Below are 144,179 nucleotides of genomic sequence, written 5' to 3'. Positions count from 1 at the left end.
AAGGGACAGTGTCCTGAAGACACCCTGAAAGTTTGGTGTCACTAGCTGAAAAAATGTTTTTTGTAATTTTTTTTGTTGAACCTCCATGTACGAGGAACAGTGAAACAAAAACTTTTTTTCTCAGCTAGTGACACCAAACTTTCAAGGGGTGTCTTCAGGACACTGTCTTCATCATACCCCCATGTTTGGTGCAGTGTGGCTCAGTGGGATCCAAGTTGCTTATGAAAGCCCCCCAAAGGGGATTTACCCCATCCCCATTGTTTCCAATGGGAGCTAATATAAGATATGGGCTATCTTGAGGGTCCATAACTTGAGACCCCCTGAATCAAACTGCACCAAACCTGGGGGAAGGCTTTATCAGAGCCAATGTCCTAAAGACACCCTGAAGATTTTCATGCCAATACCTTTAAAAATGTGTCCCCTGCAGGGCACCCAAATGAATGTCACATTGACAGCAATTAAGGAACATAGAACATAAGAACATAAGAAATAGCCTGCTGGATCAGACCCGAGGAGTCCATCCTAGGGTCCAGCAATTCTGCTGCTCGCATAAAGATAGCCCACCAGGTGCCTTTGGGAGCTCACATGCAGGATGTGAAAGCAATGGCCTTCTGCTGCTGCTAGCTCCTGAGCACCTGGTGCTGCTAAGGCATTTGCAAATCCTGAGATCAAGGAGGGATCAAGATTGGTAGCCATAGATTGACTTCTCACTCCATAAATCTGTCCAAGCCCTTTTAAAGCTATCCATGTTGAGAGTGGCCATCAACCACCTCCTGTGTGGCAGCAGCATATTCCAAACACCAATCACACGTTGCATGAAGAAGTGTTTCCTTTTACTAGTCCCAATTCTTCCCCAGCATTTTTTAATAGAATGCCCCCTGGTTCCTAGTATTGTGAGATTAGGAAAAAATTCAATACAAAACACAGAATCTTGAGCAAATTTCTTGGGGAGATTGCCTGCAGGAGGAGCATTTCTAGAGGTATCCAGCGCCATGAAAATTTCAGGGTATCTTCAGGAGACTTTCCTTATGAGAGTACCCCCCCAAGTTTATTACAGTTTGGCTTAGGGGGGGGGTCCAGAGTTATGGACCCCAAAGAGATGCCCCTATCCCCATTGTTTCCAATGGGAGCTAAGGAAATGAGGGTCCATAACTCCTGGACCCCTAAACCAAACTTCACAAAACTTGGGGGGTATCATCCAGGAGAATCTACTGAGAAAACTACTACTCATTTTAATGTCAATCTACCGCTAAAAATGCGCCCCCCCTTAGCCAAGACACATTTGCCAAGATTCTTCATCTGTTATTAGCTTTCACCACTTTTTTTTCAACGGTAGCAGGCACACCATACGGCCTGGCACTGCTACTGCTTCATTCATTCCAGTGGAGTCATTGCCGGAGGAGCAGCAGAAGCTCAGAGGCTATGGGTATGGGGGGGGATTTCTTTGGCCAGGGAGTGGGTTGGAGGTTTTGGGGGGGGGTGGATTTCTTTCCCTTGGCCAGGCTGGGAGGCAGCTGCCTTGGGGGCTGGGGGAATGGATTCCGTTTTCCCATCTTTTTTCTTTTAAACCCGTGCGTGGGTTTGTAGGAGTTTGGAGGAAGGTTTGAATTTTTTGGGGTGAGGAGGACAGAATTGGGGTGCCACAGCTGGGGTGTGTGTGTGTGTGTGGTGAGGTGGTTCCCTCCCCCATGCCGAGTCCCACATGATCTTTGGCTGCGCTGGGAGGCAGCGCGCTGGGGATGGGGGAATCCTTTTTTCCCCTCTTTTCTTTTGTGAAAGTTTTGTTTTGTTTTGTGGTCGACGATCCTTCTGGCTGGGAGAATGCAGGCTGGGGTGGGGGGTGGCAGAGGCAGCTATTGGGCTGCGGCCAAGGGAGAGATGGAGTGGAGTTGGTTTTAAACCCCCTCCCCCCCAGCTGAGCTTCGCAATCCTTCTGGCTGGAAGGAAGCAGCCTGTTGCATGCCGGCTGGGAAAACTTGGAGTTCCACCCCCTCCCTCGAGCTGTCTCCGAGGAAGAGCTGCGGCTTTAAAGCTACGCAAGTTAGCTTGGAAGAGAGCCCAATCGAGCCCATGGCTCAGTTGGGCATAGTTCAGAAGGGGTCGGAGGGTGGGGCCCTTGGCCCCTCGGGAGACTCCCCTCGCGAACTGGCTCTGCTCGGCTGGATCCTTGGATCGGGCCGAGCCGAACCGCCACCTCTACCTTTGACTATTTTCGTTGCCCTCCTCTGGACCTGTTCCAGTTTGTCCATATCCTTCTTGAATTGTGGTGCCCAGAACTGTACATAATATTCCTGGTGAGGTCTAACCAATGCAGAATAGAGAAATACAGTTACATCCCTTCCTCTTGACACTATACTATTGATGCAGCCCAGAATCACACTGGATTTCTTGGCCGCCACACCACACTGCTGACTCATGTTCAGTGTGTGGTCTACTAAGACTCCCAGATCCCTTTTGCATCATTATTTTTTTCTGCCCAAGTGCAGTATCTTACATTTATCTCTGTTGAAATTTATTTTGTTTGCTTTGGCCCTGCTCTCTAGTCTATCCAGGGCATTTTGAATTTTGACTCTGACCTCTGGGGTATTAGCTACCCCTCCTATTTTGGTGTCATCTGCAAATTTGATTAACATGCCATCTATTCCATCATCCAAGTCGATAAAAAATATTGAATAGCACTGGGCCCAGGACAGAACCCTGTGGCACTCCACTAGTCACTTCTCTAGGTTGAAGATGAGCCATTAATGAACACCCTTTGAGTTTGGTCAGTCAGCCAATTACAAATCCATCTAATAGTAGCATTGTCTAGTCCACAGTTCGCTAACTTACTTGCAAGAATATTATGGAGCACCTTGTCAAAAGCTTTACTAAAATCAAGGTATGCTATATCCACAGCATTTCCTTCATAGTATTCCCTTCTAAGTGCTGGCAGACCATCTGTCTAATGATTTGTTGCAGAATCTTCCCTGGTATTGATGTCAGGCTGACTGGATGGTAATTGTTAGGGTCCTCCTTTTTCCCCTTTTTAAAGATGGAAATAACATTAGCCTTTCTCCAGTCCACTGAGCCTTTTCCTGTTCTCCAGGAGTTCTCAAAGCTCATAGCAAATGGTTCTGAGATTACTTCTGCCAGTTGTTTTAATACCCTGGGATATAGTTCATCAGGCCCTGGATATTTCAATTCATTTAAAGTACTCAAGGGTTCCTGCACTACCTCTTTATTCTGTGCTGAATTTCTCCTACTGCATCTTCTGTTTCATTTTCTCATGGATGAGCACCATTTCCTTTTTGGGAGAAGACTGAGGCAAAGAAGGTGTTGAGTAGTTCTGCCTTTTCTCAGTCCCCTTTTAGCATTTTGTCATCTTCTCCATGCAGTGACTCTATCCTATCATTTTTCTTTCTTTTGCTATGAACATAACCAAAACCACATTTTTTTTCTAACTTCTTTGGCAAGCCCCAGCTCATCGCAAACTTTAGCTTTTCTGACTTCCTCCCTACACATCCTGCTTATTTGTTTGCATTCCTCTTTGGTGATTTCCCCCCTTTTTCCATTTCTTGTACATGTCCTTTTTAAATCTTAGCTCAGTTGAAAGTTCTTTAGACAGCCATCCTAGTTTCCTCAGACACCTCCCATTTTCCTCCTCATTGGAACTGTTTGGAATTGTGCCCTTAAGATCTCACTTTTAAGAAACTCCCAGCCACCATGCAGGCCCCTCTTTTGGTATTTTTGACCACAGGATAGCACCAACTAGATTCCTAAGCTTATTGAAATCTGCTTTCTTAAAATCTAGAATGCATGTATGACTATGCTTAACATCTCTTTTCCACTGTATAAGAAACTTCAGGAGAACATGATCACTCCCACCTAAGAATCCTACTACTTCCACTTCACTAATCAGGTCATCATTATTAGTTAGGAACAGATCTAAAATAGCCGTTCCCCTTGTTGCTTCTTTCACCTTCTAGAGCATGAAATTGTCTGCAAGGCATGTGAGAAATTTGTTGGACCTGACTGTCATGGAAGAGTTTGACTTCCAACAAATATCAGGATAATTGAAATCTAAATATGGTTTATAGACACCATGCATTTTTATTTTAAAAAAATGTGTTTCCTTTGAGTTTGCCATTTCTGAAACAATTTAAGCTGACTATTTTGACAGAGTTATAAAAGAGGATTAATCTGAATGCCAGTCTCCCAACTATTTCTGGGTTTTAATATGTGATTTTTTTTGGCAGTTTCAAATGACTTCATAAGTACTGTCTCTCCTTACAATCTCTGTTCTACATTTACTGAATATAGTACACTACTCTACATTTACTGAATACAGACTGGTAATATTGCTGTCTCATTTTGCTCAGGTTCCCCAGTAATAACGAATATCACCAATAAAGAGGACTGAATATTCAGGGTCAGGTTTCCATGAGATTTTTTTACTATGGCTGTTTCTGCACTAGCAGAAAACAGCACCCTAGGGATGGTAAAAACACCATCACTGGGGAGCTGTTCATACAGCTGGCCAACCTCCCAAATAGCAGGAAACCGCCACTTTTGAAACTCACTCCCTGAGCAAGTTTTTTCAAAAGTGGCATTTTTGCGCCGGCAGGGTGCAAAGTGCACTGGTGTGAGTATGCTGCTTTTGGCCCCTCTGGTGTTCCGTTTACTTACCTCTCCTCCCTGCACATCTCTGGAAAGCTGGAGGGACATGCCCATGCTGCCCTCCAACCCCCGGAGGTCGGAGGGCAGTGTGGGCATGTCCCTCTAGCCGTCCAGAGCTGCACATGGAGGAGAGGTAAGGTGAACAGGATGAACCTGAGGTGACTCTGTGCAGAGTCACCTCTGTGGTTCACTGCAGTTTTGGGGGCGCCCACATGAGACTGTGCAAGCAATCCCGAGCCTACATCAGCATTAATTATGCTGGTGGATAGCTGCTTCTGCTGCTGTGTAGAAATGGCCTATGAGATACCTTTAGTAGTCCATATATAGTAAAGATTGACATGGAACCAGTACAGAGGAATGAATTTACTGGGTATTTCAGTACTATGCTATCATTAGTGAAGGGAACAGTTTCTACAAGTGCTTCCATTAGGCGACTCTCTCAAATTCATCTTTATTTGACTACTTTTTACATTTTAGAGCAATTTAACTTCTTGAATTAACATCTTCCCCAACTTTAGACAGGTGCAGTCCCCTTCCAATGAGAAACTGGTGATAGTTTATTGCATCTGTAAAATAAAGAAAAAGGACTTTTGACAGCACATTTCAAGCACCAATAGATCAATCTGTTACAATGAAAGCTTAGATCTGCTTCATTCTTGCTTTTCCTGAAGCTAGGTGTATGTTTAACTTCTGTTCACTCTTTCCCCCCCAGAATCCCCTGGGCAACTTATCATAACAGCCATCATCATTGGCATCATTATCTATTCGATTTATGAACCACTCTCCCCATCAAACAGGCAGTATACAACAATAAATTAACAATCAACAATATAAATCATATTACGACCTTTATCTGTAAAACCTAGGATCTAGCAACCAAAGAAGGACAGAAAGCGTGGAGACAGCAGCTGAGTTGAAATACAATTGTTGCCCTCAACTATAGGCCTGGCAGAACAGCTCTGTCTTACTGGCCCTGTGGAAATGTGATAGATCCCACAATGTCCTGGTCTCATTGGACGGAATATTCCACCAGACTAGGCCCAGGGCTGAAAAGGCTCTGGCTCCAGTCAGTGACAGCCAAACAAATTTTGGACCAGGGATCTCCAGAAGATTGTAGAGTCAAACACTCCCTGGGAGGTAAAAGCAGTCACACAGACATGCTGTTTAGAGTATTTAACTTCTTGAATTAACTGTTTAGAGTATTTATATAATTAAGCCAGCTGTTTCTCTGGGTAGTGACTGTATTCTCAATAGTGTTTATGTGGGACTTTTGCCTGCAGAGCGTAACTTGTTTGCCTTCCCTGTCCTCCAATGGCCTCAGATGCCTTCCTCAATCCTATACCTGGAGGGGGGGCAGAGTTGTGGGGGAGGCATTTTGGGCTGCTGTGAGAAGGAAAAGGAGGGAAATCACAGTAGGCAGAAGTATGTGAACATGTGAAACTCTAGCGCAGCTCCAATTCTCAGGGCCCATTGCATGTACACTGTAAATGGAGAACTTAACGGACTCACAGCTCTTTTAGATGTAATTAAAGTGGCCCAGTGTCATAAAACCTTGAGCTTTCATTTCATATGTCATTTTTTTTCTGCTAAAGATTTTAGCCCAAGCTTCTTTTTGAACTAAAACCAAATCTCTGCAGTGCTATTTTTAGCAGAGGAAAACATGGCATCTTGGAAGAATGGGCTTTTTTCCCTCACAGAAATGAGTGAGAGGAGATAATATAACTGCAGATAATATAACTGACAAGCTCATATTAGATTGTCTCTTGAGGATATTTTGTGTGAAAGGGGGAAATGCATTATTTTCTGTTGTTTATGCCTTTCGTCAAACCAAAATAAATAAATAAATACATAAATAAAAATGCTAGTGGTTAGTCTTGGATTCACAGGCCTGCCTGTTAGGGATGCTTTTGGTGATGTCATGTCAAAGCAATTAAAAAAAAGAAACCACAAACATTTCACTAAAGCAGACTAAAATGAATTCTCTGGGAAATTGTCATTATTTCCTTATCCATAAGATGTTCTTTTCTTTACAATAAAAATAATTCACAAAGCCATTTACAAAAAAAGCAAAGGAATTATTAAAAGAGATTTAAAAATCACATACTAAAACCACACAGCAGAATACAATCCAATTAGTTAGCATGGCATGCTGAAATAAAACAAGTTTTAATTTACTATGGGGAAAAATGGAAATCTTCATTCCTTTTCTGTCTTAATTCCAGCATGCACAGAGACACATACCAGTCAACCTGAACAAACAGGTCTTGGAATTCTTCTGAAAAATCACAGGTTGGGCAAGTTTCACCCATCACCACTCCCACTTTCACCACAGACCTCCAATTCAGGCTGCTACTGAAGGTCATTTTTCTCACAATGGTAAGTGAAAACATACACTTGTTTCAAAATGCCTTTGCAAATTAATGGGGTTTTCTTCTGCCATGCTAATTCAGTCCATGATTTTTATCCTCAAACTAGAACATGAATTTCTCACTCTCCCCCCTCAGCACAAAATGTCCCCCAAATGCTAATCCTGGGGGACAGCCTTTTCCAGAACAGTTTGAATGATGATTTGAAGGCCTGGAGTCGAAATCCTCCAACCCTTTAAGAGCCACCCAAGAAGAAGGTGTTCTATTGTTCGGGCAATTCTGATGTTGATTCTGATGCAAGTGCTTGCAGATCAAAGTAGGGTATAAGGGAAATGGCAGTCTTGAAGGTGCGCTGTCAAGGTTGTAGCCAAACATTACTTCAGCACAACAGCAGTGAACTACCCAACAATCATTTGTAACTGCATTTTCCTGTGTGGAAAGCACACTTTCTGTGTGGAAGTCACAAATGATAGTATCAACACAAAACCCAACAATGTGTAGAAGCAGCCTGGATTAATTGTTTTTATTATATTTTCAAATATATTCACCGTCTTTCTTCTCTGTAATGGTTTCCAAGATGGTTGACATATAAATATAAGAGAACACAATATTATGTACAGTATTCAAGCTAGACACTTTCTAAGTCAACAAGAATATCAGCCGAAAAAGTCCAGATAATTAGTACAGCAGTACTGAAAATCAGCTCATGAAATCTACAGATGTTTGCCCCTTAACTATGCTTAAGGGTTCTGCTGGGGGAAAAAAAATCTTGATTGCCTTTCTGTAAGCTTAAGGGAATAAGCTTCAAGAATCTCCTTGAGCTAATTTCCATAAAATAGATTCCAGGTCAGGGAGGAAGAAATCCAAACAATTACTCCTTGAGCCACAGAAGGCATTTGCTTCCAGAGCAGGTTTCCAGTTGATGTTCTGACCAAGAAAAGACACATATAGAAGAATGGATTCCTTGAGATACCCAGTGACCTGAATACGTAGCATTGAGTTTTGTATATGAAAACACTCCCATGCTACATTCAGAACACAGGAACAAACAACCTCTGCATTAACTTAGCTTCCAAGTCTTCAAGTCTTTATAGCCCTAGGGTGAACAGTATACAACAGTCCAGCCTCAAACCTGAATGTCAGAGTCAATATTCACAACTGTTCTTTTGGCTAAGCATAATTGGAATGCAAGGGCACAGAGGCATTGCAAAGAAAGATATTCAAACAGGAGATAATATGGTAGATTTAGAGTGTCATACTAAAACTGGGAGTATCTGGCCTGAAATCATGTTTCAACAAAGTGCATTTGGAGATCTTGGGCCAGTCTAGCCTAGCTAGAGCACTATTATGAGGATAAAATGAAAAGGGGAATAAGTAGACATTATCTGACATCAGGGCCTTCCAGTTTGGCTCAACTGGTTCCTTCACCATGGCAAGACAATGAGGTGGAAATATGCTTTTTTGGAGATACTACTGCAATACGTCACGATTTTCTTTGGCAGGCATCATTAGATAAATCCCCCAAGATTAGCCATCATTATTTAACAAACATCAAGTTTTCTTTCTTATCTGGAACAGAAATGTGACGCTCCTATTATTAACAAATTTATTGTGTTGTGAATGTTTGTGGTTAAGTTTATTCCAAAATATATTTGTTAGTCTTCAAGGTCCAAAAGACTGCCTTTTATGTTCTTGCTGTCAGGGCTATAAATAATTTAACTGAACTTTTAACATTACTTGGTTTACTGTCATTAAAAAAAAACACCCTTCCCAAAAATAAATACATCATAACTAGCCGTTGGGGAGTGACAGAGTCCAGCAGGGAGGATCCAAGTTATGCTGAGTGAGGAGGAGAACAATTGGGAAATTGAGCGGTTATCTCAATTCATTTCACTTTTAGCAACTTTTAGAAGGAGGAATGGAAGAGCTTTTGCTGCAGAAGGTGGGCTCAGAGCTTGCTGTGCTTTACTGGTCAATGTGGCTCCAAACACACTGCAGAAGAGGATATCCATCTAAAATGGTCTGTCTATGGAGGGTCATGAATCCTGCTGGATTCCAGAATGCTTTATGGGATTTTTGGATCCCCAACATACGCTCTGTTGAGGTGTCAGTAGACTCATGGAATTTAAAGCTTCTTGAAGCCATTGACAAGGTCACCCTTCAACAATTTATTGTCCCCTTGGGACAAACACAGCCCCCTGGTTTACCATGGAGCTGGGTGAGATGAAAGGGGTTGGGAGAGATCTGAAATGGCATTTTCAGGGAATTCATATTCAATCTGACAGATCATGTTGTAGAACTCACTGTAAGTCCTATGACGTGGCAGCTATGGTAGCTAAAAAGGTTACTTCTCTGCTACAATTCCATCAGCTAGTTCACAGCCTTCTCAGTTGTTTATGATAACACAGAATCTTCTGACCACTAAAATACAGCTTTCATTGCATCAGGACCCAACAATTAGTTCTGATATTTTTGCAAAGGTTTTTTTTTTTTTTTTGCTGATAAAATATCAAGAATACACTGCAGGTTAGGTGCTGACGTTAACATTGATCTACAGGAAGAACCACCTGTTCTACTTATGGGTCATTTGACACAGTTTCCGTGATAGATGTTGACAAGCTCCTGGGATCTGCGAAGGTCACTAATTGTGACCTGGAGTCTTATCCATCCTGATTTCAAAAACCATGTAAAGACTACATCAATGAATCTTTGGTATCTATTATAAATAAATCACTAACAGGGCACCTTTCTTAAACCACTCAAAAAGGCAGTTATCTGTCCACTACAAAAAAAAAATCCCTACAGAAAAATGATGTAACCAATTATCTTCCCTTCCCAGGCAAAGTGATTGAGAGAGTAGCAGCAAACCAACTCCAGGTCTTTTTGGATAACTCATCTGAGAGCCAGCATGGTATACTAGTTGAGCAGTGGACTCTAATTCCCCACTTCTCCACATGATCCCTGCTCTTGACCTTAGTTTGATCCCAAAGGAAGTTGGGTTCAAATAGCTCAAGACTGACTCATCTTTCCATCCTTCGACATTGGTAAAATGAGTACCCGGCTTCCTGGCATAAAGTATAGATGACTGGAAAAGCCAATGGCAAACCACCACAAAACAATCTGCCTAGTAAATGTTGTGATGTGACAACACACCATGGGTCAGTAATGACCTGGTTCTTGCACAAGGGACTACCTTTACTTTATTTTTTGACACAGTGGCCCATTCCATCTTGTTGAGATGCTTGCAGGCAAAAGTAGGCTTCAGGAGATTGTATGCTAGATTAGTTCAAATAATTTATCACAGATCAAATTGCACAGAATTGCAATTGGAAACCCGTTATCATTAGTGTGGGATTTATCCTGTGGATTCCCACAGGGTGTAAACCTATCCCCTGTTCTCTTCAATCTTTATGTAAAGCCCTTAGGCCAAATCATTTATAGCTTTGAGAGTTGGCAGCCATCAATATGCAAAATATACACAGCTCTATCCTTCTCCAAAACTCTGAATGATACAATCCAAAAGTGCTGCCTGGCTGCTGTGGTTCAAATGTCAATTGAAACAAATTGGAAGTGAACAGAGCAAAGGCAGAAATTATGCTGGTTGGAAAGGTGGAAGTCTTGAAGGATGTTATGCTTCCCACTTACTATGGGATTAGCCTCACACATGTTGATTAACTTGAAAGCCTCTAGGTTGTACTGGACCCAACATTATTGCTGGAGAAGCAAGTGAATGTAAATTAAAAAAAATTCTTCCAACTCACCCCTGTTTTAAAAGTGTTCCCTTGCTTTGATCTGTTCACCTGGATCCATGCCATGGAGATATCAAGACTAGACAGTTGTAATGCATTGTACATTGGTGTCCCCTTAATATCAACTCAGGAATTCCAATTGGTGCAGAATGTTGCAGAACCTTATGCAGGTGCCAGCTTGCAAATGATCCAAAATTAATAACTGCCTGTACGTGTGCTTTTTTTGTTGTGGCCCCAATATTGTGGAATGACAAAACTGAAGGTTTCAGGAGGCTTCCATTATCCTGGCATCCAACTAACTATGCACAACTAAAATATTCAAGAGGGCTTTTCTACATAGGCAGTAGGGCAGCACTGTACAAAAAGCTTAACAATGTTACTGGGACAAATTATTGGGGACTGTAGTCTATACTACTCTGCATAGTTTGCTGTGAGTTGGATCCTACTATGTAATGTTGCATCATTTAATGTATCATATTAACATTCGTGGTTTGCTTCATTTCTGGGTTTTTTAGACTTCTGATTGGTTCTACAACCCAAATCCTATTTCATTATTTATTGAACATCCCATGTTGTTGATTGTTTTGAATCAGTGCAATCCACCAATGAGTGCGGAATAGAGTGCGGAATGTGAAACAAGGAAGCCCAAATGAACTCAGCCTTGAAGCTTACTAGATGCAGTTGCCATCTCTTGGTACATGTTTCCTCACAAGGTTGTTGTGGAAGGGGAAGACAAGAATCATTATACCATCTCAAGCTGTTCTTGGATAGAAAAGTGAAATAGAAATAATAATTGATTGGCAAATGTATTTCTCTCCTCTCTAGTTGTGTTTAAACTTTACTTCCATGCATAACAAGAGTCTGCAGGGAGACTTTAGCCAAGAAAACAGAAAGAAACTGACACTAGAAAGGGCAACTGTGAAGGAGGTGAAGAAGTTTCTTAAGTGTTAGGATGTGTCACCAGGAAACAAGATCAAGTTAGTTCATGCCATGGTATTCCTTATTACCGTGTATGGGTCTGAAAGTTGGTCAATGAAGAAAACTGACAGAAGAAAGTAAATTCTTTTGAAATGTGGTATTGGAAGACAGTGTTATGGATACCATGGAAAGCCACCACCACCCTACCACCCCAAGTGAGTCCTAGGTCAAGTCAAGACTGAACTGTCCTTAAAGGCTGAAATGACTAAACTGAGTCTGTGGTACCTTGATCACATAATGAGAAGACAAGAGTCACTGGAAAAGTCAATAATTCTAGGAAAAGTTGAAGACAGCAGGAAAAGAGGAAGACCCAATATGAGAAAGCCATGGCCCTCAGTTTGCAAGACCTTAGCAAGACAATCAATGATAGGATGTTTGGGAAGATGTTGATTCATAGGATAGCCATGAGTGGGAAGTGACTTGATGGCACTTAACGCAAACATCAGGAGCCTGTTAACCATGTGCATTCTGAGTGTATGTTAGCTGCAATGCACCTAAAGTACACAGTCACCATATTGTCAGAACAAGGGACCATACATATTTACATGAACTTACCAGCTTTGGTATACACAAAGTAGAAGTCAGTTAGTTTGTACCAAAGCTGTATTTGCATGCAAACTGCCTGCATCAATGATCAGATAACAAAACAACCAGAAATGCTAGGAGGTTCTCTGTGCAGTAGGGCATGTGTTTTACCACAAAGTCAAAGCTGACTTATGGTGATTTTGTAGAGTTTTCAAGGAAAGCAGCATTTAGGGGTGGTTTGCCATTGGCTTCCTCCATGTCAGGCCCCAGGTATTTCTTGGAAGTCTCCCATCCATATACTTGTCAGGCTTGAGGCTGAGAGTGTATGACTGGACCAGGGTATGACTGCAAGTTTCCAAGACACAGTGGGATTCAAATGTGGGTTTTCTGGATTGTAGTCTGATAACATAACCACTACACCATGAGGGATCCTGGTATATAGTGATATAATACTTGAAAAGGATCTCTCTGTCAGGGATAAACTAAATGTTACAGTGTCCATAGGTCTGTGGAGCTTTTTTTTGCCATTTTAAAAGTCATGTGGGAGAGAAAACAAGATAACCAGGACCCGCTCAGTGTGATGTAATTATTAAAAGTTGTGGACTGTAATCTGAAGAATCAAGTTTGATTCCCCACTCCTCCACTTGAGCAGTGAACTCAGTCTTATCTGGCGAACTGGATTTGTTTCCCTGCTTGTAGGGAATTCTACAGGAAAAACATGATAACTTTGCAGAGATAGCGAAAATAAGGAGCAGAGACAGTTGCTGATTATAAACAAAACTTCACTAGACTGTGGAGGGAAGAGTAACTTGGAAATAAAACAACAAATTGCTTTCTAACTGGCTAGCTACTCCTAGCAAGCTAGTTTTTGCTATCACATGGTGTATAGAACTTAGAACTAACACACACACACACACACACACACACAAAGGAAACAGGATTGCCTATATCGTCTTTGTCTATGTGCAACCCTGCATGTAGCCCATGCCGGGCTTCTCTGACCAATAGCTGCTCAATTCTGGTCACTCACCTCTGACCTCACTAACTAATTAGCATGCATGCTATTAATTCTTACATGACTGAACTGTGTGGGTTGAAATTGCAAAATACCAACACTGCTCCTCCACAGAAACCTGCTGGGGGACCTGGGGCTAGTCACAGCTCTGTCAGCTTTCTCTCAGCCCTACCTACCTAACAATGTGTCTGTTGTGGAGAAAGGAAGGGAAAGGGTTAGCCACCTTGAGTCTCCTTGCAGGAGAGAAAGGCTGGGTATAAATCCAAATTCTTCTTCTTTTAAAGGGTCAAATGCTTTTCTAAAATGGTATTGGCATCCACGGGACTGTCCCATTGATGCCCTAGCATATAGTTTGGCCCTCACACCCACAAACACACAATAGGAAATGGAGTGAAGTAAGCTGTTAAGTCTTTATCCTTGAATCAATCAGACTCTGGATTATTGATCAGAAGTGTTTATTGGAAAGGTAACAAAGCACCCAGCTTGCATGAAGCCAGTTCTGGCAAACCTGGCTTCTGCTCTCCCCTTTAACCAGAAACAATCCCCCCTCCCATTTTCCCAAAGAATGTGAGAAAGAGTTACTTTGGAGCATGAGCACCCCAAGGTCGCCGATAGATAGATAGAGGTAAAGCCACCTGGACTCTTACTCCCACAGAGTACGTTCTAAAAGAGTTTGTTCTTGTGATATGACTATGATTGAAACACTTGACCATTCTTTGTTTCTATGCCCTAAATACAATAAGATACGCATGAAATACATGAATTCCATTTTCTTGCAATGTTCTCAGTGGCATGAGTGTTATAAGATACCCAATCTCCTGAACATTTCTGATGTGCTCTTTTGTGAAACTGTTGCAAATTTTATACTGGAAATTAGTAGTTTTAACTGCATTTCTTAACCTTGTTTTGTTTTAAAATTTTGTCCTGTTTTATATGCCAATAAAGGCTTGTGTTGTTGTTGTTACTCCCACAGAGCAATGGAAACAGCCCAGTTCCCATAGGGGTAGAGAGCATCAGGGATAAGCCTAGTTATCTACCAAGCATGTGAAACAATAAAAGCAAGATCAAGGAAAGAGTGTTCCCTTACAGCAGTGGTAACATAGAGCAGATGAAATCCATACATCTAGAAGCAGTTACATTGACAGGAATGTATTTCAATCACCTACTGTCTATAGTTTATGCAGCTATTGCATGGAGTTAGGACTGCATCTCAATCAACAAAAAGCAAAGATCAGATAAAACTCTACTTTACAAATGGTCTGTCTCTTTAATTGGGACTGTCAGATTAATCAAAGTGTGTGTCCAAAACAAACATTTTTCCTGTGTTCCTGTATCTCTCCCTCTGCCCAAAGAGGGGTGAATTTTTGGCACCCCCTGCTGTCATTTCTATAATAAAAATATTTATGTTATGTGGCTGTGGAGTGTGTATATCTAATGTTAACTCAAACTCCCAAAATGAAGAGTCTTATTTAGGATTGTTCCTGTGAGGGAACAGTCAGTTGACGTGTTTGGCTTGTTTGTTTGCCCTGGATACAGCGGATTGGTTGATGTTGTAAAAGTGTAGCATGCTGGTCTTTGTGAGTGGGACAGAAAATAGCTTTTCTCTCTGCCCCCAATAACTATCATGCTTCAAAATGGATCAGGCAATCCTTTATGAGATTTTTTTTTTCATTTAAAAAGGGACTCTGCAGCAAAATGCCCAATTCCTGCTCTGTTTTTCTAAGGACTGCCAGTGTGATGCAGAAACATGCTGGTTTTCCTTGTATCCTTTTCTCCCCTGTGTCGGATTGAAGACAGCAGGGCTTGCATCTGAGTAAACATACACAGGGTTGTGCTATTAAGATAGCTACAGTTATCTAAATACAGAAAGAGAAAGAAAAGATGAAAAGAGAGGGATAATTTGAGCAGGCAAATAATGTTACCAGAACTGAGGACGATCAGCCTGACTAAATGTGATTTGTATATTACTTGCAGCAAAAGCCCATTGTGAGGGGAAATGCAATAGGCCCAAAGGGGAGCAGGGGAGCATCCCCCCCCACACCCGGAATGAGCTTTCCTAGGGCTTTAGTGCCCCCCATCCTGCCAGTGACCCCCTTCCTACCTTCCTGGACCTGAATCTGTAATTGCAGGAGTTCACTAAGTGTGGAAAACTGGTGGGCAGGGAGTGGGGAGATTTGAGGTTTTTGGGGTGGTAAGAAGACAGGTGGGGTAAGGTTGTTTGGGGTGAGGGTGGGTAAAAAGGGTCTGTTTTGGGGATGGTGGAAAGGGGGGCTTGGAGCAGAGAGGAATGGGGAGGCTTGGGGTGGAGGATAGTGGAAAAGGGAGGGCTGACTGGATCATTGTCCCTGGTGGCCACCCTCTCCCACCCCCCTTCAGTGGTTCTCCCCCCATAAGAACATAAGAACAAGCCAGCTGGATCAGACCAAAGTCCATCTAGTCCAGCTCTCTGCTACTCGCAGTGGCCCACCAGGTGCCTTTGGGAGCTCACATGTAGGATGTGAACGCAATGGCCTTCTGCGGCTGTTGCTCCCGATCACCTGGTCTTCCCCCCCCCCCCCCCCCCCCCGCCCCCCTCCCCCCCCCCCCCCCCCCCCCCCCCCCCCCCCCCCAACCCCCCCCCCGCCCCCCCCGCCCCGCGCCCCCCGCCCCCCCCCCCCACCCCGCCCCCCCCCCCCCCCCCGCCCCGCCCGCCCCTCCCCCCCCCCCCCCCGCCCTCCCCCCACCCCCCCCCCCCCCCCCCCCCCCCCCCCCCCACACTCCATGCCCCACACCCCCCCCCCCCCCCACGCCCCCAACCCCCCCCCCCCCCCCCCCCCCCCAACCCCCCCCCCCACCCCACCCCCCCCCCCCCCCACCCCCCCCCCCCCCCACCCCCCCCCCCCCCCACCCCCCCCCCCCCCCACCCCCCCCCCCCCCCACCCCCCCCCCCCCCCACCCCCCCCCCCCCCCACCCCCCCCCCCCCCCACCCCCCCCCCCCCCCACCCCCCCCCCCCCCCACCCCCCCCCCCCCCCACCCCCCCCCCCCCCCACCCCCCCCCCCCCCCACCCCCCCCCCCCCCCACCCCCCCCCCCCCCCACCCCCCCCCCCCCCCACCCCCCCCCCCCCCCACCCCCCCCCCCCCCCACCCCCCCCCCCCCCCACCCCCCCCCCCCCCCACCCCCCCCCCCCCCCACCCCCCCCCCCCCCCACCCCCCCCCCCCCCCACCCCCCCCCCCCCCCACCCCCCCCCCCCCCCACCCCCCCCCCCCCCCACCCCCCCCCCCCCCCACCCCCCCCCCCCCCCACCCCCCCCCCCCCCCACCCCCCCCCCCCCCCACCCCCCCCCCCCCCCACCCCCCCCCCCCCCCACCCCCCCCCCCCCCCACCCCCCCCCCCCCCCACCCCCCCCCCCCCCCACCCCCCCCCCCCCCCACCCCCCCCCCCCCCCACCCCCCCCCCCCCCCACCCCCCCCCCCCCCCACCCCCCCCCCCCCCCACCCCCCCCCCCCCCCACCCCCCCCCCCCCCCACCCCCCCCCCCCCCCACCCCCCCCCCCCCCCACCCCCCCCCCCCCCCACCCCCCCCCCCCCCCACCCCCCCCCCCCCCCACCCCCCCCCCCCCCCACCCCCCCCCCCCCCCACCCCCCCCCCCCCCCACCCCCCCCCCCCCCCACCCCCCCCCCCCCCCACCCCCCCCCCCCCCCACCCCCCCCCCCCCCCACCCCCCCCCCCCCCCACCCCCCCCCCCCCCCACCCCCCCCCCCCCCCACCCCCCCCCCCCCCCACCCCCCCCCCCCCCCACCCCCCCCCCCCCCCACCCCCCCCCCCCCCCACCCCCCCCCCCCCCCACCCCCCCCCCCCCCCACCCCCCCCCCCCCCCACCCCCCCCCCCCCCCACCCCCCCCCCCCCCCACCCCCCCCCCCCCCCACCCCCCCCCCCCCCCACCCCCCCCCCCCCCCACCCCCCCCCCCCCCCACCCCCCCCCCCCCCCACCCCCCCCCCCCCCCACCCCCCCCCCCCCCCACCCCCCCCCCCCCCCACCCCCCCCCCCCCCCACCCCCCCCCCCCCCCACCCCCCCCCCCCCCCACCCCCCCCCCCCCCCACCCCCCCCCCCCCCCACCCCCCCCCCCCCCCACCCCCCCCCCCCCCCACCCCCCCCCCCCCCCACCCCCCCCCCCCCCCACCCCCCCCCCCCCCCACCCCCCCCCCCCCCCACCCCCCCCCCCCCCCACCCCCCCCCCCCCCCACCCCCCCCCCCCCCCACCCCCCCCCCCCCCCACCCCCCCCCCCCCCCACCCCCCCCCCCCCCCACCCCCCCCCCCCCCCACCCCCCCCCCCCCCCACCCCCCCCCCCCCCCACCCCCCCCCCCCCCCACCCCCCCCCCCCCCCACCCCCCCCCCCCCCCACCCCCCCCCCCCCCCACCCCCCCCCCCCCCCACCCCCCCCCCCCCCCACCCCCCCCCCCCCCCACCCCCCCCCCCCCCCACCCCCCCCCCCCCCCACCCCCCCCCCCCCCCACCCCCCCCCCCCCCCACCCCCCCCCCCCCCCACCCCCCCCCCCCCCCACCCCCCCCCCCCCCCACCCCCCCCCCCCCCCACCCCCCCCCCCCCCCACCCCCCCCCCCCCCCACCCCCCCCCCCCCCCACCCCCCCCCCCCCCCACCCCCCCCCCCCCCCACCCCCCCCCCCCCCCACCCCCCCCCCCCCCCACCCCCCCCCCCCCCCACCCCCCCCCCCCCCCACCCCCCCCCCCCCCCACCCCCCCCCCCCCCCACCCCCCCCCCCCCCCACCCCCCCCCCCCCCCACCCCCCCCCCCCCCCACCCCCCCCCCCCCCCACCCCCCCCCCCCCCCACCCCCCCCCCCCCCCACCCCCCCCCCCCCCCACCCCCCCCCCCCCCCACCCCCCCCCCCCCCCACCCCCCCCCCCCCCCACCCCCCCCCCCCCCCACCCCCCCCCCCCCCCACCCCCCCCCCCCCCCACCCCCCCCCCCCCCCACCCCCCCCCCCCCCCACCCCCCCCCCCCCCCACCCCCCCCCCCCCCCACCCCCCCCCCCCCCCACCCCCCCCCCCCCCCACCCCCCCCCCCCCCCACCCCCCCCCCCCCCCACCCCCCCCCCCCCCCACCCCCCCCCCCCCCCACCCCCCCCCCCCCCCACCCCCCCCCCCCCCCACCCCCCCCCCCCCCCACCCCCCCCCCCCCCCACCCCCCCCCCCCCCCACCCCCCCCCCCCCCCACCCCCCCCCCCCCCCACCCCCCCCCCCCCCCACCCCCCCCCCCCCCCACCCCCCCCCCCCCCCACCCCCCCCCCCCCCCACCCCCCCCCCCCCCCACCCCCCCCCCCCCCCACCCCCCCCCCCCCCCACCCCCCCCCCCCCCCACCCCCCCCCCCCCCCACCCCCCCCCCCCCCCACCCCCCCCCCCCCCCACCCCCCCCCCCCCCCACCCCCCCCCCCCCCCACCCCCCCCCCCCCCCACCCCCCCCCCCCCCCACCCCCCCCCCCCCCCACCCCCCCCCCCCCCCACCCCCCCCCCCCCCCACCCCCCCCCCCCCCCACCCCCCCCCCCCCCCACCCCCCCCCCCCCCCACCCCCCCCCCCCCCCACCCCCCCCCCCCCCCACCCCCCCCCCCCCCCACCCCCCCCCCCCCCCACCCCCCCCCCCCCCCACCCCCCCCCCCCCCCACCCCCCCCCCCCCCCACCCCCCCCCCCCCCCACCCCCCCCCCCCCCCACCCCCCCCCCCCCCCACCCCCCCCCCCCCCCACCCCCCCCCCCCCCCACCCCCCCCCCCCCCCACCCCCCCCCCCCCCCACCCCCCCCCCCCCCCACCCCCCCCCCCCCCCACCCCCCCCCCCCCCCACCCCCCCCCCCCCCCACCCCCCCCCCCCCCCACCCCCCCCCCCCCCCACCCCCCCCCCCCCCCACCCCCCCCCCCCCCCACCCCCCCCCCCCCCCACCCCCCCCCCCCCCCACCCCCCCCCCCCCCCACCCCCCCCCCCCCCCACCCCCCCCCCCCCCCACCCCCCCCCCCCCCCACCCCCCCCCCCCCCCACCCCCCCCCCCCCCCACCCCCCCCCCCCCCCACCCCCCCCCCCCCCCACCCCCCCCCCCCCCCACCCCCCCCCCCCCCCACCCCCCCCCCCCCCCACCCCCCCCCCCCCCCACCCCCCCCCCCCCCCACCCCCCCCCCCCCCCACCCCCCCCCCCCCCCACCCCCCCCCCCCCCCACCCCCCCCCCCCCCCACCCCCCCCCCCCCCCACCCCCCCCCCCCCCCACCCCCCCCCCCCCCCACCCCCCCCCCCCCCCACCCCCCCCCCCCCCCACCCCCCCCCCCCCCCACCCCCCCCCCCCCCCACCCCCCCCCCCCCCCACCCCCCCCCCCCCCCACCCCCCCCCCCCCCCACCCCCCCCCCCCCCCACCCCCCCCCCCCCCCACCCCCCCCCCCCCCCACCCCCCCCCCCCCCCACCCCCCCCCCCCCCCACCCCCCCCCCCCCCCACCCCCCCCCCCCCCCACCCCCCCCCCCCCCCACCCCCCCCCCCCCCCACCCCCCCCCCCCCCCACCCCCCCCCCCCCCCACCCCCCCCCCCCCCCACCCCCCCCCCCCCCCACCCCCCCCCCCCCCCACCCCCCCCCCCCCCCACCCCCCCCCCCCCCCACCCCCCCCCCCCCCCACCCCCCCCCCCCCCCACCCCCCCCCCCCCCCACCCCCCCCCCCCCCCACCCCCCCCCCCCCCCACCCCCCCCCCCCCCCACCCCCCCCCCCCCCCACCCCCCCCCCCCCCCACCCCCCCCCCCCCCCACCCCCCCCCCCCCCCACCCCCCCCCCCCCCCACCCCCCCCCCCCCCCACCCCCCCCCCCCCCCACCCCCCCCCCCCCCCACCCCCCCCCCCCCCCACCCCCCCCCCCCCCCACCCCCCCCCCCCCCCACCCCCCCCCCCCCCCACCCCCCCCCCCCCCCACCCCCCCCCCCCCCCACCCCCCCCCCCCCCCACCCCCCCCCCCCCCCACCCCCCCCCCCCCCCACCCCCCCCCCCCCCCACCCCCCCCCCCCCCCACCCCCCCCCCCCCCCACCCCCCCCCCCCCCCACCCCCCCCCCCCCCCACCCCCCCCCCCCCCCACCCCCCCCCCCCCCCACCCCCCCCCCCCCCCACCCCCCCCCCCCCCCACCCCCCCCCCCCCCCACCCCCCCCCCCCCCCACCCCCCCCCCCCCCCACCCCCCCCCCCCCCCACCCCCCCCCCCCCCCACCCCCCCCCCCCCCCACCCCCCCCCCCCCCCACCCCCCCCCCCCCCCACCCCCCCCCCCCCCCACCCCCCCCCCCCCCCACCCCCCCCCCCCCCCACCCCCCCCCCCCCCCACCCCCCCCCCCCCCCACCCCCCCCCCCCCCCACCCCCCCCCCCCCCCACCCCCCCCCCCCCCCACCCCCCCCCCCCCCCACCCCCCCCCCCCCCCACCCCCCCCCCCCCCCACCCCCCCCCCCCCCCACCCCCCCCCCCCCCCACCCCCCCCCCCCCCCACCCCCCCCCCCCCCCACCCCCCCCCCCCCCCACCCCCCCCCCCCCCCACCCCCCCCCCCCCCCACCCCCCCCCCCCCCCACCCCCCCCCCCCCCCACCCCCCCCCCCCCCCACCCCCCCCCCCCCCCACCCCCCCCCCCCCCCACCCCCCCCCCCCCCCACCCCCCCCCCCCCCCACCCCCCCCCCCCCCCACCCCCCCCCCCCCCCACCCCCCCCCCCCCCCACCCCCCCCCCCCCCCACCCCCCCCCCCCCCCACCCCCCCCCCCCCCCACCCCCCCCCCCCCCCACCCCCCCCCCCCCCCACCCCCCCCCCCCCCCACCCCCCCCCCCCCCCACCCCCCCCCCCCCCCACCCCCCCCCCCCCCCACCCCCCCCCCCCCCCACCCCCCCCCCCCCCCACCCCCCCCCCCCCCCACCCCCCCCCCCCCCCACCCCCCCCCCCCCCCACCCCCCCCCCCCCCCACCCCCCCCCCCCCCCACCCCCCCCCCCCCCCACCCCCCCCCCCCCCCACCCCCCCCCCCCCCCACCCCCCCCCCCCCCCACCCCCCCCCCCCCCCACCCCCCCCCCCCCCCACCCCCCCCCCCCCCCACCCCCCCCCCCCCCCACCCCCCCCCCCCCCCACCCCCCCCCCCCCCCACCCCCCCCCCCCCCCACCCCCCCCCCCCCCCACCCCCCCCCCCCCCCACCCCCCCCCCCCCCCACCCCCCCCCCCCCCCACCCCCCCCCCCCCCCACCCCCCCCCCCCCCCACCCCCCCCCCCCCCCACCCCCCCCCCCCCCCACCCCCCCCCCCCCCCACCCCCCCCCCCCCCCACCCCCCCCCCCCCCCACCCCCCCCCCCCCCCACCCCCCCCCCCCCCCACCCCCCCCCCCCCCCACCCCCCCCCCCCCCCACCCCCCCCCCCCCCCACCCCCCCCCCCCCCCACCCCCCCCCCCCCCCACCCCCCCCCCCCCCCACCCCCCCCCCCCCCCACCCCCCCCCCCCCCCACCCCCCCCCCCCCCCACCCCCCCCCCCCCCCACCCCCCCCCCCCCCCACCCCCCCCCCCCCCCACCCCCCCCCCCCCCCACCCCCCCCCCCCCCCACCCCCCCCCCCCCCCACCCCCCCCCCCCCCCACCCCCCCCCCCCCCCACCCCCCCCCCCCCCCACCCCCCCCCCCCCCCACCCCCCCCCCCCCCCACCCCCCCCCCCCCCCACCCCCCCCCCCCCCCACCCCCCCCCCCCCCCACCCCCCCCCCCCCCCACCCCCCCCCCCCCCCACCCCCCCCCCCCCCCACCCCCCCCCCCCCCCACCCCCCCCCCCCCCCACCCCCCCCCCCCCCCACCCCCCCCCCCCCCCACCCCCCCCCCCCCCCACCCCCCCCCCCCCCCACCCCCCCCCCCCCCCACCCCCCCCCCCCCCCACCCCCCCCCCCCCCCACCCCCCCCCCCCCCCACCCCCCCCCCCCCCCACCCCCCCCCCCCCCCACCCCCCCCCCCCCCCACCCCCCCCCCCCCCCACCCCCCCCCCCCCCCACCCCCCCCCCCCCCCACCCCCCCCCCCCCCCACCCCCCCCCCCCCCCACCCCCCCCCCCCCCCACCCCCCCCCCCCCCCACCCCCCCCCCCCCCCACCCCCCCCCCCCCCCACCCCCCCCCCCCCCCACCCCCCCCCCCCCCCACCCCCCCCCCCCCCCACCCCCCCCCCCCCCCACCCCCCCCCCCCCCCACCCCCCCCCCCCCCCACCCCCCCCCCCCCCCACCCCCCCCCCCCCCCACCCCCCCCCCCCCCCACCCCCCCCCCCCCCCACCCCCCCCCCCCCCCACCCCCCCCCCCCCCCACCCCCCCCCCCCCCCACCCCCCCCCCCCCCCACCCCCCCCCCCCCCCACCCCCCCCCCCCCCCACCCCCCCCCCCCCCCACCCCCCCCCCCCCCCACCCCCCCCCCCCCCCACCCCCCCCCCCCCCCACCCCCCCCCCCCCCCACCCCCCCCCCCCCCCACCCCCCCCCCCCCCCACCCCCCCCCCCCCCCACCCCCCCCCCCCCCCACCCCCCCCCCCCCCCACCCCCCCCCCCCCCCACCCCCCCCCCCCCCCACCCCCCCCCCCCCCCACCCCCCCCCCCCCCCACCCCCCCCCCCCCCCACCCCCCCCCCCCCCCACCCCCCCCCCCCCCCACCCCCCCCCCCCCCCACCCCCCCCCCCCCCCACCCCCCCCCCCCCCCACCCCCCCCCCCCCCCACCCCCCCCCCCCCCCACCCCCCCCCCCCCCCACCCCCCCCCCCCCCCACCCCCCCCCCCCCCCACCCCCCCCCCCCCCCACCCCCCCCCCCCCCCACCCCCCCCCCCCCCCACCCCCCCCCCCCCCCACCCCCCCCCCCCCCCACCCCCCCCCCCCCCCACCCCCCCCCCCCCCCACCCCCCCCCCCCCCCACCCCCCCCCCCCCCCACCCCCCCCCCCCCCCACCCCCCCCCCCCCCCACCCCCCCCCCCCCCCACCCCCCCCCCCCCCCACCCCCCCCCCCCCCCACCCCCCCCCCCCCCCACCCCCCCCCCCCCCCACCCCCCCCCCCCCCCACCCCCCCCCCCCCCCACCCCCCCCCCCCCCCACCCCCCCCCCCCCCCACCCCCCCCCCCCCCCACCCCCCCCCCCCCCCACCCCCCCCCCCCCCCACCCCCCCCCCCCCCCACCCCCCCCCCCCCCCACCCCCCCCCCCCCCCACCCCCCCCCCCCCCCACCCCCCCCCCCCCCCACCCCCCCCCCCCCCCACCCCCCCCCCCCCCCACCCCCCCCCCCCCCCACCCCCCCCCCCCCCCACCCCCCCCCCCCCCCACCCCCCCCCCCCCCCACCCCCCCCCCCCCCCACCCCCCCCCCCCCCCACCCCCCCCCCCCCCCACCCCCCCCCCCCCCCACCCCCCCCCCCCCCCACCCCCCCCCCCCCCCACCCCCCCCCCCCCCCACCCCCCCCCCCCCCCACCCCCCCCCCCCCCCACCCCCCCCCCCCCCCACCCCCCCCCCCCCCCACCCCCCCCCCCCCCCACCCCCCCCCCCCCCCACCCCCCCCCCCCCCCACCCCCCCCCCCCCCCACCCCCCCCCCCCCCCACCCCCCCCCCCCCCCACCCCCCCCCCCCCCCACCCCCCCCCCCCCCCACCCCCCCCCCCCCCCACCCCCCCCCCCCCCCACCCCCCCCCCCCCCCACCCCCCCCCCCCCCCACCCCCCCCCCCCCCCACCCCCCCCCCCCCCCACCCCCCCCCCCCCCCACCCCCCCCCCCCCCCACCCCCCCCCCCCCCCACCCCCCCCCCCCCCCACCCCCCCCCCCCCCCACCCCCCCCCCCCCCCACCCCCCCCCCCCCCCACCCCCCCCCCCCCCCACCCCCCCCCCCCCCCACCCCCCCCCCCCCCCACCCCCCCCCCCCCCCACCCCCCCCCCCCCCCACCCCCCCCCCCCCCCACCCCCCCCCCCCCCCACCCCCCCCCCCCCCCACCCCCCCCCCCCCCCACCCCCCCCCCCCCCCACCCCCCCCCCCCCCCACCCCCCCCCCCCCCCACCCCCCCCCCCCCCCACCCCCCCCCCCCCCCACCCCCCCCCCCCCCCACCCCCCCCCCCCCCCACCCCCCCCCCCCCCCACCCCCCCCCCCCCCCACCCCCCCCCCCCCCCACCCCCCCCCCCCCCCACCCCCCCCCCCCCCCACCCCCCCCCCCCCCCACCCCCCCCCCCCCCCACCCCCCCCCCCCCCCACCCCCCCCCCCCCCCACCCCCCCCCCCCCCCACCCCCCCCCCCCCCCACCCCCCCCCCCCCCCACCCCCCCCCCCCCCCACCCCCCCCCCCCCCCACCCCCCCCCCCCCCCACCCCCCCCCCCCCCCACCCCCCCCCCCCCCCACCCCCCCCCCCCCCCACCCCCCCCCCCCCCCACCCCCCCCCCCCCCCACCCCCCCCCCCCCCCACCCCCCCCCCCCCCCACCCCCCCCCCCCCCCACCCCCCCCCCCCCCCACCCCCCCCCCCCCCCACCCCCCCCCCCCCCCACCCCCCCCCCCCCCCACCCCCCCCCCCCCCCACCCCCCCCCCCCCCCACCCCCCCCCCCCCCCACCCCCCCCCCCCCCCACCCCCCCCCCCCCCCACCCCCCCCCCCCCCCACCCCCCCCCCCCCCCACCCCCCCCCCCCCCCACCCCCCCCCCCCCCCACCCCCCCCCCCCCCCACCCCCCCCCCCCCCCACCCCCCCCCCCCCCCACCCCCCCCCCCCCCCACCCCCCCCCCCCCCCACCCCCCCCCCCCCCCACCCCCCCCCCCCCCCACCCCCCCCCCCCCCCACCCCCCCCCCCCCCCACCCCCCCCCCCCCCCACCCCCCCCCCCCCCCACCCCCCCCCCCCCCCACCCCCCCCCCCCCCCACCCCCCCCCCCCCCCACCCCCCCCCCCCCCCACCCCCCCCCCCCCCCACCCCCCCCCCCCCCCACCCCCCCCCCCCCCCACCCCCCCCCCCCCCCACCCCCCCCCCCCCCCACCCCCCCCCCCCCCCACCCCCCCCCCCCCCCACCCCCCCCCCCCCCCACCCCCCCCCCCCCCCACCCCCCCCCCCCCCCACCCCCCCCCCCCCCCACCCCCCCCCCCCCCCACCCCCCCCCCCCCCCACCCCCCCCCCCCCCCACCCCCCCCCCCCCCCACCCCCCCCCCCCCCCACCCCCCCCCCCCCCCACCCCCCCCCCCCCCCACCCCCCCCCCCCCCCACCCCCCCCCCCCCCCACCCCCCCCCCCCCCCACCCCCCCCCCCCCCCACCCCCCCCCCCCCCCACCCCCCCCCCCCCCCACCCCCCCCCCCCCCCACCCCCCCCCCCCCCCACCCCCCCCCCCCCCCACCCCCCCCCCCCCCCACCCCCCCCCCCCCCCACCCCCCCCCCCCCCCACCCCCCCCCCCCCCCACCCCCCCCCCCCCCCACCCCCCCCCCCCCCCACCCCCCCCCCCCCCCACCCCCCCCCCCCCCCACCCCCCCCCCCCCCCACCCCCCCCCCCCCCCACCCCCCCCCCCCCCCACCCCCCCCCCCCCCCACCCCCCCCCCCCCCCACCCCCCCCCCCCCCCACCCCCCCCCCCCCCCACCCCCCCCCCCCCCCACCCCCCCCCCCCCCCACCCCCCCCCCCCCCCACCCCCCCCCCCCCCCACCCCCCCCCCCCCCCACCCCCCCCCCCCCCCACCCCCCCCCCCCCCCACCCCCCCCCCCCCCCACCCCCCCCCCCCCCCACCCCCCCCCCCCCCCACCCCCCCCCCCCCCCACCCCCCCCCCCCCCCACCCCCCCCCCCCCCCACCCCCCCCCCCCCCCACCCCCCCCCCCCCCCACCCCCCCCCCCCCCCACCCCCCCCCCCCCCCACCCCCCCCCCCCCCCACCCCCCCCCCCCCCCACCCCCCCCCCCCCCCACCCCCCCCCCCCCCCACCCCCCCCCCCCCCCACCCCCCCCCCCCCCCACCCCCCCCCCCCCCCACCCCCCCCCCCCCCCACCCCCCCCCCCCCCCACCCCCCCCCCCCCCCACCCCCCCCCCCCCCCACCCCCCCCCCCCCCCACCCCCCCCCCCCCCCACCCCCCCCCCCCCCCACCCCCCCCCCCCCCCACCCCCCCCCCCCCCCACCCCCCCCCCCCCCCACCCCCCCCCCCCCCCACCCCCCCCCCCCCCCACCCCCCCCCCCCCCCACCCCCCCCCCCCCCCACCCCCCCCCCCCCCCACCCCCCCCCCCCCCCACCCCCCCCCCCCCCCACCCCCCCCCCCCCCCACCCCCCCCCCCCCCCACCCCCCCCCCCCCCCACCCCCCCCCCCCCCCACCCCCCCCCCCCCCCACCCCCCCCCCCCCCCACCCCCCCCCCCCCCCACCCCCCCCCCCCCCCACCCCCCCCCCCCCCCACCCCCCCCCCCCCCCACCCCCCCCCCCCCCCACCCCCCCCCCCCCCCACCCCCCCCCCCCCCCACCCCCCCCCCCCCCCACCCCCCCCCCCCCCCACCCCCCCCCCCCCCCACCCCCCCCCCCCCCCACCCCCCCCCCCCCCCACCCCCCCCCCCCCCCACCCCCCCCCCCCCCCACCCCCCCCCCCCCCCACCCCCCCCCCCCCCCACCCCCCCCCCCCCCCACCCCCCCCCCCCCCCACCCCCCCCCCCCCCCACCCCCCCCCCCCCCCACCCCCCCCCCCCCCCACCCCCCCCCCCCCCCACCCCCCCCCCCCCCCACCCCCCCCCCCCCCCACCCCCCCCCCCCCCCACCCCCCCCCCCCCCCACCCCCCCCCCCCCCCACCCCCCCCCCCCCCCACCCCCCCCCCCCCCCACCCCCCCCCCCCCCCACCCCCCCCCCCCCCCACCCCCCCCCCCCCCCACCCCCCCCCCCCCCCACCCCCCCCCCCCCCCACCCCCCCCCCCCCCCACCCCCCCCCCCCCCCACCCCCCCCCCCCCCCACCCCCCCCCCCCCCCACCCCCCCCCCCCCCCACCCCCCCCCCCCCCCACCCCCCCCCCCCCCCACCCCCCCCCCCCCCCACCCCCCCCCCCCCCCACCCCCCCCCCCCCCCACCCCCCCCCCCCCCCACCCCCCCCCCCCCCCACCCCCCCCCCCCCCCACCCCCCCCCCCCCCCACCCCCCCCCCCCCCCACCCCCCCCCCCCCCCACCCCCCCCCCCCCCCACCCCCCCCCCCCCCCACCCCCCCCCCCCCCCACCCCCCCCCCCCCCCACCCCCCCCCCCCCCCACCCCCCCCCCCCCCCACCCCCCCCCCCCCCCACCCCCCCCCCCCCCCACCCCCCCCCCCCCCCACCCCCCCCCCCCCCCACCCCCCCCCCCCCCCACCCCCCCCCCCCCCCACCCCCCCCCCCCCCCACCCCCCCCCCCCCCCACCCCCCCCCCCCCCCACCCCCCCCCCCCCCCACCCCCCCCCCCCCCCACCCCCCCCCCCCCCCACCCCCCCCCCCCCCCACCCCCCCCCCCCCCCACCCCCCCCCCCCCCCACCCCCCCCCCCCCCCACCCCCCCCCCCCCCCACCCCCCCCCCCCCCCACCCCCCCCCCCCCCCACCCCCCCCCCCCCCCACCCCCCCCCCCCCCCACCCCCCCCCCCCCCCACCCCCCCCCCCCCCCACCCCCCCCCCCCCCCACCCCCCCCCCCCCCCACCCCCCCCCCCCCCCACCCCCCCCCCCCCCCACCCCCCCCCCCCCCCACCCCCCCCCCCCCCCACCCCCCCCCCCCCCCACCCCCCCCCCCCCCCACCCCCCCCCCCCCCCACCCCCCCCCCCCCCCACCCCCCCCCCCCCCCACCCCCCCCCCCCCCCACCCCCCCCCCCCCCCACCCCCCCCCCCCCCCACCCCCCCCCCCCCCCACCCCCCCCCCCCCCCACCCCCCCCCCCCCCCACCCCCCCCCCCCCCCACCCCCCCCCCCCCCCACCCCCCCCCCCCCCCACCCCCCCCCCCCCCCACCCCCCCCCCCCCCCACCCCCCCCCCCCCCCACCCCCCCCCCCCCCCACCCCCCCCCCCCCCCACCCCCCCCCCCCCCCACCCCCCCCCCCCCCCACCCCCCCCCCCCCCCACCCCCCCCCCCCCCCACCCCCCCCCCCCCCCACCCCCCCCCCCCCCCACCCCCCCCCCCCCCCACCCCCCCCCCCCCCCACCCCCCCCCCCCCCCACCCCCCCCCCCCCCCACCCCCCCCCCCCCCCACCCCCCCCCCCCCCCACCCCCCCCCCCCCCCACCCCCCCCCCCCCCCACCCCCCCCCCCCCCCACCCCCCCCCCCCCCCACCCCCCCCCCCCCCCACCCCCCCCCCCCCCCACCCCCCCCCCCCCCCACCCCCCCCCCCCCCCACCCCCCCCCCCCCCCACCCCCCCCCCCCCCCACCCCCCCCCCCCCCCACCCCCCCCCCCCCCCACCCCCCCCCCCCCCCACCCCCCCCCCCCCCCACCCCCCCCCCCCCCCACCCCCCCCCCCCCCCACCCCCCCCCCCCCCCACCCCCCCCCCCCCCCACCCCCCCCCCCCCCCACCCCCCCCCCCCCCCACCCCCCCCCCCCCCCACCCCCCCCCCCCCCCACCCCCCCCCCCCCCCACCCCCCCCCCCCCCCACCCCCCCCCCCCCCCACCCCCCCCCCCCCCCACCCCCCCCCCCCCCCACCCCCCCCCCCCCCCACCCCCCCCCCCCCCCACCCCCCCCCCCCCCCACCCCCCCCCCCCCCCACCCCCCCCCCCCCCCACCCCCCCCCCCCCCCACCCCCCCCCCCCCCCACCCCCCCCCCCCCCCACCCCCCCCCCCCCCCACCCCCCCCCCCCCCCACCCCCCCCCCCCCCCACCCCCCCCCCCCCCCACCCCCCCCCCCCCCCACCCCCCCCCCCCCCCACCCCCCCCCCCCCCCACCCCCCCCCCCCCCCACCCCCCCCCCCCCCCACCCCCCCCCCCCCCCACCCCCCCCCCCCCCCACCCCCCCCCCCCCCCACCCCCCCCCCCCCCCACCCCCCCCCCCCCCCACCCCCCCCCCCCCCCACCCCCCCCCCCCCCCACCCCCCCCCCCCCCCACCCCCCCCCCCCCCCACCCCCCCCCCCCCCCACCCCCCCCCCCCCCCACCCCCCCCCCCCCCCACCCCCCCCCCCCCCCACCCCCCCCCCCCCCCACCCCCCCCCCCCCCCACCCCCCCCCCCCCCCACCCCCCCCCCCCCCCACCCCCCCCCCCCCCCACCCCCCCCCCCCCCCACCCCCCCCCCCCCCCACCCCCCCCCCCCCCCACCCCCCCCCCCCCCCACCCCCCCCCCCCCCCACCCCCCCCCCCCCCCACCCCCCCCCCCCCCCACCCCCCCCCCCCCCCACCCCCCCCCCCCCCCACCCCCCCCCCCCCCCACCCCCCCCCCCCCCCACCCCCCCCCCCCCCCACCCCCCCCCCCCCCCACCCCCCCCCCCCCCCACCCCCCCCCCCCCCCACCCCCCCCCCCCCCCACCCCCCCCCCCCCCCACCCCCCCCCCCCCCCACCCCCCCCCCCCCCCACCCCCCCCCCCCCCCACCCCCCCCCCCCCCCACCCCCCCCCCCCCCCACCCCCCCCCCCCCCCACCCCCCCCCCCCCCCACCCCCCCCCCCCCCCACCCCCCCCCCCCCCCACCCCCCCCCCCCCCCACCCCCCCCCCCCCCCACCCCCCCCCCCCCCCACCCCCCCCCCCCCCCACCCCCCCCCCCCCCCACCCCCCCCCCCCCCCACCCCCCCCCCCCCCCACCCCCCCCCCCCCCCACCCCCCCCCCCCCCCACCCCCCCCCCCCCCCACCCCCCCCCCCCCCCACCCCCCCCCCCCCCCACCCCCCCCCCCCCCCACCCCCCCCCCCCCCCACCCCCCCCCCCCCCCACCCCCCCCCCCCCCCACCCCCCCCCCCCCCCACCCCCCCCCCCCCCCACCCCCCCCCCCCCCCACCCCCCCCCCCCCCCACCCCCCCCCCCCCCCACCCCCCCCCCCCCCCACCCCCCCCCCCCCCCACCCCCCCCCCCCCCCACCCCCCCCCCCCCCCACCCCCCCCCCCCCCCACCCCCCCCCCCCCCCACCCCCCCCCCCCCCCACCCCCCCCCCCCCCCACCCCCCCCCCCCCCCACCCCCCCCCCCCCCCACCCCCCCCCCCCCCCACCCCCCCCCCCCCCCACCCCCCCCCCCCCCCACCCCCCCCCCCCCCCACCCCCCCCCCCCCCCACCCCCCCCCCCCCCCACCCCCCCCCCCCCCCACCCCCCCCCCCCCCCACCCCCCCCCCCCCCCACCCCCCCCCCCCCCCACCCCCCCCCCCCCCCACCCCCCCCCCCCCCCACCCCCCCCCCCCCCCACCCCCCCCCCCCCCCACCCCCCCCCCCCCCCACCCCCCCCCCCCCCCACCCCCCCCCCCCCCCACCCCCCCCCCCCCCCACCCCCCCCCCCCCCCACCCCCCCCCCCCCCCACCCCCACCCCCCCAAACCACCCCCCCCCCCCCCCACCCACCGCCCCCCCCCCACCCCACCTCCACCCCACAACCCCCACACCACCCCAACCCCCCCCCCCACCCCACCCCCCCCCCCCCCCCCACCCCCCCCCCAAACAGGAAACAAAAGAGTGGGTATAAATGGGAAGTTCTCTACAATGGAGAGCTGTCGGGAGTGGTGTCCCCCAAGGATCCGTTTTGGGGACCAGTGCTCTTTAACTTCATTCATAAATGACCTGGAAGTAGGGGTGGGTAGTGTGGTACAAGCTTGCAGATGATACCAAATTATGTAGGGGTGGTGAGAACCACAAAGGATTGCAAAGAGCTCCAAGTGATCCTTGATAAATAGGGTGAGTGGGCTAAGAAATGGCAAAATGCAGCCTCATCGTAGCTAAATGTAAAGTGATGCACATAGGGGCAAAAAATCCAAACTTCACATACATGCTACAGGGGTCAGTATATCAGTCACAGACCAGGGAAAGGATTTGGGAAGGCCTTAGTGGGTAGTTCCATGGGTATGTCAACTCAATGCATGGCAGCTGTGAAAAAGGCAAACTCTATGCTGGGGATAATTAGGAAAGGAGTTGATACTGCAACTGCAAAGGGATTGTCTTGCCCTTTATATAAAGCAGTGGAAGCGACCGCACTTGGAGTACTGGGTAGCTCAGTTCTGGTTGCCCCATCTCAAAAAAGGATATCGAAGAGATAGAAAAAGTGTAGAGAAGGGCAACGAGGATGATTGAAGGATTGGAGCACCTTCCTTATGAGGAGAGGCTGCAGCGTTTGGGACTCTTTAGTTTGGAGAGGAGACGGCTGAGGGGGGATAGGATTGAAGTCTCCGCACCATGCATGGGGTAGAGAATGTTGACAGAGAGAAATTTCTCTCTCTTTCTCACAATACTAGAACCAGGGGGCATACCTTGAAAATGCTTGGGGGAAGAATTAGGACTACTGGGAGAAAACACTTCTTCACTTAATGTGCGACAGGTGTTTGGAATATGCTGCCACAGGAGGTGGTGATGGCCACTTCAACCCGATAGCTTCAAAAAAGGGCTTGGACAGATTTGCTGGAGGAGAAGTCAATTCATGTGGCTACCAATCTTGATCCTCCTTGATCTCAGATTGCAAATGCCTTAGCAGACCAGGTGGTCAGGAGCAGCAGCAGCAGCAGCAGGCCATTGCTTTCACCTCCTGCATGTGAGCTCCCAAAGGCACCTGGTGGGCCACTGCGAGTAGCAGAATGCTGGACTAGATGGACTCTGGTCTGATCCAGCATGCTAGTTCTTATGTTCTTATGTTCTTATGTCAGTTTTCTAAGGTAAGCAGAATTTACTCCCAAGTAAATTCATTAATTTGTTTGATTTCTTCATCGCCCTTCCCTAGAGGATTCAGGGTGATTTGCAACCTTAAACCTTAAATTCCCAGTATATACTGGGAATATACTGGATTCCCAGTTCTTTGGCATGTTACGCATGGGAGACTGATCTATAGGTGGGGGACAACGGGTGATATACCCGCTTTGATGGAAACTCCTTAAGAGGTTTGGGGTGGAGCAAGCCAATGGGTTGCATGACCAAATGTGGGCTTATATGGCTTTCGCCCCTGGCAGCGAAACAAGTATTCAGGAAGTGACTACTGCTCATCTGGAATCTCTCATAGCTGCTCCAACATGTGGCATTTTCATCAGCAGGCAGGCTGGAGGAAAATTTCGGTTACTGGGGGACAGCAATTGGGCTGCCCAGCACAAAGATCAGACCCCATGCTGCGCCTTATGCTTCTGTTTAACCTGGAATCAATATGTTAATAAAAGTCTATGGCCAATCTTTTTCACCATAACAAATTTGTTGTTGTATGTTATCAAGGGTTTGCCCGGAGGAAGGGGCCATTTAGTTACTTCTCTCAGACAGCAAATGCTTCAAAACTCTAGCTCTCCAAAACTATTACAGCCATTAGCCAATAGCTACCTAAAATTCTCATTCTGCCACCAGATTCTTTAATTAGGTGAACCCCGGCAAACAAAAAAAAAAGGCAAGTAAGGGGTGGGGGGGGGGGATGAAGGAAAAGAAAATTGTTTTAAGAAAACCACAAAAGGAAGGGGAAGGGGTGGGGAAAGAGGGATGAATGGGTAAGTGGAAGAGATGAACAAGGGGGAAGGGAAAGCGGAGAGGAAGGGGAGGCACTGGTGTATTATTGTAGTTAGCTCAACCATATGTCTGGTGGAACAACTGCATCTTACAGGCCCTGCAGAATTCCATTAACTCATGGAACTGTGCTGCAGGATTCATCTTCTCCAGCATAGTTGCTTACATCAAACTTCGCAGTTCCAAAATCTTAGAAGCAGAATAAGATCTCATTACTTAAATGTTCATTGATTAATATGGGTGATTTGAAACCTCGTATCGTTAAGAATGCACATGGAACTTTATAGTGCAATCCTAATCAGAGTTGTACCCTTCCAAGCTTTTGGTGGACTTACAAGAGTGTACCTTTATTTAGGATTGTGCTTTATTTAGGATTGTGCAAAACAAACTGATAAGCACAAGTGCCTTAACACCTTCTTGAATTTTAAAAGAGGTTTTACTGTTAAAAAAATTGCAACTATGCATTGGGTGGACAAACTAGTCTATTTCAAACAGTTAGCAAAGCAAATTTTTAAACTACTTCCACTTATCCATCCTCTATTACATTTTTTTCTGAATTTTGGCCACATTGTATTCCCTATTATATTAGCCAGGTATCATGATCGGGCCACTCTCAAAATCACTGCCACCAAAAATATTATTTTTAACCTGTCACCGGTCACTGTTTACTGCTGAGCCTTGGGCCACCAATATGATCTACTGGTCTTGGGCCCACCAAACACCCCCTCTTCTACACTCCCCTTTGACTGAAAGGAGTAAACACCAGAGCCTCTAACAAAATTGGAGGGAAACCCTGAGGAGAGGGTTTTGGCTTTGACTGCAGACATTCACTCCCCCTTTCTGATACACAGACACAGACTGACACTTGTGGTAACGTGAAACAGGTTTAACTTTATTATTTACAGAAATGAACTGGCTTCTCAGATGGCACAGAGAGGTTTCATAAGCATGCAGTTTCAGATACAGCTTTTACTTCACAGGTTTCTCAAGCAGTTTCCCTGACACAGACTTGGTCACACATAGGTGGCCCACTGAGAGTACTCTTTCCTCTCTCTTAAAGTCTTCAGCTTCAGTACACTGTTCTCTCACTACCAGCTGGAGCTTAGAGGAGTCTTGGCTCCCTAGCCTTCCTCTCTCACTAGTCCCAATTTGGGTTTCACTACCCCTCTGGACTTCACTCCCAGACTGGATGGAACTGTGTACTGACAGATACACTCTGCCTGGATGCTAAGCTGCAGGTCACCTTCCACAGACTTAGATCCACCTCAGCTTAAGAAAGCTTTTCACTACTCAAAGAGCTCTTGCTGACAAAGTCAGACTTCTCTTCAGATCAAGATCCAAATGATTCAGATTTCAAGTGTGTCCCTCTGACAGGCTTTCTCCTGTTTATATATAACCAGTACTTCTAGCTCCCCCTACCTGAGGCTCTAGGTGAACTGTGCTTCTCCCAGCCAATCAGGTCGTATCTCCCTATAAGGAGCGTGCTTATACGTTTCTGGCTGTTGCTAAGGCCGGCTAATCTGCACCTTAACACACATTAACCCTTCGGTGTGGGCTAGTCCGTCACACCAGGTTATACAGTGGGAGATTTTCCAGGTGGGAGTCCTGGCAGCCCTATATCACACTACATGCCAAATTTTATATTCCTGGGACAACCCTTAACTTTATGATGAACAGAATTTTCAGGTTGCCAAATGGTTGAAAAACACATTTTGAAAATGGCCTCATATGGTCCCTATCCAACTCTAATTTCTTCTGTTTTGGGAAGCCCACTAAATGAGGCCTTATCTATGTGCTAAAGATTATAGATCAGTGTGTATTTTAGGCAAAGTACTTATTCCTCATCCTTATAGTGAGCAGATGCCTCCAGGCCATGTAAAAGCATTCTGTGGAACCAAACAGCATGTTAACACTAAATTATTAGGGTTTTCTTTTCAATATATCATATATGAACATTGCACTTTCAATGTTGATTTCTTTTGTAATAGTCAGCATGTCCCATGTTCAATGCACTGCCACTTAAACAACTCAGCATATGAGTTTAACCAATACCAGTGAATCTATTCCATGTTTGTTCCAAAGTTTGTGTGCATCAGAGGTTCCATTCCACATCTGCACAGTGATCCACTCCAAATTTTGGTCTTAGTTGAGTAGTGTCAACTTGATTCACATTTTGATAACATGTTATACATACTGAATTCTTAGTACTGGATATATTGTAATTTGTACTTTTATAGTACTTCTGTGAGGGTACTGGATATCCAGTGTCTATCCAATTCTGTTAAAATACCTGGAACACATCAAGCTAAAATGGATGAAAATAGCATACATACAGTCCCTTTCTTTGGCATGGACCACTGTCACTGAAATGGTGCATAGTCTCAAGATAAACCTACTGCAGAGACCATTACATTCATAGGTGAACTTTTACGGATATCTCCAATTGTGCTTGGGAACAAAGTGACTATTTTTGCAGATGGCACCAGGAGAGAGACAGACTCAAGGGAAAACTGAGAAACCTTCCTGGAAGGCTTCATCTTCATCAAGACTGATTCAATTACAGAATTTTCTGGTGCTGCTTTTCAAAGAAAATTCAGGAAGGCAGATTCACAGGACGCAAGTGACCCCATCAACACTTCCAGGAAGCCAGTTTAGGTCGGCTTGAATCAAAGTTGCAGCAGAATGCTATATTGTTGTAAAGTGGTCTTGCTGATTCTGTTGTTCAGGTTGTGCCATAATTTGTCAGAAACAGTTATTTTCAGGGGTTAATAATAACTTGACTGCTCGAAATTGCATCAGGCCAGATCTTGGCACCCATGCTGTCAGCCAAGACACTTTTTTTTTTGTTACATGAAGGTTTCAAATTGATAGGGCAGTTCCTTTTAGCGATTCAGGTGGAAAGTAACAAGCAATTCCTGACACTTCTTGAACATTAGCTTTGGCAGGGTTTGCTTTAAATTGGATCTGCAGTTTCCTTCATATATAACTGTACAGTAGCAGTTGAACAGAGGACTCAGCCCTTTAAGGTGGGAGGATGGTCAGTTCTTTTGATCTGAACACTTCCTTAGAAATGGTAATGCCCATGATTCATGGGCATTCACATTTGCTTGAAAAGGTTGAGGGAGTTGGTTATTATCAATTGCAGTGACATTCTGCAATGCTTGTATATGTTCTTTTGGTATTTTTAGGTGGTTCTGCTAATTTCCGATACATTCAGTCACCAGTACAATGTCCATTAGTAAAGGATTTTGGTTCTTTTCTCTAAATGGAGAAAAGTACTTCTTATCAAGTTCAAGCAGAAAAGCTATAAGATTATTGGTTGCTTGGAAATCTTTCTGCTTAGCCTCTGATTTAGCTTTCTGTGGATCCTGTCAATTCAAGGACCACAAGATCCTTGCATTGTTCCTGTTAGTATTATGTAACATACAACTTCCCCATTCTATAATTTGTCTTTATATGGGAAGAAGAAAACGCTTTAAGATTGTTTCAAGGTGCATAATGCATCATATGTGCGCTCAAGAGGCTGATTTTCAATACTCCTCCATGCATAGGCAAAAGGTGGATATATGCCAGCCATCACTTACTCAGGGAGGTGTATTGAAGATCAGCCTCTTGAGCTCATATATGATGCAATTCTCTCAATGAGCTGGTAAAAGGCTGACATGTCTGGCTCCCTGAAGCATTAATGAGGTTGCCGCTTGATGTCCTCTTTGCCTTCATACCAACCTAAGTCCTTGGTATACTGAGAAGCTGTAGTTGATGAAATGGGAACTTAGATGACTAGAGAGAGTTTGGTGGCGAACTAATGACAAAGCTACAAGAACATTTTGTGTGATCTGTAGGAAGAAATTCTATGCTACCTCCATTGCATCCACTCATGCCTGGCTCAATAGTTTAGGTCAATTAGGTTCATACCTGGCTCAATAGGTCAATTAGGTTAATGCCTGGCTCAATAGTTTAGGTCAGTTAGGTTGCTTAGATTCCTATCAAAAGGTCCAAAAAAGGTTAGTGATTTGGCTATTAGCTGTGAGGCTTTTGTGCACTTTTTTTGTGGATGAAGTCTTGTCATTGTGACACAACCTCCCAGCAAGTGTTGATACAGTAAAGGAACTAGAGCCCCCTTGACTGACTTCAGGTCTTATACTGGACTACTTCATTGTGATCTCCCAAGGCTGATGTGGACAGAGTACTAGGAGCTGTGAACCCTATCACTTGTCCTCTTGATCTGTGCCCACTGTAGCTGGTTAAAACTGGTTGCAACGACGTTCAGTGCTCCCTGTGGGGAAATATCAATCTTTCCCTAGAATAGGAATTTTCCTAAGGAGGCTGAAAAAGGCAGTGATAAGACCACTCTTTTTTTAAAAAAATCCCTGGAACTACTTGCACCAGCCAACTACTGCCCAGTGTCAAATTTGTTGTTTCTGGGCAAGATAGTTTAGAGAGCAGCTTCAGGTATTTTTGAATGATGCCTCAGTCTTGGACGCATTCTAGTCTTGATTCCAACCTGGTCATGGGATTGAGACCATGCTAGTCATCCTCATGGATGAGCTCTGGCTCCAGTTAGACCAAGGTTGTTGTTAGTTCTAACAGCAGCATCTTACATGGCTGATTACAATCTTTTGACCCACTGCATTGCTGTCACTGGGATTCAGGGAACAATCTTACCATGGCTGATCTTGTATCCAAGGTCAGGGACAGCATGTGGCATTCGGCAAAGGATACTTTCCAACTGTAATCCTTGCTTTGTGAGCAATCCTTTTGCCAATGTTATTTAACATTTAAATGCAACCTCTACCTCAACTGGTCCAGGGGTCTGGGCTGGGTTGCCATCAATATTCTGATGAAATCTAGTTTTATTTGCTGATGGAGGGCCAGCCAGCCACCACCTCTGATGTTTTGGCCACATGTCTGGAGGTCATGGTGGAATGGTTGAAAAAGAACAGACTGAATTGAATCCTTGAAGATGAAAGTCCTGTGACTTGGCTGGGGGGGTGGAAAGGGGGAAAGTTTCCAATCATTGAAACTGGATGGAGTAACTGTCATGGCCCTGGAGTCAGCTGGCCAGGAGTCCCTGATAAGCAGAGCAGGATGACCCTGCTGTGCTGAAGTCCTAGTCAACTGGGCCTCAAGCACAGCCAGAAGCTTCACATGATGCTTACAGAGTGGACCCAAGCCAAGAGTTGGAAGTCAGAGTGCTTGCTTGCAGAAGCACCTCCAGTAATCCACCCAGCTCACCTGAGTTTGTAAGGCAGTTGAGAATCTGTACCCAGCAGAAACTACATTCTAAAAGACACAGTGTGCATTTGGAAGTCCTAAGGCAAGAAGAAGAAGAAAAAGAAAAAGAAAAAGAAAAGAGGAAGAGGAGGAGGAGGAGGAGGAGGAGGAGGAGGAGTTTGGATTTATATCCCCCTTTTCTCTCCTGTAAGGAGACTCAAAGGGACTTACAATCTTCTTTCCTTCCCCCCTCACAACAAACACCCTGTGAGGTAGGTGGGGCTGAGAGAGCTCCGAAGAACTGTGACTAGCCCAAGGTCACCCAACTGGCATGTGTTGGAGTGCACAAGCTAATCTGGTTCACCAGATAAGCCTCCACAACTCAAGTGACTGAGCAGGGAATCAAATCCTGTTCACCAGATTAGAGTGCACCTTAACAACTGCACCACACTGGCTCTCTGTGAGTTGACTAACAGAACACTGTGAGTCAGCTCAGGATCAAGACTGAGCCACAGCACAGACATATAAGAGACAGTTCTGGGAAGTGGGAGTTGCAGGAGCAATATTGTTGAAAGCCTGACAGCTTTCTGCTGCAATGTTCATGTATGATATATTGCAGACTAATCACTTGGAACTCCGATTTGGATTTGATTGCCTGGCCTGACCTACCTTCGACCCTTGACTGTCTCTTCCCAAATCTGCTTGGAACTTGTTCCTCTAAACTCAGAAGAAGACTTCTCTCTCCTTCTGTCATGTCTGTGCTTGCTAGCAGCTGTAACCTGAGTCCCTGGGAGCCCAGCAGATCAGGACAGTGGCATTATGACCTACCACTTCCATCAAAAACCCGAGGGAGAACTTGGAGTCCTCCTTGTCAATGGAGACCCAGGTTGTTCATATGACCTAGGTGGCTTTTCTCCATTTTCATCAGACTACACAGTTGGCTCCTTACCTGTCTCACTTGGACCTAGCTACAGTAATCCATGCAATGGTCACCTTCAAGGTGGATTCCTTACCTGTCTCACTTGGACCTAGCTACAGTAATCCATGCAATGGTCACCTTCAAGGTGGATTACTGTAAGTCTTTGTACACTGACCTGACCTTGAGGTTGCTCTGGAAGCTACAACTGGTCCAGAATGCAGTGGCAAGGTCTTGCAAGGACTGCAGAAAGAGCACATATTCATGCTTTGCTGTTTGCATGGGTTATTGGCTGAATTATGGATCATGTTTAAGGTTTTGGTTTTAACCTTCAAGACCTTGACTGGCCCGGGACCATCATATTTACAAGACCTCCTCTTCCCATACTGCCCCCAGCGAGCATTACGTTCTTCTAGCAGTAGCCTGTTAGCGGTCCCTGGCTCCAAGAGTGTCAATTGAACCTCAACCAGGGACAGGGCTTTTTTTGCCCCTGAATTTGGTGGAACTCTCTGTCAGCTGAGACCAGGCCCTGCGGGGCTTAGTCCAGTTCTGCAGGGCCTACAAGACAGAGATGTTCCACTGGGCTTTTGGTTTAGGCAGTAACAACCTCCTAATCCACCCCTCTTCCTCTTTCTTTCCTCTTTAATTGGCTGTAAACTAAATATGTAAAGTTAGATAGGAGGCTATTGTTTCATCAGAACTCGTATGCTTATTGGCACCTAAAGGTATTTAAAGAACTTAGCACCATCCAGGATGGGATATAACGTTTTAATTTTTAATGTTTTAATGTTATTATCAACTTTACTGTTGTCAATATTTTGATTTGTGATCTGCTCTGAGCCTGGTCATTGGGTAGGGGAGAGTGGGATATTAAGTTTAATAAAATAAATAAATGAATAAAATTTATTTAGATAAATGAATTCATTTATGCCTTGTAATGTGGTTAATATCAATTTCAAGCTCCCGGAAAGAAGTCCAATAGTAATTTGTTCCAACTAAGCACTAAAAGGAAGACTTATGCATAAATTATCCAAAGTTTTTTGAGGTTTTTATTTACATGGAGTTTGTTTTAATCTAATGAATGTCTCTAAACTTTGGACAGTTACGATGACACAAATTCTATATGGTAAGGAACTCTGAGAAAACAAGCCGGGGCTCTTACTTTACGAGAGCCATTAATAATATTTCACTGTGAATCTTTTATTGAATGGTGACAGTTCATCAGGAACAGCAGTGTTTGATGAGTCCATTTAAGGGATTGTCCACACACACACAGTGCTAAGTGCACTTTCAGTAAATGAGAAACAAACTCAAGGGCTATTTCCACACAGGGATAGTGTGTGGTTTTCCCATTGCTGATGCAACTGCCGGTACAGTACAGAGTTACAGGGCCTTGATACAGCAGGGATCCCCACAGTTTTGTTGCCCCAATTCCTTGGTCTAATAGCATTCTCCCCTCTCCCAGATCACTGAAGTCTTTTCATTCAGGTAGCTAGGTCATTCTACCTAAAGTTGGGTTACAGATATTACATCACTGCCAAACAAAGGAGATTTTTCCATATTGTCCATACTGGATTCTCCAAGTTCACAAAATATGAATTATGTAATTTTTTTAAGCTTCTATAACAAGGGACCGAAGAGCAACAGGCATTGGGTGCTTCACTGGGATCTTCCTTGATAGATAGTGGCTAGATGAATCACTCATATCAACCAGCTAACAGAGAAGGGTATTACTTCTTTGGTTTGTCCGATGCGCCCTGTGCCTGCTCAGGCAGCAAAACTTTTTGCACACCGGCAGTAGGTGTTTTGCCCCTGTTTATAACTGTTGGGGATATAGAAAGGTGGCAAGAACAAACTAATTGAATGAACTGATGGCCACTGGAATTGGCATGTGCTTCAGTTCTGGGATTAATTAAGAAATTCTCCTACTAATTAAGGAAGAACACATTGCAGTGTTGAGCAAAATTCTGAGCCAGAGAGGAAGAAAAATGGAGACAAGTTCCTCAACCTTAAAATACCCTAGCTTTCTATGGCCTGCAGAAACTGGAAATCCACACGAGCTGATGGCAAAGTACATGGTCATAAAAACTGTTCTTTGTCTCCTGAATCTTTTTATTTGTATTGAAATGCAAACCTTGCCTGCTTTTGATTATTGACTTATGTCTTTGGTTTATTTATTATTGGAGAGAGTGGCCTTTCCAATTTGCTTTATAAATGAGGGTCACGCAGTTCCGCACGGGCGTGAATATGCTAGCACATATTTCAACGAGCAATTTGTTTATGTGAGCCTTGACGTAAAGTAGTATGTTTTCACTATCATTATGCCATTTCCTTTGCTCAGTTATTCACGAAGGTAGAGCGAAAGTGGACGACTATCTTCTCAAATGACAGTGGTATTTGATCTAAAATCATGCCACTCTTGTTAGAAGTCTGGTCACATCATCTTGTTTACCTTCCCCACAAATATGATATGGCATTTAAGGAAAATGGTCATATGCTCAGTAGTCATTCCAATCGCAAATATTTATCCAGAATTTATGGCTGCAAAACAGCAGTGAAATTAGTAAGCCATTTCCTTTTATATCTGTAGAAAGGCACTTGTGCTTTCCATGTTGTCCCGCTGAATGTTGATCTTGCAGGCTTGGTATGGTTTAATTATTTAGAGCAGAAGGAAAATCATATAGCCCAAAGCATGCATATATATGTGTGTGTATGCATGTGTGCACATATTTATGTACACACAGACACAGAAACACACACACTGCAAAAGATATATCACCCGCACCTTTGCTGTCAACCTAAAAGGTTGCAGGAAATTTAAGTTGCAGGAAATTTAAGTAGTAGTAAGATATTAATCGAATGCTGCTGAATCCAAGGCTCATTCCGCACATGCAGAATAATGCACTTTCAAACTGCTTTCAGTGCTCTTTGAAGCTGTGTGGGATAGCAAAATCCACTTGCAAACAATTGTGAAAATGGTTTGAAAACACATTATTTTGTGTGTGTGGAAGGGGCCCAAGACTGGCCAAATGCAACTGGCCTTGATCCTTGTTCACAATAAGAGAACAAGGCAATATTGCACCTTTCACTATACTGAATTCTGAACTGGGCCAGGGGTAGAAGGAAGTATTTTTCTATAAGCCTGAAGAAAGAAACAGGTTTGCAGAAAAACTGAAAAAAAAATTCTACAAGGGCTTTAAAAACCAGACACAATATAAGCATTTCCCTTAGCTGTAAGAAATGAATCAGGCGTGGTAGTCTAGTGGTTAAGGAGTTGGACTAGGTCAGGATCTGGGAAAACCAGCTTTGAATCCCAACTCTGCCTTGGGAACTTGCTAGGTGACCTTGGGTCGGGACCGTGGGCCACACGCTCACCCTGAAAAGTATTTGGATGGGAGACCTCCCAGGAATACCAGAGGCATGATGCAGAGGCAGGCAATGGCAAACCATCTCTGAACATCTCTTGTCTTGAAAACCCTTTGGGGTTGCCATAAGTCAGCTGTGACTTAATGGCAAAGAGAAAAAGATGAGTTCTCACTGATATCTTTCAAGATGATGTTCTGTGTCTTGGTGCCTATGGGGGGGGGGAGTTGCTAGGCAACCACTAAAATATTACTGAGCTTTCCAAGCATTGACTTACGTTGTTCACATCAGAGAGGGGCAATTAGGTAAAAGGTGGAAAGGAAGGAAGGCAGTCAAGAAAAGGGACATGTTTTGGGAGCTGCCAATTGGAACGAGAGAGAGAAGTGTGGGGAAGGGGATAAAAGAGGAATAGGAGATGCACCACAAAGAGTCCCCACAGATCATCATGTGTGTGTATCAGTACATATACATCTATAAATGCATAGATAGATTTCTATAATAGCAAATTATAGAGACAGCTTCTAGATCTAGGGTTAGAACTCATGGAAGATTTTTATAAGCACAACAGACTTTGTACAGCCGTAACTGTTAAAATTACTCCTTGCAGTCTGCTCCCATTAAGTGAAAGTGATATTCTCTCCATCATACATTTTCTAACAGATGTTACTAGAAGAATTAAATGAGCAATTGACAATTTTAGCAGCAGGCCTGAATATTTTGTAATGCATTGTTCCAGAGGAAGAGCAGCAACAGGCTTAGGCATTCAGAGATAGAGCAAGAGAAGAACCAGAAGGTAGCCTTGTGCCAGGCAGCCCAATCCAAAGGGAGAGAGTAGTGTCATGGTGGCCAGTGAGGCACGCTGCAAGAAAAGAAAGAAATAGCCCCACCTGTCTGAAACCCCACTATGCGCCTTTTGGACTGTGCCATACTTTTAGCTGTCATAAATCACCAAAAAGTACATTCCTGGGCTGAAAGCCCTCAGGAAGCTGAATAAAGTTAGCTCCATCTCTAAGAATGGGCCCATTCGCATGGTGCTGGCATGAAGTGCCACTTATGGCATGTGGACTGGCAATGACACCTTGCTGGGATCACACCAGCCTCACATCCCTTCCCCCTCTCATGGACTGCACTGAAAGTATTATAGCAGGTTTACTGGATACTTCTTTGCTTTTGGATCCAATGCAAGGTGCTGGGTTTGACTTTTGACCCTTTGTGGTCTGGCTACTTCTTATTTGAAGAACAGGATCTTAAGATCTCTTTTCCTTCCCCAAAGGAAGTGACATTTGCAGAGTGAGAACATTTTCTTTACTGTCTCTTTTAGAAACAAGGGCTGTCTCTTCTGTCATCCAATGTGTCCATTTAAGCTTGTGTTGTTTAGGTCAGCTTTTTCCTGACTTGGTTGTCATTTGTCTTAATGTTTTGACATTTCAGGTTTCTGGCTAGGTTTAGTTCACTCATTTTATTCTAAGTGTCTTGCAACAATGAGAAACAGTGGTATAGAAACACAGAAACTAAATACATAAATTGAGAGGCAAAGTTTGATCAGAAACGATGGGTGCAGAGGTGCCTCCTACTGTTTTCACACACACACACACACACACACACACACACACACACACCCACAGGACATTTTTTTGTTTTACCTGAAGATGCTTTCATGTGAACGTTAAAATGGAATAATTGTGTAAGGGTTTTGTCAGTAGCACAAGAGTACTAAACAAACAAACAAAGCCTGAGAAGGGGAGGGTGTAGTAGTAAGGGATAATTGCCAGTGGGATCCCTATACATACAGTTATAAGGAATATTAAATGGTAGTGGCCTATCCATTTAGTAGTGAAGAAAATTTGAACTATTAAGAACAATTGTGAAGAAGGGCATAACAGAACGAGAGGACTGGGTTGTCCACCATTTAGCAAAACCAATTATGCTGCCCAATGTAACTCAGAAAGCAAGCAATCACACTAAGGATGTCAAAAGAGACTTGCAGTGAAGTTTCCACTGGAGTTATGTTCTTCTAGGCCTACTGACTTCCACTGACTTCTGAGAATATATCACTGCTTAGGACGGCATTGCTAACAGCATCATACCAAACATTTATCTAGACAACTGTATGTCTACCATATAGATAATTCTTTGAGAGGAGAAATAATTAAAGTTTGTGTTTCAATTTGAGATCCTCATGTGATTACTATGAAGTTTGAATTATTCACATTTTAATTGCTATTAGACCATGCTATGAATTTTATATCTACTCCAAAAAATAAAGATTTTATAGTTCTGCCTATTCTGAAGTCCTGTTTTTCTGCTTTGATAAAAATCACATAATGTAATACTGTCCTTTGTTAAGAACTGAAGAATTCAAGTTCCATCTCGGTGAAATGTATCCCAGCATGCTCATTGTTTCCTTCCTTTGTTTGGAGAGGGAGCAAAATAACAGCTTTTGAGCAAGGTACAAAAATAGCAGTTGAATATTAAAAGAGCTTATCTGAACAACACATGGGGCAGGAAAAATCCATTAGTTCCCAAAAACCTTTACCCTAAGCATGCCATCAAACCAAATTTGCTCTGACTATTGCTACAACATTCCAAAATGGCAGGCATTTTATTTTATTTTATTGAATTATTTGGATTTTGGAGTATTCTAGTATTTTTTTTAATGACAACTTACACTTTAAAGGAACATTCATAACTCCAGAGATTATTTCAGAAGTTACATTAGGTGTTTTTAGGAAAAGAGTGGGACTAGAAATTCTTGAAAACATACTGTTTGGCCCATGCTCTCTGCTTTAGGGTTTTCATTGAACAAATCTTGCACAGCTTGAGCCTGTTTGGCAAGTTACTGGCTACATATTCCAACAGCATGATGCAGTACAATCAGCAGTATTTCATTCATGTGCATTTTCACCTACTCTAACGGGAGGCTTTCATTAAACCAGTTTATACCTGATTTTCCTTTATAGATGTGTTGAGTAACTCTCATGTTGCATTCAATGTATGTGCAGCTGAACTTGTGATGGAAAACACATATTTATCCAGGGGTTGGTCCCCATTTTCATTTGTACACCATGCCTTTCAGCCATTTCTTACAATCAGATGTACACATATAAATACAGTATGTATAGATGTTTACCATAACATATTAACATGACTCATGTTCTCTAGTGAAAGGGCCTTTTTTGCATTTACTCCCAGGTTTCAAAAACCACAATATATGCAGATTCACCAGGTGTCATTAAATACCAGATGACATTTTTCCTGCTTCTGCAGGCATTTAATTACATATTGGGGAACATTTTTTTTCTGAAATGTATGCTTTTATTTCTAATTATGTATTACTTTTGTTTTATGATGAGTGCTTTTAATCTGAGAAGGAAGGAAGGAAGGAAGGAAGGAAGGAAGGAAGGAAGGAAGGAAGGAAGGAAGGAAGGAAGGAAGGAAGGAAGGAAGGAAGGAAGGAAGGAAGGAAGGAAGGAAGGAAGGAAGGAAGGAAGGATGGATGGAAGGACGGAAGGACGGAATTTTAAAAATTATCTAATTGATCAAAATACAGTCTGCCTTTCATTTAAAATCTTCAAGACACTTGAAAGATGATCAAGAAACAATACAGCGGAAGACATCCTTAGTCATCCCAATGTTTTTCACTGGGAGTCCTCTGAGTGACTAAGATTCTCTTAAGTGTGTCAATTTGTGTATCTTCAAAGATAGCTCCTCCATTTCTTTTTTAAATAGGAAAACTATATTTTGCCAGAATTGGCAGGACCAGCTGAGTACAGCTATGTACTTTTTTGACTGAAAAGGCATTCAAGATTGGAGCCTGCAGAGCAAATGTCTTGGGGCTACCTTCAGCAAATGTTGGCAGGGAAAATCTCTTCAGCTGCACACAAAAAGTCCGGCACACAAGCTGAAGGTGAAACTGACCAGAGAGCAAAATGGCTGCGAAAAAAAAAAGAGGCTTCGTGAGTTCTGCATTCCACACAGTCAGGCAGAAGATGTCTTGCAGGTGACTAAGAAGAAAAAGGTGCACTTTGAAACATTGAGCTAAAATAAGACATCCTGAGGATGTCTTGGGAAGAAAGCTGTGGAGAGTGCCTTCCCAGGATGCCTTTTTTTAGCATCTCCAGGATGTCTTATTAAGGCTATGTGGAATGGACCATGTCCATAGCATATAGAAAGGAAATGTATTTCCCATAACTGTGTGTGTTCAGTAACTTGTCTGTGTCAAGCTGATCAATGGCTACTGGGTTTGTGTTGAAGAATTGTTCATCTTGGATTCACTCAATTGTCAGGTGTTCCTTAGTATCCTTAATATTCCCTGGCTGTACAATTGAGCTTACAGTGGTAACAAAAGTTAGGGTTATAGTTGTGCTTAAGAACTCTATGCTATGGATTTAGTCTTTCCGCTTCATCTTTTCCCAGGTGTAAAATAAGATAAATGGCTTCTCTGCTGTATAAATTCAATAGTAGTACATCTTAGGTGAACAAAACTTTTTGCTTTTTTATTTCCACTCAGCTGAAACCCATCCTTTATGCTCCTTTTTTCAATAAGGATGCAGAAGCATTTTACACATTTGCGTTAACTAAAACTTTGTTTTAAACAGAAGGACAAAATTGTGGTTGCCAAACACACTGAATCTATAGATTAACTTGGACCAAAGAATAATCAATACTGATGTCTGTTGTTCAGAATTTTTGGGATAAAGTTGCTTTTTCCTATCCTACAGATCTCCTAGTTGATGCTATTTTATATTAATGACTCAAGTTCATTGTCCAATATCTCTATGGTAGTTGTAAGTTAGGATATAAGTGATTGAACACTCTGGAAAAAGATTTTAAAGGAAAGCACTTTGCAATCAGCATGGGATTGTGATAGGATGTAGTAGTAATCATATATGGTAAGCAGTTCATATAAGGAATTTATAGATAGGTTTGATATTGAAAGCTTGATTACTCTTGCTTTCCCCCAAATTACACTTGCTCTTCCTCCCAATTTCCTGTAGACATTACACTTCTGTACCTGAGACTTGAAGCAAAGGGCTGAATATAGGGAATATATTGTTTGCTGTTAGAATTAAGCATGTAAGTTTCTACCAAACTGCTTGTCAACACAAGGTAGCTGCCTCAGGGAGCTGAGAGGACAAAATAGAGGGTGGGGAAGGGGCTCTGTAGCAACCTGTCTTTCAATTGCAATTTCCAACATTTGTCATTTTTAGTTTAACAACTCAAGACATCCTCAGGTATACTTTTGAAATTGTTTTATTCAACATGAAATTTGTGGTAACTGTGATTTTTTTTTTAATTTGATGCATTAAGAAGGAACAAGTGATATGAGAAGGTAATGGGATACAGGAAGGAAAATGGTGATTCCTTTCTCAAACTAGGTTTTGCAAGCAGTGCCACAATATCCCCACAAATATCTTCTACCATCAGAGGTCGTACATTAGCCTTTCTGTCTCATGACCATATGATTCTGATGGGTGGGGGGTTTGCTTCACTGGCGCTAGTACAATAAATTATGGATGGTACGCTTTCATTATTTTTGACTGTATACTGAAAAAATCTGTATTCCAAGCATGACATCTTGTTTTATTCATCCAATTCTTAATGTAGGAATTGATACATTGCTTTTCTCCATAATGGGGACTTAAAGCAGTGTCTAATATCTTTCTGTCCTCAAGCCTGTGAGATTATTGAAACTTCCATGGCAGAGTGGGGATTCAAGCTAGTCCAATATTTGATCACTGCATCGTACTGGCTCTTCAGAACTACCAAATCAAAAAACCACTGCCAGCCATTCATAGTGGTCCACCAACCCCAATAAACTTACCTGTGTTGCCTTTTTCACTCCTGTATTTTTCTGTCTCAGCTTTTAACCTGTTTTACTTTTTGGCATTGAGAAAGAGCTGAAATTGGGTTTATTGACTTCTTGTCCTCAAGTGCCAATTAAAATGCAATCAGTTTGGATTTACATTATAGTAGCTTATTGAAAGAGCTGGATATTGAATACTCATTTTATGAAACATGTTAACTTGTCTCCATATAATCAGTAATCTAGAAACCAGACAGAGAAGACTCCTCGAGGAGTAGGAATAATAGGAAGAAAATCGTAGAACAATTAGGGAATGATTTAGAGATATTTTTTCCCCTCTGTAAACATTCAGGTAACGGAAGTCAGTGGAGCAAATACTTGACTAATAGAATTACTGTGTAAAAGCAAGGGGGACTTAACATGGAAACCTCCTAACAGCAACTAATCTGGAAAGAAGAAGAAAAGAAAGAAAGATTGAAGGCATTTAAAAAAATTACAGTGCAATCCTTAGCAAGAGCAAATCTGCTCAGGAGGTGGTGTGACCTCAGCACTGGCAAAAGTGCCATTTGCACCAAGTAAGGGGTATTTATACTGATGCAGAGGAACTTGATTGATACCTGGGCACTAGCACTGTAGGGGCACCAACATTCCTCTGGCACAAGAGCCCTCTCCAGAACTGAAAAGGTGTTCCTGGGGACAGGTCTAGCTTTAGTTGACTTCTCGAGCCCTTTCTGCTTAGGAACATCTTCATTTGCAAGCACAGACTTATGCTGGCAAAATTAGTGGTACAACTCTTTAATCTGCACAGACTCTTTTGCAGGGGGGTGTTGGTTTAAGCTTGCTGTCTGTGATGCAAGAAACTTCTTTTGATGCAGCATGACTGCACCCCTCCTTAGGATTACACTGCAAGTTGGATGTCTCTGCTGTCTTTGGATGTTGAAAGCAAAAAGAAATGAAATGATTTTTCTCCTTCCATTTTTATCCCTCTTCAAGTCATGGATTGTCTCTATCTCATTCTTTTTCAGAGAGAGCTTCTACTCAAGATATAATTAACAAATGAGAATGTGTTTAAAAACAGGTTTTTAAGGTAGGCTGATGCATCAGGCTCTATTAAACTGTTAGTATTAAATCAAACTCGTAGTTTGACATCAAATTTAGAATGAAAATAAGGTTATTGGAAAATAATTTCCCTGTTTATACTTGATATTTAGAAGTTAGATGTCAAGAGGCTATATTTTAATGTGAATTTAAATGTTCTTATGCTGCATCCAAATAGGGTTTTTTATCATGAAAATAAAATTCATGATTACAAATTGAGTAATAAGTGAAGCCTGCTCACATCTGTTGTTATCCTATCTTGAAACGTCTTAAATCCCTGTCCAAATTTTCAAAACTTAACAAAATTGTAAATCTGAATTTTTATTTATTTATTTATTCCTATTTATAACCCGGCCTCCCCTGAAGGGCTCAGGGCAGCATACAACATCATAAAAATGCATACAATCCATATGAAACCAGGAGAAACTTTCCAATCAATAAAAGAAATGGCAACAAGACCCACCTCCTCCCCTCTGTAATTGCCCTTGTTGTCTTTATAAGCCAATCCAGAGCCCTGGGTGGCCATGGATGGTGCCACTGTGGTGCTGCCCTGCTTCCTTCTACCCCCACCACGAGAAAATCCCCTGTAGGACTTCATTGAATTAGGCCACCCAAAAAGGTGGCCTAAGATCATGGTCCAGGTCACCGTGTACCTGGAGGCATTGCCAGGGTAGAAGCCAACTATTGTTGGCTCCACCACCAGCCATGCCTCTAGCATGTCCCCAGTACACTGGCAGTGTCAGCAGCAGCACAGCATTGCTGATGTGGCACTTACCTTCAGGGTAAGTACCCCAGGAGGGCAAATCTGCCAGTGCAGCCCTTCACCACCTCCAGGAGTCACTTTAGTCCCTCTGGATTGGGCTGATAGTCATTCAAGTCTTTGATTTATACTGTCCAAGTCCTTGATTTATATAGTCTTGAGGATCTTTCATCTTCTTCCATGCTCTATAAATGATCTGTTATGTAATAAAGATGTCAACTTTACATTGTTCAACATCCTGTTAATTCATTCATCCATTCTATAAGAACCAGAGATGCTTCTGATTTCCATCTTGATGCAAATGCAGTGTTACCATATATTTAAACAATTCATTATACACTTATGGTACATTATTTGGTAACATGTTTAATAACCTACTTTTAGGATCTAATACAAACTTAAGTTTCATTATAGTTTGCATTTCATCATGACCAAATAGTATTGTTGAAGAGGATAATAGCATGGTAATAAAACCATACATACTTTTTAAAAAATGTGACAAATCAAAAGCTTGAGTTAAATCAATAACGTTCCAGGGCAAAAGTATTAGAAAGGACAACATAACCACTTTATTCAGCTTTCAGAGGCACAAAGGTCTTCCTCATAAGTGCTGCTCTAGAACTCACAAGAAAGGGAGGACTGATTCACACATTACTACCCTGTTTCCCCGAATATAAGACATCCCCTGAAAATAAGACATAATAGAGGTTTTGCTGAAATGCGAAATATAAGGCATCCCCCGAAAGACGTAGCAAAGTTTTTGTTTGGAAGCATGCCCGACAAACAGAACACAGAAAAATAAGACATCCCCTGAAAATAAGACATAGCACATCTTTGGGAGCAAAAAATAATATAAGACACTGTCTTATTTTCAGAGAAACACTGTATGTACCTCATGCTAACAATGGATAGATGTACTCTAGGTATTCCATGCTTGGAATTTGATTCCCGAGTTGAAAGAGGGGTTCAGACCAGGTTAATGGGGAGAACCTCTGGCTACTCAAGTCCCCCTCCCTATTTTCTTGACTTGAAATGGCTTTGGGAAATCTATTGTTTTCTCTGTTGAGAAAACTTCTACAAAGCCATCAGTACATCTAAGCTTCCCCTGCAGGACAAATAGTTTGGGAGAATTATCAGTAACAAACCTAGCAATGCAACAAGCTTTTACCTCTTATATCAGGGTTTTCCCCTTTAGAAATCCATAGGAAACCAGATTTAAGTAAAAAAAAAAAAGTCTGACAATCTTTATTGTAAAACAGATAATAAAAGTACACACTCAATCGGGTAACACACACACATGTACACAGAGTTTCAAGGAGCCTAGGATTTAGACAGAGGTGAGAATAGGTTGGAATAGTTTTGGGATTAAGTGATAATTACCTTTCCTGATGGGAAGAGAATCCAAGGGCCTTTCCGCACGGGCCTTTAACAGCGTTCCGGGGACGGCAAAAACACCATCCCCAGGGAGCTGTTCGCATGGGGGGCGCAGCTGCATTGCAACCGCATTGGCCTCGCGCCTCCCCAGTGGCACGAAGGAAGACGCCATTCTCCGTTCCCTTTCTCAAACACCTTACTGTGTCTTCCAGCCTCCGGCGCGTCACACAGGCCAGGGGACATGCCCCCCCTGCTCTGCTTAATTCTCCGAAAAGGTTGTCACGAGAGTAATGCGTGGGCTGTGGTCCCCTGACGCGCCAGAGGCCGGAGGACACGGTAAGGCGTTTGGGGGACAGCGTAGCCTGTGCGGATGTTGTGTCGTCTTCCCCGTCGCAACCGGGACTGTTCGTGCGAACGGTCCCAGGGGGCTTGGGTCGACCCCCATCATGGCCATGTGGAAGCGGCCCAAGAGAACAAAAAGCCAGTGCAATGGCATTAAAATATTTTTTACACCCACACAATGTTTATCAATACCATAAAACACATGAACCTACCAATGCAACACAACCAGAGTACCAGGGTGGAGGGCCAGTAAGAGTTTACTGAGAATATGCCAAATGAAGCACAAAAATCTTCATCTGCTGACAGAAGACAGTGACTGGGTGTCATATGTGAATTTCCCTGGAGAGGAAATTCCAAAGTTTCAGTGCCATGACAAAGAAGTCTCATTCTTGGGTTGCCATGTGTCTAGTCTCAGATGGCGGAAAGGCACCCAAAGCAAGACCGCTAAAGATGACTAGATTTCTGTCTACAGTCCTTCCACTGGTGGCAGGCCAATTGCCATCTGGGTCCACAACTACTTGGAATGAAGTTCCACACTTTAAACTCCCATCAGATGTCTGAGCAACTCTTCATTGCACAGCCATGTAGTATAAATGAGGACGTTGTTGAAAAAGGAGGAGGAGGAAGAGTTTGGATTTATATGCTGGCTTTCTCTCCTGTAAAGAGTCTTACACACTCCTTTCCCTTCCTCTCCCCATAGCAGACACCTTGTGAGGTAAGTGGGGCTGAGAGAATTCTGAGAGAATTGTGACTGGCTGAAGGTCATCTAGCAGGCTCCATATGAAGGAGTGGGGAAACAAATCCAGTTCTCCAGATTACAGTCTACCACTCTTAACCACTGCACCACACTGGCTCTCAGTTAGCCATGCATGCCTCATGGTATCAGCACAGGAAAGACCTAAGGTTTATTTGCTCTCATTCATACTCTATAGTAATGAGAAGACATATACGAGATATCCTCTGAAGATCTTAGAACCCATTGAGGAACATAGGGAAAAAAGACATTCCTTTAGAGATCTTGGAGCAGTCCTGGACACAATTTTCTTTGGCTCTAAAACTGAGGAGCCCCTGATTTCATGTTGGTATGGGATTGACATGAATACCATAAGAAATTGAGAATGTTTTTTGAAACAGGGTTGGGTAAAAGTGAGAGAAAAAGCTTTGTGTGTCAAGACTGGGCATACCCAAAGACTGGATTAAACCCATTGAGCAGCCATTCTCAATCAGGATTCCCGGGTACCCTGGGGTGCCATGAGCATGTCCCAGGGGTACTGCAGCAACACTACCGCCCCCCCTCATTTTTGTGGTGTCTCCCACCAGCACCAGCAAGGACATAGAGCTGGCCCATGGGGCAGGGCCTGCCACAAGGTCAGCAGCCACCACCACCCCCAGTGCTACCCTTCACCCTGAGAGGGGAAGGTGGGGGTGTGGCAAGCAGGGACAATGGGAGGGGGAGGGGGAGGGTGGCGGCAGGGGTACGGTGAGATATGAAGAGTGAGGTCAAGGGTACCCTGACCTCGAAAAGATTGGGAAACACTGCCATAGAGTTTAATTCCAATTTAATTCCAAAGGCCGTTACTGCACGGGCAGAATATGGCGTCCTGGGGACAGCCGCGCCGCCCTCGCGCCGCCTGACCGGCGCCGAGCTGGCGTTTCCAAACCACGCTTCCCCAGCGTGGTTTTTTGGAAATGCCGGCTGGAAGCCGCTGCTGTCTGAACGGCAGTGGCTTCCCGGCGCTTCCCCCCCGCTCCCTCCCTGCACTTACCTCGTCCCCGGGCCTCCGGCATGTCGCCGAGGCCTGGGGACACGCCCCCCTGTCCTGCAATGCAGGAGCAGGCGCGCAGGGCCGGGGGGGGTGTCCTCAGGCCTCGGCGACGTGCCGGAGGCCCAGGGACATGCCGGATCGGCCGGGCGACGGAGCTCCGTGGCGCCATCGTCCCAGCCGGTTCTGGGACCGTCCGCAAAATGCGCCGACCCAGCCGCTTCCGCCTCCGTGCGGAAACGGCCATAGAGTTCTCAGTCAACCCATAGAGTATTGGATTCAACCCATAGCCACTACCAGAATGTTGACTAAAAGGTGTCATTTATGTAACAGTTTCCTACAATCAACTATTGTTTTATCTCAAATCATTGTTCTTCCCTAGTACATTCTTTTTAAAGTTTGAAATTCCTTTGTAAGTTTCAGTGAAAAACTCTGGAATAGATTAGGGGTGACAGGTTATGATAAAAACAAAACAGAAACCTCCTGCATTAAAATGGAAATCAATAAAGCAAATGTAAACAAAAAAGCAATAAAGCAATCATAAACTGTGCTTATTCATATATTACCTCAGGATCTACCTTATTGTGTTAATGAAAGCTATTTCTCACATTAGCTTATAAAGCATTCTCTTTCACTTATTTTGTTTTCCTGCCTCCTCTTCGCATTGTAGAAATTTCCAGAGCAGTTTGAAAAAAAAGTTTTCTTTTTGAAGACTCAGCGATGCTTCTATAACATCTGCCTATTTACAGAGATACAAATTGTGAAGTTCAGAAACAAGTAGGCACATAATAATAAGAAAAAAAAACAGTCTTTGTTTTGAAATAAGCTCAGCATCCATAGATCATAAAAATAAATCCTGGTGTTCAGAATAATTTTGGTTTTTGGTTTTTTTTACTAATCAGCTTCAAAACACAGTGTGAAGGCCCTCCTAACCAGCACTGCACCCTTCTAAGCCTGTTGTTTTAGAACTAACTGTACCACATGCCACTGTGCAGGAAGTCCCTCCTTGGGCAGGAAGTTTCTCCTGACTCTTCCTCGAGATGTGTGGATACTGTATGTTGTGTGCATCACACGCCATCAAGCCACTTCCAGCTTACAACACTCCTGTGCATTAATGACCTCTGCAATGTCCAATCATTAACCAACTTGCTGAGATCTGGCGGACCAAAGGTCATGGCTTTCTTTTTCGAGCTGATCCATTGCAGAAATTGCAAGTGGGGTCCTCAAAGAATAGGAAGGCTCACTGCTTATTGAGTGCTGGAAATTTTAGACTAAACTAGACCAAAAAAAAAAAAAATCACCAGGTTAGCATGCTCCTTGTATGAATTTCAGAAGAGATTAGGCAGATGGAAACTGGAGAGAAATGCTTTTCAGTGTTATGCCTTGTGAGTTAAATACTCCCTCAAGACAGGTTTGTGAAGCATGAATATTATAATCCTTTAGACACCAGTTTGAGGATACTTATTTATCCCCCATGTATTTTAATGGCTAACATGGCCTATTTTTCCCTTGATCTGTAATTGTTGTTTTACTGTATCTTTTCTTTATCCATTATTTTCCATTTGTTGATTAGTACTTGTTTTTTTAAAAATATATATATGTGTGTGTTAAGTTGATTACAATAGCCAGTAAGCTGCTTTGGAGACTTTTAGTGTACAAACAGCATGTGACTCAGCATAAATACATTTTTGGAATCCACCCTTCCTTTCAACAGTGTGGGGACAAAATTGTAGGGAATGGAATTGGAAGGGGGGTGTTAATGCAATTAGATGCAGTCACAGGTACTTAGGTATCGGGATTTCAGATCTCAGGTTCTCTCACACAAATCCATCTCAGCTGGTTGTGTTGCCTCAAAATTGGATTGGTTCTACTTTTCAGGGCCTTTGAAGCAGCAAGGTACCGCTTTTCACTTTAGTCTGAGGGCCAGTGTAAGGTAATGGAAGAACAAGAACAAGAGTTATTTCATATCCCACATTTCTCTACCTTTAAGGAACTCGCTTCCCACTGCAGGCACATTGTGAGATAGATGGGGCTGAGAGAATTCTGAGAGAACTGTGACCAGCCCAAGATCACCCAGCTGGCTTCATGTGTAGGAGTGGGGAAACAAACCTGATTCTCCAGAGTAGTGTCTGTTGCTACTGTGGAACAGAGGGGAATCAAACCCAATTCTCCGGATTAGAATCCGCTGCTCTTAACTACTATACTATACTAGTGGTTCATTTGGCTGTCTCAGCTCTGGGATACCGTGGTTTGAATCCTTACAGTGCCAGCCCTTGACAGATTAGGCAGGGGAAATTATAAGGGCAATGACATCACATAGATGTTGGAGTGAATCCTAGACCATTGAACCAACACTGGTTCAACACTTTTGGGTATGCACAATAACACTTTCCCATCCATTTTCCCCCTGCCACTCTGCTGAGCCGTGGCAGGGACAGTGGGCAAATGGCAGGAGGAATCCTGCTACAGTGGGCAACCTGCTAAACCTACTGGAAAACCTTGGGCATTTTTTTTCTCTGTCTAAATTTTCCTCACAGGATTTTCATGAGGAAAAATATGGAAGCAAGAACCGTGGATGCTGCCCTGAGCTCTTTGGGGAAGTGTGACTAAAAAAAATATTAAAGAAAACATGATTTGGGTCTCACTTTTTTGTCAGGAGAAAGCAGGAGAGCCATTTGAAAAGGCAAAACAGGAATTATGTGATGGGATCGGTAAATGGAATTAGCCACCTTCATTTAAAGCATTCATATCACCACATTTTGATCCCGTCAGGCCCCAAATGTGACTTAACTAAAGCCCAAACTGTATTAAAAAAATAGTAATCTTCAAATTTCTTCAACAGTGTTAGTAGTTATAACTTCCTGCTATTGAATAGCCGGCTAGCTACATTTCTTTGAACAGTGCCTGAAGACTTTGAGACACGAAGCCAGAGGAATGGTGAAAACCCCATGAAGCAAGGCCACCAAGTTTCATCAGGCCTATGATTGATATTACAGACATCATCAATGCAGGCTTTGGATATAATGGAGAGAGCAGATGCAGAGGTGACTCACATCTTTGCTTTAGGAGCTTCCAGTGGTACATCCAAAGAGAGAACTCGGACATCTTTCTTTGTTGTGAGTCAGCTCTTTGTGAGCTGGCACTAAATCTGGTTCTTATGTACCTCACCACCAGGGAAAACAAGTCATGTTCCCCTCCAGAACATTATAATAGAAGAAAGAATACTGAATATGTGAGTTACCCTCACCTGTACTCTTCTTTCTCAGAACATCCCAAGCAACCTTAGCTTTCATGCTCTTGTGGTGATGCATTAGCACAATATGAATCATCCTATGAACCCTGATTCTACAGCACGTGTGATCTTGACAGCACTGACAAAAGGAGGGAACAAAGAGCTCAAAACTAGGAACTCAGAACTGTAAGATTAGAAAGTGGATTTAGGTTTTAAATACGAATTTTTATTAGGATTTGGGGATTTTAAGTTTAAATATTAGTTACATTTCTATTCATATAAGGAAAATCGGTGTTTATATTTCATGTTTTGTACTTTATATATACTATATATTAAGTTTGATAGATGAAAATGATTGTGTTGGTCGCTGACTGTAAATTAATCAATCAATGAAAACTAGGAAAAGCCTTTCAAGACATTTGATACTTTTTAGTAAAACCCTTTTGTCTTTCTTCAAACTTCTTCAGACTGGAGCAGAAATCTCCAAACACTTTTTTTCAGCTGAAACAGCCTAGCAATGGATGGAACCCCTCTGAGAAATTTTACAGGTCACTGAAACTTTGTTCTGAGCTCCTCAGAGGATGGGCGCCATAAAATTATACTAGACGGAATTAGGAACAAGAACACGATCGATAGCATAAGCCCTGCATGTGTGGAGTGCTGGCAAACCAGGACAATGCACATAGAGGGGCTTGGCTTTCACTGGGAATTACAACCTTGTATTTGAATGCAGAGCAGAAAAGGGGGGACTAAATCTTTCACTTGTGATGTTGGTTGATGCATGAGATGACAGAATAATTTCAGATGAGAATATAGCAAAAACCTCATGTTGCCTTTGATACTTAAGCTTCTAGCTCACGTGATATTTAATGTCTTGTTCTTAATATTGTCATGTGGTTTTAATTGTAAGCCACCTTGAGCAGGACTCTGAAGAAGTGGCATAGAAATATCCTAAATAAATAAGTATAAGTATGTATACATACATACTTATGATTTGTCTGTCTGTAATAACCACTATCCAACAAATCAGAGCTGTAACCCTTCTGATTCTGCATTTCCCCCTTTTTCGTAATAAACTAATAGAAGGGGTAAAAGAATATTCTCTATCACCTCTTGTTTTAGCAACTGTGCCTGAATGTGTAACTTCACAACTCTGAGAGCAAGTACTGCCTTTTGTTTTGCCTGCACCTAATTACAAGCTGAGTTGATCAAACACAAAATCGCTTCTGTAACCTTTAGGCCACAAATCGCCACCAAGCAGATGTTAGACATATGGCTCCGTTTATCTTAATGACAGTGTTTGAAACTTCATCTCGAGGTACAGTAGCACTTTCTGAGTCAATAGATTGCAGTAGAAATGAATTAGATTTTTAAAAAAAACAGATAAGCAAGTAAATATTTGAGGAGCAAGAGACTTAACATTAGAGCAGGTGCCTTCTGTTCCTCTGAAGCCCTGGAAGTCTGCCAAAATCAGTCTCTTTGCCAACCTCATTGTGCAATTTGGCATACCGGATGCTAATAAAAATGCAAATCTTCTATTGAAATCTAGAGCGGTTGGCACTTGGCAGGAGAAACAGTACGGCTCACGCTTGCTGTCTCACACTTGTGCCACTTGACCCGTGGACTCAGGGTTTCAATCAAAAGTTTCTTCAACTCGTTGATAATAGGGTCATAATTCCCCAAATGTGTATCACAACAGAGCTGCTACTGTGCCACATGGAACATTTAAATAATGAATAAATCCCAGGACCATAATAATCCATTCATGGGCTGGGGATGGTAACCACCTGTTTGCATATTTAGTGTTCTGGCCTTGGTTCCTTTCAATTAGAGTTTCTATTAGGCAAATTCACCAAGAAGGATGACCTGACTCCTTCCCTGCCTATTTTCTCCAAAAACAATTAAAGCTGTTTTTTTCTACAATCAATAGTTGCTTTTGGTTTCAAATTTCCAGGGGGGGAAATTGCTTTAAAAATCAGCTTGGAGAACACAACTAGGGCAATATTGCCTCAGCAGATGTCCCTTGAGGTGATGTAATAGTCTGCATCCCCTAGTCTCTGTAGTCCTATCACAGAGAAGAAAGGAAATTCCTGGAGCATCATTATGTGGAGGCCATTTTTATTTGGTTCCTTAGTTGTTCAGTTGGAGCTCAGATTGGGCCATTTTCTATCCTCTACAGTTAAATAGGAGGTCTAGAATGGGAAAAATTCAGCTCCCCACCTCCCAAACTATGCTTTAGAACACCCCTCAAATCATCTTGTTATACAGAAATTGGCTGGTAGACTAGATAGGGCACATTGGTCTGCCAGTGTTTGAGCAATAAAGTAAAAGAGGTAAAATAGTTTTAAAAGAATCACTATGAATTTTCATGGCAGCCAAAAAAAAAGTATTCTTGAGTTGTGTTTTGCTTTTCATCTTGGCATAAATATTTGTGAGGTTGACTCATCCTAAGGTGGGTGCATTTTGTACAGTGGTATCAAAGAGCACATTGCAGGCTGTTGTTGTTGTTGTTTTCAGGTGGGAGGGACTTGTACACTGTTAGGGTTTGATTTGATTATTCAGGAAAGAGGTTTTGTGATAAAAGTTCATTGAAAATGTCATTTTGATGCTGTTCCAGTGTGGAAAAGCAGCAGCATGTCTGATAATCTAGACAATTTTGATGGTGGTTATTTTAATGATGTAGAGGAAGATGAAGGGCTAGATAATCCAGAAAATGCCGGGGAGGAGGTTTAGGAAAATGTGGAAATCCTGCCATCTGAAGAGTAGCAGCAGGCAAACCAGAAGTGGATCACTACATCCAATATGACCAAATATGAGCAGGTCAGAATTCTTGGCACCTGTGCCTTCCAGATAACCATGTGTTTTCCAGTGATGGTAGAACTGGAAGGAGAAATACCTTGCTGGTTGCAATGAAAAAGCTGAAAGCTCAAATGATTCCCATAATTATTCACAGGTATTTGCAAATGGAAGTTATGGAGACTGGCAAGGACATAGGTAAGGGGGGGGTTCTCAGGTTCAAACCCCCCCATTGCATGTCCAAAGCCCTACCTCTCGTTTGTGTGTTTTTTGTATTTTTAGTGTTTTTGGTTTTTGGCCTGCAGCGGGTGTATTTTTAGGCTAGCAACACCAAAATTTCAGGGATTTGTTGGGAGGCTCTCCTGATGATACCACCCAGGTTTGGTGAGGTTTGGTTCAGGGGGTCCAAAATTATAAACTCCCCAAAGGGGTGCCCCCCTCTCTCATTGTTTCCAATGGGAGCTAATAGAAGATGGGGCTACACTTTTGAGGGTCCATAACTTTGGACCCCTTGAACCAAACTTTACCAAACCTGGAAGGTATCATCAGGATAGTTTCTTACTGATACCAACCAGGTTTTGTGAAGTTTGGTTCAGGGGGCTCCATTTTCCCTAGCTATGCATCTGCCCAGAGGGGAGGGCAGAAGGGGCTGCTGGCTGGGAGCCCAGCTGGTGGGGGGGCAGGGAAGGGCGGGGCAGGGGAGTCTGCTGTCCCTGGCCTTGGAGAGCCCCTCGGGGATGGGGCGGTATAAAAGCTTAAGGAAATTAATAAGCACTGAGGCTGGGGGCAGGGCTTGGGGAGGTGTGGCCACACCTTGCTGGGATTGTCATAAGTGGTTGCCTCTTGATAGCACATAAAATGTAAACCTACTGGGGTCTTTTAGTTAATGTAATCATGAACAGTGGAGAAAGAACATGCAACCCAAAGAAGTTCACAGAAGTGCTTTTTTCATCCAGTGAATAACTTGAAGAATTCACCTTCACAAGAGGGCTTCTAAGATAGCTTTGCTACAAATTTGTGATGAAGAGGTTCATAAACAATGGTCTTTCCATGTTCACAAAGCAACTTGCCTTTGAATTCGAGGAGAAGGTCCTCACCTTCAGAACTTCCAGTGATGTTTTGCTGCTGGGAATAAAAAAAGGAGACCAGATAACCCCTTGTCTGATCCAACAAGCTGCTTTTAAGATCCTCCACTGCCCCTCAAATGGCAGTATAATCATTTTTTTTCAGCCAGACAATGTATTGTTGTCATTGCTACATGAATAACCTAAAAGCATTCTGGCAAGCAAATTATTTATTCAAAAACTACCTTTGTGAAGGCAAAGTATAAGTGCATTATTCATTACCATTATGTAGCAAAAAAAAATCAACCTCAGAACCTGTTTGTGTAAATGAAGTTCTACAAAGGCTCTGCCTGGAGAGAAGTGTGGGTTTTAAGATCAGAGGCATCCTTGAAACAGTATACTTTCAGAAAAGTGCTGTTTTGTCAAGAAACTAGTTTAGGAAGTGAAGTAGTTCATTATTAAGACAGTAAAAATTCCAATGTTGGAATTACTTGGGAGACATCACATGCAGCACTCATGGCAACCCTAAATACCCATAGAGGATGGAGAGGTCGATGTCAGCATGGCTGGGGTGGTCTAGAAGCATTTTCAGGGGTGGATCAAATTTTAGTTGGCTTCCACCAGGCTTTTGACTCAGGAACACTCCCAGGCCATTTCCGCATTGCCGTCGATGCGCCTCCACGCCGGCAAGAATTCTGCCGGCGTGGAGGCGGAGGCCGTTCACTGCGACGACGGCGGCGATAGGCAGCGCCTCAGGAGAGGCCGGCGGATTCGATGCAGGCTGGCTCCACATGAGTCAGCTTCGCCGCTTTCTCCCTATTCGCTGTCCGACTCACTCTGTTCCCATAAACTGCCGACCTGCTGGCCGTCGAAGCCCCTCGCACCACGCTTGCCCCTCCGACCTCCAGGGAAGCTTCTGGGCTGGGCTTCATCGACGCCAGCAGGCCTAATGCAGACGGGGACACGGTGAGTCGGACGGGGAAGGGAAACAGCGTGTTCCCGGCGGTGCTGTTCGCACCGCGCCGCCGGGAACACACTGTTGCGGGAAAAACAACCCTTTAAAGGGTTGTTTTTCAGGGCGCCTGACGCTAATGCAGCAGCACCACCTGTGCGAATGGCTCCCTGGGAATGGCGCCAGGGCGCCATAAAAAGGCCTTGCGGAAAGGGCCCCAGCAAAGTTCTCAGACTTACGCTGCAATAACATAGGGTGTTAGTCTGTTCCCCCCAGTGGAGTTGCCGTTAGAGAGGAATGAACATTTTTTCTTCTGAAGAAAGAACAACTTTACTTCAGCACAACATTACAGAAACCATCAACAAACAGAAAACAGAAAAAAGGAGAGTTAAAATCTTGAAGAGGAAAAAACAATTGAAGAGGCACCAGCGGAATGGAACTAGCTCTGGAGGGAACATAGTTCTGAGTGAACAACCCCCTCTTTCCAGAAACTGTCGATGTTCTATTCAAATTAGGCTTCATTGATTTTTCTAACAGTTGCCCTGGTGTCAGCTGATGTTTTCCCTGCTTTTTGCTATACAGTCCAAGGCTCCAATGGAGAAATGGTGTGATGCCACCTTTGACACACTGTCCCCAACCACATCTGAGCTCCCGCCCCACATCTAAATTGGGTTGAGAGGGAGTTTAAACATTGTTTACCACCAACTGAAACTGAGATCTCTGACTGAGTGTGTGTTAAGTACCAATGAGTTGCTTCCAACTCATGGCAACCCTAGAAATTAATGTCCTCCCAAAAGTCCTATTATTAACCATCTACTCAGGTCTTGCAAACTGAGGTTTGCAAACTGTGGCTGCTGTTATAAAGTCAATGCATTTTTATGTTGGGTCTTCCTTTTTTCCTGTTGCCTTCAATTTTGTCATAGCATTATTTCTTTTTCCAGTGACTCTCGTCTTATTAGATGACCAAAGTATGATAGTCTGAATTTAGTCATTTTTGCTTCTAGGGACATTTCAGGCTTGATTTGATCTATAACTCACATTTGGGAGGGGGGAGTTTGATGGTCCATGGTATCTGTAACAATCTCTTCAAACAGAAATTTCAAAAGAGTCTACTTTCTTCCTGTCCTCTAAAATATGGTGTTGGAGGAGAGTTTTATGGATACAATTTCCTTCCAAAAAATAAATGTGGGTTCTAGATCAAATCAAGTCTGAACAATCTGTAGAACCTAAAATGATTAAACTGAGGCTGTTGTACTTTGGTCTCTCATTACTCTCCCTCAAACCTATTTCTTCTAATCCACCTTATTTCAAATAGCCTTTTCCAGCTGATTGATGAAAAGAGTGACGGGTTCTCAAAGGTAAAGTGATGCAGCTTTTGTCTTTCATCATACGGTACTTTTTAAGCATGCCCAATGAAAGTTCTGTGCCATGAGAAAATTCTAAGATCACTGCAGTTGAAACAAAGGACACATCACCAACTGGTTTCTTTTGGAAAAGCTTGTTTCAGTTATGAGCGTACTCTGAAACAAACTGAAAAGTGCTAGACAAATAAAAACAATAGCAATCACTGAATCATGTCACACATATGTATGGTTATTTCTCATGCTGTGCATGTAAACATATTAAGCCAGTTATCTTAGAGACGATATCCACACAAGAGATGAGAATTTTAGAAGCATCCATGATCTGGTGTGAGTAAAAATCTTCTGTAGTAGTTTGTGGGATAATATTGACAAGCCCCTTTGGGTAAGACCACTCATCATTTGTTAATTTGGAATCTGTATGGTTACTTTCACATATCTGAAGAAGATGTGGCTTAACAAAATGGACAACTGTACAACCAAGTTCATTAGAACTCTAGATATATCCAAGTCTCCAATGGCTGGTATGACCACATTAGGTCTATGAGTTGTTTGTGAGACAGATGCAAACAGAAGACTACTTAGACAGGTGTTCAGGTTTTCTTGCAAAATTTTTCTGTCATTAGGGAATGTGGGAAAGACAGGTGAAAGAGATATGGACACATAAAAATACATTGAAGAGGTTTTCTTTGTCCCCTTGCTGAAGGAAAAAAAATCAGAGGTAAACAAACACAAGGGAAATGAGTGGTAGTCCCACACAACTGTGTGACTGATTCTGTTTCTTTTAGAAGTATGAAAGAAAGCAGTATAACAAATGCAAAAGCTGTCTGTCTTGGAAAGGCATGCTGTGCATGTGGGTGTTACATGCAGAAAAGGCACAGATCTCAGTGCCGGTACTTACTCTTGATGGCGATTGACAGCTGGGTTTGGAAGTGAAATGTTTACAGGACCAGAAAACCAGGATATTTTGTTTAGTTATGCAAGATGAAACTCAAGATAAGAAAAAAAAGTGTAGGACCACTTCCACTTTGAACTATACAACCTTAGTTGTGGAATTTTTTTTCTTCCCCTGCCCCTCAAGGAAAATCCATACTGTACAGGAAAATGTATGGAATCATTCTTTGTAAAATTTCACCAAAAATGAAATGTAACAGCAGTTGCAGTTTCTTTCTCAACTGAAAGATTGGAGGGATTGTGGAGGAAGCCAAATGAGTTTAATCAGACTTGCTAAAATTTCTTATGTTTCTCAAATGCATCCTTCATTTGTCACTGCTTGCCTAAAGAAAAGATCAAACAGAAGTTGGCTGCTGCTCTTCAGCTGAAACATCTGAAGGACTTTGAGGACATCCAAAGAGGTTTGACAGGACCTGATTATGTTTTGCATCCCTGCTGATAAATTCAAACATGAAAGACTGGCAAGTATAAATAGATACTAGTAAAAGAGGCTTACAGTACAATCTATGTAGAGTTACTTCAATGTAAAATCACTGAAATAATGTTGCCTGGAGTAACTCTTCATAGGATTGCACTGTTAATATTATCTTTGGCCCCTTCCGCACATGCAGAATAATGTGCATTCAATCCACTTTCACAATTGTTTGAAAGTGGATTTTGCTATTCCTTACAGTGAAATCCAGTTTAAAGTGGATTGAAAGGGGATTATTCTGCATGTGCAGGAGGAGCCTTAGTTTATTTGAATGTGCAACCATTAGAATAAAAAGCTGGTCCAGGAAAAGTTTAAGCATACATGGGAGTGCATTCAGGACTTTTCCTATGCATAGATCAGCACTGGACAGATACATTATTTTATGTCTCATTTTTAATAGGAGAGTTAAAGATGGGCTTAAATGTATTCTATTGAAACCAAGAGAATTCAAAAGTGTTTAATGCCAACTGGATCATGCCAATAAATAGCTAGAAATATTACATTGTTATCCTAATGTCAATTCTGTCAGCTAAGAGCAGCATTCCTGTCCCTCCTCTGATTTATCTTCACTGTAACATGTAAGGTATTTTGGAATTGTTAGAAGTGAAAGACTTTGCTCTGTCTCTTTTTAATTTTTTTTAAAAATTCTGGCATAAAACAACACAAAAACACAAACAAAAAACAAAACACAACCCATTACACATCATACACATCACATAGTGCAGTGGTGGCGAACCTATGGCATGGGTGCCAGAGGTGGCACTTAGAGCCCTTTCCATGGGCACATGCACACAGCGGCCCTTTCTGCACGGGCCATTTACGGCACCCTGGGGACGGCAAAAATGCCATCCCCAGGGAGCCGTTCGCACAGGCGGTGCTGCGAAAACGCAGCAGTGCCGACCTGGCTCCCCTCCCCCTCCCCCAGGGCAGCGTCAGGCCGCCTCCAAAAAGAGGTGCGAACGGCACCGCTGGGAACACGCTGTTTTCCCCATCCCTCTCCCACTCACCTCGTCGCCTTCGTCGCCCTGCTGGCCTCCTAAGACCCTCCCTCGCAAAAGCAAATAAACTTATCTGAAGCCCAAGTTTGTTTACACAGTGCACAAAGTTACTCTTCGGTATGTAGTTACAGTTTATCAGTTTCAAGTTCCAAGTTCCAGTAGAATACTAAACCATATCCACTGACACAACTACATTGAAAGAGCTTCTACCCCCCCCCATATGAGACTTCAGTTAAACTGCCTAACTGCCACAGATAGAATGTTCCCTCCTGAAAATTTCTCCCAGCATGCAGTCTCTTCACAGCCTCCCATAGGCATCCTGAATAATTTTAGACATCTAGGGGGAATATCTGAATACCAAACTAGTATTGGGGAGCCAAATAGTCTGAAATATCAATGTTTTTGAAATCCAGAGAGGTGTAGTGGTTTAGAACACTGTGTTGTAGTGGTTATGAGAAGTGAACTCTAGATTACTGAGTTTGATTCCCTACTCTTCTACATGATCAGCGAACTCTTATCTGGTGAATTTATCCACTCCTCCACATGAAGCCTGCTGGGTAACCTCAGGCTAGTCACAGTTCTTTCGGAACTCTGTCAGCCCTATCTACCTCACAAGGTGTCTGTTGTAGGGAGAGGAAAGGAAGGAGTTTGTAAGCGACTTTGAGACTCATTACAGGTGAGAAAAGCAGGGTATAAATCTGAATTCTTCTTCATCCAAGTCTGAAAAAATACCAGTTTCTTTCAAACCGCATGGAGGCGGAAGGGGTTGGGTCGGTGTAATCTACGCCGACCCGACGACGCTGGGACCATCCGCATGCATGGTCCCAGAACCGGTTGGGATGACGGCACCGCGGAGTGCTGTCGTCCGGCCGACCCGCCTCTTCCCCGTCCCTCTCCAGTCGCCTCTGTTGCCCTGCTGGCCTCCATAGACCCGCCCACACTGCCCTCCGACCTCCAGGGGTCAGAGGACAGTGAGGGAGGGCCTTCAGAGACCAGCAGGGCGATGGAGGCGACGAGGTGAGTGGGAGAGGGACAGGGACAACAGCGCATTCCCGGTGGTGCCGTTCGCACCGCGCTGCCAGGAATGCACTGTTGTGCCAAAAACCTCCCTCCAGGAGGGAGGTTTTTGGAGGCGACCTGAGGCCGCCCTGGGGGAGGGGGAAGGGAGCCAGGTTGGCGCTGCTGCGTTTTGGCAGCACCACCTGTGTGAACGGCTCCCCGGGGACGGTGTTTTTGCCGTCCCCAGGGCGTCATTATTGGCCCGTGCGGAAAGGGCCTCAGACTGTGGTGACATCTTATTTTTAAAAGTACTATTCATAACTAGAGGGGACAAGAAGAAAAAGCCATAGGGGAATGTTGTTATCAGAAGCAGGTACAGAACTCCCCTAAGGTTCCATTCTGCCTTAAAATGCAGTTCACACACTGCACGGGTGACAAAATTTGGTGTGGCAAAGTGGAATGCAAACCTGTGCATTTCTCCACCTGGAACACCCATTTGAACCTCACAGTATCTTTCTATGGCAGAGAACTGATAAGGCAAAACGAGAAATGCCATTGTGTTCATGTAAGTGCCATAAAAAGTAATTCCATTTCAATTTGGTCTTATCACCTAGTGGCTGGACAGTTAGCATTTTGAACATTCAGATCAATGTTCCATTATGCATAATCAGGTAGGGCTTAAATACTACCTGTGTGCATCAATTTGTCCTTATTTTGAAGAAAAAATCCTGTATGAACTCTTGAAAACATTAAGTTTCCTTTATATTAAAAGGAGTGATTGAGCTCCAATTGAGTTTTTTTTTTAAAAAAAAAAAACCTTGCAAACATGGTTAGCTCAAGATTACAGTTGTTGATTCATACTGGATCTAAATTGCTGTCATGTTTTGTGTTTCAGTGTGCCACCTGCAACAGCTAGGCTAAGTGAGAGAATTGATTTGTTTTTGTTTTGTTTTTCCTGGTGATCCCTGTAAAATAGTAGCAATGTGTGACTGCATCCATATTAAAACCTTATTGGCTTTGAAAGTGTGCCTGCATGATACCTGGTAAAAAAATTCAACCAGTATAAGCTGAAGGTAGATAGTAAGCATTGTAGTCAGAAGTAAGTAATAACCAACTGGTTTGGCTCATGCTTCACTTGCTAGTTTGTTTGTTTGTTTGTTTGTTAACTTATTTATAGCTTTCCTGCTCAAACCAGATTACAACATATAAAAACAAAACAAAATCAGGCATACTGTGTAAAACATCCAAAAAAATTATGCTGAGCCCGAATTGCCCTGTCTTGGATGACCCAGGCTGGCCTGATCTCATCAGAACTCAGAAGCTACACAGTGTCAGTTCTGGTTAGTACTTGGTTGGGAGACCACCAAGGAATACCAGGATCGCTATACAGAGGAAGACAATGTTAGTCTCTTGCCTATAAAATCCTACTGGGTTTCCATAAATCATCTATGACTTGACACTTCACACACAGAGAGGTCTAGGATTACAGAACTGGAAAGCCATTCAAGATGCCCAAGTTGCAAGCAGGGAGCAGATGTATCAAGCAGCTTGGCTTTTCATGAGCAGTTCGAGCCTGTTTAGCAGGTTGCTTTTTGCAGGTTGAAACAGTACAGCCGTGGTTCCCAACCTTTTTTCACTCATGTACCCCTTCTCATGCAACCCATTCTTCTAAAATTGTATCCCCGTATTAGCAAACTCATTACATATTTTTGCACGAATTCTCCGGCACATACCCCTGGGGGTACACGTACCCCAGGTTGGGAACCATTGCAGTACAGTATAGCACAATTTACATTCTTGCCCAATGCTATGGCAGTTCTAATCCTCCCCCTGACATGCTACCCTGTTACTCAGCAACCAGTTGTTTGAATTAAGAGTGAGCCAACTAGTCAGCCAGCCTTTGATAAAAAATGAACTCTTTTTAAAAAAACAAGTTGCATTTGTCCATGCTATTAATGTTATTTTGTGCATGTGCATCTCTGCATGGCCTCATGGGGCATGTTCCCCACCACACACGCATCATTTAACTAACTGACTTGACCGGCCGCAGCCTTGAAGGAGAGTTGATTTCAGCTCGTGTGAAGATGGGAAATCAGCAGCCAGGAAAGAGGACTGAAACTTCCACCACCACGGTTATTGTGCAGCCTCGAAACTGTTCACCAGTCACTCAAGTTAGAGAAGGCAAAGAGACCCAAGGTTTGGCTCCAAAATGATCATGGCTATCAGTAGTGGTATGTTTACCTATGGAAGATGCTTGCCCCAAAGTTTGCAGTGACTCTAGCAGTAAGTGAATGACTTTAGTCTCCAGTGGGAAGGTTACATTGGGTGGTTACAGAAAATGGATTCTGGGGAACTGCTGATCTCCTAATTGGGAGGTGAAAAATTAAGGGACATTCTTCATGCTAATTTATCTGCATAATAAGCATGTATAAATTGCATGGTGTTCAGCCAATCAATTTCAAAGCGTAAAGGGTTTCTCATTCCCATTTTTTTAAAAAAATATTTTTCCCACAAGCCTTTGCTTTTAAGATAAAGTGAATGGTCACAATTGGTTGGCATGGAAAAGAAATCATCTTTCGCTCCCTAAGGTTTGCCTGCGCACAGACATTTCATGCAATCTGATCACATCTCTGCTTTTGCTGTAACTTGCCACATAAGCTCTCATATAGGCATTTGCCTATAATGTTTGTTGATATTGTTAGAGAAGAGCCTTTCTCACTTGTGCTAATTCTTATCAGCTGTTAAACTACCTAGCTCCATATATTTACAGGGAGAGGAAGAAGCAGAAGTCTCTATCTGGAATGGTGGTGATAGGGATGACTCTGTAAAAGACATCTATACCTGGGATGCATATAAAGTCTTTGGTATATAAGGTCTTTGGCATATAAGGTGAATCTTGACATCTCAGTTTCTGGTTGATTAGAAGGATCAGGAAAACACCTCTGCCTGAGATAACAAAGTCAAGATCAAGACCTGCTGCCATTGGGCATGACATTATCGAATGGTAATAGGTATTCTCTTTTAACATGCTTTTGGAGTAATCCTGCATAGCACAATTAGCTGTAGCCTCCAGTCTTGTTTTAGGAATGATCCTATTCGAGGCTTTGGACCAAACATGCAAATGAGTTCACAAAGCAGGCTTAGCATACAATCCATCTTTCACTGCTTCAGGGTTCAAGGTCAATGGGTTATCATTAAAGCTCTTTGCAGCCAACAAATAACTTCTGTGAAGGGCTGCCTTGTGTGAAACAACCCAGCCAAGAAAGACCTGGGATGCTGTGTTTATAAATATTTTCTGTGCTCGCTTCTGCCTTCTGGAAGAAGTTAGGCAAGCAGGCACTTAGGTGCTCTTTCACAAATAATTTATTTAAAACATGCATATGCCTCTTCAGAAAACTGCTTAAGGTGGTTCACAAGGTAAAATAAGATATTGGTATTGACCTTTAAAACCTTAAACATTCCGGGGTCTTCATGCCTGCAGAACTGTCTCTCCCAATATGTTGCCCATAGAGCTTTACACTTAGCAAGCTGTAACTTACTGGTGGTCCCTGGCCTGAAAACTGTTCAGCTGTCCTCAAACAGGACCAGAGACTGGTAGAATGCTCTGTCAAGGGAAACCTAGGCCCTGTGGGGCTGTAAGACACAGTTGTTCCACCAGGTTTAGGGTTGAGGACAGCAATTGTATCCACTCTAACTGGCGTCTCTTTCTGTTTCTCTTTCCCTGTTCTTCCTTTCTTTCCATTTTCCCCTAATGTATGTATGCATGTGGATCTGAAGGGGTATAATTTAGATTTGATTTTTAATTGTTTATCCCTTATTAGAATTCATGGTGCTGGGATTTGGATAAAGTATTTTCATTGACCTATTGTTAACTGATGTGAACACAGCCCTGAGTCTGTAAGGTGAAGGGCAGCTTATAAAATCAATCAAACAAATAAGATCATAAACATACTGTAATATCCCCACAGCAGCCAATAAGGTTTGAGACCTAGGCCTGTGTTGCCATCAATCCATCACTTCTGGTAATCACTTGAAGTGACAACATCATAGTGCCAGTAATATGGGAATGCTCTGATATTTGGGCAAAAACTCTTGGGTAATAACAGCTTTCACCAACAGCTTGCCAGCAACATGATGATGTTACTTCTAGTCTGGGCTGGCCTAGGCTTCAGTTTCCTGTCAGTAAGTTCTCCCCCATCCCCCACTGGTTGCTTGTCTGTCTTCCTGGAGCCACTATAAAAGAAAGAAGTTCAAGAAACATTTTATTCTCTAGCCAATAATGAACACTGTACTATTTCAGTATTGCTGTGGTATTCAACAACAGTGAATTCTTGCAATGTTTTAAAATAACTTATTCATTGCAGCATTTATTGATCTGTGTGGTATTGCATTTATCCTTTTGTGGTGTAATGAATGGGGCAGGAACTTCTGTTGTTCTCCAGTGCTCATGTATTAATGAGCTACATATTATTTTGTCCATTGTAATTCAGAATGAGAGACCATATCACACCTGCACGTTTCCAAGGATCCACATGTTTTCTTTCATTCTTACGAAGATAATATAAGAGTCCCAAAATTACATCCTGTTTTGTCAGAAAACAAGAAGATGAGGAAAGGGGGGGGGGGAGAGAAATGAAGAAGTTAATCCCACATTTTTGAAAGTATTTTGTAGGTCATATTCATTTGGGATTGACACAGCACAGCGATTCTCTGACAAAGAAGCTGATAGCTATCATTTGTGTTGACGCATTGCATTCTTTCATTGTGCAAAAATGTCCTTATTGATATTCACATGGGCGCCCTATAATTTTAAGAGAACTGTGAGGTTTGGAAATGTAGATAGTCTAGCAGATTTCTGCTTGCTGTAGGGACCTTGTAAAAAGTGGCACGGGGCGGTGGGACCCATGCTAACCTCTTGCTCTCAGTTAAACATTGCACATCCCAAACTGCTTTTTTGTTGGCTTGTGTCTGATATTGTGCAAGCAGGATCTAGACTGCACAACATACAAAAAAGGCAAGTGCTAGGTAATGTACAATATCTTATACAGGAGGAACTGTGTTAAGTCCATTTCCACATAGGTGTTGCTGCAACCAAGTCTATGTGTGTGCCTGTAAATGAAGCAAAATTTGGGAACATCATTATCACATCCTGCCTTGCTCCTGACAATTAATCTCCAAGGCTCTATCATCCACAATAAATCAAATCCAGTAAAATCATCCTAGAAGTAGAACACCTTGCAATTTAGGGAAATGAATTAAGGACATAATTATATAAACACACTGTTTACATCAGTTTGTTTGTTTATTTTTATTAAGCTTGTATACCGCCCTCCCCTGGAGGGCTCAGGGCGGTTCACAACACAGATATACAACACAGTTTACATCTTTTTACATCTTTTTTGCTGTGATGTTCTTTTATCTGTTCACAGATTACAGGGGGTTTACAATGTTGTGTGTGAGAAACAACAAAATCAAGTTTTTAGGTTTTTAATACAAGTAATTTCATGAAATGGCATTAACCCCCTTTTATATGAATATTCCCATCTGATACCATTTCATTCGCACATCTGGCCTGTGCCAAAAACAGGTGCCAGTCCCATCAGCTCCCCTCAGAATTTGACAGATCTGCTTTCTTCTTTTAGATGTTTACTCCCATCCCTCAGGCCGTTTCCTCATGGGCCAAAAACGGCGGCCTGGGGGCGGTAAAAACGCCGCCCCCAGGCCGCCGTTCGCACAGGTGGCGCTGCTGAAATGCAGCAGCGCGGACCTGGCTGCCTTTCCCCTCCCTCAGGGCAGCATCAGGCCGCCCTAAAAAACAACCCTTTAAAGGGTTGTTTTTGAGGGAACAGCGTCTTCCCGGCGGCGTGGTGCGAACAGCACCGCCGGGAACACGCTGTTTCCCTTCCCTTTCCCACTCACCTTGTCCCTGTCATTGGCCTGCTGGCCTCCGAAGCCCCTCCCTCACTGTCCTCTGACCCCTGGAGGTCAGAGGGCAGCGTGGGCGGGGCTTCGGAGGCCAGCAGGCCGATGACGGGGACAAGGTGAGTGGGAAAGGGAAGGGGGCAGAGGCGGCTCCATGCGGAGCCGCCTGTAGTCCGCCGGCCTCTCCTGAGGCTGCCCGCATGCTTGCGTAAGCGAATCTGCCTTCCCAGCCTCCATGCCGCAGAATTCTTGCAAGGCGTAAGGCTTGGGGGCCGTGCGGAAACGGCCTCAGAGAACTTCTTAGCCATCTTCTAATGGTTGCTCCAGAGACTACTGGAAGGACCTCAGACATTTGCACTTGACAGTCAGTTAAACAATATTTTATGCTTGAAATGTTAAAAAATGGGGAAAGAAATGTTTGGGAATCTCATCTCGTTAAGCAGGTACCCTCCAGAAGCCAATGTCAAATGTGTACAGTAGACTAAAAGGAAGGAGCTGGTTGGACTCATAAGATCACAACAGTACTATAAGCCATCATGTGCAGTTCTACTGCTATCCACCATAACCTGTGCTTCATTATCTGTGAAGGTTTGACCTGCGGCTCCTCCTGCTGCTCCTATTTGTTCACAGGAATCCCTGACTCGGGAGGATATTCCCACATCTTATTAGGAGAGCCAATATGACTTTCAACTGTATCTCTTAGCTCCATACTCTTAGGGATTGGTGGATAATTGACTGTGGATTTTGGATTGTTGCCAAATCCGACCATCCTTTCCTATTAAATCCCTAGAAAGTAATGGTACACGGTGGATATGTAGCCTTATAAATAGTTCTAGCATAAATCTTGCTCTTACTTCCACTGGATTATTTGAGGCCAAGTTATGGTTTGGCTGAGGTGGAATTTTCTGAATAAATCTTTCCTGAACCCAATTACCAGTGGCTGCAGAAGACTCTAGCAATGCCCTGTGGGTAGGCTAGAAACAGTTCACCATGGCTGGGGGTCTATTTTGTTCTTCATTCAAGACTAGAGAAGGGGATATGAGGACAGTATCCAAAATGCCCTGTTATTTTGATTTGTCTTTTGACTTATCTTTTTCATTAGTTCTTTATGTTTGCTTGGTTGCGTTTTCAGATTGGATGTACTTTTCAGTTAATAATAGATAGCCTCATTTTTAAAGCATTTGTACTTAAGTGCCCTGTGCATAAAATAGTTGCAAGATAAGATGAATTTGTACCAAAAATGATTTCTGCTGGACATAGATGCCACACTGGACATACATATATTTATTTATAATTATTAATTAAAACATTGATATCCCACTTTTCCCTGTGGTTCAAGGTGACTTACAGTAATGGTTAAAAACATTTTCAGTTAAAAGCAGTAACCAAATAGCAGCCCCCAAATCTCTCCCTTTTCCTAAAAAGATCCCTGCCATTCAAATCTCTTCAAAAGCCCAGTCAAACAGGCAGGTCTTATAGTGCTTCTTAAAGATCTCCCTTTAAGGAGACTCAAAGTGGCTTACAATTGCCTTCCCTTCCTCTCCCCACAGCAGGCACCTTGTGAGGTTGGTGGGGCTGAAAGAGTTGTGACTGCCCCAAGATCCCCCCAGCAGGCTTCATGTATAGGTGTGGGGAAACAAACCTGGCCCACCAGATTACAGTCTGCTACTGCTGTGGAGAAGTGTGGAATCAAATCAAACCCAGTTCTCCAGATTAGTGTCCACTGCACCATCCTCAGTGAGCCCATTTCATAAAGCCAGAGCTACCAAGCTTTGGTTGATGCCAAAAGGGGCACACTAAGTGGTGGAATAGCCAAAAGATGGGTGCCTGATTACCATAATTGGTGCATAAGGGCATATGGAAGGAGACAGTCCTTTTAATAATAGTCTTAATAGTGAAACTGGATCAAACAGACACATCCAAATCCTCCTTTGATACAAAATTGTCTATATGTGGAATTATCTACAATCTCAGTCTGCCTGATTTGATGTCCTTGCCAGATATCCATCAAATTTTGGGGAAACTTTGGGAAGGTACTTTTTGGATGGCCTTCCATAAAAGTTAATTTCATCATCCTCTTAAATATGGGTCAAGAGTATTAAACCAGCTCAGTTCTACAACTACACCAAATTAAATATCAAATATATTGATACTGGAAAGCTGGAGAGGTTACAGCCCCTTGATGAATGACTGTTATTAATTCTCTCTTGTCAGTCTAGTCCCATTGTTTCCCCAGATATTTTGCCATCTGAAATGTCACTGATGTTCCTGAAGGCAACTTCATGAACTCAATGGCAGAATAATGTGAGTTTCCACTTCTTGATATTTTGCTAGCATTTCTTCATCCCCTTCAGGCTTTTGCAAAAGCCATTTATTTGTCCAATGATCTGTTCAGCTGATGCAAGGCATGGGAATGGTGCAAAAGAGGAGATTTCAATCGATACTTAGCAGACCCTCCAGCTTAGCTCTCTTGCTGTAAGTTACAGAATATGAAAATTATTGTCATTCATCTTTCTGAGGCTGTTTGCCAAAATCTGTGGGTTGTTAAGACCCTTTTACAAGTTGAGGTAGATGCTGACTCATTTTCTCTCCCATATTGTTTCAGAACTGTGGGGTTTTTTTTGAGGGGGTGGAGAATCATGCAGGATTGCTTTACGTTCAGTCATGTTAAAACCCCAGAGTAGCGTATTTGCAGGACAGCTGTTGTTTAAACAGTTCACAATCCACATAAACAAGAAAAAGCATATTATCTTCTGTGAGAAAAGATTTGTTTCTGTTCACAATTTTTCATTTTTGTTCCACAATCGAAATCCAAAACGTACACAAAGATAGGAATTCGCCAAATTAGAAAGTACTTATTTCATTGAGATATCTTGTTTCTACTATACTAAAACATGTGAAAAGATTTGTGAAGGGTCAGGAATAATACCCAACCACCCCCTAAGCAGATGACCCTGTTCTTGATTACTTAGGCTAACTTGATATTGTCAAATCTTGGAAGCTAAGCATGGTTGGCCTGGTTTGTATTTGGAAGGGAGACTACCAAGGGAGTCCAGGGTTGTTATGCAGACACAATCAATGGCAAACCACTACTGAACATCTCTTGCTTTGAAAACTGTAATTTGATGACACATTCCACCTCCAGCAGCATCCAGTTTACTCATTCCTATGGATCTGTTGGAGCAACCAAAGACTGATATCAGTCCTTTTTTCTATAGCCCGGCACCTTCATCTGTATATTCTTGCCCTGGATTCTGGCCTCTTCCGCACATGCAAAATAATGTGTTTTCAAACCACTTTCACAACTGTTTGCAAGTGGATTTTGCCATTCCACACAGCTTCAAAGAGTATTGAAAGAAGTTTGAAAGTGCATTATTCTGCATGCGTGGAATGAGCCTTTGTATCTTGGTTTGATGTTAAGATTGTGATGGAACATAGTAACTCAATGTATGATAAGGAGAGTCACTGTTGTGTAGTGTTAGACAAGGATCTGGCAAATCCACATTCACATCCCTACTCTGCCTTGATGTTTGTTGAGTAACCCTGAACCTACTCTAACCTACCTCACAGGGGTCTTAGGAGTGGAAAAATGGAGGAAAGAAGAATGGTGTATGCCACTCTAAACTTCTGGGAGGATAGGTGGAATAAAAATGCATCCAAAATATCGGTGACTGATTTGGACCGTGTTAAACATGGGCTGTTTCCGCACGGGTGGATAACAGCAACCCAGGGACACTAAAAACTGTGTTTCTGGGGAGGGGTTTGCACGGCCGACACTGCTGCATTGCAGCAGCGCTGGCCTCACCACCCCAGAGTGGCGTGAAGGTGCTGCTTCCGAACCTTGCTCCCTGAGCGAGGTTTTTCGAAAGCAGAGTCTTATGGTAGCGGCTGGATGGTGACATTTCCCCCCCCACCACCACCACCATCGTGGGACGTCGTACCTCTCCTCCTGGCTTCCGGTGCATCTCAGAGGCCAGGGGACATGTCCCCCCGGCCTGCGACTCCAGAGCCGCTGCTCCAGCTGGCGAGGGGGGGGTGTCCCCTGGCCTCTGCGACACGCTGGAAGCCAGGAGGAGAAGTACGGCATTCCGTGATGGTGCAGCCTGTGCGAAGGCTGCGCTGCCGCCTGCCACTCTGCTGGGACTGTCCGTGCGAACGATCCCAGGGGTGCGTCAGCATTTTTGATACCGACACCCCCCCGCTTGGTGCCCATGCAGAAAGGGCCATGGAAAGCAATATGTCAATGTAAAGGCTGATCCTGCCTTGAGTAGTGGGTTGGACTAGATGGCCTGCATGGCTCCTTCCAACTCTACGATTCTATGTAATGGTGATGACCAAAGGGGGAAAGATCAGCATGGCAATTCATTCAAAATAGATGTGTGATAACAACTTGAGTGCTAGACCACGGCTTGCATTGACGAACACTTCTAGATACTTCAGAGGTAAAGAGATCAGGATCAGTTTATCCCTGAGGTGAATGAAAAAAAACATATTGCCTGTTATTTCTTCCTCAGATCAGTTGAAGGTTTTTGGATCTTTTTAAGTTCAGCCTCTATGGCCTTTTCCCTATTGCTCTTGTTCAGTCTTACAATATTAACAAAAGTAATAGAGTAATGTGTGCATCATTAAGTGACTAATGGTTTTTTGTCCTTTGCTTAAATTCATTGCCCATTCCAGGAAACAGTAACCCTTATATTGTACATCCCTACAACAGCTGCCTTATGTGATGAGTCACTAAACTCATGAGTCACTTATGCCCTTCTAAGTCAATTGACTTCAAACCATTTAGGAAGGTCTAAATCTGTTGAGAATAGTACTGTGACTCGCCCAAGGCTCTTCAATGAGTCCACCTTTGAACATGGGCCTTCCACATATCTAACTTGGCACCCTGCAGTCAGAATCTCAGGAGAAGCATCTTCAACTTCCGATTTGCCTATGCAGTAAAAAGCTGAATGGTCAAAGATCAAGAAAAGAAGCCAAGGGTGTGATTTCAATGCACTCTGTTTTGTTTCACGAGGAACAGCAGTATGTATTTTACCTCAGACAGCAAAAACAGCTTCTGATTCCCCTTCTAAATAAATACATTCAACACAAGAGAAAATATGTGGGAAATTAGCAAGCAGACAGTTGTAAGTAACAATGATAAAGCAAATTGGGGAAAATAAATATTGCCTTGAAATATCTAAGTACCTTCATTGTTTTGTGTGTTCGAGGCCACAGGAGGATTATAACCTATCACATAACAGTAAATCCTGGAATGCCAGACTAGTTTCTTCTTTTTTTTCCCCCACCATCAAAAAAGAGAGGGGGTCTTTTTATATTTGCATACAAGTTATATTAAGTCCAATAATATTTATGCGTGCATGTTTAACACATTTCAGGTGGCTTCTTACATTCAGGATTGTCTTCCTTTCAAATAAATACGGAATGTTGAAAACTCATTATGTTTCTCCACAGCCCATTTCTGTAGGTTTGTTGAGGGGATTTGTGCCTGTTTCTTTCATGTTTAACCTTTAGGTACTGTATGAAATGGATACAGCTCTGTCTGTAATTTGAACACCTTGGGCCTTAAATATATATATATAGGTTGGTGGAAAAGTAACCTTTTACATTTAACTGTAAGTTCGTATTGATTTCATGTCATGAGCTTTGTGTGCCAATGATATTTTATCCATCACAAGTGTTACAATGTAGGGGAACTCTACAGAGATGTTGCTACAACTAAAACTCTATACAAAGCAGGAGAGGGCAAGTTTGGGATGCCTTGATAGGGAACAGCAGAGTTACTTGATAGCTCCCTACCATTTTACTAGCAAGTCAGCAAATCTCTGCTCTACTTACCCGGTGGCATTGTAATGCTTTCTTCCAGCCATGCATTATCTTCTAATTCCTTTTCCTCTTTTCCTTAATAGCATTGAAAAGTAATTATTAGGTTCCCCCACCCTTCCCTTGTGTGCACCTTTCAACACACTCTTGACAGGGCCCAACCAATTAGGCATGCCTAGGGCCCCAGAGCTGGAAGGATATCAGAACCAGTCCTGTTCCCACTCTGCATGCCCAGAGATACATTCTGCAAACAGTTGCAACTTGCTACTATGGAAATATATTCCCCTTTCTGCTAACTGGGCTGTTGCTGAGGATTGGAAAGGCTTATCTTTGTAAACAGGGGACTGTGTAAATTCTATTAGAAGAACATCTGAAATTTTTCAGTTAGAAACTGAGCTGTATTTTGCAGATGAAACGAAGTAGCCTATTGTGACAGGCAACTGGAATCGCCAGCTCTAAGTTGGGAAATACCAGGTGATTTGGGAGATGCTGCCTGAGGCGAGGGTAAGGTTTGGGGGATGAGGGATGTCAGCAGGATCTAATGCCATACAGTCCAGTTTCCAATGTGGCCATTTTTTCTGGGTGAGCTGATCTCTGTCACCTGGAGATCAGTTGTAATAGTGGGAGATCTTCAGCTACCACAAGGAGGTTCCAGAAAAACAACCACTTTGCACCTATCAGCTTGCAGTACTCTGGCACTGAATAATGTAAAACCAGTTAATCCTCAACACTCTTCTGGGTCTTCAAAACCCAGTTTAATCAATACTACATCAAACCCAACTCCCTAAAATTGTAGATGCTCTCTACAACTCATAATTTGTTCTGGACATATCTTCACATGCTATTATGCAATCTCGTATACACAATAATTTTAGACCAATAATCTTCCAGGTTAATTGACCACCAGTTTCAGGTTTGATCTTGCCATCTTTTTGGCCTGAAGAATGAGGCTCTGTAAACTCTTGAAGGACACTTAAAAAACAACAACAACACCTTTGCAATTATCATTCAGGACAGCAATTTGGGCTGTGATTCTCTCATTGCCTGCTAACATGAAAGTTAGTAAAAAAAAAAAGCTCACCCCTAACAGTCAATAGAAAAGAGGAGGGCAGAGCTTAGCACATGGGCCAGGGGTGAAGTTGGGACTATAAAAAGAGAGAATGGAAAAATGGGAAAAAGCTGACAGGAGAAGCAGAAAGACAGAGGTGGGTGGCAGGGTGGAGCTGAATAAATTGAAAAGTATCCCAAACAACTGGATAGGATGGCACCCTAGCACTATCTGATTCTGTCACTGCTAATGTAGAGTCCAAGTGGGAATGCATATAAGAGATTTTATCAACCAAGTGTGGGAACGGATCAGAATGTGTATAAAAATGGTATTTAATCAAGAAACATGAAAGTTATAGAACCAAAGAATTGCAAAGAATCAAAATGGGAGCTTCTGTGTAAGTGACCAAAAGCCTGCATGTTTTGCAATAGGTCAAAAAGGCATGTTACCAGCAGCTTGCTGGTGACTATGCAAACAAGCAAGATAACATCTTTGACATCTTGGCACTGAGGGCCTACGTGACAGCAGACAGATGCATTTTATAACTTTGGTTTTTGGGTTAGAAATGAATGTGATTAATTAAATTACAAAGTGTTTTTCTATATAGCTAAATGAACACATAAATGATAAGTGATTCACATGTATTTGTATTTTACGATAATTCTATTGTCTTAGAATCAGTGTATGCATAACTCTTGTAAACCATGTTTTAACATTTCAAACTGGGGAATTGTTAGAAACATTTCATGCTGGGAAAAGTAAGTTTTATGAGCCAAAGGAATCCTGCAATGCCCTGGGAGAAACCTAGCAAAACGGGTTTTTCTTGGAGACAACAAGCTACCTTTATGGCAGTCCTTTGCATATGCCTAGAGGGCCACGAGCTCACACCATGTAGCATTTGAGTAACAGAATCTTACTGTGACCCGGAGACAGATTCTGACCAATAAGATTTTTAAGGTATATGAATCATAATACGTGGAACAAAAGGGGAGGACTGTGTGACGTCTGTACTCTTAGCATCTATAAAAATTAAGGCTCTTCCTCTACTGGGCGTGACTCTTTCGAGAGCCACCCAGGAGAGGTCAACCTCCTGTAACGATCTAAATTCTGTGTCTATCAATTGAGAGCACTGGGGCATGTCTCTTCCTCGGGAGAGTTCACATTCTGTAATCTTATCTACATTCTGCAAAGTAAAAACTGTCTGTTTGTTTCTAATGTCAGATGTCTTTTGCTTTATTTCAAATTTTAAGTTTTTCTTAAAACTAACTCAGCTGTGTAGGACCAGAGAGCGGCCCTGGCCCCACACAAGTGCTAAGCAAAATGTTCACAGTAGGCCACTGAGCCTCTATCTCCTCCTGTAGGCTAAATCCCAACTTGCCCCAAATCATCTAGATCAGCTCTCCTGGCCTCCACTATGCAGATGCAACAGTGGAAGTGGGGTGTTGTTACTTTACTGCCATCACTGTCATTGAATCAGCTTTAAAAAGAGCTTTTGTCTTATCAGATTTGACTAGAGTCTTCCTGCACTGTGTCCCTCTATCTGTCTCCCTTGCATTTGCATTGCTCTCAGCCCCTTAGTAAACCAAAAGACTGCCTGGGTTCTAACACATGAGAGGTGTCTGAAAGCAATTGTGTCAACCACCAAGGAAATGTTGTTATCCCAGAAGTTCGTTTTAGTTAGATACATGATGTATCAAACTGGTAATGTTCCTTTAGTTCTTATTCTGGACTTCAAGTCAAAGGGGTACAGATGTTGTGTATCTTAGCATGCAATCTTGAGTGCTGTTATGCTTTTCTAAGCTTTATGAGTTAAATCTTGAGTGCTGTTATGCTTTTCTAAGCTTTATGAGCCCTCCGGGGAAGAGGCAGCCTATAAATCTAATTAATAAATAAATAAATAAATAAATAAATAAATAAATAAATAAATAAATAAATAAATAAATAAATAAATGTACTTAGAATGGTGTAAATTTACTTAGGATCACCCTGTTAAGGCATTTACTTGTTTTATCCCACACTGGGGTTGTCACTTTTTGACCTCAGGGGAGTGACTTATGTGTTACTGACTACTACATCATTAATAGGGAGTGTAATACTTCACTTCAGGTTCATCATGTGCTGAGCAAATGTAATAATTTGGATCCAGCAGTGAGTGAGCAGAAAGGAAAATGTATATAGTGCAGTTGCCCTTGTGTAAGTGCAGCAACACAGCACTTTAATATAACCCTTAACAAAAGAGCAATCTACATATGGAGTAATAATGCTTAAATATAATTTTTAACAAAATAGCAATGTGCATACGGACCAATGGAATATACACCAAATGGTTTGCATGATTTTATTTGCTTTTGAAATCACTGTAGGGTTACAATTGCTTCCTCTTAGCACAAGCAGACAGCTTGAACTAATCTTAGTGCTTCTACACGCTCAATGGCTGCTGTACACATGGGAATCACCTAAAAGAGTCAAGCCAATACAATTGACATGGATTGGTTCATCTAGGACAGTCTTCAAGTAGTGACTGGATGAAAATTATCAAGGATTAGGCTTGATCAATACACTAGAAATTCAGTAAAATTTGGATTTATTCGGGCATAAAATTATCTGTATGCCTGAATAAGACAAATAACATATTCAGATAAACCCGAATATTTGGATATACCTAAAAAAAATTGGGTCCGTCTGATTTTTTTTGGTATTTCTGGTGGTTTTTTGCGTTTGTGCCTACAGGGGTGCATTTTTAAAGCTAGCGGCACTGAAATTTCAGGGTATCATCCAGGGACTATCCTGATGGTACTAATCAAGTTTGGTGAAGTTTGATTCAGGGGGGCCATGAACCAGTTCATAATTTTGGCCCTCCTGAACCAAACTTCACCAAACTTGGATGACATCATCAGGATGATACCCTGAAATGTTGGTGCTGCTAGCCTTAAACATGCACCTCTGCAGGCTGAAACATGAAAAACACCAAAAAACCCCCAAAAGCCCATTTTTTGTGTGTTTGGATTCATTCATTTTCGGGCAGGGCATATTCAGAGTGATTTGGGCCTGAATATGCCCCAATGCACCCAGATTCTGGCTAAACCTGGGATCTCCAAGCCTATCAAGGATGCTTTAGGATGATCCTGGATTGGGTGGTGGGTTGTACTAGATATCCTGGATAATCCCTTCCACTATGATGTTATTTTGGCCTGAACAGACACACAGCCCCATCTAAAACCCAATATTGGGATGCTGCACCAACCCCACCACCTCCAAGATGGCTTTCCAGTGGCTTGGGGAGGCAAGCAACAAAGAACCTACTCCTGCTGTTGGAGAGCCCTCCATTTGGCTCTATAGACTTATAAAACCCCAAACGGTGCTGTAAATCCAAGAGCCGGCCCCATCCTGGGAACACCCCCCACACACCCTTGCTAGCAGTAGCATGGGAGCATTGCCACAATGCTGGGTCAGGAAGTATGGCAACAGCTGCCCACCAACATTTCTGACCCTCCACCTGGGTAAGTGCCCCAGGGAGAACTGGAATGGATATGCACTGCTTTCACTTTGTGATTTACCTGCCATTCCTCCCCACCCCTTTGAATGAGCTGAAAGAGCCATAGTAAAGAATGTGGATGCAACACACAGTACTAACTTCATTTAGACCCAGTTTTATCACCAATAGGAACCCAAAGTGGCTTTCATCATCGTCCTCTCCTCCATTTTATCCTCTCAACAACTCTGTGAGGTAGATTTGGATAACAGTGTGATTCATGCAAACTCATCCAAAGAGCTCTGTGTCAAAGTTGGGATTTGGACAGTGTCTCTTAGATTCTAGCCCAACACTCTGAACACTAACCAGCACTGGAAAAGGATAGTCAGGGAAGAAGAACAGTCTGGATTTATATCCTGCTTTTCTCAACCATAAGGAGTCTCAAAATGTATTAGAAATTCCTTTCATTTCCTCTATCCACAACAGACACTTTGTAACGTAGGTGGGGCCAAGACAGTTCTGAGAGAACTTGAGTGGCCCAGGTCACCTACCAGATTTTATGTGTAGGAGCAGGAAAATAAATCTAGTTCACTAGATCAGAGTCCACCACTCTTAGGCTCATTCCGCACATGCAGACTAGTGCACTTTCAAACTGCTTTCAGTGCTCTTTGAAGCTGTGCGGAATGGCAACATCCACTTGCAAACAGTTGTAAAAGTGGTCTGAAAATGCATTATTTTGCATGTGCGGAAGGGGCCCTAGCTACAAATTTGAGCCAGTGTAGTGTAGTGGTTGAGTCCCCCTCTACCCTTGCTGCACAGAGTCAGAAAACTGTGAAGATAGCTACAAGAGTGTCCATATTGACAGGATTGCAACTATAACTGTATTCTGCAGTTCCTCCTTAAAAGCTGTGGTCAATTTTTTTTGCACATATCTAGAGGTGAGGAGTAGTGTTTGGTACATAATGCATGCTATGTATGTTGTTGAAGGATGTCAAGGTACAAGCACTAAATATAGGAACTAAACCATAATGAACTCAGGCATCCCAATTCACTGGGTGATGGGGGATAGTTTTGCCATCCAAAGCGGAATGAAGAAGCAAGAAATGAGGGGGGAAATCAAGAAACTGAGCAAAGGCCCCAAACTCATCATTGTAATTCAATAGTCTATGCATGGATAACTGGTGTTAGTTGCCAGAAGCTTAAAGGGCAGTTTCAAGCTGAAAGCCCTTAGGAAGGTGACCAAAGTTGGCTCTATGCCCAGAATAATCCTCTTGGCACTGGCATGGGCTCCTGCAATGGAGGAATGTTAGCATAGCAGAATCATACAGTATCCCACTGCTAGCATTAGTGCACCTCTTGACAGTGTAGATGCCACTTATGCCATCTGAACTAGCAATGGCAGCAGTGGCAGGGCCACGCTGACTTCACAGCTCTTTCACCCCTCCCCCTTCCCACGGATTGCACTGTTAATATTTTGGAATGTAGTCACACATACAGTAAATCTGAAAGCAAGCAAGCAAACAAAATCAGATTCAGACATGATAACCAAACAGGGCAATTAAAAATTGCTAATCCTATGATGACAATTAAACATTTTGTTGAGTTAATGGACTGTGTTTCCTTGGCAATCTTTGTTGAGAGGAATACAGAAAAGGAGAAAAAGCCTTTTGCATTATGTACCTCTCGGGCTTATGATAATATTAAGCTGCAAGATCGTCCACAGAGAGAAACTTCTAAAGGTTTCCTTTTGAGGCTGAAAAACTAGAAGGTAATCAAACGTTGAAGACAAGTGTGATCTTTAGAATAGAAACAAATTGTTATAAAACTACCAAAAGGCCCACTGAGTCCATAGTCGATAGCATTTTTTCATTATAACTTGCTAAATAATTAATACTTAAAAAGTTCTAATGTCATACTAGGGACCTGGACTCTCCGTCATTCCTGGCTGGAACGACAGATTAGGGTAACTCCCTTCCCTTTGGAAGAAATCATTTTGCATTCACTTGAGCCAAGAAATCATTTTGCTTGCTTGTAAAAGCTGTTGCTGGATTTACATTTTTAATTCACCTGTGTTAATGACAGAATTGTGTATTCCCTTAATTGTGAGCAAAACAGTTGCGCATAAGGATGCCATTTTCTTAATGTTGGACAAGCTTCCAGAGCATGACAATAACACTTGATGCAAAGGCAAAGCCATGCTCTAGCATTTACGAGAGCAAGGTATCTCCTGTGACTTTTTGCCTAAAGAACTATACAAATATGAGTGCCAAATCAAGTTAGGAAAGAACCAAAGAAATCTGGATGTATGGGATTCTTTACCTAGGCACTATTCATTGAGATCATTTTTTTAATTACTTCATTAAATTTATATCCTGCCCTTTCTAACTGGGGTTGGGCTCAGGGTGCCATCTATACATATTTAAAAATATCAAGTGTACAATAAATACACACAACTAGCATTAAGACTAATCTTAAAAAAGATGGTGAATAACAGCAACATAATACTTAGGCTCATTCCACACATGCAGAATAATGCACTTTCAAACTGCTTTCAGTGCTCTTTGAAGCTGTGCGGAACGGCAAAATCCACTTGCAAACCGTTGTGAAAGTGGTTTGAAAACGCATTATTTTGCATGTGCAGAAGGGGCCTATGATAGACATCCTCTCCACCTTGATATAATCCCTCAATTAAGAACTGTCTGAGCATGGGGGGAAATTAGAAAATGGGGAGCAGAACAGAATTTAATATGCATATTGGCAGTTGGGAGTTGGAAGGCCAGCAGATGGGGATTCACAGGGTAGAATGTTGTCTGAAGGTCTACAGAATTCCAGAACTACCTGTTTTCAACAAGAAAGTTTTTGTTCATTTGTTGTTGTTGTTGTTTTTAAAAAATAGGGTAACCTTCAGTTCTGTTGAACATTTCCCTTCTTTAGGCAACACACTTTTACATGGACTATAATGTGTAATTATTTCTACATGTGCAGGGTTGTTGTTGTTTTTACATATTTCAGTCTTTGTGTTGTTGCAATCCGTTTTTGAAGGGTATACTTCTTTTTATGAAAAATACTTGGATTGGGACAAAATAAATAAATACTGTATTTTCCCTAGCTTATTGTATTTTGGTATGTTTTCCCTCGGCTGCCCATTTTGTCTTTCTGATCTGATCCAATCACTGATGTACAGCTAGTGGGTTATAGCAGAACATCTGATATGGATATGTCACTGTTAGTAAATGGCAACACAATTAAACAAATCTGACTGCAATGTCATTGAAGGCAATTTAAACAAATAAGCAAACAAAAAATAAACAACTCACTATAAAGAATTCATTTTTTTTCACAGTGTCATTAGCATTCTTTAAATATTGGCACAGTTTTGGGTCAGCCCTGTGCATGAAGAAACAAGACATCTTCTGACTCCGTTGACCGTGTGTGCATGTGTGTGAAAGAGACAGAGGGGAAGTACAACATTACACACAGAAAATAATGCACGAAGGCCAAATCCTTCATGTGTTCCCTTGAAAGAAGGCCGATAAAATACATGTGAAGTTTCAATTAGGATGACTGAGCTAAAGATGTCACATTGTATTGAGAAGGATATTTATGTAATAGCTTTCAAAATATAACTAAGCTTCAGTTATTTTTCCTTTAAAAAATGCTTAAACATTCCCCATGAAATGACAAATGCAATTTTACAATCACTATGGACATAATTGGGGGTGCTATAGTTGGAAGCTATTGTAAAAATAAACTTTAGTCAAATTAAATGGAATACTGTTGAGATATATTTATATGTAAATGGAAAAGTATTTAATCCTTTCGAGACAATGATGCAAAATATTTGGAAACAGAAACCTGCCTGTGCTTTTATTCTCTTGTCCCTATCCCCAGCCAATGTTATGTAGCGGATTTTGGAACTCACAAAGATTGGCAAGGTTTTAACTATGTGGGAATGTTATTAAAGCAAAGGAATTTGGAATGTCCTTTGGTGTCTGCAAAAGGTATCCTAACCGTTCATTTGGTATGGCCAAGGCAGCTGGGATTGACATCACAGCTCAACAATTTGGCATCTGCACACTTAAAAGGGTCCCTTAGGTACCAGAAAAGGAATGAACACTTTTCCACTCAGTTTATCTCCAGCAGAGCATTCAACAGAGTCTTTTCATAACATAAAACCTAATTATGAGTGTTTATTAAAATAATAAAATCAGGTCAGAACATTAAAGCGAGTTAAACGTTAGATTTGTCCCCTCCCCCGATGCATATCTTACATTTAAAATTTTGCTTTTTTTTCATTCTTGACCTGCCTAAGGGGACATACAAACAGTACAAATCCTTTCCTTCACAAGGTTACAAGGTTAATAATTGCTGTCGTCACCTGAACTCTATTCAGCTACGAGTTTGGTGATCCCATTAGATGTATGGGGAGCTATATGTTTGCCCTGGCACTCCTATTCTCGCTAAACATTGAACCTAGACAACGGGGGGGGGGGGGGGGGGGGATTCAACTGTTCATATCTATTTGAAATTATTTAAATTAACTAAATGGCTGATCTATGTCACTGCTTCTTTCAGTAAGCTGTCACTTTTGAGGGTGGGCTGCACTAGGTTTCTGTCTGGTTTGCCTTTGGACAGATCCACCCCAGCTCCAAACTCAGTCGACACTTCCCATTGTCCTTACTTATCACTGCCTGCACATCTGTAATGTGCAAGAGGAGCCAAGCTTCATCCCTTTCCCTTGGTTTGCCGTGAGGCTGCACAAGGTTCAAAAGATGATGCTCAACACCAGCCACAAGGCATGTAATGGGCTGTTGCAAATGAAATTTTGATTCAGACTTCCTTAGAACCTCAGTACCACTCCAAGGTCAAAGGAATGTACATTATGCATCTTCTTGAAGTAATACCAACTCTGCACTATACTTTTTCTCTCTGTTCTTTCTGATTAGTCCACTGGGCGCTCCTTACAATCTAGACATATAACTGTCCTAGTATGGATGTCCTCCTCAAGGCTAGGTTTCACTACACAGCTTAATCTTTTCTTCCTAACATTTTTTTTTAAAAAAACTGCTGTTGAATACTCCAGAGCAAAGCAATTTTATTTTAATGTATTTCTGCTTAATTTGTAAAACAAAATCTATCCCAGTTTTATATCTTTGGCAGAAAGATGAAATATCAAGTCTAATCTTTTCTGTAATTTAATGGGGATCCGATACAATCCAAGGACAGTGAATAATGTGAAATCCTATATTTTACTCCAGTGGTAATATTTAGCTCTGGCTGGAGCATCCTTGCTTCATCCATATGGAAAGAGAGATGTAAGCAAGATTGGGAAAGCTATGCAGGTAATCGAATCCTTAGCGGTGATCTATGGTAAGCTCTTGAAGAGCAGTTACTGTAATTATAATTTCTTTTTTTATGTCCAAGAAAGCTGGCAATAGTAGATTTGTACTTTCATGTTTCATCTGGAGGTATTCAAACAGATAGATATATAGGATTTATTTTAATTACTTTTCAGATGAGCATCTAACACTGTGCTTAACTCCAATGTAAATGACTGAAGGGAACTCAGTTGGTGTTAAGACATGAAGGCGTGAAGAACACAACACAAATGCCAAGGAATTAATTCAAATATCTCTGAATCTGTAAATATTTCTAGAAATGTCTAACAAATAGCTTGGGCAGAAGGAGGGGGTGAATGATATATTTACTTATAAAGTATAAGTTACAAACAATGTAAGAGTTTCAATTTTAGAGAAAACTTATCTCAAGTGTATGATCTCTTTTATTATGCAGAGAATTTCTACTCTGCTTTTATGTTGAAAGAGATAGCTTATAAGGAAAAAGTTAAACTGGCAAAAAGGCAGAAGCAGTCCAGTGAAAACGAATAATCAAAACAGAAGCAAAAACAGCATTAATGTTTTTGTAAAACTTATACAGCAATAAAGCAGCAACTGAACTAACAGGCAGAGGCAGAGGCGTAGCTAGGGAAAATGGATCCTGGTGCAAACTCTGAGTTTTGCTGCCCCTCCCCCATATTCGTTTGTGCTTTTTTGTATTTTTAGTGATTTAAGGTTTTTGGCCTGCAGGCAGAGGCGTTCCTCCCATTGGGCAAAGTGGGCAGTTGCCCTGGGCGCAGCCCTGTGCGGGGCGCAAAAACTGCAGGTTCGTTTGTGGGATTTTTTGTATTTTCAGTGTTTTTCTTTGGCCTGCAGAGGGCACAGTTTTTAGGCTAGCAACACCAACATTTCAGGGATGTTTCGGAAAACTCTCCTGATGCTATCACCCAGGTTTGGTGAGGTTTGGTTTTGGGAGTCCAAAGTTATGGACTCCCAAAGGGGGTGCCCCATCCCCCATTGTTTCCAATGGGAGCTAATAGGAGATAAGGCTACACCTTTGAGGGTCGATAACTTTGGACCCCCTGAACCAAACTTCACCAAACCTGGGAGGTGTCATCAGGAGAATCTTTTACTGATACCACCCAGGTTTTGTGAAGTTCAGTCCAGGGGGTCCAAAGCTATGGACTCCCAAAGGGGGTGCCCCATCATCCATTGTTTCCAATGGGAGTAACAGAAGATGGGGGCTACACCTTTTAGGATCCATAACTTTGGACCGCCTGAACCAAACTTCACCAAACCTGGGTGGTATCATTAGGAGAGTCTCCTAAAGATATCCTGAAAGTTTGGTGCTGCTAGCTTAACAATTGCATCCCTGACAGCAGGCACCTCCCAAATTTCCCCAGATTTTCCTTTCAAATCCCCCCGCCTTTGACATGGATTTAAAGGGAGAATCCGAGGACCCCAGTTTAAACATTGAAAGTGATGCTGTTTCAAATTGGAGTGGGAAATCAACCCTGTAATAATAGACATCACTTTCAATGTTAGCTTAAAACTGGGAACCCCAGATTCTCCCTTACAGTTGGACTTTAAAAAAGAGGAGAACATCTGAGCTCCCTAGTTTAAACACCATTGAAAATGATGCTGTTTGAGGGGGTGGATTCCAGCATCATACTTGCTTCAAAACCAGGAGCCCAGATTCTCCTTTGAAACAATGAAAGTGATGCTGTTTCCCCCAATCGGGGGGACTGGATACAACGCCATAAAATGTTTTCATAGCAGTAATAAAACATTTTGAAAGCATTTTGAAAATGTTTTCAAAAATTTATTTCTGCTGTGTGGCATGGCTTATTGCTGTGTTCAGATTTGTGAGTTGGGGCATGTTCTATAATGTGATGGTGACTTTGAAACAACCTGGTGTAAAAAAATCATTGCTTGGTCACAGTGGGGGAGGGTGGCTGTCCATGGGGGGCGCCAAACTCCAGTTTGCCTAGATATGCCACTGGGCATAGCTACAAGGGGGGGTGCGCATTGCATTGGGAACACGCCTGGGGGGCATCAAACTCAGGTTTTGCCCAGGGCTCCAGTTTGCCTAGTTACGCCACTGCCTGCAGAGGGCGCAGTTTTTAGGCTATCAGTATCAAAATTCCACAGTATCTTTAGGAGACTATCCTGATAATACCAGCCAGGTTTGGTGAAGTTTGGTCCAGGGAGTCCAAAGTTATGAACTCTCAAATGTGTCACCCCCATGTCCTATTAGCTCCCATTGGAAACAATGGGGGATGGGGGAACCTCTTTGGGAGTCCATACCCTTGGACCCTCTGAACCAAACCTTGCCTAACTTGGATGGTATCATCAGAAGAGTCCCCTGAAAACTCCCTGAAATTTTGATGCTGCTAGCCTAAAAACTGCACCTCCTGCAGGCCCAAAACTGAAAAACACTAAAAAATACAAAAAACAAACCTGACAGCAATGTGCGCACCCCAGCCCCTTTGTAGCTTTGCCTCTGGTCAGAATTAAACACCAGTAGCATAAATTTCAATGGCTCTAAAATACAATGGCCAGGTTATTAGCAGGGACTGAATACAAAGATTGTTCAGAGATCTATACAGGCTTTACACATAGGAACAATTCAAAGCTTGGGGATAGGGATAGGTTTCCAGACTGAGCCTGAAAGACAGTGGGAGTGTTGGTGTTAGGAAAGGGAGGGGAAGACATGAAGTTTTCCCAAGGGAAGTGATGCCACACTTGCCGGGAGTGGGGGCTGGCAAATAAGGCTGCCAGACTTGAGGCAGCCGTACACTTGGTGGATGTTCTTTTCTCATACGGATCAGCCTGTCAGTTAAGACCCTCTTCCCTCAGCCATTTCTATCTCACATGGCTTTTGTGAGGGAAATAAATGAGATGACATTTTCCATGTGTACCATCCTGAGTTCTTTAGAGGAGGGATGGGTTATAAACATGAGAAATAGACAGTGTGACACAATTGCTAGTTTTTGTTATTGTTTAATTGATGGTAACTTGTGACAAAAAAACCCAGCTGAACCTCTGGTGTAGAACTCTCCCTTAATTCAAAGTGATTTCATGTGAGCCTGTTAGGGAGGCATTACAATGAGAGTCCTGGGAACTGATCTGAAGTTTATTATCACTGACAAAATATTACTGGCAAAAGAGCTGTAAAAGGAAACAAGTCTTTGGACCATAAGACTGATGGCACTATGGACCATACACACCAGAGGGCTGTTTATGCAACAATAGGTTTGGTGCCCTAACATGGACCTAATTGCCAATGTTTCCCGAAAAGATTAAACGGATGACTGATGCTTGAATTAGAATCTATCTGTCAGGGAAACTTGGATATTAATATTGATATATATAGTGACTATCACCCCAGAATGGCTGCCACAGGAAATGGATTCAGGGGAGTATCTCCCTCCTCACATCTTTTGTGAAGAAGAGAAGATAAAAGAGGGGATAAAACTGCATACTGATTTAAGAAATATTTCCAGATGGTTGCCAGTCCTCCTGATCCTCCAGTGGAAAACCTTTTCATTTTCTCTGGCAGCCATTTTGGGGTGATAGTCACCGCCCCCTAAAAATTCCAAGGGTGTCTGCAGGCTCAAAAATGTTGGGGATCCTAAAGTAGATGGTGTTTGTCTAGGCTGGAACAGTGCAAACTCTTTTTACTGTTAGGAATGTTTCGCAAGAATCCAGAAGCATTTAGTGATGGAGGGAAGCTTTCCAAAAATGCTTCTCATGGTTTACCCATAAAGGGGAGATTGAAGAGGTTGACGATTCATCAACATTTTAACCCTAATTTTTAAGACCATGGGGGTGGTAGGTGAGGAAGAATAACTTTTCTGAGCATACCACTTATGTACAGCCTAAAAGAAGCTACAGATCAATTGAGATCACTTTGAGCCATGGGACTGATTATCAAGTTGACATGCCTTTGGTCAGCCCAGGTAGCTTGCACAGGAAGACTAGGGTCCCAGACCAGCCATTAATAAATAAAACCACGTTAAACCTGTGTCTGATTTCTTCATTTTGGAAATGAGGGAATAATACTCAATTCTGATCAGAGCTGGAAGCAGCACTGGATTTGCCATTTCTAGGCTTAGCGGAATGTAGCTAAAATCTAATCTGGGTTTACTGGAGCCAGAAACATTCAGAATACTTAAACAAGCCAAGAATTTATCCTCATGTGGGGTATCTCATTCTGACTATTGAGAAACAGTTTTGGAAACTACTTCTAAAAGGGTTTATTATTGCCTGGCTATGCCAGACGAAGAACTGTACTTTGTATTAATTCAGTTGAGATATATATATTTGTAAGCCTCTTTGAATGCCTAATTGGCGGTAGAAAGGCTGGACAGCATTAAACGAGGAACAAAGAAATAAAGGTAGTTGCAGAAGGTATCTCTGTTGGTCTGCACCCAGATCTGAGTCCAGCTGCACTGCTGCAACCAACAAGATTTTCAGGGTATCTGCTTTTGGCAGCCAAAGCTCTTTTCATCAGATATCTAACAAAGGGATCTTTGACTCTTGAACTCTTATAAACCCCCAAATCTGGTTGGTCTCTAAGATGCAACTGAACTGGAAAAAAAGTAGCCATAGAAACTTCTGAGGATCATGGAATTTACATTACCTAGCAGGGGCGGGCGGGTTCTACTCTTGTCTCATGGCTGTTGACCTGGGAGTGGTATGGGGCTCCATCTCATCTCCCATGCTATTTAATATCAGTATGAAATTACTGGAAAAGGACATCAGAGATATAAGGTTCTTCCCTTATTTTAAAGAATTGAGAAGTTAAGTTACATTGAGAGAACACTCTTGTATGGTGAAAAAAATGAATAGAGGTATAGAATATGAATTAAAAGCAAATGAAGAGCCTTACCTTAAATATTATAACATACAAAGCAGTGTTATGTTAATGTTTTATTAATATAATTTTAATGTACCAGAACAAATATCTAAAGCTGTTTCTGCACAGCCAGATTTGCAGGGCTGCATCGACGGAGCAGGCTCAGCGCAGCTGCGTAGCCCCCCAAATGGCTTCTTACCTTCTCCTGGCTTGTGTCCAGGGTGGGTGGGGAAACCTTGTCTGTGAGTAACAAAGGTGGCAACCAGGTCAATAGTTGAGGGCATCTGAATAGAAGTATGAGTAACAATGAAGACTATAGCCTGGGAGTAACCCTGTAGATAGCAAGGTCACTGGTGGGAGCATCTGAATAGAATTATCCTGGCCTTTGTTTCTTTTGTCTATGGTCATCCTGTGTTTGTGTGGAGCTGGTTTGACACAGTCTTGACCCTAGTATTTTTCAACACTGGCAGCCAAGTTCTGCCTTTAGCCTATTATTTTCTTCAGCAGCCACTGATACAGGATTTCAACCGTTTCTCTGTGTAGTCTGGACGTGAGTGGCTTTCAGAGCGTCCGGGTGGAATTTCTATGCGTCAGACTACACAGAGAAGCAACCGAAATCTATAAGCATTACGGAGCCAATTTGAACAGTAAGGAATAAACCATGAAAATGAACAGAACTTGGCTGATTGCCCTTATTATGATAAAATACGCGTTGGATGCTCATTCCCTAATGACCAGGCTTTCAACTCTTTGACTAAGAAGAAAAGCGTCAAATATTGCTATCAGGCACAAACAAACATCTAATACATACTGTTGCAAAGTTTGCCTGAATTTCTAGTGCAAATTCAGGCAAGGACCCACAGAGTTCCACTGGAGCAATCAGCTAATTTTCGCTTTGTTAGCAGCTAGGATATTCGACATATAGGATCTGTATGCACGCTATGAATATTTCTGCTCCCTCGCTAACTGTGTATGCTATTTCTTTTAATCTGTATTAATAACTGTGCTTTTTATATAATTTTTAACTTTTTGTACCTTGCTGGTCAATGACCGTAAATAAACTGACTGACTGACTGAACAGAACTTGGCTGCCAGTGTTGAAAAATACTAGGGTCAAGACTCGTGCCAAAACCAGCTCCAATAATAAACACAGGATGACCATAGACAAAAGAAACAAAGGCCAGGATACTTCTATTCAGATGCTCCCACCAGTGACCTTGCTATCTACAGGCCATTACCCGTGGCTATAGTCTTCATTGTTACTCATACTTCTATTCAGATGCCCTCAACTATTGACCTGGAAGGTCGCCTTCGTTACCAGCTAGACAAGGTGCCCCCACCCACCCTGGACACTCCAACAGATATATACTCCACTTGCTTTCCCAACATCAGATCCTCTGAAGATGCCAGCCACAGACGCAGGCGAAACGTCAGGAGAGAATGCTGCTAGAACACGGCCATACAGCCCGGAAACCACACAGCACCCAAATAAATAAAAATATTTTTAAAAACAAATTCTGTAATAATGATGAAGAATTCTCATTAGGTAAATGCTTCCACTTGTGCATGTATTTATTAATGTTCATTAAAAAACAGTGGCTGCATGCAAATCATAATCTTACACTAAGAGCTTGTATTAAGGTGAACTGTATTATCAACAACTCCCCAACCTTGAACAGACAAATAAAGTGTTATGGGGTAAAATGTCACCAATTAGGATGATAGCAAGTTCTACCTTTCTTTTCTACCTAATTCTGAGGATGCTGTTGATATTCTGAACTGGATCATGGAATAATGGGCTGGATGAGGGTAAACAAGCTGAAACACAATCCTGACAAGACAGAAATTCTTTGGGTTAGTAGAAAGGCAATTGGATGGGGTTGTAGTCCCCTTGAAAAGCCAGAATTGCAACTGGGGAGTGCTGCTTGACATAGTGGTCACCTGAGAAAACCAGTTGGTTGCTGTGGTTTGTAGAGCATTTGTCCAGTTTGGGTTTTTTTTTGTTTGATTGCTTGTTTGTTTGTTTGTGTATGTATGTATGCATGTATACATATTCTGCCTGGCAAAGACCAGGCTCAGAGCAGCTTACAATCATGTTAAAACACATCAATACAAAATAATGTAATATTAAAACCAAATTTCTATAATGGCACAATATTCAATACAATTCTAGCCTAAAATTTATTTCCACCCCCCTCCCTGATATAAATGCTTTGGTAATCCAGAAGGAGGGAGGCTTAAAAGGTGGATTATATCGGCTCATAGGTGGCCTCAACCAAAGGCCCAGTAGAATATCTCTGTCTTGCAGGCCCTACAGAACTGATTAAGGTCCAGAAAAGCCCTGCTATCAGCTACTTCCATTCCTGGATCAGTGAACTCTAGCCACAGTGGTCCATGCCTTAGTTACATCTTGACTGGACTATTCTAATGTGCTGTACTTGGGCTTATGATGGCCAAATCTCACTAATGCAACTATGCGGCACTGGGTTTGGCCAGTAACTCAAACCCAGTAAATATAAATATAAAAATAAAGATTTACTGAAAGAAATGCAAAAAGTTGCTTAAAGCAAATAGAATCCAGCTTGGCATAGACAGGATACATTTTTTTAAAAAAATGAAGGCCTTCTCTTTACATACTCACACAGTCCTACTCAGAGGTTTTCTGGAAGTATAAAGTTGTGAGGCATATGCAAATATTTTTCTGGCAGCATAGATGAAAAGAGGAACAAAGGAAAGGGAAAGGGGATAACTGCTGTTACTATTATCTGTAAGCAGACTTTGAAGTTAAGTGGTTTCAGAAGCTTAGTAGTATGGTTAGCATTTCTGACGCTATCTCAGGGGATTGCGCTGGCATCTTCAGAGGATCCTCTGAAGATGCCAGCCACAGATGCAGGCTAAAACGTCAGGAGAGAATGCTGCTAGAACACGGCCATACAGCCCGGAAACCACACAGCACCCAAGTGATTCCGCCGCAGAGTTTTCAATACATTAGGCAAAAAAATGTCGTTCTAATAATTTGGTGATCCCTTGACCAATCCAGAGGCTGCCTTGGCTGAACTTTCCAGACTCAGAGCAATGTGCCCCCTCATGTCTTGAGGGAATGAAAGCCCCCCCCCCCACCTGTTCAGAACCTTCTAATTGTAGCAGATCATCCCAGTTAACTACTGTCCTGGGCAACGGCCTTGAATAGATAAGTGGATGCACGTATGTATTGAATAGTTAATGAGGAGCAGCTTTGAATGGAGTTAACTGGAGCAACCTGCACCCATAAATTCACTAAGCCAGTCAAAGCTAGAACATTCCTTGATTATGACAATTCTCTGGACAGGATATCCATGACAAGTGTTTGGAAGCTACGCCTAGTGCAGAATGCTGTGCCTAGGCTGCTGGTCCGGGCTAGTCCTTGACATTTGAGCAATTACACTGACTACCGATCCATTCCTGAGTTCTGTTCAAGGTGATGATAATCCTTTAAAGCCTTCTATGGCTTGCTCTGCAGTATCTGAAGAACTGTTTTCTCCCATGAATTTCTGCTTAGGAATTAAGATTGCAGGGAGAGGCCCTTTTGACTGTCTCACCAACTAAAGATGCTTGTTTGGTGGGTACTCAAGAAACAGCCATTTTCATGGCAGCCCCACAAGTATGGAATAACCTTGTCAAGGAGGTCTGCCTGCCCTCTCCCTGCTCAGGAGGAGGAGATCTTAAGGAGGCAATTGAAAACAGTTTTATTCAGAACTGTCTTTGATTGATTTAGCTTTTATTATTGGCAGTTTTAATTGGAGATTTTAAATTATGATTTTTATGTGTTTTATAATAGCTGTTTTTATTGTGTGGGTGTATTTTTTTTAAAAAAATGTTTTATTTATATTGTAAGCTGCCTTGAGTTTGGCAAGGGAGAAAGGCAGCTAATAAAAGGCATAAATAAAATAAAATAAAGATTGGACTATGTGCCAGTCCATGATCAGACCATGTTCAACATGAGAGCCAGTGTAGTGTAGTGGTTAAGAGCAGGTGGATTCTACTGTACAGAACTAGGTTTGATCCTTCTATCCTTCACAAGAGTGGCTGACTATAAGATGGTCAACTGGATTTGTTTCTCTGCTTGTCCACATGAAGCCTACTGGGTGGCCTTGGGCTACTCACATTTCTCTCAGAACTCCCTCAATGCTACCTACCTCACAAGGGGTCCGTTGAGGGGAGAGGAAGGGAAGGAGCTTGTAAGTTGCTTTGAGATTCCTTTCAGTTCATAAAAGTGGGGTATAAATCCAAAGTTGTCATCTTCATCCCCAAATAAGAACCAGAATGGCTGCACTGTCCAGAGGTAGAACTCAGGAGGCCCCAAAGCCCATTAACCTCTGTCATCAGCCTTGGGTGGCTTGGATCAAGGAATGCTCAAACTTCCCAACTCTAAAAGTCTTCCCAAAACTTTCCTAGTCTACAATGTGAGACTCAAATAAAAGTATGGAAACAAGAACGAGGTAAAAGATGGATGTTCTACAGTTTTGGAATGCTTTAAAAATCCACTTTTCTTAACTGAGTTCAATGTATCTAAAGTTCAACCCAGAACTTTTTTTCCTACATTACAAACCCAATAGTAAATCAGCTTTATGGTAGAAAAATTAAAACAACAGCCTTTATTACCAGAGTACAAAGGGCCTGTTATGCTTTAATATCCTAATTAACATGTCATATTCTGCTAAGACTAAAATGATTAGCTCTGAATTATAAGGTTACAAAAGGTGAGATATATCATTTGTTCACAACTTGTTTCAATTACTTCATTCCACTTCCTTTCAGAATTCTCCTGTTATTGATGTATCTCAGGACTTGCTCGGTTACAGCTCTGTTCCTATTCCAAGAAATCTAAAAATTTGCTATTTTGGTCTCTTTTATTTATCATTCTGACATCACTTGCAGGTACAAAAGGCAGCAGAATTCAGCTGTACATTTTACCAGCTATGAAACACAGACAAAGTAGCATTGTTACGAATTTCTGAATATGCATCTAGGTTTACAATTGTTATCCAGGTCATTTTCTCAGCAAATGAAAAAAAAAATCATTCATGATAAACGATCCTCCGATTTCAAAGGCTTTCTTATCTGCTCTGTATTGTTTCCTCCTCTGTTTCCTTCCTTCTCCTTCCTCTCTGTTTTGACGGGAAAAAATGGGATGTGTCACTAATTCACTTTCACATCATGTAAATCTCTGCAATGCTCTTTGAACTAGCTTTCCTTAAGCCTTCATTTTCACATTTTACAAGCTAGATCAATTACTTGATGAAAAACAGCCTTTCTAATAATCTCTGAAGAACAAGGCCATCTTACGAAAAAAATGTGGAAGAGGTACTAAACAAGGGAAGGGCTGTCAGAACTACCCTTTTACAGGGTTGTTGCTCCTGGTAATGCTTTTCCATAGGGTGAACTGCAGGGAGAGAATTCTCATTAAGAATCATCCAAAGGGCAGCTTTTCCCAATCACTGCTGCCTACTTACATATAAATGCTGAGCATCCATGTGGCACTTTTCTGTTCAAATTATTTCACTTCTTGTAATTCTTACAATGTTCTGACCTGGATGGCCCAGGCTGACTCATCAGATCTTGGAAGCTAAGTAGGACTGGTCTTAGTAAATATTTGGATGGGAGACCACCAAGGAATACCAGAGCCACTAAACAGAAGAATGACAAACTACCACTGTGTCTTGGCTTGAAAACACAATAAGGTCATCATAAATCAGCTGTGACTTAAGGATATATTAAGATGGATGGCTGTGCAAGAGTCACTGGCCTATGGCTAGCAGGGTTGCCAAGTATCAGGTTTTGGTCTTGAGACTCATATTCTGGAGTTTATGTTCAGGACCTCAGGGCAGCAGGTTGATACAATGGAGAAGGTGGGACCAATGTTGTTAGCTGCTTTTGGGTACCATTTGGAATTAAAACAAGGTATCAATAAACAAACACAGTATTTTGGGCCATCAGGTTATCCACATGCTTTATAGCTTATTTAAAACTTCCCTTGTGTCATGAGCCACCCATTTCTGGTTTGATCTCCCTACTGGGACATGAGATTATTTCTCTCTTCTCTTCCTCCCCCCTCTTAACTCGTGTGGTTGTATTTTCTTACACTTGTGCTTTTCCTTCCTGAGACATGCCTTATTGTGGCTAATTACAGCCTATCAAGTTTCTTCCAGCATGGCCAATTGGCCATGCTGGAAGGGGCTGATGGGAATTGTAGTCCATAACATCTGGAGTGCCAAAGGTTCGCCACCACGGCCTTATCAGCTCATTAGACAACTGCCACTGTAGTTCTCTCAGTATTGTGGAATGTAGGTTGTCTCTGTTCTGTGGGACAGGTGGGGTGCCATCCCCCTTGAGTTGTGTGATGTGAGGGCATGACATAGGGTATAATGGAAGGCACTTTGCCACTTATGCTTAAGTTCTGGCAACAGAAGTCTAAATGCTTATTCCTGATGCTGTTTCATAATAAATAAATCATCTGAAAACAGAGTCTCATTATTGAACAGTCCAGTCGCACGACACTATGAATACCTGTTTGTAGTGATTATGGCACATATTCATTGGACAAGAGAAATAGTAATCTAGCATTAATAGCATGACTACATTTTATGCTTAGTGCATAGCAAATTTAAATTCTTTTTCTTAAAAAATGTGTAGTAAATAGTTCACCTCTTCAAGGAAGTATACACACATATAGGTACAACTCCTTCAAGTGTATGGAAGTACTACAATTACTGTTGTCCACCCATAGGTCTAAAGGTTTAGGTAAGTGGGGGCCTGGAAACACTACCACTTATGGTATTATCAAGATCTGTAGGGATGCATATTTGGATATTTCTGATCCAAGCATTTATTTTTTTTAAAAAAAATACTTTATCTGTATTTTTATGTTTATTGGATTCCCACCACCACCCCTCTCCCAAACCCATAGAAACATTTGGGAATATTCAAGGCTAGAATTTTAAGATTCTGTGGTCTGCTTTCCCCCTATTTAACAGGCTTGGTTGAACTTTGAAAAGTATTCCTTGCTTAAGGTTGTTTGGCTTGGATTCTCTGGTTTGACATTCACCATGTTGGGCAGGCTAATGACTCTACAGGGATTCTCTGACATGACATTGATTCTGTTGGGCTTGATGGTTTCATCTGAAGGCTTTCATCTGAATGCTTTTGGCCAGTGGCTGATGTTGGCTTCTTTGTCCCGAAGAAAGCATTTTTCCCTCCATAGGGAACAATGGAGACAAGTCAGGGAAATCTGCTGCAATTTTAATAACATTGGCTTGAAAAAAAGCCATTCCCCCCCACCCCCATCATCATTCTCATGGGAAAATGGACCTCCAAAAAATTCAGAATTCAAAAATTTTCCTCAACATTTCTAAAGGTATGAACCTTTTATACCTCATTTTCTTAGTTAGTATTCTAGATCATTGATTACAACTGGACATACTGCTCATTTTATGCAGAATTTAAAGGTACATAGGAGTTTTCTCAGAGGCAAGAGAAATCTTGGTGGAATACAATTTAGATAATGCTATACTTTCAACAAGTGTGTTTATTTAAAACTGTATGTCCAACTTTTCTGATCTCTGGTTTTCAAACTTAGTATCTTTAGGAACCTTTACCCTATGGACTTCTTAAAGGATTCCAACTTTTGGTTCACTCCCCCTAGCTGTATCAGGATCCAGAGGTGATCTTCCATGGATGTTTTCACAGGCACACATTCATAGCATGTATGTCAGGCCTATTAGGCCTAATAGGTCAGGTTTATTAGGTTTTTCTATCGTACAGCATGAATTGAGTGTGTTCCTTAGAATGTGGTGCAGAAATCTCTGCCTCACTTGGGGATTCTAGACATTCATTACTTTGCTTGGGGATTTAAAATTGAGATATTTGTTAGCTTGTACTCTGCTTCTCCTGGATTTCCCAAATTGGGGACAGAAACAACTAGAAATCTCAGTTTCTTCTCATTTTCAACTAACAATGGATCAGCAAAGGCACTTTTATGAACTGATAACACTGGGGTTGTGAACATAGTTTTGTGTAAGGATTTCAGTATTTTAATTAAGTTTTTTCCCCAGAAAGCTCAAAGTTACCTTATAGAGTGGCAATTCTACTTTTTTCCTAAACAGAAAACCAGGAAAAAGTGAGATTTTCCTTTTACTGCTGCCCCCAATCCTTATTTTGTGAAAAATGTTCTTGTTTCTCCTTAAGAACTGATCACTGATAGTGTTAGACATCTTCCTTGGGATGTCATTTTGTTTTTGACTAAGGCTAGTTATCACCAAAGAAGCAAGGAATTTCAGACTGTAACAACAAAAACAAATAAATGTTGTTTCTTTGGGACAGTTATGACTAAGAAGCAGTTACTGTGGCATTAGCAGTAAGAAAGTGTTTCACAGAAAAATAAATTTTGGAGCTGGGGGTGGAAAGAGCTTATAGCTAAAACTCTGTGGAAAATCATCTATCTGCATATCCAAGGTCCCAAGTTCAATCTGATTATCTCTAGCTAACTTAGAGTAGCTGTTAGGAAATATTATGAGGGCCCAGGCTGAAAAACAAAATAAAGAAAGATGGCATCTGGGAGATCTCATGGTGAAAGCCAGGAAGCAGAACCCAGCAACCCCTTGAAGACCCAAAGGCTGAGCCCAGCAGCCATAAGAGCATCAGAGCAACCACTGCTGGATCAGACCAATGACAGTGCTAATGACCATGGGCTTACATGGATTTGAAAGGTCTTGGATAGATGCTTGGAGGACAGGTTCATCAATGGTTGTAAGCTATGTTAGGTGAATGAGGCCTCAAAAATCTGGGTTGCCAGCCAGTGGCTGGCACTCAATGGGAGTTTGGGGGTAGGGACATCAGATTGTCAGATGATAGCATTAAGTTACTTCTAAGGAATACCTGGAAGTGTTATTTTGTTTCTCCAGGAATCTGTCTAGGAATTCACCATAGTGATTCCTGAACAATGTGACTTCACTTTTGGCTTTCCCATAGAATTGATTGTAATACCATCAACAAATGATTTTTCTCCTCTTCCAACCAACTGCTGAACTGCTGAGGGCAGTATGAGAGCAAATGGTGACCACACTCGGAATGATTGTGACTAAAAAAACGCTGGGGAGCAGGTGTTAACTGCTGCTGTGGCCTGGCATGTGGGCTCATGTATGCTTCTATGGCATCTGACTGGCCACTGTTGGATGTTGCACTGGATGGATTCTGCATGACCACTTGTATATTCTTAGGCAGAATTGCTTTTCTATTGAAAAGAGTAGGGGTATTTCTTTGATGTCTATTTGTTTCTCAATAAACAATTTGAGTGAGCATAATCAGGAATTGGAAACAGATAATAAAAGAAAGTGGATTGGATCCATCCAGTTTTTTGTTGTTGATGAAAATAGGAGTCTCCTTTGATTACTCCAGAAGCTATGCTGGGGATCATGTAGAGTTGTCAACGCTGGCTTGGGAAATATCTGGAGATGTGGGGAAGTAACTGAAGATGATGGAGTTTGGGGAGTGGAAGGAAATTTCACACCACAGAACCACCCCCCTCCAAAGCTGCCATTTCTTCCATGGAAACTGATCTTTGTAATATGGAAGTCAGTTCTGTTTCCTGGAGAATTACATGCATGAACATTAGAAATGCTAGGATCATGGGACCCACAGAGACAAAAACCAGGTGGTGGAGGGCTGCATTTAGGGGGGAGAACTGGGTGAGGCTGAGTGAAAAAGCTGGCTGGATCCAACTTAATGGCTTATATCACAGCACTCTCTTCAGCCAACACTGACACCTTCCTCCAATGTAAGGAGCCCTCCTCCAGTTTGAGTGGCTCTTCCTCCAGCAGAAGAGTAATTGATCAGAGGAAGAATCTTTAGGTTGGAAAAAGCCTTCAGATTTTTCTGAGCTGAGAGCCAGAATACAAAGCAATGCTAGCCTTATTGCAGAGTCAGTACTTCCAGTGCTACTTGTTTATCCCATCCCTGCAATTGCAAAAGCTGCATTGAAGTAGCAGCCATCTTGTAGTTCCTAAACTGAAGCTATGGGCACACTCACGCTTATTCTACTACAAAGAATGGGACCACAGTGTACTTAACTGGACAGATCTCATCCTATGTCTCCTATCCTGAAAACTGTCTCTACCCTACTCTTTCCGGTAGGGTGTTTCAGTTTTTACCCAACCTGAACATGTTTTATCTTTTACCCAGTCAAGTGGCTTTCATTTCCCTAGATGGTCTTTCTTGATCATTAATTAACCCTCATGGTTATTAGCCAAGCCATGCCAAGGCTAAAAGAGACCTTGAACACAGGACACCATGTTCCATAGCAATGCAAGCATTTGACATTGCCCTGTACTGGGTAGATAATGGGAGAAAGGTGATATATTGACTACTTTTTTAAAGTTTTAATGTTTCCACCAGACATTAGGTTGAAATGTGGAGCTCTGTCTATAAAATTACTAAGATCAAAGAAAGAGCACGGACTTCAACTAGATAATTTATTGCATATCACCATGTCCTCATAAAAGCCAAATTGGGTATATGATAGAACTGGAATATTTTCACAATCTTCAAATCATTCAGCTGCATTGTTGATAGCAGAGGCTCATTAAAAAAAGAGTTGTTATTAATATCATTTATTGTTGTTGTTAGAAATATTTCAGAATGTTTTCCACATATTAGCACTGGAGTAAATTTCAGTAATATACCGTGTGTGTGTGTGTGTGTGTGTGTGTGTGTGTGTGTGTGTGTGTGTGTGTGTGTGTGTGTGAGAGAGAGAGAGAGAGAGAGAGAGAGAGAGAGAGAGAGAGAGAGTTGCAACAACCTTCTACAATTTTGCTCAGCAGTAAATTTTGTACACCTTTCTAGGAGAGTGCTTTGAGAAAAACATGTTATGATTTCAGATACAGGATTTGGGGCAGAAATCTGTATCATGGTTGTTGATTTTTTGGCGGGATATTACTGGTTTGGGATTCAAATCCATACTTTTTGCTCAAATACCAGAAATTCAGAACTGTTATTATCACTAGGGGTATGAATAAGGAACAGATTCAAGAGTTTGAGGCAGCTGCTTTTAAAAGAGAATGGTACTAAATTTGCACAGAACGTAGTGCTCCCTAAGGACCTGCTAAGTTTCAACCAAAGTGGACAAAGTTGTTCAGCTTTACAGATCCTTGAAGCAATTGCTACTCAGCAGAAGAACTCATTTCTCTACTGGTTCCTATGGGTGGATGGCAGCAGCCCAACAGGAAAGTGCCAGCTGCAAGTGTGTGTGTATGTGTGTGTGTGCGCGCGTGTGTGTGTGTGTGTTTAAACTGCAGCTGTTATTCTATATAATCTTACACTGTTTAAATTATTAAAAAATACATTTCAGCTAGATGCTCGGCATTCACCATCCTTCCTCATTGTGGGCAGTTGTTTCCTTTCAGAAAATAAGAAAGTCTTCCTTTGCATAAAACCTCTTCCCTGCAATCTTCGAAAATAGTTCAAATCCTTGCCTTCCAGAAAGCATATGACTGGGTGATTGTATGGGATAAGTCAATTATCCAATTGCTGTGAGACACATCTTCACTTTGGGCATCTAATAACTGTAAAGTACTAATTAGTAATTACTGCTGTTACTATTGAAGAAGTTCCAGGAGGAGGAAGAGGAAGCTGCAAGGACTGGGGCATGGGAGGCCAAGGCTAGGATCTGAATACAAAACCAGTAGATGTGCGAGGCTAAAATCTTATCAGATCTTGTAAACTAAAAGAGATTGGGCCTGGTTACTATTTTGATGAGAGTCCACCAAGGAATGTCAGTGTCACGACTCACTACACAGAGGAAAGCAAGGGCATGCCACCTCTGAATGTCTCTTGCCTTGGAAATCCTATGGGATCATCATAAGTTGGCTGCTACCTGATTCCACTTTACACACACACACACACACACACACACACACACACACACACAGAGAGAGAGAGAGAGAGAGAGAGAGAGATTTGGAAACCAGGAAACTGGGAATACTTAAATTTCTCTGCTCCGTGATACATAAACCCAAAAATCCACATTTGCCTATCAGAGGCTTAAACTACAGGATATACTTGTTTACTTGTGTGCTTGTTTATGGGTTGTTTCCAGGTTCCACAATGTATATTTTCACTTGGGAATTACAGAATGCACACACCTGCACCTTTCCATGACTATCATTTTGACAGTTGGCTGCTGATTTGGTGTAGAAGAGGCAATATGCCCCCAATACTCAGGCATCTATTGTAACCTTCTTAGATTGGTGTGGTGATCACAGCAGGGATTCCCAATGCAGCTCACAATGACACCTTCCCTGGTGCCTGCCAAGCATTTTTATAAAGTGGACAGAGTACTTTCCCCAGCAGAGCTTCTAATAGATCATTGGAAATCTGATTGATTTTCTAGCTTTTTTAAAAAGTGGCTTTGACAGCAGCTGCCACCAAAGCACTAGGATCTTCACTGTGTGACCAAAGGTAACCTGTATGTATTCGAGGAAGTGTTTTTAAACAATATGTCCATTGTAAAGGCATTCTGTTAAACAGAGCTTCTGCCTGAACTGTTGATGATTAGAGTCATGCATGACCTCAGTCTCTGATGTTTAGTGGCTGCTTCCACATCCTTTGGAAGCCATTATGTGGTTGGGCCCACCACACTTTGACAGAATTCCAAAGGTTCCCACAGGCTCAATAGGGTTGAGAAACCCTTTCATAAGAACATAAGAACAAGCCAGCTGGATCAGACCAGAGTCCATATAGTCCAGCTCTCTGCTACTCGCAGTAGCCCACCAGGTGCCATTGGGTGCTCACATGCAGGATGTGAAAGCAATGGCCTTCTACGGCTGTTGCTCCCAAGCACCTGGCTGTTAAGGCATTTGCAATCTCAGATCAAGAGGATCAAGATTGGTAGCCATAAATCGACTTCTCCTCCATAAATCTATCCAAGCCCCTTTCCACACAGATCTCCCCAAACATTTGTAAAATAGTTGTATGTTTTCAGTCCCCCCCCTTTTTTTTCTTCATACTCACCACCTTGAAATTATTCCTGGCCACCATTTTTGTGATTTATCCCTTTTTTTTTAGTTCTGGCCCTTTTTGCACGGGCCTTTGGGCGCCCCTGCGCCGGCAGGAATTCTGCTGGTGGAGGGGTGGGGTCCGTTCGCACGGGAGCGTGCAAGTGGCCCCCGGTGAGGCCGGCGCAAGAGAGGCGGCTCTGCACGGAGCCACCTCTTCCCAGGCTCCTCTCCCACTTCACTTCGTCAGCCTCCGCCACACCCTCTGCTGGCTCTCCTAAGACCTCGCCTCTACACTGCCCCTCCAATCGACTGTGCAAGGGAGGTGGTCTTAGGAGGCCAGTGCAGCAGGGCTGTATGGAAGGTGACGAGGTGAGTGGGAGAGGGATGGGGAAAACAGTGCATTCCCGGCAGTGCCGTTCACACCGCGCCACCGGGAATGCGCTGTTTTCCAAAAACCTCCCTCCAAGAGGGAGGTTTTGGGAGGCAGCCTGATGCCGCCCTGGGGGAGGGGGAGGGGAGCCAGGTCAGCGCTGCTGCGTTTTCACAGCGCCACCTGTGTGAATGGCTCCCTGGGGACGGCGTTTTTGCCGTCCCCAGGGTGCCATAAATGGTCCATGCAGAAAGGGCCTCTGTGTTGCATTTATGCTTCAATGCTTCACTGCCTCATGCTGCATTCTCTACTCCTTGTATGCTTGATGCTTCAAAGATTTGCCCTCCCCCCAATAAAAGAAAAAAAACTGAAAAATGTTGCAAATAAACAGGCCAGGGGAACTGAGTTTGCTCTGAAAATGGTGCCAAGGAGGAAGATCAGAAAAGCAGAGAAGCATGGGAAAACATAGTCAAAGATCGCACAGCAACTGAAGTTGTTTCCAAAATGTTTCAGCCAGAGAATCATTTTAAAAGTGGATTCATTTAAAACATTTTGATGTTGGAAATAAAACATTTTGGGGGGTAAAACAATGTGGTACTTCACGGAGGAAATGTTTATTTCCTGCCTAAAAACACTTTAGATGAATTGTGCAGGAAGATGTAAACCTCAAACTGAATCTTGCTCAGCCACAAAGGTTGCTTCAAAGTCACAAAGGGGCTTTCACCCTAACTTATCTGAAACTGTTGCTGTAAAGATGTACTGGGGTTGAGGGGAGGAGCACCTGAATAGGGCTCCTTGGGAAAAGGGTGGGGCAAAATATGCTACACACTGTAACTAATAGTTGGAACATTGTTGGATGTTAATAGATTCATAGTACTATAATGATAGGGCTGGAGAACCACAGGAATGCTTCTGCTTCCATTACTTTGCAGAAAATCTTGACCAGCACAAAAGAAACCTTACACAGAAACAATCCATGAGGCTGGTACATATTCTTAACAAAATGGCCTCATCTGAGGTGGCCTACAACAGGAATAGTCAAGATTATCCAACAGTGGAATATATTTCAGGAAGCGTTGCCATCTGGCAAACTGCCATGAGGAATTGAAATGCCAGGGACAGGTGTGTCATTGTCGCACCACTGCATGATGTCATATCCCCACTACTATCCTGCACAAAAATAAAAGTCCTTGCCTTCATTTTTACCCCATCAGCCTGTGGAGCGGATTGCCAAAGGTCTACTGCTATAGCTGGCTCCTGCCCCCCACAATTCCATGTGAAGCCCTTTGCCTGCCAGAGTGGGCAATGGATCCTGGTTGCTCACACTTTTCCATAAACTATCATTTTTGTATTAATATCAAAGTGGTAAGAAAATAGCGTTCCACCATATTTTCTTGGGAGGAGGCATGCATGTGTAAATGCAGCTCCACCAGGAGCTGGAAACTCAAGACAGCTCCGTGATTTGCATTCCCAAGGAAATAGAGATAAAATTATATGATCAGTCTTAACTTTGTTTCCTATGATTTCTGACCATATAATTTTGCAACCTTAATGTCACCTTAATGTGGTTTATTACATTTAATATATTCTATTATAGAAATGTTGTAGTCTATGTTTAGTGAAGTGAAGGTCTAGTTATTTATAGATTCAATAAGCAGTAAACTCACCCCTTGACCTAGATTCCTTCAGGCGTTCTGATTAAAGACTGCTATTGGAAAGTCTCCAGCTTTATTATTGGCGAGTGCCGGTCCTTTTGCAGTTGGACAGTTTGCTCATTTCTCCTGATGCTAAGGCTCACAAAATGGATGCCTGCAAAACACATTAATGAAATCTTTCATGACCATTTTCCTCCACTTTCTCAAATGAGGGTGATTGCAGGGCAAGTTAATTTTTTCTCTAGACTGCTTGGTTTAATACTTTTATTGGGAAAAGGGTAGCTGGGTTACTCAGTATGTAAAAAGCTCTCCTGAAGTTGGCAATCAAGTGTGTTGAATTAAATTCATTATCAAATATGTTACCTCACCACACCCTAAACTTGGGTTACCCTGTTTTATCCTATCAACAACCCATGGTTGGAGAATCTTGGAGACCTAGGTTCAAATCCCCAGTCTGCCATAGAAGCTTGCCAGGTAAATTTGGGTCAATCCCTCTCACTCGGTGTAACTGACTTCATAGAAATATTGTTGTGCAGGGCTGCAAATCTCCAGGTGAGGCCTGGAGATCTCCTGGAATTACAACTGATCTGCAGAGTGCAGATATCAGTTCATCTGCAGAAAACAGCTGATTTGAATGGTGGACTGTATGGCATCACATTCCTGCTGAGATTCCTCCCCTTTCCAAACACCCCCCCCTCCAGCTCCACTCCCAAATCTCCAGATTTTTCTCAGCACAGAGTTGGCAAACCTATTGTTATGACGATAAAACTGAGGATAAGAGAATGATGTTGTAACCTGCTCTAGTTCTCTGAAGAGAAGAATAAATATCAAAACACCTATTTAAAAAATGAACTGCCCATGAGCTTCATGTCAGAAGAGAAGTTTAGGCTGTTTCCCTATTCACAATGAAAGGAGACTTCAGATTAGATTTGTGATGGTGCAGGGTTGCATGTATCTTGTAGATCACATCCCTGTGGAATTAAGGATGGGAACCTTGTGAGCCATTTGCTGCTAATCATGTGATTCACTCAGTAAGACTCTCATACAAAGCTAGTTTCATGATGAAGCATATTCTATTCAATAAGAAACTCAATAAGCAAAACTAGTGGTTACAACAGAGTAACAGTTTCAGAAAATAGTTGTGCTGGTCTGCTGTAGATCAGCTCAGTTTGAATCTAGTCTCACCTTAGAGACCAACAAGATATTGAATAGACTAAAGGTCATCAGAAAAGCCATTTTTGGCCTCCTCCAAAAAAAACCCTGTCTGGAGCTACAAGACATATCACAAAGGTAACAGAGCTTATTAAGGGTAAAAGAGGATAAAATGGAACCAAAAGGAGAAAAGTAAGCTGCTTTGGGTCTCCATTGCTGAGGGTATACATGGATTTTAGAAATAAATAAATGAGTGTAGATGGATTGGATTAGAGCCATAATCAATCTACATTCTTGGATCCCCACCCCCAATCTAGTATTACAAGGGAGGAAGAAAAATTATCTTTACTGTCCATTCCATTTTATACCCCTCACCTCTACTCCATCATATCTATCTAGCCCGCTCAGTAACCACCCATACCGCACCTCATGGCAATTTTAGGCAGAATTTTTCTGCTCTAAACCCACTGATTGACACAGGATCACTCTGTCTATGGACCAGTGAGGATAGCCTGGCTTGGATCTACCAGAGAAGACAATGGTCATTGGTCAATGACAACTTTGAATACAAATCAAAATGACACCACACTCCCCTGCAAAGCTCTTCAAATCAGTCCAAATGAAGGTTCCCCCCTTCCTCTCTCTGCATCTTTGATTAAGAGGATGGGCAGTGCAGGGGAAACCAGGTAGACTTTGCCAAGAGACCACCATCTAGTAACCCACCGGAGGCCACCACTGCCATGCTGGGCTCAGATGCTGAAAAATCCAGTTGCTGATGGGGTATGACTGCAGGCACGAGAGGGATAATGTCTCCTGACAGGGTCCCCCAGAGCTTTTTTTGCCACCACCTGAGAAAAGTAAACCCACTCCTCCAATCCCAATTCTGTCTCTGATGTCAGTGGTGTAGTTGGCCTACCTTTTGTGCCTACCCCATGGACTCTGCAGGCAATCAGCCACCACCCTCTGGGCTAGCCAAACTTTCTATGCTGTTCTGCCTGAAGGCCATCTACTTGGGTAGGGAGCCACTGTGGAGTAGCAAAAGAGTTGCATATGTCTCTGAAGCCAAAGATTGCTGACCCCTGAAATAAACAAAGAGAATCTCCTCTTAAAGTGACAGGGAAAGAAGTGCAAATTTTCCAAGACTAACCTACAAGTTTACTGAGGAAAGGGGGGGGGGGTTGATTTTTTAAGACAAATTTTACAAATGAAACAAATAAGGTATCATTGGAGAGTTCCATTGACTATAGAAGTTGCACTACCCTAGGGCAAAAAAATCACTACAGGAAAACAAGGTAAGCAATTGGCAGAAGAACTATTAACTAAGAATATGCCAAAAAAAATAAGAGAGAGCCTGACATAAAACCTCCTAGTTCAAAAAGAAACTCTCAAAAAAAAAAGAAGGGGAGGGAAGGAGTGCCAGATAAAGAAGAAAACAAGTTAGATCAAGTTACAGCATTAGAATAAAATGGACAAAATGAAGACTGTAGTGATCAGTATTAATGGTCTAAATTCTCTATGGGAACAAAAATATTTAAACAATTAAAATGTATTGTCGAAGGCTTTCACGGCCGGAATCATTATATGTTGTGAGGGAGCTGCCAAAGGGTTCATAGCAGATTTCTCCTGATGCTATTAGCCTAGATTGTAGGCTGGCATCTTCAGAGATCCTCTGAAGATGCCAGCCACAGATGCAGGTGAAACGTCAGGAGAGAATGCTGCTAGAACACGGCCATACAGCCCGGAAACCACACAGCACCCAAATTAAAATGTAGATATATTAAGCATTCAGGAAACTCAAAACATGAACACTTGTTAAATAATGAGTTGGGCAATGTGGCTTCAGAGAATAATACAGATACTTTTCTTAGAACAGCTAAGAGACTTTGAAGGAAGATATATTATTTTGAAAATCATGTTCCCAGAAGGGAAGATTTATACATTAGCAATTAAATGTGCACCAAACAATACAAGATTTTTTTCCCCATTCTATATTGGACTTTCAAGAAAGCAAGATAATGATTCTTGAAGACATGAATGGGCTAATGAAGACAACAAAAAGATAGCCCCCCCCAAAAAAAAACTCCCCAAGGGGACAAATTTCCAAAAAATGTTTAGTTATATGGAAATGTCACAATTAGAAGATGCTTGGAAGATCAAAAATCTAAATACTAGAGAGACTATACTTTGTTTTTTTGACTGAACATATTCAAGGATATAAATATGTTGGGTATCAATAAACTCCCATCTGATCATGTAAAAGCAATATAACTTAAATACTGGAACTTAACAATGTTTAAGATATAATAAACAGACTAGTAAAAATACATCATGGCAAGAAGCTTACGTAACACTGATACATAAGGAAGACAATGATCCAACACTATTACAATCTTACAGACCCATTTCACAGTTGAATGTGGACTATAATCTTTTTTACCTCAAGGAGAAGAAAGCAGTGTTTATGTTCCTAGATGCTGAAAAAGCATTTGACAGTATAGCTTGGACTTTTTCATTGAAAATGCTTGGTAATTTAAATTACAGCTCAAGCTTTATAAATTGGATACGGAATATTTATACAAAACAGTATGTAAGATTTTAATAAATCGAGTGTTAACTTATGATTTTCAAATTGAAAAATACTCACACCAAGGATGCCCATTACCACCATTTTTATTCTTGTGCTATGGTGGCTCCTAAAATTGGACAAGATCTTAGAATTAGAGAATTGAAGGTTGATTAATAGTTATGCTTATTATGTGGTGTCTACAATTTCAAACCCTTATCTGATAATGCAATATATAATAGAACAAATTGAAAATAAAGGATGTTTTTAAAATTATAAAATCTAAGAAAAAGCAGAAAATACTTGTAATTTTTTTTTGTCAAAGCAGAAAGAAGATATTAGAAGAATTACAGAATGTGTCAAAATCAGTTAAAAATTTGGGAATAAATTGACCAGAAAAAAATCAAACATTATTTAAAGACAGAGAGCCTCCAGGGTAGGATTCACATCCCCTGGGTTGGGCTGTCAAAGTTTTACAAAATGAGAAAAAGAGAAGGACTAGCAGAACCTAATATTAGACTAGATTATCAAGCAGCTGGTCTGGTCTGGATTGTGGATTGAATTAAAAATGCAGATCAAAGTAATAAACATAAAAATAGCAGATTGGAAGAAGATTGACACAATTACCTATGGATAAAAAAATCAGTCAAAATATAATGCAAACTAGAAACCATTTAATTAGAGGACTACTCAGAATTCAAGAATCTAACTGAAAAAGAATTAGTTCTTAGGCAGTTCAATCCACAGCCCTGGGGCTGCCAGAGACAGTGCTACTGCAGCCCTACCCTGCCACCTTCAAAGGGATTTTATTGGTATGGGAAGGAAAATATAAAATATTTTTTTAAAAACCCAGCTGCCAAAAAGCCCTCAAATGGGCTCAATGGGTTAACACTACCCAAAAGGGTACGGCAAGTCAATGTCGCAGATACCAGCATTCCAGAAGGCAAAGTCAGCAGGGGTGGAAGCCAACTAAGATTAGGTCCACCCCTGGCTTGCTTCTGGAACACCCCTGCTACACCAGCAGAGTCAGTGGGGATGCAAAAGTCTGGCTATTGTGGAGAGCCACAGCAGACACCTGCCAGCAGATTTACCCCTGCTCTAAGCTAATGTCCCCAGAGAGGGCAAATCTGCTGGTATAGAGCCCTAGTGCTTCCACAAGTCCTTTTGCCCCCCCACTCTAGGACTGGGCCATAATATCCTCATTTATGCCCCTATGAAGGAATACTATATGAATATGAGGGGGAATTGAGTTTATAACATATGGAGATATAATAAACTCAAAAGAAGAAATTAAAAGTGCAATCCAAACTTTTATGATGGCTGTAGGAGGCATGGTGAAGGGAAAACCACATCACCTCTAATAGGCTTTCCAGAAACGTAGGGAGGGAGAAAAAGGCAATGCTCCCTGCCACCAGCGAGCCCTCTGTGGGACTCAATTGATTCAAAAGGGAGTTGGTGCAACTAGCCACAAATCCAGGCTGGAAACCAACTAAGTCAGATGGGCAAATAAATGTAGGTTGGCTGCTGGGTGGGAAGGGGAGAAGGAAGCAGGAAAAGGAAGAGGATATGAGGGTTTTAAGGAAAGGGAGATAAGAAAGAGGGAGGAAGAAGGAGATGAGGTGTCTTCCTCAAGTCCTTGTGCATTCCCACTTCTTCCATAAATTGATAAAATATAAAGATTAGTATGGAGTAAATAATAACATACCTTTTATGAGACAATTTTTAGTGTGAAGAAACAGAAAGTGGAAGAAAACAAACAAAAAATCCCCCATGGATTCAGTTCACACAAGGAATTCTTGAAACTGAAGGAAACTAAGGCTGTTTCCACATGGCCAAATAACAGCGCCCTAGGGATGGAAAAAAACCGTCATTCCTAGGGTGCTGTTCGCACAGTAGGTTCGCACCGTCCTCGCCTCCCCCCCCAAGCAGCACAAAGATGCCACTTTTAAACCTCACACGGTGAGTGAAGTTTTTGAAAAGTTGCATCTTCCTGCCAATGTGGTGTGAACAGCACTGGTGTGAGGATGCCGCTTTTGGCCCCTCCAGTGTCTGCAAGTTACCTTGTGTTCCTCTGCAGCTTCGGGTAACTGGAATGACACGCCCACGCTGCCCTGTGACCCCCGAGGGTCAGAGGGCAGCATGGGCATGTCTTTCCAGTTGTCCGGAGCTGCAGAGGAACACAAGGTAAGTCCCTCGCAGACACCCTGGGTGACTCCATGCAGACCCACCCCTGCAGGTAGCGGCGGCATCAGGGAACATGCGAATGGTCCCGATGCTCCACTGGCTTCATCAAAGCCGGTGGAAAGCAGCTGCCTCTGGCTGTGTAGAAACAGCCTAAGACTGAAATAACAGAAATTCAAAATTCTCTTTAGCACAGGTGAGCCAAAATGGCTGCACACTGTTAAAGAAGATGAGTAGCTGTGAATTTCCAGTTGTCTTTCTGAGAATTTATACCAGAATTTAGCAACCACGGCTAAGCTGCAGAAGAACCCAGCGTTCCCCAGCACACAGTTAGAAAACTGCTGTTCGAAGAGATGAGAAGAAATTATCTTCTCAGTCTCATAACAAAGATGCAGAACTCCACTGATTAGAGTAATAATCGTGGACTTCTACTGGCTTTTTCTTGAAGAATACCCTGGCCTCCTCCATTGAAATGAACAGTGATAAACTTTTCCATTTACATCAGTATGAGTTCAATTTCTACTTCTTTCTCTGTGGATATTAGAGCTGATATTATTGGACAGATTTCAAGAGCATCAACAGAGCAGTTAAAAAATTGTAGCTTTTTACTGTTGTTGTTCAGCCTTTCAAACAATATTTGCAAAAGAAATCACTGAATGTGCAAATTGGAAGATCATATTAACACATTTTGAAGAATAGGTGTTTTGGCAGGCAACTGAAGCTATTTAAGGCCCTTCATTACAGTAATATTGCTGAGGATTCACAGTTTACTTAATCCTTCTCCACTTGAGGAAGGGGAAGGGAATTGCCTTGTGGCTTCTGCATTTGGTTTAATTCTTGATCATAATTAGTACCTGCTAATTCTGTTGTGCCTGCCAGCATTTTAGAACTGTTGGCTGGTGGCTTTTGTTATAATGATACTTGGCAAATCTAGGTAAATATCTCAGCATTGTCATTATACTGTTTGATGCTGTAAGCAATAAGGGGGGATGGGAAGAAAGACCCGTGTTCATTTCACTGAACTTTGTATTTGTTTATTGATTTGTTTTCTACTTAATTTTTTTGCCAATGTAGACTCAAAACAACTTATGGAAATATAATTTAAGTGGAGAAAAAAAAGAAACTGACAATATATTGTTGAAGGATTTTCACGGCTGGAATCACTGGCGTGCTGTGTGGTTTCTGGGCTGTATGGCCGTGTTCTAGCAGCATTCTCTACTGACGTTTCTGTGAATCTGTGAACCCCACCTCCTTGAAGATGAATTGAACCACCTAAACCAGGCTCTAAAGGCTAATGGTTACTCTACTACAGGAGGCTCTAAAGGCTAATGGTTACTCTACTAAGAGCAGCAGTGGTGTAGGAGGTTAAGAGCTCATGTATCTAATCTGGAGGAACCGGGTTTGATTCCCAGCTCTGCCACCTGAGCTGTGGAGGCTTAGCTGGGGAATTCAGATTAGCCTGTACACTCCCACACATGCCAGCTGGGTGACCTTGGGCTAGTCACAGCTTCTCGAAGCTCTCTCAGCCCCACCTACCTCACAGGGTGTTTGTTGTGAGGGGGGAAGGGCAAGGAGATTGTAAGCCCCTTTGAGTCTCCTGCAGGAGAGAAAGGGGGGATACAAATCCAAACTCTTCTTCTTCTTCTACAGACATCAGAAGAGCTGCAAGCCACATGAACAAAGATAAAGAGCCATCTAGAGGGAAAGTTTTCTTACCATACATCAACGGAACCACTGACTGCATAGGAAAACTGATGAAGAAGCATAACCTACAATCTACAGACCCACTAAGAAAATTCAACAAATGCTACGTTCAGCAAAGGATAACAGGGATCCTCTAGCTACTGCAGGAGTTCACTGCAAGAGATACCACATGCAGCTGTGGACAAGTCTACATAGGAACCACACCAAACCACAGCTACCAGACACCTTAATCAAAGAACACTCTAAAGGCACTGCAGACGATTTCAGCCAGAAAAATCAGCAATAGCAGAACACATAATAAACCAACCTGGACACAGAATATTATTTGAAAACACAGAAATTCTGGACCACTCTGACAACCACTATGTCAGACTACACAGAGAAGCCATTGAAATCCACAAGCACATGGACAATTTCAACAGAAAGGAAAAAAACCATGAAAATGAACAGAATTTGGCTGCCAGTTCTGAAAAACACTAGAGTCAAGACAGTGACTAATCAGCTCCACACAGACACAGGATAAGTATAGACAATCAAAGGGAACAAAGGCCAGACTATTCAGATGCCTCACCTATTGACCTTGCTATCTCCATTGTTACTCACATGCTACACTTCATTGTTACTCTCTTGCCAGGCCACTCCTATTCAGATGCCCTCACCTATTGACCTTTACTCACAGGTATATATACTCCACTTGCTTTCCTTTCCAACTATCAGATCCTATGAAGGTGCCAGCCACAGATGCAGATGAAACGTCAGGAGAGAATGCTGCTAGAACACGGTCATACAGCCCAGAAACCACACAGAACCAAACTGACAATAGTTTCAAAAAACTATCAACTATATTTAGCACCAGTCTTGTATCCATTGGCCAGCTTCCCTATTGGCGAAGTGCAACATCCAATCAGCTTTCTGCATTTTGCCCATTCACCCAGGGGATTTCAATCTTTTGGGTTTCAAGTTTGAGGATCCCTGGTACTACAATAAGGCAATACTAATGGGCTGTTCTGTGGCATGTGCTGCATTTGAGGCTTTCAGCTCCTTTTTGGAGTGGGCCGGGAAAGCTTGTTTCCTGGAAGTGGGGATTATTCACTATCTGGATGATTTTTTGTTTGTGGGGGCGCACTGCGCTGATTCGTGTGCCAGAGCTCTTCACGCCTTCCAGGGTTTGGCAGCAGACCTTGGTGTGCCCTTGGCAGCTGACAAGACTGAGGGCCCTGCTTGCTGGCTGATATATCTGGGAGTTTTATTGGACATGGAGGCGGGTACCTCCTCCCTCCCAGCAGACAAGTTGCTCTCCCTTGTAGGGTTACTCCAGTTTACCATTTCAAAGAAGAAGTGCGGTTGAGGGAGATTCAATCCCTGTTGGAGCATTTGAACTTCGCCTGCAGGGTAATTTCCCCTTTTTGTGCCTGCTTGGCTTGATCCATGGTGGGTCCCTCTGCCCACCATCATAGGATCAGGATCACCACAGGCCTGCAAGAGGACTTGTGGGTTTGGCTGTTTCTTGGCCTCCTATAATGGGGTCACACTGTGGCAAACCCCTCTTCATTTGGAGAGTTAGTTTCAAGTTTACACGGATGCCACAGGGGGCATGGGGTTTGGCGTCTATTTTGACGGCCGCTAGACCCGGGGGGGGGGGGGTTAGCCTGCTTCCTGATCCTCTTCTGACATCTTGTGGGACATGGCATTCCTAGAATTGTTCCTGCTGCTCGTAGCAGTTCATCTCTGGAGCGCCAGTTTCCGGAATCGGTCTGTTCGCTTCTAGTACGATAATCAGGCGATGGTCAGGGTGATCAACAAGCAGTCCAGCCACTCGAGCAGAGTAATGCGGCTGGTGAGAGAGCTGGTTCTTCTATGCCTGAAGGATAACATTTCATTTCATGCTGTCTTTATCCCAGGAGCAGAGAATAACATTGCTGATGCTTTGTCTCGTTGCCAGGTGGATCGCTTCCACCCCCTGGTCCCAGAGGCCACCTCACATCTGAACACCTTCCTGGAGCAGCTGTGGAGCCTTGGCAATGGTCCATAGTGGAGGGATTTCTGCGGTCCCTCACTCCAGCCACACACCAAGCCTATCAGGGAGCGGTCACTTCTTTTCTAGAGTTCAGTTCTCGTGAAGGCCTGCAGGCGATTACAGAAGGTCTCCTGCTTTGCTACTTAGCGTGCTTGCATTCACAGGACTTTGCCCCTGGTTCTATCCGGTTGCATATGGCTGCCCTTTCCTTTTTCTGCAAGGCTGTGGAGGTCCTTGATCCTACAACATCCTTCCTGGTGCATAGAACGTTGGTGGGTTGGCGCCAAGCCAGCCTGTGCACAGGGGACACCAGGTGGCCTATATCTAAGGAGATACTTCAGTCCCTTATGGACAGAACACCCATTTTCTGTAATTCCCCCTTTGACGCCTCCCTACTTCATGCAGCTTTTACTCTGGCCTTTTTTAATGCATTCATGACTGAAGAATTGGTTGCCCTGTCTGGGTACTATACAGGCCACTGAGCTTTACGGTCCTCCAACATAACAGTTGGGGACGGTGGCATTTACGTTTGGTTGACTTCCTCCAAGATGGACAACCTGTGTAGGGGCACCTGGTTTTTTATCCCCCCCAGGGGTCCCTGGTGGGTTCTGCCTGGTGGCTTTACTACTGGCCTACATGGCTGAGCGCCAGCCAGTTCAAGGCCTATTTTTGGTATACCAGGATGGTAGCCCCTTGACCCATTTTCAAATGGCCTCCTTCCTACTCATATGCTTCGGCGACCTGGGCCTCCCTTCAGGGGAGTTTGGATTGCATTCTTTCCAGATTGGTTCTGCTATTTCTGCAGCATGTGAGGGTTGTTCCCCATAGCAAATCTAGGCGGTGGGTTGCTGGCATTCATTAGCCTACAGGACATATGCGAGACCTCACTTGCTGTTTTAATGTTTTTCGCAGACTGGCACGGCAGCTGGACTTGGATATGGATCATTGGGCATCACATTGTCCACTGGGCTGGCGCATGCATGTCCTCAACCAAGTGGGGCATGGACCTGGACCTTGGAAGGGGCATGGATGTCGTTTGGCTCAGCTGGCAGGGTATGCGCTGGGGTTCCTTGTTGCCTGCTATGCGGGAGGCACTACTGAGGTTTGGGTGAAAACAATCTCCCAGGTTTGAAAGGCCTGGAACTGTCTTTATGGATGGCGGCCGGCCTGCGTGAGGTCCTGGATTTGATACTGGACATTAAACTGTTTTGGTCCCAGCTCCTCCCAAGGCTCCTGTGGAAGGATGCCTGGGAGCCCAGGAAAGTGGATGTGCCACGCCGCAAAGTGTGTAAGCCGGCTGCATGTGTGGTCTGGGAGCTTGGTGGTAGCATTATTCTGCACCCTGATTTAACCACCCCAAGCATGTGCTCCTTCGTTCAGACGGTGTGTACCTATCCAAACATGGTATGGACATTTGGCTGGGTGACATATGGCAGGCCCTCTTGGAATGGCTGGGAGGCTTGCAAAGCTGTGGCGAGAGCTGAAGGGTCAGCTTGGTGGCAGTTTGGGCAGAGGAGCGCATCCTTATGGGGAGGCCAAGCTTGCACACCAGACCTCCCCGTGGTTGGGGGCCTCCATAAGAAGCTTGGCCACTGCAGTTGAGACTGACACCCCGGCAGGAAGGGGGTCACAGCGGACTGGCACCTAGGTGGCCCAGTATCTTCTCTGTCCTCCCCAATATGGGTTGGGGTTGGTGCCAGGGCTCAGCCATGGGTGCTGACTGGATGCTCGGATGCGCTCCTCCTGCTTGCTCAGCTTCTGAGCTATGTAGGAAAGGTCTGTGCTGTGATTCTTTCTCATGCTTGAAGTTTATCCCATACTGCAGTGATTTCTATGCGGACAAAAGGCACCACATTAGTGAATAAGAAATACACATCTACTATGTCCACAGCATTCCCGTGGTCTACCAAACTCGTCACTTTATGAAAAAAAGAGATAAGATTGGTCTGGCATGACTTGTTTTTCAGAAACCCATGCTGCCTTTTTGTGATCACAGTATTCCCTTCTAAGTGCTGGATGACCGTCTGTCTAATTATCAACTCCAGTATTTTCCCTAATCAAATATTAGCAATTTGTATTCAGTGATTATACTCCTTTTCTACTTGAGCATCACTTTACAAAGATGGTATTTGCTAATCCGGTGTTCTATAGGGCGTAGTGTCTTTTGAGTGCCCACGGATCTCCATGCTTAGTGCGCTTTGATACTTACTAAGTGAGCACATAACATTGTTTTTTTCCGTTATGTTAACACTTCTGTGGCATTTATTTGTGTTGGGCTGGGAGGATCAAATCATGGGGATTTTGGGGACAAGCTCTTATAATTAGATGTTAACAGCTTTGCTGCATCATGTAAATATTTAATAATTACAGTGTAGTTCATAACTAGTCTGGGCAGCCATATGAAAATTCTTATTGATTTTTTGTGTGTTAGATTTAAAAACCCAGCTGTGATTTTCTTCTCTGAGCCATAAACTGAGATATATTTCCAGCTGTAAAATGCTTTGCTTTGTGATACTTATGAGGTTCTATATGCTTTGGATTTCTAAATTGTTCTGATTTTCATAAACACAGAGTAATAATCACGAGTGCATAGCAAAAAAAAAGATGAGGCAACCATACCGTAGTGGAGGGGACAGCATTTATTTGCCTAGTTCCTAAGGCTATATTGGAGAATATAGCCATTCCATTTTGTAACATATGCTAGATATGTTGTTTGAATTTTATATACTCAGATCCTAGTAAAAGATTTTCAGGCTCACAGAACAAGAGGCTCAAGGGTTTCTTAGCCTTCCAAAGCTAGCTGACATTTCCCATCATATTTCAAAAAATATTTTTCAGAGATCTATGACAACTTATTAGTTTTCAGCATTGTTTCTTCCATGCAAAGGCTCTCTTGGCAGCCCTGCCTCCAAACTGCAGAACTCTGTGCCCTTGGGATTGCAGGCGGTGATTATTCTTGAAGATTTTTAGTTGTGTTAATTATCACTTTATGATGCTTTATCTGGGGTCTACCTTGAGTGCTTTTAGATAGGAATCTTATAAATATCCTAAATACATAAATTAAACTGCTTTACAGGAAATGAGCCTGAAGCCTGTGTGTGTGTGGTCTTCTTTGAGAGCCAGTATGTATAATGGTTAGAGTCAGACTAAAACTAGGGGAGAGCCAGGTTTAAATCACCAATCTGCCATGGAAGCTCTCTGGGCTAGTCACACTCCATCAGGCTAGTCATACTCCCTCAGGCTAACCTGCCTCATAGGGTTGTAATGAGGATAAAATGGAGAACAGAACAATGTAAGCTGCTTTGGTTCCCCACTGGGAATAAAGGTGGGGTATAAATGAAGTAGTTAAAACAAATAAAATAAAATAAAGAAGCCAGATTCCTGGAATGTTATGTTGTCATCAACTATACTCTATTCCACAGAAAGATGGTAGTAGGGTTGTATATTCCTCTTCCACAGAACAAAGCATACTGAACCTTTTGTTGTTATTGTTGCTGTTGTTATTGTTATTGTTATTGTTGCTGTTGTTGTAGGATGCTCTGCCTGGGTCTTAGTGCCCCAATCCATTTGAAAGCAAAAATACATTTGTGCATAAGTGCTCTAGTATCAAAGTACCACGTTCAGCAATGCACAAAACAATGGTTTTGACAAAGGCAGCAAGTAAAAATGAATGATAATTCTTATATTCATTCAGGACTGTATGCTAATGTAGAAGCATACAATTTTCTCAAATGCTGCATCTCAACTGGTAGAACTATCAGCTTACTATTGGAACAGACTATATTTCTGTTTCCATTGGAACAGAATATACATCATTCTAGAAAGATAAATTGAAAATCTGTGGCAAGGTTCCTATGTAAAATCTGCATAAATGTTACAGTTACTTTCTAAAATATCCTCTCATATATTGGACAGAACACTGAAGGAGGGCACCTCCATTGGCTTAGAATAGCAAAGATGAGCTCTTAAGGGCTAATCACTTTGATCATGGCTCATCAGGAAGCGGTGGACAATCAAGTCTTCCTGACAAAAACAAATCTTGTATATTATACCTTAATGGCAATTTTTTTTCATACTTTACATTTTTAGGTGATTGCAGGAAGCATCTTAGGCCTCTGAAATCAACAAAACAAATGGAGCTACAACCAACCCATAAAACAGGCTAGAAACCTTGAAGGCTGAGCCACAATAATTTAAAATAACTATACATGTGTGTTTGTGTATATACACACATACGTGTATATAGTTATTATTTTATATATCGTTATATAAAATATATAGTTAAATATAATTGTGCTTTAAAAGTCATAGTACAATGCATACAAATCAATAAAGAACATGGTCTTTATAATATTCAAGGCAAGTTGCATGAAAATAGTTCATTAGGGGCCTTCAGATGCAGATAAAAGTAAAATGTGTCTTGGAGCTCACATCAATCACATCAATAAACAAGCTATTATTGGCTGTACAATCAGTACTGGTTGACATACAAATACACATTGGAAGTTGTGCAGCTAATGGCAGCATGGTTTCATCACATTTATTTATGTGATTGATGGGAGTCTCAGGATAATTTCAGGCCTAATTTCACTTAGTGGAAGAGTCTTGTCTTTGCATACTGAAGGCCCCAGGTTCAATTGACAGCATCTCCAGCAAAAAAAAAGTATATCTGAGACCCCGAATAACAGCCCCATTCAAAGCCCCAGTGCCGGGCCACAGTGCTGCAAGGGTGCCACTTCATCAGCTCCAAGAGGGCTTTCCAGTGGCATGGGAAAAAAAAAATTAACGCTATAACTAAAAACCCCTCCATTGGGCTCTATATGGACTTCTGCCACCCAAAAAGTGGCGTAAGTCTAAGAGCTGGGCCCATGGGGGTAACTGCCACAAACCCGAGGTGGAAGCTGACTATTGTCGGTCCCACTCCTGGGACCATCCTCACTGTGCTTTTGCTGTACCAACACAGCTAGCAGTGGTGTGGGAGAGCTGCTGCAGTGCTTGTTGCTCCAGGGAGGGTGAATCCTCGGGCATGAGTGTGCACCAATTCCATAGCACAACCCCCCGCCCCTCCTTGGATGGAGCCATGAGTCTGATTCAGTAAGGTAGTTTCAAGTTTCTTCAAGTGACAGCAACGAATTCCATTTTTCCTGGCCATCATTTCCTGCTGGGGACAACGGTATTTGTGGTTTTCTTCTCCTCCTGATTCAATACAGGAGGCAAAAGTAAACTACAAATACCATAATCTTCAGCAGGATTTCAGTTAACCACAAGTTACCCCTTCTCACAAAGTAAGGTTTTGTAAGGTTTTGTTTCGGGGGGGGGGGGATTATTGGCAAGGAGTGGCTAGGAAGAGGGCTGAGGTAAATTCTATTTCAAACATGACTCAAATTCAAAATGAGTGAACATTATTCAAAGTTTAAGAAAGAATCATAGTTGGGCTTTTATATCCCATTTTTTTCTGCTATAAAGAACCTAAAAACGGCTAACAATTGCCTCCCCCTCACAACAGGCATCTTATGAGGTCGGTGGAGCTGAGAGATTTCTAAGAGAATGTGAATACCCCAATGTCACCCAGCAGGTTTCATGTGTAGGAGTGGGGAAACAAATTCAGTTCATCAGATTAGAATCTGCCACTCATGTTGAAGAGCAGGGAATCAAACCTGGTTCTGCAGATTAGAGTATGCCACTCAGAACAGCTACACCACACTGGCTCTCTTGTTGAGGTTTTGTGAACTTGGGAAGTTCATATTCTGCCACAGCACACACAGAAATTGATACTATACTTCTACTTGTATACACATTTTAAAAAATCAAACTAGAATGAACCAAACATGTAAAGCTCAGTGCATTTTTCATCTGAACATCCTTCAAATGATCTCTTGTATGGATGAATTGTTTTTCTCTGACAGTCGAATAAATACTGTCGTTTAAAAAATGAATTCTAATGTCGACAAACTCATCAAAGGAAGCAATGGCAAATATTTAACATTTAGATGAGGCCTTTATCAGCAGCACTTCTACTTTTATTGGGGCTTCCATGCATAACTTGTGATGGAGCTGTTTCAGTTTATCAAACTGAAGCAGAAATTCCATATTAAAAAGTCTGAATACACCATCATTAATGGTTGTGTCTTGCCAAAATTAATAGCGTTCTAATTACATGTTTGTCTGATCAGCTCTCTGTTGTGTAAACAATGTAATAACGGTCTGATTATATTATTTTGTTCATTGTGAACTATTTACAAACTGCTTGGCAAAAGCTTCATTTGGGCCTTTTAGATTATCTCTTATATTAATACTAAGCATGGAAACATTGACTGGTATCATACCACTATGCTTGGACAAACCTGAGATAACCAAAATGGATACTCTGGGTTGTTTGATTAAAGTGCCTGAAAAGAGAACTCTCTCAGCCCTGGTCATCAATAATTTGAACCTTCCGACTGCACAGTTTAGGGGAATGGCCTTGATAGCATCTCTTAGCACAATGTTGCTGAGCAGACAAGAGTAAGCAAAGAGCGGCCAGGTTATTTTTCTGTGCTTAGAGCCCATATGCTGGCAAGTCCACTGGATTATTTCTTAAAGTGCCCATACTAATGGGCATGCCCAAGTTTTTACCAGTTGAAGTTCAGCTATGAAATTTAAAGTATGCTGGTGTGTGAGAAACAAGACAAGGGACTGATTAGATTATACCCAGAAGACATGTAGAATTGGCAGCAAGATAAACAGCCTTTTTCCCAGGGCCATTTTCTTATAGCAAAAGGGCATGGGGCGAAAGGGAAGAAATACTGAAGCTCCTCCTGGAATCACACTAGACATGGGAGCTAATTTGCCCCCCCCCCCCAATATTTTCCTGGGCCACACCTTAAATGTGATTTTCTCCCAACCCAACTTACTTTTACCATATAATCTAATCAGATCTGAATTCTATAAATTTCCTCTGGTCTAAGGAGTCTTTGTCCAATGGAAGAGTAATTTCCTTCTCCCACTGAAGAAAGTCTCCATAGGACTGAGTGAAATAGTAGGATATTGGTTTTATGGAAAGAGAAATACAAAGGTGATTAAAAGCTCAGTTCCCTAGGAGAAATCAACTTAAGTCCTCTTTGAGGACACTTCAATCATTCACCATTTGAGTCAGGCAAAATAAGCAGTACATGAAGGACAATTGGAACAATTGCAACTTACTCCAATTTTAATTTCCAAGCTTTAACTTGGATGCAGCATTGGAGAGCATGGATTCAGGGATTCATAGTCATACTTTAACAGCCTTGGCTGATGTGAAGCACATCTGGGTATGCTCAGTGTCTGAATTAGATACTTCTTGGAAATCCTATATATGCTGTCCTTGGATTCCATTAGGTTAGGAAAATATGAATGTAACAAATAAGAGATACTTAGCATTCATCTAATGTTTTATGTACATTACCTCTGAAAAAATATCTCCTATATAATGCTATCATTCAAAATACTTCAAATCCAATGCCTTGTTTCAAGAGGGACAGGATCATTATCCCTCATATAATGGATGGAAAACTGAGAGTTGCTTATCTAAGGGCCTACTAATATTTGAACCAAGAAACTCATTGTGTTGGATCCTCCCAGTTATTTCATTCAGTCTTGTCCTTCTCTTTTAAAGTCCCTGTACAACATATTGTTGTTCATGCATAACCCAGCATAGTGTAGTGGTTAAGAGCAGGTGGACTCTAAACTGGAGAACTAGGTTTGATTCCCCACTCCTCATCAGTGACAGACTTTTATCTGGTGCACCAGATTTGTTTCCTCTCTCCTACATTCCTGCTGAGTGACCTTGGGCGAGTCACAGTTCTTCAGAACCCTCTCAGCCCCACCTCTGTTACAAAGTGTCTGGAGAGAGGAAGGGCAAGGCATTTGTAAGCCCCTATGTGTCTTACAGGAAATAAATGGGTCATAAATCCCAATTCTTTTTCTTCTTCTTCATATTCCTCAGCACAGCTTTTTTGGTGGTCAAATGGGACTTGTGTCTTCCCTGTTTCACCAGTGGAAAAGGTGGCTGGATTCAATTCATTCTCTTCACTATAGCTCTTAGAGTATGACAAAAAGATGGAAACTGACATATACATCCCTACACCAACCTTTTAGGATAGATCAAGGTGCTATTTGTAAGTAAAACTGATATTAACACTAGATCTGAGTATGTTTATTAAGAAACAACTTTAAAGAAGAACTACTCCAAATGTAGTGCATAAAAAACAAACATCCCAGTGTACCTCCCAGTGGATTTTTATTTAAGAAATTAGGTTCACAACATTGATTTATGCATATGAAAATGTTCTCTAGCATTTTGAAAAAGTCTGCCTATAAAATTGCATCTGTATAGTTCCATCTATTGGCATGATTAATTCCCAGTGCCACACATTTTTTAAAACTTTTTTTTACATGGAACTATTCAGAATGGGCTGAAAAATAGTACTGGAACAGAAATGTAACTCTTTGTTCTCTGTAAATATACCCAGTCAGAAATAAACATACATTATTTGGATGCTGAGATTTAGCCTACAATCTTCCTGCCTGAGCAAATCATGCTACCATGTCCTTAAAAGCATTGCTGTTCCTACAAGGAACAGAAGAAGTCTCTTTTATGCAACTATTGCTACAATGGGTTTTAAAATATTGCATATTGTTAACAAAGAAGATTTTGATATTTTGGCAGTTGCTGTGAACTTATTTTGGAAACTGACATTGTATTTGGAACTGCTCTGATCTTGGTCTGATTTTATCACATGTATGCTTATGACCATTGATATTTAATGGCCAATTCTGAAAAAAATATAATAAATATATTGCTTTAGCTTTACAATAAAATGGTATATTAAAATGCACATTTCATTACTGAGGAAGAGTTTCCCATTTGATTTTCTAGCCTCAACACTTTTTTTTGGTATTTCTAAAGATTTAGCCTAGAGCAAAATTTCATGGCTAAATTGAAAAAAAAACACACAATTCAATAGACAATAGGAACAACAATAAGCAACAAAGCGAAGCAGCGATGCCCTCTCACCATATAGATTTGCCACTTTAGAGGAAAAGAAATACCCTAAAAGCAAATTCATTTGAAAATGCCAGGAGAGATTACTATGAACCCACATGTATCCTTTGTATAATTATAGGAGCTTTAAAGCTTTCTCCTTAATTGTGATAATTTGAAACAAATTACAGAGTCTTGTAGTGAACCGCAGTCTAGTTACTTGCTGGGCTCTTAGAATGCTAAATCAAATAATGCAATCCAGAACCTACTGAATTTGGTTTCCTGTTATCTATCATGTCATTGAGGTACCTGGGAAATCATAAGCCTGAACACATCCATTTTGAATGCTAGAAAGTACCCCCAAAATCTGCCACTGACCAAAGCCATAGAGGTTTTGCTGGGCCACGAATGGTGCCTCCTTTAAGAAATGAATAACACAATGCCAGAGCAAATGGCTATGCATGAACTGCATTTGGGTAAAGAGAGTGAAGGCCCTTAACAGAATTAATTGCTGCACAAACACATTTGCCATTAACTGCATTAATAATAGAGTAATAGCTGTCCTCTGTAATCAGCAGTACGTTCAGATCTGGCTCAGAATCTATCCACCATCAGCCAATTTTCCATTCATTTACATTATTCACAAGACATCAATTCTGATTAGAATTACAAGTTAGGTTCTTAGCCTGTATCAGCAAAGCAATTATTTTAGACCTTTAAGTAAAATAAAACTTATAGTTCCTAAATGTTATACTGTCTTTTTTTGTCTGATGGCCCCCTGTTTTGAGCTCTCCCCATTATGACAAGGAAAAAGAAAAGGAGGAATGAAGAAAAAAATAGGAATGAAAGGAACAAACAAGGAGAAATGAGAGGAATAAATTGAGAACCAGAGACTAGGATCTGGCAGACATATGTTTAAATCCTCACTTTACCATGGACACACACTGGGTGACCTTGGGCCAGTCATTCCCTCTCAGTCCAATCAACTTCACAGGGTTATTGTGATGATAAAGTAGAAGATAAGAGAATAATGTAAGCGACTTTTGGTCCCCATGAATTAGAAAAGTGGAATATACATGAAGTAAACAAAGAAAGGGCATCACTTCATTGATATGTAGGGAAAGATAATGAAATGTCTGGGCAAAGAATAATGTGTACAAAATTTGATTGTAAATTTTAGTTTATTGCAGTATTTTGATCATACCAATGATAGTAGACCAAACAAGAAGCTACTTTCTCAGTAAACCAGAAAGGATCTGATAGAACAGAAATTCCTATTGACTACAGTGCCTGTCTTTCCTTACTATGAGAGTAAGTCCTGTTGAACTCAGTTAAATTGCCATCTCAATAGAACTGTTTATTTATATAGTTATTTATTAGGCTTCTTTTTATTTTATAATCTAAGACAACTACAAGCATGGTAGACTAGCCACCTTACATGGAAAAGAAAACAGAAAATAGTGTCAACCTTTATCCCTCCTAAAATTACCTTAAACCCATACAGTGACATTTAAAAGAATAAACATCAGAATAAAAAATAAAGAATAAAGAGCAAAGAAAACTAACGGAATTCCCATCTTGCTTTTACCTTGTGTATAGTATTACTTTAAAAAATATCTTTTTACTTTTAAACCAGTTATTCTTAATTTCCCCCCATCTTTATGAAAATTAGACCCATCACTATTTACTAACTTATTCAGAACCAGATTTAGGCATCATATCAATGTATATATTAACAATTTTACCTAGATATTTTCTCCTTTCTAATGGTGACAATCCCCTACAATATATCAGCCAATATATCAGCCACTTTTCCTGAACATTACAAATTGCTCCAGATTCCTTAATTCTAACGCAGATCCTTGAATTTATATTTGTTTGTTATATTTGTTTAATTTTAGAAAAATAAAATTTAAAATTAAAACAGTAAGAAAGAGAGGTGAGTATTATCTTCAGGTCGACTGCGGATCATTTTTCTTCTTATTGAAGTACTTTCTTGCAGTCTGAACATTTGTGATTTTCTGGTAAATTCTATTAAAGGTAAAGCGAAGACCTTCTGGTAGTGGCCACCTGAAAGGGATTCTTTTTTTCCCCAAGGAATCTGTTAAAAAAATTGTATTCCTTTCGCTTCATTAAAGTCTTTCTTGGCAGCTCCTCATTATAGTCAAATTCTGGCCTTGATATTGCATATTTTTAATTGTAGTGCTTAGATCGAATTTCTTCTTTGAAAGATCTTCTTGTCAGATAAATCACACAATCAGGCTTTTTTTTTCTTTTTTAGCAGTCACTGTCCTTGCTCGGTATATAGCTTCAGTTTTGCCAATTGGTAATGACCAAAATCATGCCAGTTCTGGGATAAAATCTGTTTAAAGTCTCCCCCAACTTTCTTTGGTGTGACTCTGATTCTTAATGCAAATTATTTTTGCTTTAAGTTGATCCAGAATATTTTTTTAGCTTGCTGGCAGTTTTCTTTCTTGTGTACTTTGTTTTTAATCTCTAAGACCTTTATGTCATCTGCCACTTGGTTTCAGTCAGAGGTTAATCCTTTTATAACTTTAGTTATTTATTTAATTTCTGCAATCATTGTGTCAATATGTTCCATTTTTGCTTTACCTTCATCAAGTCTCTCTGCACAGAACTTAACATCAGCCCAACCTTCTGCACTGGATCCACTTGGATGTCAGATGTTGCTCTATTCCATGTTTTACCAGTCATTTTGTCTTATTTATATAGTTCTGTTGTTTTAAAATTATTGATACAGGTGTGTTATTTATTCCACCTCACTTCTTAGCTTGCTGCTGGGTTGATGATGTCATTCAGCCTGCTTTGGTGGATGAAGAGGCCATGGATACTGGCATTGTCCCAATTCCTCATCATTCACCTAAACTAAGCTAAGTGGTGATCTCTACAGTTCCATTGAACAATAGAATTTGCTCAGTCTCACTCAATCCTCCTCCTCACTCAAGCCCCAACGTCACAATACTTTTTGTCCACATACAACCCATGATCTTCAGCAAAGCCTTCTTGGGTGGTCAAGCATCACTCAATATAAGGGCTCCCAGCAGAACTTTTTTACATAATCAAAAGATCCCTCCTATCTTTACAGTAACAGAAACACTGGATGTATCCAGCCTAAAAAGCTGATCTTTCTTTATAGATTAGTTTATAACCAGTTAAAGTCTGATAGCATAGAGCGATAAAATGCCATAGGGCAATCAAAGCTTTGCTGATGACTTGAGTTCAATCATGATGACTTGAGTTCAATCAGGTGACCCTCTCAAGGTTGTCTCAGTATAATGAGAGCCAGCTCAGTAAAATGAGGTCAGTAAAGTCAGTACCAGGTTGCTGGGGGTAAAGTGTAGACAACTGGGGAAGGCAATGGCTAACCACCTCATAAATATAGTCTGCCTAAGAAATGTAGCAACGTGATGTCTCTTTATGGGTCAGTAAAGACCTGATGCTTGTAAGGGGAATACCTTTACCTAGAGCCCATTTATCACTACCACCACCATGATTATCAGTCTCCTGATTTTCTTTCAGAAAGCTTCAACTGACTCAATGACCATAGTTCAAAAAAGAGGACTTTTCAATGTAATTAATTTTCTCATATTTGATACTATGCTAAGTTCGCATACTGAAATCTTACATTGCCATATTTAACTTTTCCCATATTATCCGTTTGCTACAAAGTTACAGACTATTGCAGATGCCTTTGATGTGTGTTTGCCTCACAGAGTTTCGCCATCATTTCCAAGCAAAATGTGCAGTTCTCCCTGCATAATTAAATTCCATTAAATTTCCCAGATATAGAAATGTTAATGAGAAACATCTACATATAGAATATATGATGGCATTTGCTATAGGCTAAGATACTGTGAATGTCATGTAACCAATCCACCAGATAAAATGGATTTCTCTACAATAGCTCTGCACAATTCTAAATGAACATTCTTAAATGCTATATATGGAATTCATTAAGTTCTGTTGCCATAAACAAACTGTTGCCATAAACAAACAGGTTTGGTTAGGTTTGGTTTAGGGGGCCCAAAGTTATGGACTCCCAAAGGGGGTGCCCCATCCTCCATTGTTTCCAATGGGAACTAATAGAAGATGGGGTCTAAACGTTTGAGGGTCCATAACTTTGGACCCCCTGAACCAAACTTCACCAAACCTGGGATGCATTATCAGGAGAGTCTCTTATTGATACCACCCAGGTTTTGTGAAGTTTGGTCCAGGGGGTCCAAAGCTATGGACTTCCAAAGGGAGTGCCCCATCCCCCATTGTTTCCAATGGGAGCTTAGGAGATGGGGCTACACTTTTGAGGGTCCATAACCTTGGACCCCCTGAACCAAACTTCACCAAACCTGGGTGGTATCATTAGGAGAGAATCCTAAAGATACCCTGAAAGTTTGGTGCTTCTAGCTTAACCATTGCACCCCTGACAGCAGGCACCCCCCAAATTTCCCCAGATTCTCCTTTTAAATCCACCCCCTTCGGCATGGATTTAAAAAGAGAATCTGAGGTCCTCAGTTTAGAAGAAGAAGAAGAGTTTGGATTTATATCCCCCCTTTCTCTCCTGTAGGAGACTCAAAGGGGCTTACAATCTCCTTGCCCTTGCTCCCTCACAACAAACACCCTGTGAGGTGGGTGGGGCTGAGAGAGCTCCGAAAAGCTGTGACTAGCCCAAGGTCACCCAGTTGGCATGTGTGGGAGTGCACAGGCTAATCTGAATTCCCCAGATAAGCCTCCACAGCTCAAGTGGCAGAGCAGGGAATCAAACCCGGTTCCTCCAGATTAGAATGCACCTGCTCTTAACCACTATGCCACATTGAAAGTGATGCTGTTTTAGGGTGGGGGATAATCCACCCCCAAACAGCATCACTTTCAATGTTGTTTAACTAGGGACCCCAGATTCTCCCTTTAAGGTGGATCTAGTTCAAACACCATTGAAAGTGATGCTGTTTGGGGGTGGATTCCTGCATCACAGCGGCTGCCCTGGGCAGGGGGGCACAAAACTCAGATTTTGCACCAGGCTCCATTTTCCCTCTATGCCTCAGCCCAGAGGGGAGGGACAGGGGAGGGCAGGGCAGGGGAGTCTGCCATCCCTGACCTCGGAGAGCTGCTTTTATAAGTGCTAGGCCAGGGGCGGGGCTTGGGGAGGCGTGGCCATGCCCTCTGGTGGGTGGGGGTGTGGGCCCCCCTGAACCCCCCCATAAAAAATCTATACCTACGTCCCTGGCTGAGAGAGCTGTGAGAGAGCTGTGAATGGCCCAGGGTCGCCCAGTAGGCTTCATGTAGAAGGTATGATGCATCAAAACCCATTTCTCCAGATTAGAGTCCTCTACTCTTAACTAATTCACTGCACTGGCTCTAACAACACTCCATAACTATCAACAGAAAATCTATTATGAACAGACAAAGCAATCTTTCCATCTCATGTGTGTGATTTCTTTTGGGAGTTTACTGAAATCTTCCCTCTTTTTCTACACAGGAAATGCATGCCATAACCCAAAGTTCTAGCAACACATGAAACATAAAATTATATGGTTGGATTATTAGTTCTTCCATACGGAGAGGAGAGCTGAAGTAAGAAAGCCCATTACCTCCTTGCTCATACTGTTCACCTGCTTGTAATCTTGTGCCACTTGCCTTCCACCCTGAGGAAATAACACACATAATATGTGTTCATTCCAGTTGTGCAATCTAGATAAAGGTCCTTTTCATACAGACACCTTAAAATGTTTTAAGACAAACCTCGCGAAGCTGCACATTGTTTTTACACCCAAATGATTTACTTGCAGCCTCAAAATGTTTTAAATAAATGCCTTTTTAAAACAATCCTTTCACTGAAATGGTTTCAAAATGACTTAATCTGCTTTATGGTCCCTTTAAGATGTTTCCCAAGCCTTTCTGCCTTCCCTGCACTTTCTCAGTGGCCCCATTTTTTCAGCTCACTCCTTGCCTCTCATCTTCTTTTCCTGCAGGGGTAATTATTGAAAGATGGACTGCAGAAAGTGTAGAGAATTGCAGCATTCTGCTGTGAAGCTTAGAACCAATGTTCTCAAACAAAAAAAGGAGAAAAAAAGGAGGAATCACAAAATGGTAACTAGAAATCGTGGCGGGGGGAAGAGACTGCAGACAAACAGCATAGAAGAGGGGGATTGAAAACATTGTACAAATGTTTTCAGGGATTTTTGTGGAAAGGGACACTATCTAGGAATCAGATGAGAAATATGAGCCTCTGTACGTTGGAGATGGCTCTTTTAAAATGTTAGGCTCCTGAGTGTAGAGTTGCATTCATACATCATTGGATCTTGCATCATTGGTGCAATATAGCAATAATTTGAAACCAGGTTGTCCTATGAGAAAATGACAATCCAGTTGATAATGATTGCTGCGAAATCTCCAATGCTGTGTTGGTGAATTATATTAATTCAGATTTACTAAAGAAAAGCTGTCCTGTAACCTGTTCTTCTCCTGTCTTTCCCACAATGACCCAAGGGAAACTTGATCTACTTCTGGTGATGTGCTTTGTGAATAATGGGTGGGTGGGGAAAGGGGAAACCAGCCAGCCAGTTGTGCCCCTGAAGATCCATTTGTGTGCACTAAATTGGCAAAAACAAAGCATTTCTGCTTCCTCCCTTCCCTCCATTTTCTATCTAAAATTGGATTTGTTCCCAAGTCTGTTAAAAGCTGCCTGACACAAAACACAAATATTCAGAGTTTGGTACTGAGCCAGAATAGATGGTTCATCACTTTCCCCCTTCTTTCACTTATGTGAAGCAGAATGTGGCAACAGCCCAATTGGAGGAAGTCATTTACTGGCTGAAAGGTTGGAAAATGCTAGTGCAGCAAATATCCTATCATTGGAGGCTACACTAACCAGGAAGGAACTGTTCTATCAATTATGCAGGGCTGGCTTCTATTGAATCCCTGTTTTGCACTTCTTCATTAAAAGCCACTTTTATTTCCAGAGGCCTTTTGATGTAACAATACTTTATTGGCTAAGCAAAATAAAGCTATTGGTTTAACACACTAATTTGTCATTTTCTGTATACTTGTTCCTTTGAATGCAGCACTAGGGATGCTTCCCAAAGGTCCTTTGTATGAATTTCTGCCCAAATTTATATTTCTGAATTTCATGGTACATTTCCCCCAAAGTGGAACAGATGCATTTCAAATGTCCTGCTATGCAGGGGGGAAGGGGGGGTTCCACATTCCATTTATTTATTTAGACAAAATTACACAGACTTTCTCCCAAATGGAGAGCCAAACTGGTTCACAGCCTCACTCTCACCTCCTCTACTTTATCTTTACTACAATAGCACCCTTAGATAGCTTAACCTGAGAGTGGATGACCAGCCCAAGGTCACCCTGTGAACATACATGGTAGTGTGGGGATCTGAACATTGGTCCCCCACATCCTAGTCTGACACTAATCACTACACCATGCTGTCTGACTAGTCAATTTTGCATTCGGTGCTAATTTTGCATTAGAACCTATTACAGCGTTCACCCAATTCAGTTCATTTGCATCTTTTCTTCCCTTCTGCATAAGTAGCATGCATATTCATATTGTTCAAGTTAGGTTGAGAGGAAGTGTGTGATTCAACCAAGGTGAGCCAGGAAGCAGAGTAGATATTTGAACCTGCTCTTCTAATTTAACACTTTGACCACTACACCCCACCCCATTGAAATCCACAAGCACATGGATAATTTCAACAGAAAAGAAGAAACGATGAAAATGAACAGAACTTGGTTGCCAGTGTTGAAAAATACTTGAGTCCAAATCCAAATCCAAAACCTTTATTAGGCATAAAACCAGTGCCAAAAATTTAAATACTAGAGTCAAGACAGTATCTAACCAGCTCCACACAAACAGAGGATGACTATAGACAAGGAAACAAAGGCCAGGATACTTCTATTCAGATGCTCCCACCTATTGACCTTGCTATCTCCATTGTTACTCCCATGCTATAGACTTCATTGCTACTCATACTTCTATTCAGATGCCCTCACCTATTGACCAGGCTGTCTTGTTTGTTACTCACAGACAATGTTTCTTCACCCACCCTGGACACTCCAACAGGTATATATACTCCACTTGCTTTTCCAACATCAGATCCTCTGAAGATACCAGCCACAGATGCAGGCAAAACGTCAGGAGAGAATGCTGCTAGAATACGGCCATACAGCCCCGAAACCACACAGCACCCAAATTTGCCTTTTGTTGGTTTGTGCTACTCAGATCTGTCCAAATAGTTGGGGGGGGGGGGGTTTGACTAAAAAAGAACCTGAGGAAAACCAATGTCACTTTTTTTTTAGCAGGGAGAGAGGTTCACCCAAATTCCCAGTCCTAGCTATCATGGACGGGGAGGGGTAAATCATGCTCTCTGAGCAGAAGTGTGGATCTAATCCATGGTCGATTCACAAACACATGTTCAGAAATCAAAGTTTTTGAATAAGCTATATACAGGCAAATGCATTTGATTTTCCAGCATAATTTGTGTATTTTATGTTATTACCTAAACCACATTGCCTGTAATCCTGTTGAAGTTAGTAGGGATTCTCAGGTTTAAACAGTTCAAGAACAGCAGCACTAAATCAGCTGGAATGCAAAAATTAAGACTTAATCTTTGCTCAATTGTCTACAGAGACAGTAATTTTTCTTAAGGGGTTATAATCTGGAGCTTAATTTTCTTTTGTTAATTATTCTTTCTGTGCATTGCCCAAGCAGAATGCAAATCTTGTTAGATTAATGGGTAATTGCAGCAGAAATTGGTCATTTTTTAAAAAAAATTATTGAGTACTTTTATTCTGACTATAATGAGGCATACACACACACACTCACATATAAGGAATATTTGATTGTGAAGATGTAGAATAAGCATACTGCTCAGACATTTCACAAAATATGTATTTACTGTCACAAAAGGGAAATCCAACATTGAAACATACACCAAAGTGTAAAGAGTTCATACTCTTTCCCATAAATATTTTATTTTACACATAGAAGGAACGTTAGATATAACATTATATACTTGTGTATGAAGACTATTGCTCTTGCTGGCTCTTGTTTCAACATACATGCCTTGAACACACAAAAAGTCTTGCATGTCTATCCATGTGCTCATTGTCATGAATTGTTCCAGGACTTTCATCTCATTGAATTTAGTTTTTCCCTTCTTTTTTAGACTGGTTCCCACAATTGAGTTAAGACCACCAGAGACCTTCCCTAAGGTGCAGCATCTTGGGAGATGCACCATGTAACATAAAAAACACACATCACAACTGTCATCCAAAATTTCAGCAATACTGTTAAGAAGACAAGGGGACACCATAAATTGACAGAAAGATGAAAAACAACAACAGCAAAAAAAGTATCTTCAAACTATGTATGAAAGCTGGCTTGAAAGAGCCTCTGTTGATAATGAGCAGAGTTGGGCTTCTGATGCTTATGGCTGACAAGATTGAAGAAAGTCGTCAGAGAATTAGAGCCATCAGGTTTATAGGAAGACTTGGTGATGACCATTTCCATTTTATTGAATTGTTAGTTGTATTGGAAGAATATAATTTGCCTTTTCCATCTGTTCTATACAACATTGTGAACATTGCATGAAAGCTGAAGTTGATTTCTGACAGTACCTATTTGCAGAGCAAGTGCAGTGTCGTCCTCCACACGAAGCTTGCTGGGTGACCTTAGGCTAGTCACAGTTCTCTCAGAACTTTTTCAACCCATGCTTGCCTTGAAACCCCAAGGGGTCACCATCAGTCAGCTGTGGCTTTATGGTACTTTCCACCACTAGGAGTTTAAGAACTCATTCCTCATATAGTCATGTTTGTGCTTCCTCATATGCTTAGAAAAGTGTTCACAGACAAACCTTTTACCTTTCTATACCTTTTCTCACAGAAAAATAGACCCTCAGTGCTGAACTAATACACAGCCACTTCCTGGACCTTCTTTGTATTGAAAGAAGGTGATAGCCACCTTAGGGAACCAGGAAAAAATGATGACATTGGAAGGTTTGAGTCTGAAAGAAAACAACTGATGAGTGTAGAAGAATCCATAGGTAACCTGAAGCAGAATGCAGTTAAAACCATTGTGATAGCCCAAGGGATTCCAGAGATACAGGAAGTTTTCTCCATGGCACCCATTTTTTATTTATGTATTTATTATTAAACTTATTATACCACCCACTCCCAAAGGGCTCTGGGCAGTGTGAAAAGGAATTAAAACACCACAAAATTACAACAATTAAAACATAATCAACCACAGCATGATTAAAAACCTAAGGAATGGCAACTCAACGTATAACCTCCTAGTTCTGCTCCCCCATGGGAGGGTATTGGGCACAGGGATGACAATAGCCCACTACAGTAGCATGAAGGCAATGGCCCATCAGCGACCGACCTCCCCAAAAGCCTTGTGGAACAACTGCTCCATGTCCCACAGGGCCCTGATGGTCAAAGGCAGAGTTTTCCACCAGGCAGGGGCCAGGGCAGTAAAAGCCCTGGCCTGGGCAGAGGCCAGTCACATCATAGAGGGGCCAGGGGCTACCAGCAAATTTGCCTCTGCAGAATGCAGAGGTTGGGAGGGGACATAAGGGGAAAGATGGTCCCTAAAGTAAGATATTTTAATAGCAAAACTTTTTTTCTACTGTGGAACAGCACTTTTACTTCTCTTGATCAACACAGAACCACATTTTTATCTTTTGGTGAAACACAGTGTAGTCTTGTTTTGTGGGACACTCGAAAGACTATAGAGACTTTCTGTGCTCAGGTCCTCAATATTATTTCCTGTCAACCTGACTTCATGAAGCTGACCTGAGTGACATAAATTACCCTGGAAAATAATTTGTGGAGATGAAATAACTATATATGTTGCACTGTATGCCCTAGAGCAGTAGTTCTTTAACATTTGCTATCACAACTCTCTTGGTAAAGACCTTATTACCTACATCTCCTATGAATTTGTCCTAAACTTTAGGCAGAGGGAGTTTGCATTGACAGGATATTAAAATGTGAAAGAAAGAAAGAAAGAAAGAAAGAAAGAAAGAAAGAAAGAAAGAAAGAAAGAAAGAAAGAAAGAAAGAAAGAAAGAAAGAAAGAAAGAAAGAAAGAAAGAAAGAAAGAAAGAAAGAAAATTCAACCAGTGGACTAAAATGCATACTCACTGAAATGAACACAAACACAAGCAATTAAATAAATTTTGTGAATTTTGTGTACGTAAAATATGGATAAAACAATTCATAGTTGACACCTTTCCTGAAGTATGTCTACGCCTCCCCTGGGGAGGCATACCCCACAAATTAAGAAAGAAAGTATAGACCAGAAATGTGCCACAGACAAACTACAAACTGATTTTGCTGAGGGCCATATCTCACATTATTTGAAGTTGCCAGCTCAGGATTGGCAGTGGGGGGAAGCTCTTGGTTATGAATGCCTTCATTACTGGTTTGTTTAGCAAAACCTTGGACTAACCTTGAGCTGAGCAGGGGAAAGTTAGAAGGAAGGAATTTTATGGGGGAAAAACTGGTGGATGAGAGTTGGGTTACCTGTTCTCTTTCTGCCCGCTGCTTTTCCACTGTTGATCATATTGTCCAATAAAAGAAGCACCAAATTTTATGAACCACATACTTTTAAATATAATGTTGCAGGTCAAGGTTGGTAACCAATTCCTATGGTATTGACTAATGCAGCTGATTCACTACCATCATCTGTCCTTCATTTCCTACCCTATCCCAGATTAGGACTCACATGCAGTCAATATAGCTGGAATTGACAAAATGGTAATGGTTGGCTGACCAGCTTGACAAGAATTAATTAAGAAAAAACCTTTAAACAAAAATAATTTTCTCACATTTTCCTCAGCATCTGTTTGTATCTTTAAGATTTACGAGAAAATGTCAGTGTTCACCACCTGTACAAGTTTTACTGTAACGTTAAGAATGTTGGCATGTGTCATCTCATTTGTGTCTTGTCTGATAAACAGAAAAGACTGACTGGTATACTATCAAGGGATTCATTTTTGTTCATTTCCTTTCTATGGAAGACAGGAGTTTATTTTTTAATATATTTTTCAAGCCTGAAAACAGTTTTTTTCACCTGTGATTTCTTGAGGTTTAAGTAAAGATAAAGAGGTCTGATCTATAAATAAGTGTCAGTTCAGCTGTACGGTTTGTCTTATTATCATTATCAGTTGCCTTTGTTATTGACAGACATAATGATTCAGTGAGTGCTGTACTCATTCAAAATATAAGCAAACCAAAAGAAAGCAAACAAATAATTCTCTATGTCTAACCTTCTACAGACATGAGCAGTATGTTCCCTAGTACAAGTTGATTCTGTATGGAGAATGACAGGGGGTGATCTAGAAACAATATCATTATTCAGAAATGGAACAAAGGAAGCTGATAATGGGAGCCATATTAATATTTGTATTGCACTGAGAAGGTTTCTGGGTATTTTTATTGGTAGTTTACAGCCCAGAGAGTTCATTTAATTGAAAATGGAGCACTTTGTGCTTTTCTAACCTTTATCATGCAAAGTGACTAAGTTCAATTATTATCTTGGAAGTGCAGGATTTTTTTTGTTACTTCCCAAAGAGTTTATGACAAGATAGTCTTTGCACCTTGCAGTGATTCTTCTTGACAAGGGATAAGCACTTTGCATTGGGATTCATCCCTGCTGGCTTTATTAATCACCAAAGGGCCTTGAACACAGTTGTCTATTTGTATTATTCTACCTCTTGGCACTGTGCAGAACATCTTTGAATTCTAACTGAATTTTGGGGAGAAATTGGGTAAAGTGGGAGTAAGAAAATTTATCTGAACAATGAAAAATACATAAATGAGATCTCGTCATTTACATGATATTTCTGTGATAGTTTAATTAGCCCAGTATTTTTTATTTAGGTGAGCTATCCAAAGAGAGTTGTGCAATACATGCTTTTATGCAGTTGGTCTTCCAAAAGAGAATCCTGTTGAGTTTGCAGTGCATAACACAGAAGCAATTCATTACATGTCAGCCTTTAGTTTATATCATTGCTGCAACTCAGCAAATTGATCATTGGCTCAAATCCAGTACTATAATAAACCTCAAATATACAATTGAGTCAAGATAAGAGCAAGTTTAAATATGGCATCTGGAAATAATTAAAATGTGTAGAATCGTGGCCAAGAATATAGCATATTGCTTTTCTCTGCCTCCAAAAGCCAGGCCATATGACTGTCTTGGCAGGTTGACAATATGGTTTCATTAGAGAGTTCAGCAGGAGCTGAATTTCAGTGCTGAAGGTACATAAGAACATAAGAACAAGCCAGCTGGATCAGACCAAAGTCCATCTAGTCCAGCTCTCTGCTACTCGCCAAGGCAGTGGCTCCACCAGGGTGCCTTCTTTGGGAGCCTCACATGGTGGATGTGGAACGCTAATGGGCCTTTCATGGTGCGTTGTTGCTGTGCCCTGGATCAACCTGGTCTGTTACAGAGCATTTGGCAATCTCAGATCAAAGAGGATCAAGATTGGTAGCCATAAATCGACTTCTCCTCCATAAATCTGTCCAAGCCCCTTTTAAAACTATCCAGGTTAGTGGCCATCACCACCTCCTGTGGCAGCATATTCCAAACACCAATCACACGTTGCGTGAAGAAGTGTTTCCTTTTATTAGTCCTAATAATGGAAGAAGTCCTAATAATGGAAGTACAATGGAAGAATGTAACCAGAGGAAGTGTAGCATTTGTGTGAGGAAACTATTGCAGAAGTTGATAGGAGTAGAGATCCTCTTAAGCCTCTGATAAACTCCAGTTTGCTGAAATACTATCTGCATTCCTCAAAATTTTGCACAAACCATCTCTCAATTTAGCTCAAGATTTTACTTGAGGAAGTAGCTCTAGTCACCAATAGTATCATCTCTCTCTCTCTCTCTCTCTCTATCTATCTATCTATCTATCTATCTATCTATCTATCTATCCTTTGCTTGATTCCCAAGTTATTTTGCTATAACCAACTATTAGGGCTTCCTTTTTGAAATTATCTTTTACTTGAGTAGGAATTTCAAATTCACTTAGAAATATTATTTTAGGTAACATACAGTGGCAACTTTCTCCATTGGATGCTTTGTTAGCTATTCAACCGGGATTGAATTACATTGTTTACATTGTTAGCTATTCAACCGGGAATATGGCTTTGTGTTTCTGGAATGGAATCAAGAGAAATTGTCAGAAAAGTGGATTTGTATAAACTTGTACATATATTTCAACAAATTGCAGTTTATGTGTAATAGTCTCCCCATAGATTTATCATATACACTTGTGTATATAAGGGAGTTTCGCATCTCAAGATATAAGTCACGAAAGGCACCTAATTCTTACTCAATAAAAAAACTGGGAAAACTTTTCTATTGACTCGCGTATAAGTCGAGGGTGGGAAATGCAGCAGCTACTGGTAAATTTCAAAAATAAAAATAGATACCAATAAAATTACATTAATTGAGGCATCAGTAGGTTAAATGTTTTTGAATATTTATTTTTTTAAAAAACAGTAAACTAGCTCTGTAAGTGGAAAAGAGGGTCAACAAGAACAATATGGTATCAACAATAACTTTAAAAGTACAAAGATTGTAGCTTTTTTGTAAGGAAGGGTTTTAAACAATGGATCTTAGAATAAAAACTGGAATGAACATGCCTGTTCACCATGACTAGTAAAACTCACCCCTGCTTTTAAAAAAAGAATAGTTCCATTGGTTTTTTAGTGTACATATTTTTAAAATTGCACATGGCAGGTGTCATTTCAGAAGGAACATTACACAACCTGTCAGGGAAGGAATGTTTATGTTAGCAGTACCAACATTTCATAGTATCTTTAGGAGACCCTCCTGATGATACCACCCAGGTTTGGTGAAGTTTGGTTCAGGGGGTCCAAAGTTATGGACCCTCAAAAAGACCCCATCTACTATTAGCTTCCATTGGAAACAATAGGGGATGAGAGCACCCACTTTAAGGATCCATAGCTTTGGACTCCCTGAACCAAACATCACCAAAATTGGTTGGTATCAGCAAGAGAGTATTCTGATGATACCATCCAGGTTTAGCAAAGTTTGGTTCAAGGGGTCCAAAGTTATGGCCCCTCAAAATGTAGCCCCATCTACTATTAGCTCCCATTGGAAACAATGTGGGATGGGGCACCCCCTTTGGGGGTCCATAACTTTGGACCCCCTGAGCAAAACTCTACCAACCTTGGCTGGAATCATCAGGAGTGTCACCTGATGACACCCTGAAATTTTGGTGTCACTAGCCTAGAAACTGCGCCCCCTGGTGGCCAACAAAGTAAAAACCGTAAAATATTTTGTAAAATACACCTGACTCATGTATAAGTCAATGGGGGCTTTTTCCGCACAAAAAAATGTGCTGAAAAACTCGACTTATACAAGAGTATATACGGTATTTAAAAAGGGGGGAGATTTTTACCCAGCATTTAAATTTACTTGTAATACAAAGGACTCTCTTTTTGGTCCAAGTCCTGGAAACCAGGATAGTTCTAGCAGGTCTAAATAAACAGTTGCTTTTTAAAGCTCCAGAACAGTCAACAATTCAACAATTATTTAGAAGAAATGCTGTACAATCCAGGAGCTGGTCTCAATCAAGGATCCTCCACATCCCAAACATCAAAAGTCTTATTTTTATTTTATTTTTTCTCCTCTTAAAATTACTTCCCTTAGCTTTTCTGCTTTTATGACTTGCTTATAGAAGCTGGCTTGTTTGTTTGTTTCACCAGGACTGCTGTTGAATTTCACAGCCTCAACATGTGGCTTCAAAAAACCTCATTGTGATAAATTTCTCCACTGGGGAAACTGAACCCATGAGTCTTTATTTTCACACAAATGTTCTACTTTCTCATTCCCATTTTCCCATATTAATGCATGCCCTTTTATTTTTTTTATGAATTACATTTAAATAAAATAGTATTATTACTATGACCCATAGTGCTGACCCATAGAGTGATGTCACATCACAACATTTACTGGGCAGACTATTTACAAAGTGGTTTGCCATTGCCTTTCCCAGTCATCTATACTTCACCCCAGCAAGTTGGGTAATAATTTTACTGATCTTAGAACGATAGAAGGCTGAGTCAACCCTGGGCTGGCTACCTGAATTTGGCTCTCATCAGCATTGAATTCGGGTCATCAGCAGAGCTTTGAAAGCAGTATTGCAGCTTTCCACTCTGCTCCACAGGGCTTTTCACAAGTGAACTCAAGCCCCTTCTGCACACACAGAATAATGCACTTTCAATCCATTTTCAATTCACTTTGAACTGGATTTTACTGTCGGAATCCACTTTCAAACAATTGTGAAAGTGGACTGAATGTGCTTTATTCTGCATGTGTGGAAGAGGTCATAGGACTGCTGGGTAAATGTGATAAAATGGATTTAAAGAAACAGATGAGTCAGAAGTCTTAAACAAAACCCATCTGGGGGTTGTATATTTAGCTCTCTCAGAACAATTCTTAGTGGAGTCCAACCTTTGTCCAGTCTGCGGGGATCCTCTAATCTAAGGCCGATTATGCACAAGGTGTCTGCTATGCAGTGGGAGGGGAATGTCTGTTACAGCAAGATTTCTTGTATGGTCATATTTCCCCAAGCCCCACTTTCACTTTTCATTCTCTCCATAGCAAGTGAGACTACTTGTAGAATGATTCCATTCCGGTGCCGAGCGGTCGCTCTTCATTGAGCTCCTCCACCTTTTAAAGATAAGTTTTAAATTTCTCCTACCCTTTGTAGTTTTATCTCTTAGCATTTAGCACTTTCTTTTAAATTAGAGCTTTCTGTTGCAATTTTGTTGAGACAGACTATAATAAAGAACCTTCTGAGCTGATATTTTAAAACCAGGCTAAAATCCACAATACTTTAATAATAGCAGTGCTGACTAATGAGTCTGTTTCCCTTTTGTTTTTAAAACAAGTTGTGTACTTCTGAAGCCTGGAGCTTCCCTATCATCAGGTGTGGTTGAACTGCTGGTTTTATTTTATCTTTATTTTTTATTTTCTTGGCTCAACCAGAGAGTTTGAGGGTTTTTTTTCTTTTTTTTTTCTTTTTTTTTTTTTTGCTGGCTCATTCCCTGACCAGCTGGTGTGGAGACGCCACAGCCCCAACTCTCAGCTAAAAGCCTTGAGACTTCTACTAAAGTTTTGTTTTTTTTAACACCAGCTGTCAAGGTTCTGTTTTATATTATATATTTTCAATGAACTTCTGAAGTTTAATGAACTTTTGAAGCTGCCTCTAAACCAGCCACTCAGTATTTTTACCAGCCCTTGCAATCTTAAGGCTCCTGCCTGCCATGCAAACGTTCTGTGTGAATATTTTACTCATTGTCTGATTGTTTTACTGCCAAGCTATCTAAAAATGAAGAACGGGAGGAAACGAAATCTTTCATCCCCATTAACTTCCTCCATGCCAGAAGTCTAGTAAAACAGATCTAAACATTGACCAGTTTTTCACCTGACAATTCTCCAGTGGAGGCACCAATTGAGGGCTTAACACTATCAAATAGATTTGCTCCATTGAAGCTAACCTGAGCTGGAGGATATGTTTCCCCAAGCCCTGCAGAAGAAGTTTTTGCAACAAGCCCATCTCCAACTGGTTTAGGAAAACAGGATGCTTTAATTCCAAGTTTACAAAAGCCTCCAAACAAGAATAAAGAA

General features: G+C 46.9%; 1 pseudogene; it reads left to right on the top strand.

Moving 5' to 3' along the window:
• The first annotated feature begins 59,382 nt into the window (after positions 1 to 59,382).
• Positions 59,383 to 117,089, top strand: LOC125431355 (annotated as a pseudogene).
• The last annotated feature ends 27,090 nt before the right edge of the window (positions 117,090 to 144,179 follow it).

Source organism: Sphaerodactylus townsendi, linkage group LG04 (genome assembly GCF_021028975.2).
Source record: "Sphaerodactylus townsendi isolate TG3544 linkage group LG04, MPM_Stown_v2.3, whole genome shotgun sequence".
Taxonomy (NCBI): Eukaryota; Metazoa; Chordata; class Lepidosauria; order Squamata; family Sphaerodactylidae; genus Sphaerodactylus; species Sphaerodactylus townsendi.
The sequence above is the reverse complement of the archived record's forward strand: the minus strand, read 5'-3'. Positions and strand labels throughout refer to the sequence as shown.